At 39.8% G+C, this 144,179-nt stretch overlaps 2 protein-coding genes and 1 long non-coding RNA gene across 6 annotated transcripts; 2 read left to right on the top strand and 1 right to left on the bottom strand.

Annotated features, from left to right (window-relative positions):
* Positions 1-50,327: 50,327 nt before the first annotated feature.
* LOC141495344 (PHD finger protein 24-like) lies at positions 50,328-79,919 on the top strand. Of its 2 annotated transcripts, XM_074196548.1 has the most exons (9): positions 50,328-50,400; positions 60,801-60,851; positions 63,484-63,865; positions 64,438-64,623; positions 69,117-69,195; positions 69,649-69,854; positions 70,364-70,524; positions 70,898-70,999; positions 73,317-79,918. In XM_074196548.1, exons 3-9 carry the CDS (start codon positions 63,488-63,490, stop codon positions 73,411-73,413), a joined length of 1,209 nt encoding a protein of 402 aa, XP_074052649.1. In that variant the 5' UTR covers positions 50,328-50,400; positions 60,801-60,851; positions 63,484-63,487; the 3' UTR covers positions 73,414-79,918. The 2 variants fall into 2 exon arrangements, with proteins under 2 accessions (XP_074052649.1, XP_074052650.1); XM_074196549.1 differs by lacking the exons at positions 50,328-50,400; positions 60,801-60,851 and having other exon boundaries at positions 63,487-63,599; positions 73,317-79,919.
* Positions 78,126-94,156, bottom strand: LOC141495347 (uncharacterized). The gene is made up of 4 exons (XR_012470744.1): positions 91,796-94,156; positions 91,306-91,355; positions 87,335-87,643; positions 78,126-82,719 (listed from the first exon to the last, which is right to left on the bottom strand). It is a non-coding gene; the product is annotated as an uncharacterized LOC141495347 (long non-coding RNA).
* Positions 94,157-99,397: 5,241 nt separating this feature from the next.
* Positions 99,398-109,376, top strand: DNAJB5 (DnaJ heat shock protein family (Hsp40) member B5). Of its 3 annotated transcripts, none has more exons than XM_074196546.1 (4): positions 99,398-99,605; positions 104,396-104,640; positions 108,136-108,737; positions 108,964-109,376. In XM_074196546.1, the coding sequence occupies exons 1-4, from the start codon at positions 99,466-99,468 to the stop codon at positions 109,195-109,197; spliced, it is 1,221 nt and encodes a 406-aa protein (XP_074052647.1). In that variant the 5' UTR covers positions 99,398-99,465; the 3' UTR covers positions 109,198-109,376. The 3 variants fall into 3 exon arrangements, with proteins under 3 accessions (XP_074052647.1, XP_074052648.1, XP_074052646.1); XM_074196547.1 differs by lacking the exon at positions 99,398-99,605 and adding an exon at positions 99,612-99,697; XM_074196545.1 differs by lacking the exon at positions 99,398-99,605 and adding an exon at positions 99,939-101,059.
* The last annotated feature ends 34,803 nt before the right edge of the window (positions 109,377-144,179 follow it).

The raw sequence follows: 144,179 nt of genomic DNA, 5'->3' as shown, positions 1-144,179 counted from the left end.
GGAGAGTGGTCAGATATAACACATTTTCTTTTTCACTTGTTGCAAGGGGCTGGGATTGGATGGCCTGTTTGGGACCATAGGGCCAGGTGGATGCTGGGTAAGGGGTGGTATGTGGGTTCAGGTTCTCTTGGCCCCAGGGCTGGGGATCTGTCTGCTGCACCACTCAACTACTCTACAGCACAGACAGAGTGAAAGGAGAGAGAAAATATAGTCCATGGTAGTAGAGAAGTATGAATGGAGGAAGTTGTGATCAGCAATGGCAATGGTGGAAAAATATGGAAGTGACTTTTGTGATGGACATATCCTAAAGCATGTGCAACAGATCTGGTGGTGCTGGAACACAGACTGAAGCACATTTTTTATTATTAGTTTCTGGGGGGTGTTGCAGGGCAAATGGGACTGAGTAGCCTGCCTGGGGCCGCACAGCTGGGTGATTGTTGGGTGTCTGAGGCCGGATTTGGACCTGGGTGCTCCTGGCTCAAGGGTTAGTGATCTGTCTGCCACCCAGCCACCCCTACTATTATTATTACTATTTTATTTTATTTTGGGTGGGTTTTTTGGGTTTTGTAGGGCAATGGGGTTGGGGTCACTTGCATGGGGCCACACGGCTGGGTGATTGTTCAGTGTCTGGGGCCGGATTTGGGCTCAGGTGCTCCTGGCTCCAGGGCTGGTGCTCTGTCCACTGTGCCACCTGTCCATACCTACAATTACTATTATTATTTTTTAATTTTAATTTTTCTCTCCCCTTTATCACTTATGCGGGTCCATATTTTCTTGGGGGAGGGGGTATTATGTTACTCTTAAACAAGAATATTTTAGTAATTATAAAAAACATTATTTGTACAAAATAAGAATAAATTAATTAATTAAAAAATAAAAAAGAAAGAATCTTGGAGCTTGAAAACAGATCAAAGGCTTTAATTAGGGGGAAAAATCCATTATCTTACTATATAATTCTGCTATCTCTTATACTTTATTTTTCTTCCTTAAGGATACGATTTCTCTCTTATCACATTCAACTTAGATCAGTATATACCACAGAAATATTGTGAAGACTAACAAATTGCCTTCAGTGGGGGGAAGGGAGAAGATTGGGGGGGGACATTGTAAAACTCAAAATAAATAAAATAAATTTTTTAAAAAATAATTTGCTTATCGAGGAGAAGCCATGTGGCACAGTGGATAGAGTACCGGCCCTGGAGTCGGGAGAACCTGAGTTCAATTTCAACCTCAGACACTTAATAATTACCTAGCTGTGTGACCTTGGGCAAGTCACTTTACCCCATTGCCTTGCAAAACCAAAAAAAAATTGTTTATAGAAAATATTTTTGGTAGCATGATCTATCTATGATTGTTACTTTATCTAGATGACTTCATTATCTTTGGAAACACTTGGCAAACCATGAGGGAAGGCTTATGAAAATATCAGCATATCAGGATGATACTTTAGTTGTCAGAATGGTAGATCAAAGAACAGAGAGCAGCAGAGGATTTCAGTTTGTAAGAGAAGGAAGTTCACTGTCCAATGACATTAGTAAAAGGAATGGGTAAGATCAGATAGCTTTTGAGGTTACTTTAAGTTCTAGCTCCACAATCAACAAGAGGCAATATCAGAGACAAAAAGACTTCCAAATTGGATTGCTGCTTTAGGAATGAGAATTGCCCTGATCAAATGTGTCTCTCTACTTTTGTGTTATATGTGCAAAAGTAACTTAGGAAGCTAGTATCAAAGGACCTATGAATGTGAAAGAGATGTGCATTTTCAGAGTGTCTCAAATGACCAAGAGTTTAGAATATGACTGGGATGTATGAGCACTGTTAAGATTTTGATCAGCAAGGGAAGTTTCATGAGTGGAAAAGTTAGCATAATTAGTAAACAAATTCAGATTGCCCAAATTGTCTTCACTCTACCCTACGCCAAACTGCTACAGTATAGAGCTAACTGTCCTATTCTTTCCTACTACATCAGATTGCTGTACTTTCTACACTTACAATGCTTTATAAGACCTTTTTAAAAGAGGTATTTATCTGCCTAGCATGTAAGCTTGTTAATTGACATGGAAAGAATGTCTTCCTTTTTGAGAAGGAAGACTAACATTTAACTATTAGTCAAAGCTAAAAGCATAATATAATTCACAAATTCTACCCTGATATTCACTATGAAGGTGACCCTGAATTTTTAAATGCTATGCCAGAATAACACAAACTCAAGAATCTGATTGAGTAGATATTGGTAACAGACCATGTTTGGGTTAGAAAATTATAAAGGACTGATCACCAGAAGGGCAGCTAGATGACACAGTGGAAAGAGGACCAGAGCTGGCGGCAGGAAGACCTGAGTTAAATCTAGTATCAGACACTTACTAGTGTATGACCCTTGACAAGTTACTTAACTCTATCTGCCTCAGTTTCCTCCTCTGTAAAACTGAGAAAGTAATGGTAAATCACTCCAGTCTCTTTGCCAAGAAAACTCCAAATGGGGTCACAAAGAATAGGACACAAATGAATTGGCTAAATGACAATATCACCAAAAAACTCCAAAAGAAGAATGAACTAAGAGTTGGTGAATTCCCTCTACTTGAAGGGAGTAGAATAGAGGTTAGATGACCACTTGTATGTTATGGTAAGAGTTCTTTTCCTGGGGCAGCTAGGTGGTTCACTGGAGTCAGGAGATGCTGCATTCCAATTTGAACTCAAAAACTTAATCATTAGCTAGCTGTGTGACTTTGAGCAAGTCACTTAACCTCACTACCTTAAATAATTTTTTAAAAAGAGTTCCTTTCCTGTATCAATTGGACTAAATGTCTCTAAAGTTTCTTCCAACTCTCAGAATCTGTGAAACTAGAATGAAAAAACTTGTGTTAGACATGTACAGTCTCTGCCACTAAGGAATTTGACATTTAAAAGGGGAAGACAATATATATTTACATATAGGGAAATTATGGCCAAGAATGAATGTTTAGGTTTAGAAAGTTATATAGATAGTAACTAGAGTCATAAGGCATTTGATTGATATGTCCTTTCCAGAAATGGTAGTGTTGATGCTACTATTGTTCCCAGAGCTAGGGAGATAAAGGTGTAAGGGTGAGGGAATGCAGATTCCTGTAGAAGCATGACAGCAACTCATAGTCTGAGAAGTCTTTGGGTTTCAGACTGGTACAATATGGGGAATTCTCACAAGTCACAGGGCAGTCAGAGGAAGAGGGTAATGATGTTTATCCTTCGTTTTCGAAGAAGACAAGCACATGAACTGAATTTGAGTGAGGGGGGAGCTGAACTAGGTCACCAGCCTCACTGTCTCCTCCAGAGCCATCTGTGTCCAATGACCAGATATGAATCAGGATGACTGAGATGGCCTTGGGATGTGAGGCAATCAGAGTTAGGTGACTTGTCCAAGGTCAGACAGCTAGTTATTGGCAAGTTTCTGAGGCCAGACTCAAACTCCCATCCTCCTGAATCCATGACCAGTGCTCTATCCATTGTGCCACCTAGCTTCTCAGAGAAGAAGGTAGAAAACAAAATAACAAGAAAATGCCACCATTGTGAATACAGAACACTATGTGGTAAATTTCTTTGGTCACAGCAACCAATGAAAAAGAAAACTATAAACTATTCCTTGGTCTTGTTTATTAATAATGACAAGAGTGCTGATAAAGATAGACCAAAGTTGCTAAAAATCACATAATATTTGGATTACCCATGAATATTAATTTAGTTCATTGTACTTTAAATGTGAGATCTGTGTCCAATGACTGCTGACTAGAGAAAATGAATCATATGAATATTGAAATTATTGCTATAAAGTAAGGTAAAAGATGAAAAGAAATTGCAATTGAGTGGAAGGATGGTTCCCAGGATTTACTTAGAGTGATAAACCATGGAGTCAGAAGCACTTGAGTTCAAATCCAGCCTCAGACACTTAATAATTACCTAGCTGTGTGACCCTGGGCAAGTTACTTAACCCCACTGCCTTGGGGAAAAAAAGAGAGATAAACCAAAGGGTTAGGTGGAATTGGTTTGATCATAGCTCCAAAACCATCAAGAATCATAATCTTATAGGACATTTCATCACTTCACATTGTAATGTTCAAAAGCATTTTCCAAAAATCATCATGAAAATAACTGCAACTTGTGTATAAACATTTGTTGCAGGGAATGAAAAAATAGATACTATGAAGAATTTGATAAAACCCTCCTCTAGATTAAATCAACATCAATATTAATGTTTGATGACATTAGTGCAAAGGTGAGCATAGCATAAGAAGATTAAAAATATGTTGGAAAAGATAATTGAAGAGTAAGGAATTAATGAAAGATATTGAAGACTTCTATACTACATAGAACCTTCATATCTATATACCATGAACTACTTTCTTTGAGAAAGGAATTAAGGAACACTAGAAATGGCAAGAGCAAAAATAAAAACACCAAAAAAGATGATGATTATCTTAATGTAAAACAATTTGTTATTTATATGAGTCTGTACAAGTTAGACTGCTAACCTGTTAAGAGCAAAGATAGAAAATGGAATACTAGAATAAATAACAGGGAAGCTAGGTAGTAGAGTGGATTGAGCGACAGATCCAACATCAGGAACATTCCTTGAGTTCAAAACTGGCCACAATCTACTTTAGCATGGTTATAAATGTAGAGAGGGAAAGAAGGGTGGGAGAGAAATGTAAAACTCAAAACCTTTTAAAAAATTATTGGCAAAAAACTACTGTTGCATGTAGTTGGAAAAACAAATAAATAAATAAATGCCTGGCAGAAAAATAAAGAAATAAATTCATATGCTTAAAAAAAAATCTGGTCACATATAACTGACTAATTGACCTTAGGAAAGTCAATTAACCCTGTTTGCCTCAGTTCATTATTTGTAAAATGAGCTGCAGATGAAAATGACAAATTGCTCCTATCCCAAGAAAACCCCAATATCTTTGTGTCTAATAATAGGGGGGGAGGGAAATGTCATATAACTTTATTAGATATATATTTCAAAGGAAAGGCCAGATGCATGGAACAGATTTTTCATATACAATCATATTTTTTCTATTCTACTTTGCTTTAAAAAACCAAATGGACTTGCAAAGAGTCAGACATGACTGAAAAAATAACAGAAGAAATAATAATGAAATAGATTTCTCATGAAATTAAAACAAATACAACCTGACTGATTAAAACAAATTGCTTATACCAAAAAACAAGGATGAAAGAGGTGGTGGAGTTGGATAGAGTAATGAATATTGAATAAATTAAAACAATCTCTCATAGAAATATAACTAATATCAATCAGTTGCCATAAGACCAAATAAGCTGAGCAAATACTTGGTCTCCTTGCTAAGTGGAAAAAACAAGCCAAATGCAATATCATTTGCAAAACTTTAGGGAGAGGTATGTTGGAAGATTAAATATAGTATCATCTTATATAACATCATGAACCAGGAAAAGGGAAAATAGAAAGCTTCTTGAGACACCCAATTAAGTAAGTTATCCCAATGTCATTTGAAGATGAAACTGGAAGTACAATGAGATAGCAGAAAAAGGGAGGGGGAAGAAATATGCAAATTTTTAATAGCAAACTTTTTTCATCATTAACCACTATACTTGGACATTTGCATCATATTAATGAAAGTACTATCTGAAGAAGTACAAATGGCACCTAAGAAAACATAGAGAGAAAATGTAGCTGGACCAGAACAAGTATATATTTAGGAGGTCCAAACTGGAAATAATGCACTTTTGAAGTATTGAAGGACCACTAAATTAAAGAATATGAAGGAAGCTATTAAAGATGGTGGGAGAACAGGAGGGAAAAGGAAGGTATAATTCGACCTTAATATTAAAAAGGTATGCCTACTTTCCCATCCACACCAAGTTTTTTGAAAATAATTTAAACAGGCACCAAAAATATTCTTAATGAAGATACTAGAAAGAAATAGACAACAACATGTTTCTCACTGGCATTTTTGTTTCTTTTTCTTTTCTTTCAGCAGATGAGGAAGTAGGAAGAAAAGAAAGCAGAGATATGTTGATCAAAAAAATAAAAACTTAAATTTTTTAAAAGAGAATGAGTAAATTTTTACAAACAATATTCTACAGCAGATTATATCTTAACAGCCATATAACTGACGAAAAATGTAGAGAATACAAGATCCCCCTATACTTCTTGCTTGATGACTGTAAAACATGTGTTTGATTTGGAACAGCTTAAAGATCCTCTTCAAACAATTGAGTTTCTCATGCTTATATCAAAATTATACAAGTTCCCTTGGAATAGGTAACAACAAAATTGCCTTTGTTTGTTTTAAAGGTTTGTCAAAATGTTGCTTAATCTTTTGATAATTGATGTAAAATGAGGCATTAGACTAGGAGACATATTTTCAAAAAAGATACTAATAATCATAAAGAAAAATCCAGCATTGAGTTCAAATGAAAGAGGGATTCCCTCTGGATAGTATGGACCTCTTGATGCTTCTGTTTAATATATTCTATGTATTATATGTCATCCATTGACTCACTAGTCAATGTCCTCAAGGATTCTGGGTTCAGATGGACCATTATTGCATTCCTGGGGTCAAGCCATCAGGTGAGTCAGTTTTGCTTTTTGACTCATTATGCAAATACCTGGACTTCTCTGTATAAATTTCTAAAATCGAATTTATATTTAATTCATATCTAGTATTTCCCCAATGTGTATAGCAGGGTTCCTTCCTGCAAAAGGACTCAAAATACAATATTGGTATCAGGACTCAAACAACATTTTTCCCATTTTCAATTTCACTCTTGCCAGTTTTCACTGATGATCCAGGGAGTTCCCTATTAGTTTGATTATTTTTTCAGAACTTTAGTCTTTATTTGGGATGTTTATTGACTATACTTCTTTTAGTAAAGACTGTAGACATGCTCCTTGAGAGATGAGACAGATTATTCTTGACAAGTTAGTTAGTTGCCTAAGATGAGAAGAATGATAAGAAGTTTTAATACTTCCAAGGGATGAGTTTCAGTGACTAGATGATATGACAATCCCAAGGTGATGTGGTTGACTTGGATGCCTGTAAGAATGTATCTCTGTTGGGGGCAATCATCTTTTGTGCTAATCCATAAGAGGTGATCAAGCCTTTCATTTCAAATGTATTGATTCCCAAAGCTATCTCTTAAAAACTCATCAGAGTTCCCCTACTAATTCCCCATACACTCATTTATATATTTTATCATCATCATCATTATTGGAAAAAAATGTAAATTAAATCCTCAATAATAATATATATCAAATACATAGTATATATAATATATAATGTATATATCAATATATAATATATACTGTTATCAATAATATATATCAAAAAAATAATAATTTACCATGACTAAGTTAGATTCTTAACAGGGATACAAGGATGATTCAATATTTGAGAAAGAATTCACATGAATCAATCATTTAAATAACTAAAAATAATAAAAATCATGTGATAATTTCATTAGGTACAAAAAAAAGTCTTAACAAAGTACCATGTAATAGGGTCATGTACTTGGATTTTTTCCCTTTTTCATGGGTTGTATAAAGGATGCAGGTAGATATTCTCTATCTTCTAGTTTACAATTTCAAAGCTTGGGTGGATGAACTGATGCAAAGTAAGTGAACAGAATCAGAAGAACAGTGTACAAACTAATAGCAATATTGTATAATGATCAACTGTGAATGACTTCACTATTCATTGCAATACAGTGATCCAAGACAATTCTGAATGACTTACGATGAAAAATGCTATCCACCTCCAGAGAAAGAACTGATACACTCTGAAGGCAAATCAAAGTGTACTTTTTTAAAACTTTAAAATCGTTTTTGGTCTGTATTTTCTTTCCTAATATAATAAATATAGAAGTTTTGCATGATTGCACATGTGTATTCTAAATCAAATTGTTTGCTTTCTCAATGAGAGGGAGGTGCTGAGAAAGGAAGAGAGAATTTGGAACTCAAAAATTAAAAAAAACTAATGTTAAACATTGTTTTTGAATGTAATTGGAAAAAATAAAATATTTTTTTAAAAAATAAGACTGTTACTTATCCATATGAAATTGTTTGATCACATTGCTTGTTACCTGATTGCCAAAAAAACGACTAAATGACCTCTAAGTCTCCCTTTATCTCTAGATTCTTATCTGGTTCCTTATTCTAGAAGGCAGATTTTTCTGTGAAAAATAGAAATGGTGGTTTCTGCATCAGATGAGACACTTTGGTCCCATTTAGTATATGATCTTTTCATTTTGGTTTTATTGATTTTCTTTGTTTTTCCTTTTTTTAAGATTTTATTTATTTTGAATTTTACAATTTTCCCCTAATCTTCCTTCTCTCCCTGCCCCCCCACAGAAGGCAGTCTGTTAGTCTTGGTTTTATTAATTTTCATTTCATCATAATTGCTGTGCTTTTTATCCCATTTATATTTCCTCTTCACTTTATCAAGATTTCCTTCTGTGTGCTCTGTTCACCTTATTGACATTTCATTCTTCTTGTATCAACATTTCCCAGTCCACATCTTCTTTCCATAAGAGAAATACAAATACAAGTTCCATTTATCTCTTAAATTTCTTATTCACCGTAACTACGGTAGCTGCTTTTCATTAAAAAATTAACATGTATATTGCCCATCTGATTAAAAATGATCTCTCCACTTTCCCATCACTTCCTGGGTGTTTCTTTCCACATTTCCTCAACCTGATCTCTGTAAGATTCACAGAATGGTAGGAAGTAAGACCAGTCACCCTTCAAATTATTAAAGTTCTATTATTCTAAGGTACTTTAAAAGAAAACAAACTACTACTGGGTCTCAAGAGTTATTTTCCTAATTTGAAAGCTGGGTAAAGAGCAACAACACAAAGAGAATGCCATATCTAGTTACTGGACCCAGATGGCTCTAGAAAAAAAAAGTGAGGCAGGTGACTTAAAACAGCACCCCCTCACTCAAATCCAGTTCATGTACTTGTCATGATATCACTGCCCCTGATGTCATCATGTTCTTTGAGAACAAAGGAGAAAGATCATCATTTCTTATATCCTTTCAAGGTTGTTTCCATGAATCCTGGCACTGATGAATCTAACAATTATTTCATTTCTAAGTTGGTGCTAAAGCAGCACTGTCTAAACTGTTTTCAATGCTTCATTCATATAGTCTATAAACAATAACATAATAGTTGGTGCTGTAAATGTGAGATAGGGTCCAGAAAATTGATAGACACCTGGAAGAACTAAACCGTGTAAATATTGACTATTGTAGATATGTGAAACTAAATGTGAAGTCAGAAGAAATCAGGAAATTTCCAGTAAATAGAAGAACTGCAGATTCGTCTTGAAGAAGCAAAGAAAGAAGTTGATGGATCACTTTCATGATGTACTTACATAAAACAAACAAAATTCATAGGACACCCAGTCATTTTTTTTTTGCCATGCACACAGTTAACATAAGGAAAATGTACACCAAAAAAGTTGCAGCTCAGATGAAAATGTAAGCATGTCAGGCAGTAGTTGCTGATGATCTTTTGATCACTTTTGGGGGAGAAAGGGAGAGAAGGGACTTGAAAAGACTACAATCCAAAACTGAAGTGGAGGAAGAGTAGGTGGTTGCCTTTTTGTTGCAGCTACTGAGGTGAGATGCAACAGAGAATGGATCAATTCTTTGCAGTTTGTGCTAATTTTGTCCTGACAATAGCAAGAAAACAGAGGTTCTCCACTAGCCAGCATCACTTCATCCATAAGAAGGACCTTCAGTTGGATGAAAAATGGAAATGGAAAATGGAAATGGAAAAATTTTGATTACCTTGGTAATATTGGCTTATATATGAGGTCACCTAGGTAAAAATCCATCCAAGAAGGATCTGATTGCAGTATCCGAGATAGCTACCAGGTGATGCTCTAGGTTTCTCTTAAGACTTCCAAAGAACTTCCAGCCAAGATGGCAGAGAGAAGACAGGCACAGTTCTAAAATCTCCTGATCTCTTCCCCATCTATCACATGAAACAAACCTCTCAAAAGAAATCCGATCCAGAAAACCCAAAAAGAAAAGCCAGAAGAACAACTACCTCAGGATTTGTCTCCCGCAGCAGCCTTGGACGAATCCGGGTGGGTGAGTCTGGGCTCCAAGGGAGGATCTGCCCTGGATCAGCCAGAGTAACAGTTGAATTGGAACCAGGAGTCTGAGGGCCTGAGAGAGGACCTGCTGGATCAGCAGTGGGGCTGGATGAAAGGGGCGTGGGTCTGCAGGGAAGCAGAGGCGCTGGTGTTGGTGCTGTCCCCCTGGAGCTACAGGACCAGGCTGGGGGAAGTATTCTGGTGCAGGAGAACTGCAGACACCATCCCTAGGCTTCTCGGGGCTGAGAAACTCTGAGGGCACCTCTCCATTACACAGAGGCTTCTCCTCAAACAAAGGCAAATTACTTCTGCCTCAGGCCCAGGTGTGTGAGCAAAAGAACCAGCCCAGCTGAGGAACGACATCAGGACAGGGAAGCCCACCATTGATTGAAGGAAAAAGAATTTAATAGTTCCAACTCCTGCCTTCTGGCAAAAGGAGAAGGCCTCTCAACCAAGGACACAGACACTCCAGAGAGGGCAACCAGCACCTCCTACTGGCCAGCTAGAGAAACTGCACTCAATAAAGCCTTTAGTGATCCCAAGCCCAGGTGAACCCTTCGCCCCCAACTCAAGGTCTTAGCATAATGAAGAAGGGTCAGCAGAAAGGTGGATCCATAGAAAAATTCCTGGAAGGGAAAGACCCCAACTCAGAGAGACCTGGAACCTCTGAGGAGAATACAATCTGGTCTCCAGCACAGAAAGACTTCCTTGAAGAAATAAGGAGCTTAAAAATTTGGGGGAGACAATACCTTAGAAAGTACAATTGGACAAATACAAAAGGAGAATAAATCTCTCAGATCATCAATTGGACAATTACAAAATGAAAATAATTCTCTCAGATCCTCAAATGATTAAAAGCAAAAAGAAATTAATTCTCTCAAAACCTCAATTGGTCAAATGGAAAGCTCTTTGAAAAGTAGAATTGACCAATTGGAAAAGGAGTTGCAAGAGGTTAATGAAGAAAACTCCTCCCCCCCAGAAAATAATGGAGTCTACAGAAACTAATGACTCCATGAGACAGCAAGAGTCAGCTAAACAAAATCAAAAAATAGAAAAAATAGAAGCAAATGTAAAATACCTCATAAACAAAACCACTGACCTCGAGAATAGATCAAGGAGGGGCAACCTGAAAATTATAGGACTTCCTGAAAACATTGAAGAGAAAAAAAGCCTGGACTTAATATTACAGGATCTAGTGATGGAAAACTGCCCTGATATCATGGAATCGGAGGACAAAGTAGTTATTGAAAGAGTACATCGATCCCCACCAGAAAAAGATCCTAAAATGAAAACACCAAGGAATGTTGTGGCCAAACTCCAGAACTATCAGATAAAAGAGAAAATCCTGCAAGCTGCCAGAAAGAAACAATTTAAATATCAAGGAGTCACAGTAAGGATCACACAGGACCTAGCTACATCAACTTTAAGGGATCGAAGGGCTTTAGAAGACGGGAGCTTGGAATGCAGCCAAGAATCTACTTTCCTGCAAAGCTCAGCCTTCTCTTCCAGGGAAAAAGATGGACATTTAATGAAATGGAAGAATTCCAAAAATTTCTGATGAAAAGACCAGAGCTAAACAGAAAATTTGGACATCAAACAGGAGGTTCAAGAGACACGTGAAAAGGGGGGTGGTGGTAAAAGAAAAAAAATGCAATCCAGTAAGTTGAAATTGGCTAAACCCCAGCATAGGGGTAAAAAAAAAGATTCTCATAAAGCTTGAGAAATGTAAATCTAACAGAGAGAATACACCCAGCCAGAAATGATGGACATTCATGACCTATCCATGAGACTTCTATCCAATGGGATGTAACTGGCTTTAACCCCACTTGGGAGAAAGACTCTAATAACTCTCAGGAATTTTGACTCTATTCGACAGAATATACAGAACTAGAAGGGACAGACACTCAGAATTTTCTATGACTTAGACAGAAGGATCTAAAAAAAAAAACACTACTGCCCTAAAAAGGGGGACAGGAAAGAGATGGAAGGAGGGAGGGGATTGAATGGGGTAAATCTCATTACACTAAGAGGTACAAAAAACCTTTGGTAATAATGGGGAAGAAGGGAGCAGAGGAGAATCACCTGAATCTTCTTCTCATCAGATTTGGCTTAAAGTCAACCTACACATACTCAGTTAACTTATAAAACATCTAACCTTTCAAGTATTAAAAGGAGAAAAGAGGAAGGGGGGACAGAGAAAGGGAAGGGGAGTGGGGGAAATAAGGGGAAATAACAAAAGGAAGGGAAGGGAAAAGGGAAAAAGGGAAAGGGGAAAGAAAGGGGAGGGTGTGATATAGGAGGGCAAAAACACTGAAGGGGGTGGTTATCAGAAACAAAAGACTGGGGAATATGGAGAAAAGGAGGGGAAAGGGGGAAAAATACAAACAGAGGGAAGATAGCACAGAGGGCAATAAAGAATTAGTAATCATGACCTTGAATGTGAATGGGATGAACTCTCCCTTAAAACGTAAGCAAATAGCAGAGTGGATTAAAAATCAGAATCCTACAATATACTGCTTACAAGAAACTCATTTGAATCAGAGAGATACATATAGAGTAAAAGTAAAAGGTTGGAGCAAAATATATTTTGCTTCAGCTGAAGTAAAAAAAGCAGGAGTAGCAATCCTTATCTCAGACAAAACAGCAGCAAAAATAGTGTTAGAAGAGATAAGGAAGGAAACTTTATCCTCCTAAAAGGTACCATAGACAATAAAGTCATTTCAATACTGAATATATATGCACTCAGTGGGACAGCACCCAAATTCTTAGAGGAAAAGCTGAAAGAATTACAAGAAGACATAGACAGCAAAACTCTAATAGTGGGAGACCTTAACCTCCCGCTATCAGATCTAGATAAATCAAATCATAAAACAAACAAGAAAGAAATTAGGGAGGTAAATAGATTGTTAGAAAAATTAGGTATGGTAGACTTATGGAGGAAACTGAATGGGGATAGGAAGGAATATACCTTTTTCTCTGCAGTACATGGAACTTATACAAAAATTGACCATGTACTAGGACATAAAAACCTAATGTTCAACTGCAGAAAGGCAGAAATTGTGAATACATCTTTCTCAGATCACAATGCAATAAAAGTTATATGCAATACAGGGCCAAGGAGATATAGACCCAGAACAAACTGGAAACTGAATAACCTCATTTTAAAAAATGAGTGGACCAAAAAACAAATTATAGAAAGAAATAACTATTTTATCCTAGATAATGATAATAATGAAACAACATACCAAAACCTATGGGATTCATTCAAAGCAACTCTAAGGGGATATATTATAGCTCTAAATGCTTATATGAATAAATTGGAGAAAGAGGAAATCAATGAACTAAACATGCAAATAAAAAAATTAGAGAAAGAACAAATCAAAAATCCCCAATTAAGTACCAAATTAGAAATTCTAAAAATTAAAGGAGAAATTAATAAAATTGAAAGCAAAAAACTATTGAATTAATAAATAAAACCAAAAGTTGGTATTATGAAAAAACCAATAAAATTGCTAAACCTCTGGTCAATTTGATTAACAAAAAGAAAGAAGAAAACCAAATTGCTCCTATCATAAATGAAAAAGGTGAACTCACCACCAATGAGGAGGAAATTAAAGTAATAATTTGAAACTATTTTGCCCAACTCTATGCCAATAAATGTGATAATCTAAGTGAAATGGATGAATATTTACAAAAATATAAGTTGCCCAGGTTAAATGAAAAAGAGATTAAATACCTAAACAACCGTATCTCAGAAAAAGAAACTCAGCAAGCCATTACTGAACTCCCTAAAAAAAAAAATCTCCAGAGCCTGATGGATTCACAAATGAATTTTACCAAACATTTAAGGAACAATTGGTTCCAATCCTATATAAACTCTTTGGAAAAATAGGGGAAGATGGAACTCTGCCTAACTCTTTCTACGAAACCAATATGGTACTGTTACCTAAACCAGGAAGAGTTAAAACAGAGAAAGAAAATTATAGACCTATCTCCCTGATGAATATAGATGCAAAAATTCTAAATAAAATCTTAGCAAAAGGAATACAACAAGTCATCACTAGGATAATACATTATGATCAAGTAGGATTTATTTCAGGAATGCAGGGTTGGTTCAATATTAGGAAAACTGTTAGTATACCCAATTATATCAATAACAAACCTATCAGAAATCATATGATCATATCAATAGATGCTGAAAAAGCTTTTGACAAAATACAGCATCCATTCCTATTAAAAAACACTAGAGAGTGTAGGAATAAGTGGACTGTTCCTTAAAATAATTAGCAGTATCTATCTGAAACCATCAACAACCATTATATTCAATGGGGAGAGGCTAGAGCCATTCCCAATAAGATCAGGGGTGAAACAAGGATGCCCATTATCACCGCTACTATTTAATATTGTATTAGAAATGTTAGCAGCAGCAATTAGAGAAGAAAAAGAAATTAAAGGAATTAGAATTGGGAAGGAAGAGACAAAACTCTCACTCTTTGCAGATGACATGATGGTCTACCTAGAGAACCCCAAGAAATCATCTAAAAAACTACTGGAAACAATTAGCTATTTTAGCAAAGTTGCAGGTTATAAAATAAACCCTCATAAATACTCAACTTTTCTATATATGTCTAGCAAGAAACAGCAGGAAGAGCTAGAAAGAGAAATCCCATTCAAAGTAACCTCAGACAATATAAAATATTTGGGAGTCTATTTGCCAAGACAGACTGAGAATCTTTTTGAAAACAATTATAAAACACTACTCACACAAATTAAATTAGATTTAAATAACTGGGCAAATATCAATTGCTCATGGATAGGTAGAGCTAATATTATAAAAATAACAATTCTACCAAAACTAAACTATCTGTTTCGTTCCCTACCAATCAAAATTCCAAAAAATTACTTTAACGAGTTAGAAAAAATTGTAAGTAAATTCATATGGAGAAATAAAAAGTCAAGAATTGCCAGGAGCTTAATGAAAAAAAGTGCAAAAGAAGGGGGCTTAGCCCTACCCGATCTAAAATTATATTATAAAGCATCAGTCATCAAAACTGTTTGGTATTGGTTAAGAAATAGAGTGGTGGACCAGTGGAATAGACTAGGTGTAAAAGCAGGAGATGATTATAGTAATCTGCTGTTTGATAAACCCAAAGAGTCTGGCCATTGGGATAAAAACTCCCTCTTTGATAAAAATTGCTGGGAAAATTGGAAGTTAGTATGGAAGAAACTTAGATTAGACCAACACCTCACACCCTTTACCAAGATAAGATCCAAATGGTTACAGGACATAGACATAAAAAACAATACTATAAGCAAATTAGAAGATCAAGGACTAGTCTACCTGTCAGATCTATGGAAAGGGGAACAGTTTATGACTAAGGAAGAGTTGGAGAACATCACTAAAATCCAATTAGATGATTTCGATTATATTAAATTAAAAAGTTTTTGCACAGATAAAACCAATGTAACCAAGATCAAAAGAAATGTAGTAAATTGGGAAACAATCTTTACAACTAATGATTCTGACAAAGGACTCATTTCTAAAATATACAGAGAACTGAGTCATATTTTTAAAACAAAAAGCCATTCCCCAATTGACAAATGGTCAAAGGATATGCAAAGGCAATTTACAGCTGAGGAGAGCAAAGCAATCTATAGCCATATGAAAAAATGCTCTAAATCATTAATTATTAGAGAAATGCAAATTAAAGCTTCTCTGAGGTACCACCTCACACCTCTCAGATTGGCCAGTATGAATAACAGTAAGGATAATGATCATTGTTGGAAGGGATGTGGGAAATCTCGGACACTATTACATTGTTGGTGGAGCTGTGAACTCATCCAACCCTTCTGAAGAGCTATTTGGAACTATGCCCAAAGGGCAACAAAAATGTGCATACCCTTTGACCCAGCAATACCACTACTGGGTCTATACCCTGAAGAGATGAGGCAAAAGGGTAAAAACATTACTTATACAAAAATATTTATAGCAGCTCTGTTTGTGGTGGCAAAGAATTGGAAATCCAGTAAATGTCCTTCAATTGGGGAATGGCTTAGCAAACTGTGGTATATGTATGTCATGGAACACTACTGTTCTATTAGAAACCAGGAGGGACAGGATTTCAGGGAAACCTGGAGGGATTTGCATGAACTGATGCTGAGTGAGATGAGCAGAACCAGAAAAACACTGTACACCCTAACAGCAACATGGGAGTGATGCTCAACCTTGAAGGACTTGCTCATTCCATCAGGGCAACAATCGGGAACAATTTTTGGCTGTCTGCAAAGGAGAGTACCATCTGTATCCAGATAAGGAGCTGTGGAGTTTGAACAAAGTGCAAGGACTATTCCCTGTAATTTAGGAAAAAAACCAGATATCTTATTGTCTGATCTTGTTACCTCTTAGACTCCTCTTTAAGGATATGATTTCTCTCTCATCACACCCAATTTGGATCAAGGTACAACATGGAAACAAAGTAAAGACTGACAGAGTGCTCTCTGTGGGGGGGAGGGGGGAGGGAAGCAAGATTGGGGGAAAATGTAAAACTCAAATAATATCTTTAATAAAAATAAATTTAAATAAAAAAAGACTTCCAAAGATGTGCACTGCCTAATTATTTTTAATCAATGCTGACAGCCTCAGACAAACTCTGAAGGCTTACCCCGCCCCTAACATGACATCTCCCCATACAGAGTTAGTTTAGGAAAGGGAATGCCGATGAAATATTGAAATATAAAATGTATTATTTCTACTTGCACCCCAGTAGTATTTGAATCACTCTGGTTTCTTCCCTCAGCTCCCCTAGATTCAGCTACTCGGTATGTTATGATAATTAGCACAGAATCAAAGTGCCAAAGATAATATAAACTCTGCTTACCACTCCGTTTCCTTCTCAGGACTTTGGCACATCTGAGCATACTCATGGCTCTTAAAGAAGAATAAGGAAAGGGTTTTCATACCCCCAATCTCACCAACCACAGGATTCAAGCCAGCTGTGGGTCTTCAGCTGAATCTATGTATTATTGGCTTCTGTTTTCTCATTGCCCAGGTGGTTCTGGCATACCTGGACACACCTACTGCTCATATACTGCCTCTTCCTGTCTCTCAATCTCTGGCACTGGAATCATCCTCTTAAAGATCAAAATGGTGGAAGAAAGGAGAAAAAGAGAGGAGTTTTTATCCAGTTGAAACACTCCTGCTCCTCTTACAAAGAGGATCACTGAGGTCCCAAAGGGGAAAGGGGAACACTTGTCATGAACCAGAATCTTTGGATTTATTCTGCCAGTCCCTTTCTATGAAAAACTTACTTGAACCCAGAGGAAAAGATTCAAAGAAATAGTAAAAACAAAACAATTTTACAACAAGATACCTTCTGATTATATGAAAAAAAACTATTTAACTCTATAAAACAAAACCTATTCTTAAAGTGTCTTCCAAGTAAAAGTTAAGATCACATAAGTTTCCTTTATAAAGGCAATTAGAGAGATGTTTTATAATCTTCTGTTTATCAATATCAAGCAAGACACAAAGCAGAGACTTGTATTTGTCAAAGGTATTCACCACTGCCATGAAGGTTATCTTTTCTAATTGAAGATCAATTGCCTATAGATTGTGAAATCTTCTAGATGGCCCCATTTGTGGATAACTTCACGAAGAGATTACCTAAGACTAAATTAACTTTGTTTCATTTTTTAGCAGAAGATCAGAAAGATGTTATAGATGCCATACATAACATATAGATCGGGTATTGATAACTAGACATGTAGATATTAGCAAAGCAATTGGTACTCCCACACTAAATTTGGGGTCAATATATACAGATGGAAACTCAATCATAGTGAAGTTAGCTAGAGCTGGAATTAGTTGGATTATCAGAACCAAAAAACAGTAATTAATAGTTCAATACCATCTAGAAAAATCTCTATTTAATCTCAAGAATCTGCCCTTACTTTTAGACTCTTTAACTTTTTATCAATGACTTCAATAAGGGCACAGATAGCATGCTTATCCAATTTGAGAATGACATAAAGCAGAGAGGAATAGTAATAATTGGATGGATCAGTGAGACAAAACCTTTACTGACTCAGTGCATAGAATGATCAAGAGCCAAGGAATCTCTATCATTGTCTCCCATAAAAATAGATATTTTTGTTGGATTTCTTCTTGACCTGAAGAGACTGGGTATACTGTGAGACAACTCTCAAAAATTTCTGGCTCACTGCCCACTTTTCTCAATCATCTGGATCATTTGACCCAGGTGGGTCCCAGGAACATCAGAGTGTAGCACAGACACACCCCTTACCCCACAAAGCTCTCCTTACTAGTGCTCAGATTTGCCAGACATTAAACATGGAAGAGTTTTTTAATAGTAAAAAACAAAACAGAAAATGACTGTACCCAAGCCAATAAATATCTCCTCTGCTTTCCTGGTAGACCTCTATCTTCTTCTAGGGACCTATACAAACAGTACTTACAGATTTTAACACTATTCTGGTTGAGGCCCCCAGGAGGAGTAAAGAACTCAAAATTCACTTGGCACCTCTTACACAGTACTAGATTTCCAATTGGGGAAAAGTCAGGGTGCCTCCTTGTGAGTTCCTGCCCACCTCCTGGCTCCTGCCCACTGTAACCCTGCCTCTCAAGTTGACTCCCATATGCACCTCCATTGGTTGTTCTGGGACTGCCCTTTCTCCTGTTGACATTTACTCATGTCATTGTCTTTCTTGAATTTGGCTTCCCTGCTCTGAGTCCTTGCCACACTGGCCCTTCTCTTCCATTAGTTACTGTTATTGTTGCCAAAAGGACTTAACCTCCTCAGACCCCACTCAAAATCACAGCTCTCCTCCACCTGAGGATCTCTGGCTGTACTCCTCCAAGGGTCTGGGTCTAGATCATATTGTTAATACCAGCAGTGTTAGGATGGTCTCAAAGGCTTTGCTGTTGCAAATACATATATCTTAATTTTTGTACTTTCTTAGATTCTTTTATATATGGTTGCAAACCATTTAAGTCCCCAAAGAACTACAAGGGATCATATCTGTTTTGCAATGTGAGGTTTCTGTTGTAGTAAATCTGGGGACAGAGTTCTCCAAGAAAATCTGGGGACAGAGTTCCCCAAATGAAGATTAAAATAAGAATCTACAAGAAATTTTTATCCCAAAATAGAACTTGGTTTCTAGTCCAGTGAACAGGAAAAACAGTTTAAAAAATAGAATTGATTTTGAAGATCCTAGGTAACTAGGAGTTGCTAGGTTCCGTGTTCTAAAAAGTTTGACATCCAAGGCAAAGAATTTTCATCTAGAGATGAAAAAGCCTGCCCTTGCCAAGGCCATGAAAGGAACAGAAAGACTGTTCTTTAGAGAAAAAAAGCCAGGAATGCCCCCCCACCTTAGGGAGAACTAGGAAGGGCCTGTTCCCTCCTCATCACAAAGTCCTTTTGCATCTCTAAAATCTAGGATTAGTGAATTTTTCACTGTCCAGTTGCTGGCACTGTTCAAGATTTCTGCTGTCTAAAAGCTGCATCAGAAGGAAAATACTATCAGGTTTAAACCAAAAGAACATACACAAGAAAATCCACTCTATGCATATACTCTTTAGCAGTTGGCTGTTGCAGTAGACAAAAGCACTGAACCTGAGTCAGGAAGACTAGAATTCAAATCCAACCTCAAATACTTCCTAGCTGTGTAATCCTGGCTGGGCAACTCATTTAATTTGTTTGCCTCAGTTTCCTGAACTGTAAAATGATGATAATAAGGGCTACCTCACAGGGTTGTTATAAGGATTAAATGAGATATTTGCAAAATTCTTAGCACACTCACCCTCTTTCTTTTTTGTCCCTTTCTGACTTAGTGAAAGTTCTCTCCAGTTCCCAGACAGGCTGATTTCCCCTTGTTCAGCATCTCCCTCTGAATCTTGAATCTTGAGTTCTTTAGAGATTCCTCTGCTCACTCCCTCTCTCTCTCTCTCTCTCTCTCTCTCTCTCCTTGTCTTCCTAATCCTCCTTTCTTCCTGGGGTAAATGGTAGCCACTCAAATTAGCCTATATTGCCTCAAGAAAGTACTACAACTAGTATTTGGAGGGTGGGGTTGGCAACTGTTTTTATTGCAAGAGCCCATGGAGAGGCAAAAGTGCCTGTTATAGTCCCTAATACAGTCACCTGTAGCTCAAGGGACTCACCGTGGTGAAGAATCATACAATTTTAGATTTCAAAGGAACATTTGAGATCATAGATCATTTCAGTTCAAAGAATAAGAAAATGAGGTTTAGAGAAAGTAAAGAAACTTGTTCAAGGTCATACTACTACTGATGATAGGTCACCAGAATCCAGTTCTCCTGACCAAAGTTCTCTGAATTACACCATACATTCTCTATCTTTATATTTCAATAGGCATAGTGCAAATAGAGAAAATTTTTCATAAATTTTCATGCCTGTAAGAAAGTTGCATTCAAAGAGGTTATTTTTGTCCAAAACTTAAGATTGGAGGAGAAAATTAGAGAACTACATTCCAGAAACCATAGTCTCAAGAAAGTATAAAGGCATAGAAATCATGGGAGAAAAAGTAGGACAATAAAAACTATATTAAATGAATCCTATTATACTTTTAATTTTTGTTGTTTAGTCTTTTGAGTCCATATCCAACTCTTCATGCCATTTGGGCTTTTCTTGGCAGAGATATTGGAGTGCTTAGTCATTTCCTTCCCTAGCTCATTTTATGGATGGGGAAACTGAGGCAAAAAGCAATTTGCACACAGTTACACAGGTAATTAAGTGTCAGAGGTCAGATTTGAACTTTCAAAGATGAGTCTTCCTGACTCCAGGATTGTTATTCTATCCGTTGCATCACCTAACTGCCCTCTATTTTTGATATTTTTCTTAAAAATGACTATATCCTCTTGGTGGGATTCCATTTTCCCTTGAGAGTTAATCAATTTTGAAAGTAGATGAGAAGTTAGATTTGGGGAGTTGAAAGTTTCAAGTTAGAAGGGAGTTTAGAGATCATTTAGTCCAATCTTGTCATTTAACAAAAGAGGAAATAGAGAAGGTTCAAATAATAGATGAAGCCCTGAGTATTTGGGAGTTAGGTAAATCACTTAACTCAAACCAAAATAGCAAATATTGATTGAGTTACTACAATGTAGAAAGCAATGTGGAAGGACTATACAAAGAATTTCATTCTCCATTTATATGTTACAGCATTTTTTCCTTAGCTAAATACAGTACCACTTTCCACATTCCATTCCATTAATGAAGGTAAAATTCTTCAAGTTGTCAGTCATCATAAGTGTCTATTTGTATCAAACCCAAATACTATTAATCACTCACTCTCACACACTGTGATCAGAATATAATTTTTTAATGGTCCTTGCTTTCATATATTATAAGTAGGGCAGAATTACCTCCTTGGAATGGACTGAGCCCTGATTTTAATGCTGTATAAGACAAAAACATGGAAGGGAACTTTATAAAGGCAGATGAACATTGGAGTAGGGTTTCAGAAAGGCAGGGTAATGTCTTTAGAATATCTAACAGTGTTCAGGGTAAAAGATGTGACTTCACCATCTGTTTACAAATAACTTCTCTTGCTAGTTGATCACCTTTTCTTGATCCTTTGGTACTACTCTCTCAAATCTTTTAGAGGGAAATCTCAATTGATCCTTAAGACCCAAGCCTATCTACTGTGTTATTTGCATTTCATACAAAATCTGCCTAAAGACATTACAAATTTCACACGCCTACATTTCTATAATTACAGCATCTTAATCTTATTGAAGATCATTCTGGCACTTCTCTTTTATAAGGGGAACCCATATTTCCAAATGAACTAGAAATGCAAAATTGTTCATTGTCTTTTTAATGGATCTCAGTAACTTGATCTACTTCAGCAATGTGTGTGCCTGTTCATGTTTTTGTGACACTGTTTACATGAGTGTGGTCATATAAAACGCATCTGTGTCCATGCATGCCTATATTCTTGAAGGAAGAAAAGTCTATGTGTGAATGGGGAGCCAGGGGAGAGGGACGAGTAGAATGAGAGAAAAATTGGAGAGGATTTTTTCTTCCTTAGACACTACCCTAAGGGGAAGGGAAAGAACCTGTTGATTTGGGGGCCTCCTGAAAACTCCTCACTAATCTGTTCATAACCTTCCACCTCTACTCCCTAAGAATTTAGTCTTCTATTATTAAGTTTCTCTGACTTTCTGGGGAAATTAAACTTAGGGAGGTTAAGTGAGTTGGCTCACCTTGGCTTTTAAAGGACAGAAACCACAGTCTTTATAATGACTATGTTTTCCCTCTCCTCTTTTTATGATATGAATGTTTGTATACATTTAAAAAGTACTAATACTTTTCAAAATGCTTTTCATACAACTTTTTTCTTCATATATATTTTTAGAGCACTGTTTTACACTAATTTTCTTCACTAATAATTTTCACTAATTTCCCTACATCAGTAAAATGCTATGTCCAACCTACATCTCCCTGAGTTGTGGTCATAAAGGAAACAAGAGAAAGGCCCTGAGGAAAAATTAAATAAGCCTCTGATGATAGCAGACTTGCTCCAGAGCCATGCCACCATTCAAAAAGTCAAAGAAGGGTGCAAGGTTTGTGGTAGCAAAGTTTAAAGTAGGAATGATATACATAAAACTCTCCCTTTCCTACCTTTGGTCTTAACTGGGTTTCTCTTATTTCTTAATTCCCCTTTCCTAAAACATGGGAAGATGTGAGGTCAAAAGCCATACTTACTAAAGCTTCCTTTCTCCACCTATTAACTTATATCCCAGGCCCCCAGAAAATATTAATTGCCCACTGAGATATTTTAAATTTTCTAACAATCATAGGATTTTTTTAGTTCAAAGAGGACTTGGCAATCAGGTCAACTTCATAGATAAGGGGAAAAAATACAGACACAGAGAGACACAGAAAGAAATTGGACCAGGGTGGGGGTGGGGGGAACAGAGACAGAAATAGAGACAGACAGAGAGGGGCAGAGTGAAAAAAGACAGAGAGAGGGGAGGGAGGGAGGGAGGGAGGGAGGGGAGAGAGAGAGAGAGAGAGAGAGAGAGAGAGAGAGAGAGAGAGAGAGAGAGAGAGAAGTAACTTTCCCATATAAACAAGTTTGATATGATGGGGACCTGCCTTGGCAGCAGTTTTTGGGAAAAGGATCTGAGGGCTCATGACTACTAAAAAATACAACCCAATCTCTGGCAATACAAACAGGTAGTATCCAAATAATGAGAAGTCATAGTCTCAATATTCTGTGATGTTTAGTATATGAAATAGGTTTTTGATTCTGAATATTACATTCTAAAAGGGACATTGAACAACCCACAGGGTAACAAAGAAAAGAATAGAATAATGAAGAATCTAGAGATCATTAACTATAAGGAAAACCCAAAAGAACTAAAGTTGTTAAGTCTGGAGAAGAGAAGACTAGACAGATAGGAGAGTTGTTTTCAATTCTATGAAAGACTAACACAAAAAATAGAATTGTTCTGATAGAAATTATAACCTAAAGTCAAGAGGTGGGAATAACACAAACAAGTAGATTTGTGGTTCAATACATCTATTCAATTCAATTTAACAAATATTTTTTTCAATTTTTAAGATTGTATGTTTGCTATCACCTCTTTCACCTTCAGTGTTGCCATTCAAATTCTAACAATTCTTTAAGATTCAACTTAAATTCCATATTTACTATGAACATGTCATTGAACCATACTGATTTTTTTCTATTTCTGAACTTAATGTTTTTTGTACCCTATTTAGGCTTTGAATTACATTCAATTTAACATTTTATTTTGTACACGCAATCCATTACACACATTTATACTTTTTCCTGTAGACAGGATTATGCTGTTCTATGGTTGTTTCACATCAAGAATGTCTATCCAGTAGATTGTAAATTCCTTGAGGGCAGAGTTCTCTTCAAATAATCCTCTTGTATATCCACATAGCACCTAGCTCTGTGACAGGCATATGTGCTGCTTTTGTTCAGTTTTTCAATCTTATCCAACTCATCAGGACCCTGATTAGGGTTTTATTGGTAAAAGTACTAGAGTGGTTTTCCAGGAGTTTCTTCAAAGGATTAAAGCAAACAGAGGTTATGTGACTTTCCCAGGGTCACACAACTAATGGGTGTCTTTGAATTCAGGTCAGTTGTAAGGTAGAAGTGAGGGTCTTAAATTAAGTTTAAAGGGAAAAAAGAAGCTAAGACTTCTTGAAGGATCCAACATGACACAGACTTGGAGAGAAGCATTTGTAAAGTGAAGCAGAAGAAGATAGAGAGATAGATAAGTAGATAGATAGATAGATAGATAGATAGATAGATAGATAGATAGATAGATACACATCGAGATGGATAAATAGATGAATGGATGAATAGATAGATATACAGATGGATAGATAATAAGAGATTGGTCATGTTTTTTAAGTGGTAGGGATGCAAACACAAGATAGCTTCTTCTTCAAGACACTTAATTATTCTAATGTGGAAAGATAGAACATACAGGGAAGGATATCTTCCTGCATCAGCACTAATTGGTGATGGTGGAAGGGAAGCAGCAGGAGGCCTCCTCCCATGAAAGGGAAGGTGAAAGCTCACTCATCCAGAGACTCTGAGGTTCTGTGGGGAAGGAGATGAAAGACTTCAAAGAAAGAATGAGACCCTAGGGGAATTAGGAGATAAAATGGGCCAGAAGATAAAGGCATATTAACAATGAGACATTACAAAGAATTAAGATCAGCAACTAGGTGGCACAATGGATAGGGCAATTGTCAAGAAGTAAGGGGACCTGAATTCAAATCCAACCTCAGTCACTTAATGCTTACTAGTTGTATGACCTTGGGCAAGTCACTTAACCCCATTGCCTTACAAAAAAGAAAATAAAGAATTAGAAGAATCTAGAGAAATGAATAAATAATACCAAAGGAGCAGAGATAAAAACTGGATTGTGCTAAATTTTAAAAAGGGCTGAACAAGTCAAGGACTGGGGTTGCAGGAATGTGCTGGTTGATATGGGAGTAACAGATCTGACTTCTCAATGTCTAAAAAGGCAGAGTCATAGAGGAACTGTGGGGAAGGGAGAGGGGGGAAAACAAGCATTTATTAAAGGCCTACCATGTGATAAGTACTGTGCTGAGTGCTTACAAATATCATCTCATTAGATTCTCACAACAAAGTGGCACACAGGTTCTATTATCATCATCTCCAATTTACAGCTGGCAAAACTAAAAAGTAGAGGTAAAATGACTTACCCGGGGTCACATAGTCAGGGTTTATGGTGAGCAAATGAGATAATAATTGTAAAGTACTCAGCACAACGACTGACAATATGAAGTACTGTATAAATTTTACTACTACCAATAATAATAATAATAGTAGTAATAATAGATATTTATTAAATGCCTACAATGCTCCAGACCTTGAGCTAAATGCTGGGGTTACAAATATTAAAAAGAAAACCAGTTCATGCCCTCAAGTTGCTTACAATTTAATGGAGGATATCAACTCATGAAAGGAAGCTGAAAAGGGGTGCAGGAGAAATGACAGTACTGCCCTGTGGAAAAGAAAGAGATTTTTTTTTATTTTTAAATTTATTTTTCTAAGGAAGAGATTTCTGAGATGTCTGTCTTGTCCCCCTCATTAAAGAGCTATGGTTCTGCTCTCTGATCAGAGGCACACAGGGTAGTTGTGCTTAACAAGGCTGATTGGATCAGCTAAGAAGTATCTGAATCTGGATTTGAACTCAGGTCTTCCAGTCTGCAGGTCTGTCTCTATCAGATATATGTATAGGGAGTTTGGTCATTCATGGAGATAATTGCTGAAGGAAGTTCCTATTGTTGCTGGTGATTTGAATTAGGATTAGATTTTTAAAATTGGCTTTTTAAAAAAATATTACTCAAGGTTCTTTTTCTAGCTAGATCTGCTTCTGTTTCTCAGGAATAAAATTTACTAAAAAAAAGTTTGTACTCAGAATTAGTCAAGACTATTTCAAAATCCTTTCTTGATCCATGTTATCTGTTCTGCTGCACAGCCAACTGTCCCAACAACCCTATCCTCAGGCTGAAAGGAAGATAGTGTGTTTTTTTCCTCTTTTCATTTCTTCATCTGTAAAACAAACAAAAAAAAGTAATGAGATGGATTTTAGCTCTAGAATTCTACAACTGTATCATTCTTGTCCCTTAGGTGACAAGAATATAACCCATGGTGATTGTTGAGGGTTCTTCATTTTTCTGTTCATTTGTTTGATTTGCAAAATGGGCCTCAATGTTGTATATAAGTGTACTAAATTAATCTGGCAGCTCTAGAAAGCTAAGATTGCAGTCCTTTGGGGAAGGAACTCTTCTAAGAGGATTTCATCTGGGTTTGAATGAGGTATGATAAAAATAATAAGTTATAACAATAATAGCTAGCACTTTTAAAGGACTCGAAGGTTTGTAAAGCACTCATCAATATGTTATCTCATTTGATCCTAACAACAACCCTCCGGAGGAGATGCTATTATTATCCCCATTTTACAAATGAAGAAACTGAGACACAGAGAAGCAAGTATCTGAGGCAGGATTTGTACTCAGGGTTTCTGGACTCCAAGTCCAAAGATCTCATCCACTGTACTACCTCACTGCTTCAGACATAAGTTACCTACCTTGACTCTGATCTTTCCCCTCTTCTCCTGGTTATACCCTTTGGGACATTATTGATCTCTGTCTCTATCTATCTCTTCCCCAACTCTCTCTCCAACCATGTGCCTCTCATCTGAACTAATAGATTAACTGGATCAGAATTAGAGATGGGTCTGACTCAGGTTGAAGTGAGGGACAGGTGATTCAATAATAGCTAACATTTAACAATTCATCAAAAAGGAGATTTGCATAGTCATAGAACTTAACCAAGGATACTACGGGATTCAACTTAGGTAAGTATACTATTCCCCCGAACTTTTGTCTTCATATGGAAAGGTATTTGGTCAGCAGGAAAATCTATTTTGAAAGTCTTGGGACATACACTAAGGGTAAAGGACTTTGATTCTACAAGGTTAGCTTTTTTATGCCCTTAGGTGACCAGGAAGTCACATTACTCTAGCCAGAGGTTCTCAGGATGATGCTGTTGAGTATTCACAGCTTGAACCTTAGCCTCCTAGATTAATCAAGTCCCAAGGACAGCTCTGGCACCTTTGTCAGCTTCTTAGTCTCAGGTGAAAAGAGGAACCAGACCTTTCTCTCACTATACATGCCTTCCATCTCCTGCTTAGCATGTCTCTTGAGGGAAGAGAAAAAGGAAAAGTGGGACTTTCATCTCCTACTGCACCCTTTTTAGCCTACTCTCCAGCCTTCAGAGAGAGAGGGAGCTGAAGAGGTCTCCCATTTGACTCTGTATCTTCCATTGTATGCTACACTTAGTCTTCAAGATCACCCGGTAATTCTCAATACATCTCAGTGGTACTGAACCCCTATTGGTCATTATCCAAAATTATTTCCCATACTCCACCAACTGATTCCTCAACTCAAATCTCCCATCCTAGAAATTTAATCAAAAAAAAAATTTAATCTCTTTCCAATGTGCATGTTCCAAAGGCAATGAACTTCTCTTCAACTTAAATGTTTCTCTCCCACACCTTCTATCTTCTAGTTATTAGAGAAATCACTCAGATTACAAAAGCTCCACTGATTACACAGCTCTGGTCACTCTTTTCAGTTCTGGTTGCACCTTCACTCATTCCCTTCAGCTAATTTATCAAAGTGGGGAGTCCCCATTGCCACTTCTAAGTTCTTTCCCTACCTCCATCACTCAGGTGATGGTTGCTTATGGTATTCATCTCTACCATCCAACAAAAACTGTAGTAACTTCTGTCTACAAACCTCCAAGTCACTCTCCTTCCTTCCTTAAGGAATTCAAGAGAACCCATTCCTTCTCATCTCCTCCATAGATTACCCCCTTTGTCATTCCTTCACTATCATTTTCCTACACTTATCACCTAGAGCAGTTAGATAGCAGGGTGAATAGAACACTGGACTTGGAATCATGAGAGTAGGAGTTCAAATCCAGTCTCAGACATTTGACATTTACTAGCTGTGTGACCTTGGGAAAGTCACTTAATCTTGACTGCCTTTCCATCTCCAGTCCGTCTCCTGTTATCCTGATTCATATCTGGCCACTGGACCCAAATGACTCGAGTAGAAAATTAACCTGGTGACTTAGTACAATACCCCCCCCCATCCCTCCACACAAATCCAGTTCATGTGCATCTCATGGCATCACCTCCGTGATGTCATGGTCCTCTTCGAGAATGAAGCACAAACATTATCACTTATTATCAGTCTTTCTTCTTCTGGTTTATTCTCTACTGTCTTACATCCTCCATACCCATGTCTCACCTATCCTAATTAAAGCTCTTAACTTAATCTTAATCCTTCCATGTTGGTAACTAAAATCTTTTATCTCTTCTGTCCTTTATGGTTAAACTGCCTGAAAAGTCCATCTTTGATAGGTGCCTCCATCTACTCTGTTTCCTCCCACTTTCATCCTGCCCCCTTACAAGCTAGCTTCCAAGTTCATTATTCAACTTAAACGTCTCTCTCCAAAATTACCAAATTTGATGATCTTTTCCCTACACTAATTCTTCTTAACCTCTCTGTAACCTTTGAGACAGTTGATCACTGTCTCCTTCGTGTTACTTTTTTCTCTAGGTTAGTGGAACAAAACTCTCCTGTTCCTCATCCTACCTATTTGACCACTCGTTTTCTGCCTCTTTTGCTGGATTCTCTTCCAGAAAAACATAGGTGTCCCTCAGGCTTGGTCCTGGCTCTTCATTTCTTTTCCCTTTCTTCCATTTCATTTGGTGTTCGCATCAGTTCCCACAGACTTAATATTACAATCTTTATGCTGCTGATTCTCCAACCTATCCTATCCAAAGGTCTCTGCTGCCCTTCCATCTCACATTTCCAAATGCCTTTTAGACATCTCATTTCCAGGAGATATCTGAAACCCAACATGTCCAAAAAGGAACTTATTATTTTTTCCTCTAAACCCTCACTTCCTCCTACCTTCCCTATTACTGTAGAAGGCAATACCATTTTCCCTTAGACCTGAAGCCTAAATGTCATCTTCTACCCCTCACTGTCTCTCACACCTCATAATATATTGTCAAAGTCTGTGGATTTCACCTTTGCAACATCTCTTGAAAATGCTTTCTTCTCAAAATTATAGACCTATTTCCCTGATGAATATAGATGCAAAAATCCTAAATACAATCTTAGCAAAATAATTACAACAAGTTATCACTAGGATAATACATTATGATCAAGTAGGATTTATTCCAGGAATGCAGGGTTGGTTCAATATTAGGAAAACTGTTAGTATACTCAATTATATCAAAAACAAACCTGTAAGAAATCATATGATCATTATCAATAGATGCTGGAAAAGCTTTTGACAAAATACAGCATCCATTCCTATTAAAAACACTAGAGAGTGTAGGAATAAATGGACTGTTCTTTAAAATAATTAGCAGTATCTATCTGAAACTATCAACAAGCATTATATTCAATGGGGAGAGGCTAGAGGCATTCCCAATAAGATCAGGGGTGAAACAAGGGTGCCCATTATCACCACTACTACTCAATATTGTATTAGAAATGTTGGCATCAGCAATTAGAAAAGAAAAAGAAATTGAAGGAATTAGAATTGGGAAGGAAGAGACAAAACTCTCACTCTTTGCAGATGATGACATGATGGTCTACCTAGAGAACCCCAAGAAATCATCCAAAAAACTACTGGAAACAATTAGCAATTTTAGCAAAGTTGCAGGTTATAAAATAAACCCTCATAAATCCTCAACTTTTCTATATATGTCTAGCAAGATACAGCAGGAAGAGCTAGAAAGAGAAATCCCATTCAAAGTAATCTCAGACAACATAAAATATTTGGGAGTCTATTTGCCAAGACAGACTGAGAATCTTTTTGAAAACAATTATAAAACACTTCTCACACAAATTAAATCAGATTTAAATAACTGGGCAAATATCAACTGCTCATGGATAGGGAGAGCTAATATAATAAAAATGACAATTCTCTACCAAAACTAAACTATCTGTTTAGTGCCCTACCAATCAAAATTCAAAAAAAAATTCTTTAACGAGTTAGAAAAAATTGTAAGTAAATTCATATGGAGAAATAAAAAGTCAAGAATTGCCAGGAGCTTAATGAAAAAAAGTGCAAAAGAAGGTGGCTTAGCCCTACCTGATCTAAAATTATAAAGCATCAGTCATCAAAACTGTTTGGTATTGGTTAAGAAATAGAGTGGTAAACGAGTGGAATAGACTAGGTGTAAAAGCAGGAGATGATTATAGTAATCTGCTGTTTGATAAACCCAAAGAGTCTGGCCATTGGGATAAAAACTCCCTCTTTGATAAAAATTGCTGGGAAAATTGGAAGTTAGTATGGAAGAAACTTAGATTAGACCAACACCTCACACCCTTTACCAAGATAAGATCTAAATGGTTACAGGACTTAGACATAAAAAACAATACTATAAGCAAATTAGAAGATCAAGGACTAGTTTACCTGTCAGATCTATGGAAGGGGAGCAGTTTATGACTAAGGAAGAGTTGGAGAACATCACCAAAAACCAATTAGATGATTTTGATTACATTAAATTAAAAAGTTTTTGCACAGATAAAACCAATATAACCAGGACCAAAAGAAATGTAGTAAATTGGGAAACAATCTTTACAACTAATGATGCTAGAGAACTGAGTCATATTTTTAAAACAAAAAGCCATTCCCCAATTGACAATGGTCAAAGGATATGCAAAGGCAATTTACAGATGAGGAGATCAAAACAATCCATAGCCATATCAAAAAATGCTCTAAATCATTAATTATTAGAGAAATGCAAATTAAAGCTTCTCTAAGGTACCACCTCACACCTTTCAGAATGGCCAATATGACCAGGAAGGATAATGATCATTGTGGGAAATCTGGGACACTATTACACTGTTGGTGAAGCTGTGAACTCATCCAACCCTTCTGGAGAGCTATTTGGAACTATGCCCAAAGGGCAACAAAAATGTGCATACCCTTTGCCCAGCAATACCACTACTGGGTCTATACCCTGAAGAGATGATGAAAAAGGGTAAAAACATTACTTGTACAAAAATATTTATAGCAGCCCTATTTGTGGTGGCAAAGAATTGGAAATCCAGTAAATGTCCTTCAATTGGGGAATGGCTTAACAAACTGTGGTATATGTATGTCATGGAACACTATTGTTCTATTAGAAACCAGGAGGGCTGGGATTTCAGGGAAGCCTGGAGGGATTTGCATGAACTGATGCTGAGTGAGATGAACAGAATCAGAAAAACACTGTACACCCTAACAGCAACATGGGCGTGATGATCAACATTGAAGGACTTGCTCATTCCATCAATGCAACAATCGGGAACAATTTTGGGCTGTCTGCAAAGGAGAGTACCATCTGTATCCAGATAAGGAGCTGTGGAGTTTGAACAAAGTGCAAGGATTATTCCCTGTAATTTAGGAAAAAAACCAGATATCTTATTGTCTGATCTTGTTACCTCTTAGACTCCTCTTTAAGGATATGAATTCTCTCTCATCACACCCAATTTGGATCAAGGTACAACATGGAAACAAAGTAAAGACTGACAGAGTGCTTTCCATGAGGGGTGGGGGTGGGGGGAGGGAAGCAAGATTGGGGGAAAATTGTAAAACTCAAATAATATCTTTAATAAAAAAATAAATAAATAAAAAGAAAATGCTTTCTTCTCTCCTGTGACACATCTCTAATCATCTCATGTCTATAGATAGCCTTTTGAAGGTATCTGCCTGCTTCAAGTCTCTCTTATCTCCCATCCATCCTCCAATCAGCCACCAAAGTGATTTTCCTAAAGTACCAGTCTGACTGTGTCACTCATCTTCTCAATAAATTCCAGTGATTTCCTACTGCCTCCAGCAAAAAATGCAAAATGCTATGTAAAGAATTCAAATCCCTTCATAAGACAACCTCTCTTACCTTTTCAATCTTCTTATACCTTACACTGTCCCCAGCCCCCAAATTCACTCTGATTCATCTCCTCCTGGCTTTTCCTTGAACAAGTCATTCCATCTTTTGACAACAAGCATTTTATTTTCTCTGGTCCCCCTTTTCTGTTATACTCTCTTTCTTCCCCTCCACTATCTTCCCTGCCTTTCTTTAAGTCCTAACCAAAAATCCCATCATCTACAGAAAACTGTTGCCAGTCCCTTTTAATTCTACTACCTCTCCCTCTCTATTTGCTTCCTATTTATCCTCTAGAGTCTATATAGCTTGTTTGTACTTATTTGTTTCCCCATTAGATGGTAAACTCCTTGAACGCAAGGAGTATCTTTTCTTAATCTTAGTATTTTATTTTAAACATTTTTATTTAAACATTTTTATTTTAAACATTTATTTTTCTCCCTTCTTCCCTCTCCACCCCTTCAATGAGAAGGCAAGCAATTTCATATGCTATACATATTTGGTCATGTAAAACATTTCCATATTAATCATGTTGTGAAAGAAAACAGACAGAAAACCTACAAGAAAAATAAGTAAGTTTTTTTTTCAAAGAATGCTTAAGTTTATATGCAGGTACTATCCATTGCTTCTTTGTCTAGGGACGAATAGCATTTTCATCCTAAATCCTTCAGAGTTCTCTTGGATCACTGTATTGCCAAAAAGAACTAAATCATTCACAGTTGATCATCTTACAATATTGCTGTTATTTTGTATATAGTACATTTCACTTGGCATCAGCTCACATAAGTCATTCCATGTTTTTTTCTGAGTGCATCCTGCTCATCATTTCTTATAGCACAATAATATTCCATCACAATAACAGAGCCCAATGTTCAGTCATTCCCCTGCTACCCAAAAGAGCTACTCTAAATATTTCTGTACATATAGGTCCTTTTCCCTTTTGTTTCTTTTCTTTTTGTATGCATACTTAATAGTGACACTGCCAGGTCAAATAGTATGCATTTTTATAACCCTTTGAGTATAGCTCAAAATTTCTCTAAAGAATCATTTCACGGGGCAGCTAGGTGGCACAATGGATATAGCACTGGCCCTGGAGTCAGGAGTACCTGACTTCAAATCTTGCCTCAGATACTTAATAATTACCTAGCTGTGTGGCCTTGGGCAAGCCATAACCCCATTTGCCTTGCAAAAACCTAAAAAAAAAAAATGAATCATTTCACAATTCCTCCAACAGTATATTTTTTCTCATACCCCTTCCAATTTTTATTAATCTCCTTTTCTGTCCTCTTAGGCAATTTAATAAGTATGAAATAATACCTCAAAATTATTTCATTTTGCATTCATCTAATCAATATTGACTTTAGAGTACCTCATACGGCTATAGATAGCTTTGATTACTTCATCTGAAAACTGTTCATATCTCTTGGTCATTCATCAATTGAGGAATGGCTTTAATTTTTATAAATTGGACTCAGTTGTCTTCATATTTGAAAAATGAGAGCTTCATCAGAGAAACTTGGTCAAAGTTTTTTCACACTTATGATTGCTGAATATATTTCAGGGAGTGTCTCTTGATTCTCTTTGTATCCCCAGCAGTTAGTACAGTAGGTCCTGGAGAAGTGGTTCCAAATTGAGTTCAGGGAAGAAACTAAGCTAACTTGCATGGGGGGGGGGGGGGGGGGGGTTAGATTGCCCAGTTAGAAATCCTGGCCACAATTCCTACAAACTCCCGCTCTCTGCTTTTGTCATTCAGATTGAGAGCTGTTGGCTCAACCTTGGCCCTGACCCAGACTTGTTTCTCTGTGAAATTGCTGATTGAAATCTGTCTTCTAACTTCTTTTCTCAGCTCTAGCTACTTCAGCCCCAGAACTCTACTTTGAGATAAGAGACTTTTGAGATTTCCTAAGGAAAGAGAGAATTCTCTATGGAATTCAGCCAGAAAAGAGTCTAAATTATAACAGGATGAGACCTAAAGATGCATTTTTATTATATATAAAAATCTCTGCTTCAATTCCAGAAAAGTTAGTCAATTTTATAGGATGAAAGGAATAACTTTCTTGAGTAAATAATTCCAGATAGAATAATCTTTTTAAAATGATATTATTATTGATATGTTTGTTTTATATCACTTTCATTTATGAATATAACTCTCTCTCTCCTCTATCCAGTGAGCCATCTAGAGAAATGTCTTTCTGACGATCTCTTCAATCTTCAATACAAAAATCATTAGGTGAAAAAGTAAGCTTCTCTCTCATTCCAATCTTTTCATAATCCCAGACTATAAACATGAAGACAGCAAGTTAGATCAGTGGACAGAACCTGGAGTCAGGAGAATCTGAGTTCAAACCTGGCTTCAGACATTTACTAGCTGCATGACTCGGCCAAATTCCTAAATCCCTATTTGCTCCTGTTCTTAATCTGTAAAATGGAGTGTAGGGAACACTGGAAAAGGAAATGGCAAACCCCTTCAGTATCTTTGCTATGAAAGCCCATGAACTTTTGTCACTTTGAGTCAGACATCACTGAACAACAAATAAACATGAGAACCCACCTATCTAATCATTGCATCCAAGATCTATTCTAAATTAATGCCTCTAAGCACCCAAGTTATAAAAACAGGAAGCACTAAAATAGTAGCATCAAGGCCCAGAATGTTCACACATGAGCTATATATGAATTAAGATGCGTTATTTTTGTTACTGGACAGTAAGAGCTGTTTTTTTTAATTTTGCAAAGCATCTTTTTTGTTAGCTAGCCTCATAAAAATACTCTAATGTAGGTCAATATAGTCTTCCTATTTTAAAGACAAGGATACAGAAGCCCAGAACTGAATCATTTTCCAAAATAATACTGTGATGAGTACAGTCAATAGAATAATTTATGTTCCCAAACTTGAACTGCTGCTAAGCCCACTTAGTAGTCTTGTTAGATGGATTTGAAGGCTTGTTCATTAATCAATGTATCTGTCTATAACAATACTGCATCATCATCTAGGGTTGTTATGGAGTAGAGTTAATAAGTAATTACAAAATACTATAAAGATGTTTAACATGTAAGGCAACAATAGTAATTATCCTAATCACCATTCTCGCATCTCCAATGTGGGGAAAAGAGAGTTTCCCACTATCTTCATTGAGTATGCAGCTGCCTGTCAGATTTCCTTTCCCCTGGGATTTAATCACTCTTCCATTCTTCTAATAAGCAAAACAACTCTCCATCTTCTAAATCCTTATTCTCAAATCCTTACTCAAAGGACAGCTATGGTCTCTCAGGGTGGCATTGAGGACTGATAGAGGCAATAGGAGAAAAGGAATCAGTTTTGACCTTAATCTTTCAGAATTTCTGAAGTTCAAGTATACTGGGAACAAGAGCCTTGAAAAACATGAAATTCTTTAAATTACACTCTCCCTACTGTCATTCTTGACTAAATCTGAAAGAACCTTTTCCTCCTCTTTCAGAAGCAAAATGGGACCAGCTTTTAGGTAATTATGGTAAGATATTAGATTGATCAATCAATATCTGATAGACTGTAAGTACTTAGGATTTTTAAAAAAGGAAATGGGGAAGTATTGATACAAAAGTACAGGGAGCCAGTTAACTTAAACAAAAAAAAAAACTAGACAGAAAACTCTGTCTTGCGAAGTATTAGTTTTTATAGTGAAGCAGAAAGAGATGAGATTGGAGAAGGAAAGTTCAAACTGTGACTGGTTTTGAATATCAGGCAGAGAAATCTGGACTTTATTTTTCAGGAAAAAGATACCCTAGGGGCTTTAAGCAAATGGATGATGTGTTCTAAGTACTTTGAAAAATATTAAGCCCTCCACAAACATATCATTCCACACAGATGCTGCCATCCCATCAGAAACTGAAGAGGGATAGAGGCATCTCTGCCTTTGTCTCTGTGTTATGAAATTGGGGGAGAAAGATGGGTCCTCAGACATGTTCCACTATTGACTCTTTGACACCCAGAACAAGCAAAACAGGCCCTAGTATCATGAAGGGGGTTGCCAATAGCAAACTCACAGAAGGCAGGGGAAGACACTGCAGAGGATTCCCAGGCCTGAATGGGCTGGGATCTGCATCATTACATATTGATGAAATCTCCAATCCCCTGAATATATACAAGAGATGAAAATAAAGATAAATAAATGTCAATAAATGCAAAAAAATTTCAAGGTCTTACAAAAATTGTGACAGAAAAGTTAAAGTCTAGTAGAAGCCTAATCCACAATTAAATTCTAACAACAACAAAAAGGCTTAGATCCCTACTTGGTTTCAATCAACTAATCAATCAGGTTTGGATGAGAAGACAAAATGGGTAAAGAAGAGAAAGTATTTGTTACAGCCTGAAAAATGACTAGTAGGAAGTTTAAATCCAATTAGCTGCCCTCAATGAGGTTAAATAATCTCATTCAGCTACATTGTATTTCAAATACTGAAAGAATTTAAAAGATACTATTACTGAAGGAATCAGGGTGAACAGGATCAGTGTTTTGGGGCCACATAAAATGTCCCAGTTCTCAAGAATTATTAGAAAGTGGATATTTCAAAATATAGACTAGTGAGTTTAACATCAATTCCTTTAAAAATTCTGGAATGGGTTATAAAAGAGACAGTCAACACCTGGAAAAGAAAGAAATAATTACAATATTTCATTAATCAAGTTCAGGTCATGTTAGACTAACCTTATCTCTTTTTTAAAATAGGGATATTTTGCTCAGAACTGGTTGATCAGAAGTATGCTATACTTCAGAGTGGGGCATCTTTTTTTCCTACAAAGGGCACCCAAAAAAGCTAATGTTACCTCAGTTCCATTAAAAGAGCATAATATCCAGAATTAGGGAGGGAGAAATCCTTCTATGCTCTGTCCTAGTTAGACAACATCTGCAGAGTTTTGTTCAATTCTAGGTACTATATTTTAGTAAGTCAAAAAAAATCAAGATAAGGGCACCAAGGAAAATGAACAGCTTTCATATCATGTCATATAAGCATTAATGGAAGCACTAGCGATATTTATTCTGAAGAAAAGAAGACTAAGGAGGTATATGATAGCTGTCTTCCTATATCTGAAGAGCTGTCAAATACAAGAGCATTTAGGATTATCAGTCTGGTAGATCAAAGTCATTAGACAGTTCCAGAAGGCAGAACTAGGAATAATGTTTAAAAGTTGAGGAAAGGCAGATTTAGGCCTTGATTCAAGAAAAGCCTACAATTAATCTAAAAGTAGAATTGGCTGCCTCAAGAAGTAATAAGTTCCCATCTATTATGGGGAAGGTCTTCAAGCAAAGCCTGGATAAGCACCCTTGTAATCCTTTGGATAGATTCCTGCTAAGATACACTCTGGATCATGCTATCTGAGCTTCCATCTAACTTTGTGGCTCTAAAATGGACAGAACACTGAACAGAAACTTTGGATTCCTAAAGCCCATCTTTAACTCTAGCATTCAGTTACTGGTATTTTGAGGTAATGGTGCCTATAAAAAGTATAAAAACCCTATTTACCTTGCAGATAATTTTAATATTCCTCCTATTATTTTGAGAGATATTGAAAGAAAATATTTATTGATAATAATAACAAATCATACATAATGTCTATTAAATCAGACTCAAGAGAGATTCTTGCCATATTCAATTTCTCTAAATGACTAGAAAGCATACTTTTTCCATTCTCTGTGACCTCATATTTCAGATAATTTCCAAAATTTTCTAGTGTCTGCCATTCTTCTTTACATATTTTAAACTTGGTTTTTCATAATTTCTGTAAGATCTCAAACAAAATAGATGCCTATAGGTATAGTTCTTTACTTGCATTCCCTAGGCAATCTCATATGCCATGTGACCAGAAAAACCTCCCTGGAATATTATTGCTGCAGCAGAAGCCTTTCACCTAAGGGTGTGAAGTGTTATGAATCAATTAACTTCAGACATTGGGGGAAATAGCAAGGACAAGGTTGCTGCATTATGAAAAGACAACTAAAAGTAACTTGGAAATTCAACGTGTGTGATACACACTGGCAAAACCTCAATGATCCATTAAAATAACTAATCTAGACCCAGAAGGAATCACAGACCCATATCTAATTTGTTTTTATGAAATTTATGTAGCAATGAAGAGGAGTATTTGATAATGAATTGGGAGATCACCTATGTACTTGGCTGAATTATGGGAACCACAAAACAATTATTTTTACTTCCTTAATTATACAGGGAGTTGAAATAGAAATGAAAAGAATAGGAAATTTACAATGTGCAAAAAATTACCTAATGCATTGAATATGATATAAGACCTATTAAATTTCAGTTCTGCTATTGTGATGTTGGATAAATCCCTTTCCTCGTTTGGTCTCAGTTTATTTATTTATTTGTAAAATGGGGAAACTGGCCTAGATAATCCCTGAGGCTCCTTTCAACTCTAAATTCTATTATCCAAATATGTGGGGAGTATTATAAGTCATCTGTGCCATCAGAATGATTTCTCACTAGCTGGGGATAAGCTTTCAATTGTCAAAAAAGATGACCTCAATTCAGATTATCAGGTGGATGAATTCCTAAATTAGGCAGGGGTCTCCTGGGTACAAAGATCTCTAAATAAGCCCAGGGTAGAGAGGATCATGAAAGGTCAAGTTTGACTTATAGAATTGTTGCTTGATAGAATGGCTTACAAAGTTTAGGGTCAAGCTTGAGGCTGAATAGACTCCTGTTAAATGCATTTCTATTTATTTGGTACTAGTGTAATTTTTTTGTAAATACAGATCAAGTCAGGCATACTCGCACTGAGGGATTCTCGTTCTGGACTCACATGGACTAGAATTAGTTCTAGGGAGAGCCTAACTCTAAAGAGAGGGTTACAGACTTTTTCTTAAACTCTCAAGTTCTTTACACTCCTACCCTGCCATGCTCAGAGACCCAGGGAAAATCACCTAAAGCTTAAATTTGTTTCATGTCTAGCATCTCTCCAAAAGGAAAGAGATAGGCATTCAATGTACAATGTTGAACATGTATAGTATTTATTTCCTATACACAGGTCATACAAAACTCATAAGCACATATTAATAAAGACATAAATCATCAAAAGGTAACCTTATAGCTTCTATTATTCCTCTCAAAAAGTTGATGTTTAAAATATTGCTATCACCTCATTCTGCGCCATATAGATAACTCCCTCAAAGTCTATGGACTTGAGTTTACCCTTTTGTCTTTCTCCTGGGGGTGGGGTGGGGTATGTAGTTGCAGAAAACTATTCAGCTTCAGTAGTCTAATAAGGTCCAATTGAGAGATTCAGGAGTTCCAGACCGCCTGAATTTATGAAGTGACCTACAAGGCTAGAAACACATATATTAGAATCAGTAATTCCTAAATGTAGAAGTTATTATACTAATGATCTGTAGAGGGAAAAAACAAACACAAAATGGAGAAGTTATTATAACAATGATCTTAAGAAGAAAAATCAATTTCATCGCTGTTACCCCTAGTTGCCCCTATGGTCCTGAGATGGGGTTCCAGACATATCATTTTATTCCTTTGCATGATGTAGGTGTGAATGATTTGGGAATTTCCCCTACCGTCTTCAAAGATCTGGAATGGAAATAGCTAGACTGTGAATAGCTTGTGTATGTGTGTGTATATATATATATATATATATATATATATATATATATATATATATATATATGCATATATATATGTATGTATATATATATGCATTTGGTCTATTTCCTTCTGTTTTCACCTTTTAATTAATGTGGGATAATTCATGATCAAGAGAATAGAGTTCAAACATGAGATGATTCTAGAATTGTGTATAAATTACAGACTTTACAAGTTAATGTTTTGAATAATATTACAATCTATCCCCTAGAGTCCTAAACTCTTTGTTTGAGTCATGAACCCCTTCAGAAGTCTGATGAAGCCTTTTTTCAGAATAAGGTTCTTAAATGTATAAACAAACTACAAAAGATTGTAAAGGAAATAATTTATATTATAACTAAGATATATTTGACAGTTACATATAATATATAATGTTCTATTGTGAATATACAAATGCACACATTCACATACACACAAATATAGATAGATAGATAGATAGATAGATAGATAGATAGATAGATAGATAGATACAGATAAAAAAATTTTTCAAGAATCCCAGTGTAAGAACCCCTTGCTCAAGATTAATTCTGGACCTGCCCATTGCTTTACTTGCAGCTCTAGATTAGGTAGCTGAGGGAACAAACTAAGTACATGTGGGTTAAGTGACTGCTGGCAGGTGATAGGGATACTGCAGCCTTTTAGGAAGGTTATCTTATGCATAATACAGAGATTTTAATAAGACCATTAGGCTTCAACCAGAGAGCCATTTTTATGGCCATCTCAGATACTGCAACCTTTCAGTGGGTAATAAATAAGTAACATGTCTTTCATAGTTTTAAGAAAGCCACAGGACTCAAGAGTACCAGGAAAGGGAACCCCAAAGGTTATCAGTATCACCCTAACAATTAGAATAATACAAAAGTTGAAGGAATTGCCTGAAGAGAAAGTGAGAGAGACAGTTAGGTGGCAAAATGGATAGAGTACCTGCTCTGAAGTCAGAAGTGCCTGAGTTCAAATCTACTTCAGACATTTACTAGCTCTGTGGTTGTGTGGGTATGTGGGTATAGGAGGGAGGGAGGGTAGACTCTTTCTAGAAATGGTAAGCTGCTGTCTTAGAAGCAGAATATGGTTCAGTTAGTACTAAATTCCAGACTTTGATTCTTGCTAAGCAACACAACTACCTATTCGTTACTTGATACTGAGAGAATTGTTGATTAAAGTTCTTCCTATGGTTGCATCAATCACTCAATATGGTCAATGTTAAGGATATAAAGTGAAGTGTAAAAATATAAAACCAAAATTCCTACTCTCAAACTTACATTCTATTAAGGCGATAACGTGCACATATATACATATGTACAGATTAAACACAAAATGAATACAGGGTAGTTTGAGGGAGGAGGGGGGTACATTAGCAGATAATAGTTCAGAAGGGCTTCATTTAGAAGGTGGGGCTCAAATTGAATCTTAAAGGAAGTAAAGAATTTTACATGGTGAAAATGAAGATATTTGAGGCATGGGGAACAGCCAACATAAAAGGTACACAGACAGGAGATGAACTGCCACAGGTGAGGAAAAGAAAGAAGGAAAATTTGTTTAGACCATATTGTGTGTGGGAAGAACAGTAATGTAATAACAGATCTGGAAAGGTAGGTTGGGTAAGATTATAAATGGCTCTAAAAGTCATAGAGATGTATACTTTGTCCTAGAGGCAAAAGTGGGCTACTAGAGTCTATTAAATAGGAGTGCTGAGGTCAGCACTTAAGGAAAATCACTTTGGTAGTTAGGAGGATGGAGAGATGGTTTCTACCAGCAAGGCAGATAAATTAGGAAGCTAAAAAAGTGATGAGAATCTGAACTACAGTGGAAGATATATAAATAGTGAGAAAAGATGCAAGAGTACTTATATTAAAACCAAGATTTGGAAAATAATCAGCTAAGTGGGGTGGAGAATGAATTATTAAGGATAACTCTGGTAAACCTAGGAGTACAGAAGTATGGTTGTACTCCTGACATCTTGTTTTGGATACTTTGAACTTGCTAAGTCTAAGGGACATCAGTTTGAAATGCCTAAGAGGTGGTAGATGATGTGAGACAGGAACTTAGTAAAGATACTGGAGTCATACTATCTTACAAAAGCTGATGAGATCACAAAGTGAGAGAATATCAAAAGAAGACAAGAACTCGCAGTACACCCACAGTTAGCAACATGATATGGATGATGAGCCAGAAAGGAAGACTTAGAAGAAATAGATAGGTAGGAGAATCAGAAAAGAATAATGTCATGAAAACCCAGAAAACAGAGTCACAGAAGAAAAGGCAAAATAGTGTCAAATACTGCAGAGAGGTAAAAAAGGATGAGAACCAAGAAAGACTGTCAGGAGTTGGCAATTAAGAAATTAGATAAATTAAATTAGATAAAACTTTGGAGAGGATACTTTCAGTTCAGTGAAGAAGTTGGAAGTCAAATTCTAAAGAGCAGAGAAGAGGAAGAGAAATGCAGGCAATAAGTCTACATAGCTTTATCTTAGAATATTGTTGAGAAAAGAAGAAAATATCTAGAGAGACTTGGACTTGTCTGTTAGCATAGGGGTAGAAATCAGTAGATGGGAAGGGATTAAAGATTCAAGAAAAAGCAATCTTCAGAAGAAGAGCAAAGAAGAAAAAACCAGGGCACATCAAGAGAGGTTGAATTTGACAAGGAGAACAATCATCACTTTACTAAAGATTAAAGGAGAGAGGATAGAATATGTCAAAAAAAATTTAAGAAGAGAAGGGGAATCTGCAGTCCTGTATATTACCAACAGGATCTTGAAGGATGAGATCACTACAGATACCCCATTTAAAGTAACTCTTAGACAGTATAAAATATCTGGGAATATGCTACCAAAACACCCCCAGCATCTATATAAATAAAACCATAAAAAACTTTGTATACAAATAAGATCAGATTTAAATAAATGGAGAAATGTTAATAATTCATGGATAGGCAAGGACAATATAATAAAAGTACAAAATTTATGAAAGTTAATCTATATATTCCAATTAAATTACCAAAAAATTATAGAGGTAGGAAAATTCATTTAACAGAACAAAAAAGTCAAGAATACCAAAGGCACTAAAGGAAAATGTAAAGGAAGGAGGTTCAATTAGCAGTACTATATTTTAAAATAATTATATGACAGTAATTATCAAAACTATCTGGTAGTGGGGGTGGCTAGGTGGCATAGTGGATAAAGCAGATATGTATTTCTAAAATACTTTCACTTTTTCATAATACTGTCATTGCCAAAAATTACAAAAACCTACTATAAAAACATTCAGGGGAGGGGAGGCTAGGTGGCACAGTGCCCAGTGGTTAAAGCACTGGCCCTGGAGTCAGGATTACTTGGGGTCAAATCAGGTCTCAGACACTTAATAATTACCTAGCTGTGTGGCCTTGGGCAAGCCACTTAACCCCATTTGCCTTGCAAAAACCTAAAACAAATAAACAAACAAAAAAAAACTATCTGGTAGTGCCTAAAAAATTCAAAGATAGATCAGTGGAACAGTAGACATGCAATTTATACAGCAAATGAATATACTTACCCAGTGTTTCACAAGTGAAAAGATTTAAGTTTAGGGGATAAGATTTCATTATTTAGCAAAAAATTGTTGGGAAAACTGAAAAGGGGTCTGGCAGAAATTGGGCATAGATTAAGGTTTTATGGCATTTATCAAGATAAGTTCAAAATGGATGCTACCTAGCTATAAAGGAAGATATTACAAGAAAATCTGAAGAAAATAGAACATATTATTGCTCAGACTTATGGATAAGTGGACAATTTATAAACAAACAAGAGATAGTGTTGTGAGATGTAAAATGGCTAATTTTGATTACATTAAATTTAAAAGGTTTTGCACAAATAAAATAAATGTAGCCTCAATTAGAGGAAAAACTGAAAACTTGGAGAAAAATTAATAGGCAGTTCCTCAGATAAAAGTCTCATGTAACAACTATTATAAAGAACATGTTAAATCTATAAGAATGTGAGTCATTCCTCAATATTTTTCTGTGATGTCAGATATCTTCAGTGAAGATGAAAATGACATCAAGGTCAGCTAACACACTGATCATTTGATAAATAGTCAAAGGATCACAGGCATTTTTCTGCTGCAGAAAACCAATTTATAATCATATAAAAATGCACTAAATCATAATTAAATAAATGGAAATGAAAACAATCTTTAAATATCATTTTATACCTATCAGATTGGTTAAAATGATAGAAGGGGAAAGTGACAAATGTTGAAGAGAATGTTGAAAAATCTGGAACTTAATTCATTTTTGGTAGTTTGATCCAACTATTTTGAAGGGAGATTTGGAATTATGTTCAAAGAGTTATAAAATTGCCTATACTCTGACCCAAATCTATTTCATCCATTTAACAAGATGATTAGGGAATATAGAAAAGAATCTACATGTTCTTAAATATTTATAGCAACTCTTGTTGTGGTGCAAAGAACTGGAAATTGTGTGGATGCCTGTCAACTGGGGAATTGCTAAACAAATTGTGATATATGTTCATGATGGAATATTACTCTGCTATAAGAAACAATTGGCTCAGGGCAGCTAGTTGGCACAGTGGATAGAGCACCAGCCCTGGAGTCAGGAGGACCTGAATTCAAATCCAGCCTCAGACACTTAATAATTACCTAGTTGTATGACCTTGGGCAAGTCACTTAACCCCATTGCCTTGCCAAAAAGAAAGAAACAATTAACTCAATGATATTAGAAAAACATGGAAAGACTTACACAAGATAATGAACAGTGAAAGGAGCAGAACCAAGAGAACAATGTATTAATAATAGCAGTACTATTTGAAGAACAATTTTGGTCGACAAAATCATTCTATTATAAATATTCAAATTAACTTCAAAGATCCTATAAAGGAAAATGTTATTTGAATCCAGAAAGGAATGTTGCTGTGGTATAGGAAATGATTGACTTAGAAAAAAATGAAAAGGCTTGGACTTATAAAGGAAGATGCTATTCAACTTCAGAGAAACAGATGATAGGAGGAAATAAATAAGCATAGTATGATCTTACATATATATGTGTATGAGTGTATGTGTGTATGTTTATAGCTATTTCTGTACACACACACACAAGCAAATGGAGCAGTCTAGAAATTCCTAATGGAAAAGCCCTGGGACTTTTCTGAAGAAAATTCAGTGATTCCTTATTGGTTGCCATAGTAATTCCTTATTCTAGATCCTCAAGTAAGAAAAGCATGAAGCCTGTGTTTCAGCCGTAAATAAAGGCATATGGCATAAGCAGGCAACCTCCTAAGCATCATCTTGGTGAACTGTATCCCAAAACCAATTTAGGAAAGATGGTCCTGTGAGGCAACTATCTCTAAAAGCTAATAAGCTACTTTATTAATAAGGGAGAAGAACAGGAATTAATGAGATACTATGTTTCTCTTTCTCTCATACACAAAGAATTGTTATAAAATTAAAGGACTAACATCTAAGTTAAGTGCCTCTCCTTTTTATAATTAGATAAAAATATTTTTTAAAACGTATGCAAGAAAAATATGAACTACCATTTAGTCCTTTAGTCATTATACAGTTTCAACCACATTATTCCTCTGCTTCTTGTTTTAATTTTAGATCCCCTAAAGAGGATGTATGAAAGAGTCACAGGATAAGAAAGCATGCATGGATAGGTAGAGATCTGCCACCACTAAAGGGAATACCTACACTGAAGACATTATAGGCCAAGTGAAGTGTTACCCTTTTTAAGAAAGTACAGTGACCCTCTCACCAAGTATTGATAAATGGTCCTCTTTTTGCTTCTCAGTCATTCCCTCACAAAATATTCACTGAACATTGATTATTTATTGCAGAGTTCTCTCATAGCCACTGAAGGAGGTGAAAAAGAAATTGAAAACTTGGATCGTGACTTTTGAAAAGCATCAGTCTAGTTGGTAAGAGGAATCATACACAAAGCAGGGGATGAACTATAGTAGGCTCAGTGGAAATATGAGTCTGTGTCAGAGTCATTGCTAGGGAATGACTTTGGGCCCTTTGGATTGAGGAAACAGTCTCCTCATTAACTCTGAGTAAGACCAGTTTCACTGGACTTTGAAAGTGGAGTGACTCTGCCCCATCTCTCTCCTCTTGTCTGGAGATGTCAGTAGTCTTTGAGCCTCTCCTTGAAGAGGTGAGTGGTCGAGGGTGGGGCTGATGACCTGCAGAACATCTGAGACTGGACCTTGGGCCCCTGGCTGTTGCTTCTGTTACTCCTTTCCTGAGTATAGATTTAGGAAAAGTAAATACTGAGATATATATGTTCCACCTTGCAGACATTTTAAGTTCAAAAGGACAGGAGATGCTGGTCCCTTGATTAGAAAAAACAGGCAGCAGATAATTTCTGAATTGAAGATGAACACTGATAGGAGGAAGATCAACCACTCTTTGGTCAGCCTTTTCAGAAGGTGGGAATTTCTGTATAGCACAGAGAAGAGCTGAAATGTCAAATTCAGCAGTCCTGCAAACTGCATCATACTGATGTTTTGAGTATCCACCTCTAGAAAAAGAACAAGAGTAGCTACGTTACTGGCTTTTTGGGCAGTGGGCTCTTGTGGTTGTTCTGTGTTAAACATTTTTAGAGGAAATAAAGAATTGGCCTTATCTTCATTGTAGATTGAGTCCTTTTCTACTCCCCACTTTTTTGGAGGTGACTTTAGGCATGAACCAAAAACTGAAATGTTAAGCAGTTCTTTTCTGGGCTCCAGGTTAGGATTCTAAAGAGCCAGAGTGAGAAAAAGTCTGACTTTCCCCTTAGGTTTCCAGGCTCCCCCCAACCCAGGACTGAAGTTAGTCCTTGTTCATGGATTCAGAAATGAGATTCATCCTGGAGAGGGAAAATATACAGAATCCCAGCCCTCAGGATCCAGCAGCTGAATCTTATTGTTATACATGTAAAACAATAAAAGAATAAATGATATAAAACTATTTTACAAACTACTTCTCAGCACATCCCTTCTATTTAAACAAATTGACCCCATACAAATTTTGCACACTCATCTATAGGGCTTGGTTCATTCCATTTCCTCTTTCTAGGCTGCTTGACCCTCTTTTTTCTCCATTATGACTCAGCTCAAAGCACTGGTTTTTCAAAAAGTTTCCTCTGACTATCCTCATCCCACTGTGATCAATCAAATGCTCTATGTCCCTTCAATACAAGGATCTGGCGCATCCTAAAATCACTTGGGCAGAGGAAAAAGACATGCTTCAAAGAGCAGAAAAGTATAAATAAATTAAGGTTTGGCTTGTAGATAAGCAATAATGTATATTTTATGCATTTAATACATCAGTTATTATATTCCAGGAAGTCAGCACCTTCCTCTTCAGTGATAGCTCTAGTTTTAATCCAGAAAAAAGCTCAAAAGACATTAAATAACATAAGACTTTACAGGGTCCTCTGCCTCCAGAGTTACTGGGGTAATTCAGCTCTGAAGGGGGTGGGGTGTCCCAAACCCCTGCCTATCAGCTTGAAAGGGCTATCTCAGCAGATGATATGGATGTTGATTTATCAGGCATATACTAAGAAAGTTACAAAACTCAGTATATTATTCATATAGAAAATTGAACACCAGGAAAAGTTACAATAACGTAAATCAGGAGGTTTAAGGACTATTACTGGCATTTATTCACCTCTTTGTAATTGTTTCAGGCATATGTATCAATTTCTTTTTTTGACCCAACCTTCAATACTAGATTTAAATATTTTAGATATTCAAAGAATGTATGCTAGATGAATGGAAAAATACATTGTTGTTAATCAGTTGTATAAAGTTCCTGAGTTAATGTAATCTAAAATTATCTTGAGCAATCTAGACAAAGTGGACATTCATTCATTCAAAAAACACTTATGTTTCTGCTGTGTACAAGTCACTGCCCTAGACACTGTGAGAGATAAATTTAGGTAAAATAAATTTCTACCCTCACAGAACAGCCTAATGAAGGATAAAACCCCATCACAAATAATTACAATATATGATACTACATGAGGAATGAACTGGATTTGCAAAACAAAATGCTATGTGAATCCCAAGTGGGGAGGGGATTACAGATCAGGGAAAGAGTCACAGAGAAGATGGTACAACATAAGCAAAGGTACATAGGCAGGAAAATAGGTAAAGACTGCTAGATAGACTTGGCTCTTAAAAGTAGAAGTCTTATTAATTACCTCAAGAAATGGTTGAGGGCTGATGTCATCAGCTCTCTTGGGCTTAATTATCTCTATAAGGATGATTTCCAGATCCAAAAGAATGAATCAGTGGTCTCAAACTCAAATGGAGCCCGTAGTTTCTCCATCCCCTCCACCTCCAGACTCTCCTGTTCCTACTGAGGGCAGCCCAGCTCCTCCAGCCCCCTAGGTTTGCAACCCTTGTTTCTAAATCTCAACTTTCTCCCAACATTTCTTGCTTAGGTTCCCTTCTCTACCTTTATATGGGCATCATGTCTTTTCAAGACTTTATCATCTCTTGACTGGACTATTGCTATAGCTTCTATTCACTGTCTCAGGTCTGTTCCCATTCCGAACTACCCTCCACACAGTTGCCAAAGTGATCTGATAACTCTAGTTATCTCTAAATTCTAATGACTCCCTATTACTGCTAGCAATAATGGGCATTTAAAGCCCTTCACAGCCTGGCTGGCTCCAGCCTAAGTCCCCCGCCAAAACCTTATTCCACATTATTCCTCTTGATGAATATTAAGGCTGTTCCTTGAACACAGCAAGCACTCTTTCTCCCATGCTCATGTCTGCATGGGCTACCCCTACATAACTGGAATACATTCACTTCTCCATCTAAGAACCTCTGCTCTCTTTCAAGACTCTGCTCAAACATTCTAAACGAAGTCTTTTCTGTCTCATTAGTTCCTAATGTCTTTTCTCCAAATTTATACTTATAAAGGTACATGTGACCCTCCTCTTCCCCCCCAAGATTAGATTCCTCAAAGTCAGTCTGTCATGTAACAGGTGCCTAATACATGCCTGTTGGAGCAGTAATATGACCAGCCAACACCAGAAGGCAACAGACACAATGTAAGTCGGGGTTCCTGTGAGGCTACGGGTCTACCTGAAAAAGGTCAAGGAGAAGGGCCAAATCCCAGAGTAAATACAAGTTCGAAGGGAGTGGGGGAGGGGGTAATTCTAGTCCTGAATCCATTTGGTGACCTCATTGGGCCTCAGTTTCCTCCCCTACAAAGGGAGGGGCCGGCCTAGAAGGTGTCTCCCCGCCTGAGTTAAACTGCCTCATCAGTCATTCCGCTTCCCTAGACAGGTGTGTGCAATGCAGGGTCCACTCCTCGAGAATTGCCCAAGTGGCTCTTCTGCAAGGTTCACACTTCACTGCTCCGGTCCAAGGTGGACGGTTTTCTGAGGTTGATGCCTGCGCATCCAGCCCGGGCAGGATGAGAGAGGTTGTGAGACATAGGCAAAAGTGAAGCCGCCGGGACCCCCGGCAGCGGCGCCCCCCTCCCCACGCATTTATGGGAACAGGGTGAGGGAGGGGCCTGAGCTCAGTTTTTCGGGGTGTTGGCTTTCTTTTGTCCAAATGCTCAGAAACGGAGCTCCCATAGCCAGTGTCCTTCTGAGTCCTCCTCCCCTCCCTTCTAAGATGCTTCCTAGGCTTGGGTCCGGGGAAGTTGCTGAGGGCATTGGAATGAATGAATGAGTGGATGGACGGATGGATGGATGGGCGGATGAAGCAGCGAAGGCATGCATCTATGCCCGGCAGGCGCCCCCAAACTCCCCGCCATCTGCCGCTTGAATGCACGTGTGCGGGCCGCCATCCCGCTCTCCGGCCCGGGCCGGCCGGGACTGACCTTGCGGGTGCCGGGGCCGGACTGGCTGCCGCAGTTCCCGGGCTCGGCGGCGGCGGGGGGGGCGCTCCCCGGCCCCTCGGCCTCAGGCCGGAGTCGCCGCACCGCGCCCCCCGCATCAGCCCGCCGGGCCCCCGCCCCTCCGCGCCCACACCGCGCGCTCTTCCCCGGCCCCGCCCCGCACCCCCACGCGCGCCCGCTCCTCCCCCCTCCAGCAGGCGGCGCGCGCAGAGCCCCGGAGCCAGCCCTGCGGCGCGGCCTGGCCCACCCCCTCACCGCCCCCTGGCGCGCGCGGGCCAGAGGGAGGGGCGCCCACCTGCCGCGGGGCTCCTGCCAGCGCGCGGCCCGAGGGGGGCCGGGGCCGCAGCCGGGGCGCAGCCGGGGCGCAGCCGGGGCCGCAGCCGGGGCCGCAGCCGGGGCGCAGCCGGGGCGCAGCCGGGGCCGCAGCCGGGGCCGCAGCCGGGGCGCAGCCGGGGCGCAGCGGGGGCCGCAGCCGGGGCGCAGCCGGGGCGCAGCCGGGCCGCAGCCGGGGCCGCAGCCGGGGCGCCCTGCACCGCCCTGCACCGCCCTGCACCGCCCCGCGAGCCGAGCCCAGCCGAGCCCAGCCGAGGCGCGGGCGGCGGAGCGGGCGGGGGCTCTCCGGCCGGGGCCGCCGCCCCTCGCCTCGCCCGACGCTCCGTGCGGCCGGCCATCGGGTGGGGCGGCCGGGGGAGCCGAGGGGAGGACCCCCGCTCCGGAGCCCCGCGGGCGGCATGGGCAGGGCGGGGGCCGCGTCCTAAGTCCGGAGCCGAGGCCGCGGGTAAGTGGCGGGAGCCGGGCAGAGGGCAGGCGTGGGGGAGGGGGCGGCCCCGCCCTGCGCCCTCCGGGGCGTGGCTGCCCCTCCCCCTCCCTGGAGGTGGCGGTCCCGGGCCCACGCGTGGGCTCGGCCGGCGGAGGTGCCCCGGTCGGTCATATGCCCCCGGTCTCCCGGACTGACCCCGCGGGCACACAGCGGGCGCTTCATGCTTGCTGACCGGCCAGAGGCCCGGCGGCTGCGGAGTGGCGGAGGAATGACTCCTCCGGAGCCACGGGCAGGAGCTGCCCCGGGACTTGGGACTGGGAGGGAACGCGGAGAGGGAGCGGCCGGCGGCTGCGGGGAGCCGGAGTTGGAGCCTGTAGCGGGGGGAGGCCGGCTAAGAAGGAAGGCCGAGGAAGCGTGAAGGACGGGCCTGCCCCGTGCGGCAGAAAGGGAAGGGCTGCCCCGAGGGCACAGGCATTCCGGGCGGCTGCTTGGGGCCCTTGGAGGCCGGGAGAGGGGCTCCGAACTGCCCTTCACCCCTCCAGGCCGCTTCAGTTCTGGTGGGCAGCGTCTCGGTGTGTGCCGAGGTCTCCCTTGGCACCGGGGAGAAACCGAAGTGTGGACGGATTTTGACGAGTGACCCTGAAAACTGCTGAGGGTTTTTTTTTTATTAAGAAAAGGTCAAAGTGAAGGCTTTCTCAGAGTTAGGAAAGAATTCGTGGTGGTTGTTATGCTGCATTAACATCTCAAGGGGGAATTGCCTCAGGTAGGCTCCACAGGACCACAAGGAATTGGTTGGATAGGGAAAAAATTACATCTCTATTTCAGTGTCATCGGTTCTTTTGTAATCCTATGTGTTTTATTTCCTGCGTTTTAAAACATCCGAGAAGAGGATCCCAGGCAAAAAGGTGCCGAGTAAAAACGTAGTGTTGGTGCCCTGTGACTGAGCTCCACTAAATCTTTTCAGCCTCAGCCAAGTGAGAACGATATTACTGGAAGGGACCTAAAAATATTGTTACAAGACTAACAGACTGCCTTCTGTGAGGGTGGGGGGGTGGAGGGAAGCAAGATTGGGGGGGGGGGTTGTAAAACTCAAATAAAATCAAAAAATATTTTTACAGATGAAGAAACTGAGCCCTTAGAATTCTCAAGAAAGGCTGCTTGATATCAAGAGCTAAAACTAGACTCCAGATTTCCAGACTCCCAGTTTCGTACTGAATTATTTTTTTTACCGTATTGCAGGTTTCTTTCCAGTCCTTAGCCCCTGATATCATAAGCATTGTGATATTTCAATATAATTTGAGAAACCCCAGAACAGTAGGCAAAGAGAGGCAGCTTGAGGTAGCTTACCTGTTGCAAAGGAATTGAGATTAATGCTGGGTTGTAAATCTTACTGTCTGACCAGCTCTCAATTTAGCATGCCCATTCTCACAGTGATTTATGTGGGAAATGACTAACACTAGAAGTTGGGGTTAGATCTGGGTGGCACCACACTATGAGACTTGTTCCAGTAAATAAAGAGCTACAGATCTGCACCTATGCTATAATGAATTCAGCAGGAGACAAATAAGAGATCTGGAGTCAAGCAAAGGAAAGTGAAAAAAGCCTGGATTTTTTTGACATTTAAGCAAATACTTTGGTTAACTTAATCCATGTCACCAAAGGACCATTTACAGAGAATATTCCTCCCACCTCCACAGAACCAAAGGGAATGCTCCCCTATTTTCCAGTGTTTTGATAGCCCTCATCCTCTCCTCTTTTCTTTTCCTCCCACCACTCATATTGTTCTACCAGTATCTTTATTACCCCATCTACTCTGTACATCCATTAATGCTAGGAATCTCCCAAGCTGATTTCCACCACTCTTCCAATATATCCACTTTCTTATGGAGCTTATTGATGTTAGGGATTTGAATTATTTCACTATATAGGTAACTATTATCTTAACATCTATCTGCTTTTCCTCTTCTAGATACTTTCTCTTTCAAAACAACAAAATTTCTTTCTATTCTTTCAAATTTACTCATTTTTTACAGCTACCAAAATAACATTGTTAAAGCACAGGTCTGATTAAATACCTTCAGAAGTTTCTCCATTGTCTACTGTTGAAAGTACAAACTCCTTAAACTGTCATTCCAGGCACTCCATAATCTTGATTCCAACCTTCCTCCAGGCCTCATTTCATCTCATTTCTCTTCTTGCATCCTATATGCTGTCTATACTGATCCTCTCAATGTTTCTTGGTCTCATATAGCTCTTTCCCATCACCATACCTTGTGTGTGTGTACGTGTGCACCTTTCTATCTCTACAGATTTCCCTTGAAATTTTTTTTTCCCTACCCAGTTCAGATGCTACCTCCTAGGTGAAACCTTTTCTGATTCATTCCCATTCACTCCATTCCCTTTTCAGATCATATATTCTAATTTGCATTTTTATACCTCACTTTATACCTCTTGTACTGAATTCTAAACTCCTTCAAGGTAGAGACTGTTTTGAAATACTTTTTCATTGTTGTTTTCTAACTTCCTACTACTGTGCCTTATATATGATAGGCTCTTAATAAGTGTTTGTAGAATTAATTTGAACTCTCCCTATCATACCCTGAAATTCAGGAATTCAGGAGACTATGATCTTGGAGTTGACTACAACCAACCATAAATGTTTCTTACTTTCATCATCCAGCTAGGAACACAACAACTCAATAAGGTCCTTTAAGATCCACTAAAGCCTTCCTATAATGTCTTAGCTTGTTATGAATGTGGCTTGGGGTTTTCAAAGAGTAATACTGTGGAACATAAGTTCTGGTAGGTCCTATCAAGGGAGAAATGCTTCAAGTAGGGATCTAAGGTTGACTTAGTCTCCTGCCCACCATCAATTTAGTTAAGATCAGAGACTCATTGCAAGGTTAATCCCAAGAGGATCAATTTTTTGGCCACAGAAACTCCTCCAAACCATCTACTAATTTGTAGGAACAGAGCAGTCTGTTTCTCTCATGGGAGTAGCTATACCAATGAAATTATAGGTGCTTGAAGTGTTTTAGATTTAAAAAACACTTTGCTCATAACAACCCAATGAACTAACTAATTAATGTGAGCATATTTACCCCATTTTACAAATGAAATCAGGAAAATTAAGGAATCAGCCAAGGTCACATAGCTAGTAGCATTAGAGCCAGGATTTGATTTCCAGTTTGGTGTCCCTTCTTTTGTATCAGGCTGTCTCCCCACCAGCCATATCAGTGTGGGGTGAGGGAAGGCAACAAGAGAATCAGAGGACCTGGGTTTCAAATCCCAAGCTTTGCTCCTGCCTTTGACCTCTGGATCTCATGATTGAAATCCAAGGTGATCCTTGCTAGGTCTAAATTCTCTATCTCTTCCCAGCACCTAACACAGGGCTCTCTGTACTTAGTGCATAAATATATCTTGATTTATTTATTAGTTAATATGTTTATGTGACCTCTAGAACAAAGCAGCTTTTGCCAATTCTAACAATTTTTCCCAGTTTGTTTTTTTCTAATTATCTACTACCGACTAGAGCTCACAAGTGTTTAAAGGGAAAAATTATAAAGTTCCAAAGTTACTTATAAAGCTACACAATGTTTACATTCCTTTATTACATTGAATCTTCAGACTTTTCTATGCCAAATGTCCTAGTTACAGCTTGATGAGTTGATCTTATTTCTTTAAGTCTTAGAGAAGAATTGTCATTTCCTGTCTGGATCTGAAGATTCCTACCCTGTCTGTAAGCTGCCTATACTGACTTTCACTATTTGATAAAGCTAAGGGAATATTTTCTCCCTTATTTTCTTCTTTGATCCAGGGTTATCTCTTCTGGACAGTCTATCTTAACCATTCTCTAAGCAGTCTAGAAAAAGAGGTAGTTAATTGAAAAGATCTAGCAACAGGTTAATAAGACAAGTTAGCTTTGTTGTAGGCCTTAGAGAACAGAACTAGGAATAATGGGATAGACATCGAAGACTGGAAGATTTAGTCTTGATTCAAGAAAAATCATTTCAACAATTCACACACTCCTTAGGCTGAATTTACTGAGACATAGTAGATAGTAGGGATCATCAAGCAAAGATTGGATAATCATTTGTGGCTATGTTGTTGTAGAGGGACTTTGTGTTCAATTATGGCAAGGGCCATTTGGATATTTATAACATCATTTACAGGCTATGTTTGGTTAAACATTTAATTAATTCACCCCTACAAAACTGCTAAATTTATTGAATTCTTGAATCCTGCCTGTGGTTGTTTTGGCAGTGTCACACCAGTACAGCCCATGGGCTGGGGGTTCCCCACCCCTGAGTTATGAGTTGGACTACGTAAGTCTCTGAGGAACTTTCCAACTCTGAGATTCTGGAATTTATTCTATAATTCTTGCAACTGGCTATAATTCTTATGTGAGATCATGACCTCCATGGTCACCATTACCATGGCAAGCCCCATATATTTATTTGTATCACAGTTCATCTGTAGTTATTTCTTACGAATCTTAAATGTTTGACCATCCTGAGAAAGTTTTTTTAAAGTCCAGTCTCTCTTCCACACAGATAGCAATAATCTTCCTACTCTATAAAGTAGAGGCCTGACCATGTCACTCTACTCAAGGCTCTTTAGTAGCATCCTGTTGACTTGAAGGTAAACTCTGAACTTCTCAGCTTAGTTAGAATCCTTCACAGACTGTCTCTACCCTTCCTTTCTAACTTTATTCCATGGTACTGCTCTTCACGAAGTCTACTTACATTCCAGTCAAATAGACTTAATTGCTATTCCCTGAATTTGACAGTATCACTTCTTTGCCTTTGCACAGGCTAACACCCCCCCCAATGCCTGCCCCCACCAATGCCTGAAATGTACTTCTTCTCCATCTTGAACTTTTAGAATCCCTAATTTCCTTCACAACTCACATCATGTCCCTTTTCCTAGAGGAAACCTTTTTCTCCCCACCCCCAGGGGAGAGGCATTTGAAACATCAAATGTTTATTGAATAGAATGGAATTTCTATCCTTTTTTTCCCTAATTGAGGGTCAGAGTAGAAGTAGTGATTTCATTGGTAAAGGTAACTACCAGTAAGGAAATTCCCTCTACCAATTCAGATCACAAATTTAGAGTCAAAGTTGCCAGGAGCACTGAGAAATTATGATTGATTAATGTCACAGTTTTTCAGTGACATGTGTAAGAGGTAGGGCTTGAATAGCCAATGTTTGTGAGAGATACAGGACTTGAACTCAGAGCTTTCCAACACTCAAGGCCAACTTTTTAACTACTTCACCATACTGCCTCTCCTCAATTTCTCTTCTTCCCATTAAAAAGAAAAACGGACCTAGTAATTTCAGCTTCTGGCTCTTTTTCTAGTGTACACATGTGTATATAAACACAGTCCTAGCCCACACTAAATTCTCATGCCCATCCTCACTTGCGGCATAAAATAAGAGAATCGATTTAGCATTAGGAGGAAATTCGGATGGCCAGCACTTTAATTTGACAGATAAGGAAAATGAGTTTCAAATGAAACATCCTAGACCAAGAACATTCAGGGTGTTGACTGTAGGATTAGTTTTCTAAACCAGGTCTTTGGATGCCAAATTCATATCATTTTCATTATACCAGAGATAGGGAATGGAAAAGACTCTGAGGTTCTCAAGAGGAAAATAAGAGCATCAATTCATTGGGCCTGGTCTGGCTCCAAAGATTTTCCTTCATGTGAGCATAGAAGCGGAGGAAGCGATTGATAGGGGTTGGGATGAGCCAAGGCTGTGAACAATTTGGTCATGCACAGCAGAATGAGAGGGGTATACAAAAATATCTAGAGTGTTGGAGGAGCCATAATTTTAAATATACTTTAAAAGATCTTTTATCGAAAGAAACATAGAGGAAGAAAATAGGTTGAACCCTTGGCAAAACAGATGGGGTTTTTTAAACATGGAGAAAGCAGTAGAACTAGCAGGCTGGCCCTGAAAATAGTTTATGAAACATGTAAAAAAAGTGTTGTGTTTATTAATTAAAATTATAGCAACACTGAAACTCTCAAATGTTATTCAAGAAACATCTGAGACCAGGTTATTTTGTTACAAAGCTAATTAGACAGAAAAGAGAGGCATTTGAAAGTAAGTATAAATGTCCAACAATAGTTAACAAAAATGAGGATGGAAACTGGAGAAATAGATAGAGATACCAGCAAGATGAATTTAGTTCAGTTCAGCAAATCTTTGTTTTCAGAAGTTCAGCAACTTCTAGGTAAAAGGTATTGTCCTAGGTACTGAAGATACAAAGATGAAATTTAAAATGATCTCTAGTCTCAGTGAATTAAGATATGCCATAATAGAGAAAGTAAAACATATATATATGTAAAACTACATATATATACACACATACATATATACATGTGTACATATATATATATATATATATATATATAACTATAAATTAGGATATAAGTAAAAGTCAAAAGTTATATTTGGAAACAAAGAACTCTTCTAGTAGGGTTGTTCTAGGATTGATTCTCATAGAAGATAGCTTAACCTGGGGATTCAAAGGCATTCAAAAAGCAGAAATAGAGGGTGGGGTTTGTCTTTTCCTGGTACATTATATAAGAATAAACATGAAACTGGAAGAAGAGCATGGTAAATGGCTTGTAGTCTGATTTGGTTCTAGAATATATCAAGGAGAACAATGTATTAAATAGTGAAAGGGAAATTGGAGGACCTTAATTAAGGTGTTTTTGCTTTATTTGATGAACAGTGGAATGCCAGAGATTTTCTTTTGGAGGAGGGGATAGAGATGTAATCTGTGAACAAGGGGATACACCTTCTAGCATTAACATATAAGGATGGATTAGGGAAAGAATGGAGGCAGAGAGAACAATTTAGGAGACCTCTAATTATCTAGGTGTGAGAAGGCTTTAGAATGAAAAGAAGAGTGGTAAACAAGTGAATGGAAAGAAAGGAGAAATTTAAGAGATACAGTGGAGGTAGAATTACAAGAATAGATATGACAAGCATAGGACCAAAACTTATAGAGAATAGGAACTTGTAAATGTTAGCATGTATACTATCCTGCTGCACAGAACTGTCCAAAGTTAGGAATTTAATAAGTACTTAATGCAGGGTGGTGGTGAATCTAAAAACAAGCAAACTTGTACATTGATCTAGTTGGATATTCCTTAAAGGACACCTTGCTGGTATGAAGAGATACAAAGTACCTAGCTGCCTGAGCTACAGGTATTAATAAATGTGGAGATAAAACTTAAAAGGTCTCCAAGACTTCTTATTCATTTCTGTGCAAAAGCTCATTTTCTTTGCAAAAACTGTGTTGGTAGTTTTAGCACTTAATTATTTGAATCACCATTTTATTTCCCATCTATTTGATTTCTTAAAATAAACCACAGAACTGATGACATTTTGCTCACTAAATACTTCTAGCTTGGTTTTCTTTTCCTTCCATGACTAAGTGTCGTATTTAGTAGTTGCAACACAACAATTGTTTCTTTAAGTGGATAAAGTACTGGGCCTGGAATCAGGAAGTCTCTATAAATTGGAATTGGGTCTCAGACACTTATTAGCCATGTGACCATGAGCAAGTCATTCAACCCTGTTTGCCTGCCTTAGTTTCCTCATCTGTAAAATGAGTTGGAGAAGGAATTGACAAATTCCAGTAACTTTGCCAAGAAAACCTCAAAATGGGATCACAAAGAGTCAGACAACTGAAAAAAAGAATCAAACAAAATAGATTCTGTGACTTGTACTATGCTGATACTAAAAGCTTATACTAGAGATAAATTATTTTTCTTAACAGAGAGACTGTACCTAGTTCTAAAAACTATTGTCAAATTTTTTTCTAATTACTTTCAGTGCATTGTGGCTAGCTAATCCTTGATGCTTTTGAGTGGCCCCAGCCTTTGACTACATGATCTATTCCCTAGGAACTTAGATACCACTTAGAACAACTTTGATGACTGTGTTCTCCAGATGCTGACTATAAACTAATGTTGCATCCCTGGACAAACAGAGGTGACTAACAGAGACCAAGTGGCACAATTGTATCCTTTCTGACTGTAGGGACAAGTCATTCCTAAAAATAGCACCCCCAATTATTACCAGGAGTGCAAATAACTAGAACAGAACCCACACCAAGCAATTTGGTACTTCAGTATATATTGGATTCTTAGTGCAATGGTCATTGATATGTCTACAGATCATACATCCCCTATGTTACATATAAGTCGACTCATCTCATGAACCTTCATGTTTCACAGTCACAACTTCAATTTTGATCACTAACAAGAACAAACCTAAATTGTACAGTTATAGTATGCAATATGTCTTAGAAAAGTCATGGTGCCTTCATAGTCATGTGTGGACATATTTTCTTTGAAACACAGGCTTTTCCTGGTCAAACAGACATATTGGTTGGTATTTGGACAATCACCAACCAATTCTAAATGCCAGGATCCTCACATATCAGTGGGAACTTGATGTACACTCCTCTACTAGATTGAGGAAGTAAGTCATCAAACCTCATCATATTATTGCCTTGAACAGGAGCTCTCCTTTGATGGTCTCTTGTATTTGGGGATGGAGTACCATAAGCCATGGCCTCCAACACTGTAGCACTTTGATTTTGACATAGTTTTCCTTGTTCTGCTAGAGTGATTTATATTATTGATTTCGTACCCAAGCCTGGGAGCTGTGTCCTGTGGTCAGAGAAATCACTGCCATCAGCTGCTGATTCTCTTTCATTTTTGTTGGACCTGATCTCACTTCTTAGGCAACCTAACTCCTGGGTAATCAAGATAGATATGAGTCATGGAATAGGTTGAATGATTCCACAAAGAATTTTGAAGATAAGTATTTAGTCTCACTGATCCTTATTCCATCTTGGGGGAATTTTTTATATAATATAAAGAGCTCTTGAACTTGAAGTTAGAAGTCCTGATTACTTATACAGTCTGTTTCAAAGAGTTCTTAAGAAAATCACATAAAATATAATGTATGTGAAAACAATTTTTAGTTTTAAAAGGTATACCAATGTATATTGCTATAATTATTAAGAGCCTTGACACAATGAACTAAAATAAATCCTCTTAGCTCCTCCCATAGTCTTCCGTAGCATTAATAGAGTAACTGTTTCTGAGCATCTACTATGTACAAGACACCAAGAAACAGTATCTCATTTTGCAAAGTACTTTCCATACATTATTTCATGTGAGTTCTACACAACCCCATGTGGTAGAAACTACAGATATTATTGCCACCATTTTACAAATGAAGAAACTGAGGCTAAGAGCTATTAAGTTACTTGTCCATATTTATACAGACATGTGATTTGAACTTAGGTCTTCCTGATTCCAAAATTGTTCACTATATTACACTGCCTTTCATTTTATTCCCAAGAATATTCTAGAAGAATATGGGATCAAGGGGTTCCAGCCTTACCATTAAGTTATTCACTCAATTATTAAGGCTACAGAACTAGAGTAAGATTCCCTCAAATACCCTCCCCAAACACATCTAGTGAGTTACCCTTCCCTCTAGAGCCCTCAAACAACCAGCACATTTATCCTCACTGTTCTCCCTAGTTCTTTGTTAAGAATACCCAGCTCTCACCAGCCCCCATCCCTGCTTTTTTGCTAACATGCTGCTGTAAATAATTTATTTGCATTATAAGCAGGTGCTCAACAGAAAATGGGTGTGTAACACACACATTCTATTGCCTACATAAACACTTGTTTCTCCCTTGCTGTTGAAGACATGAGACACTCTCCTCTCACTTTCACTTGGCTCAAATCCTCTTGTTCAAGCTGTCCTTCATCCCTTTTTCACTCCTTCCCACATACCCCTATATTCCTTGCCCCCCAAACCCTTTTATTCTTCCTAAAAGTCATGTTCTCCTCCCCTTAACCCAATGTCTGATTGATAGTAATATCCTCCTAAACAAAGAAACAAGTGACCCCAGATACCCTTCCAACAAAAGAAACGAATAAAGTCTCTGAAACCTGGCAGAGCCATACCTAGTCCCAATTTATCACCACCCTTGGTACTTGACTAGCCAGGGGCTTTTATGAAGCTTATGTGAATCCTTTTTCCCTCTGGACTTTTGTTTTGACCAATCACTAATCACTACCACTTGTCTAACAACTAAGCTTTTTTTTTAATTTCCTAAAGCCCCCCCCCCCCCAAATCACTGCAATTGAAAAACAATAGCATTTAGTCAAGGTACCTTTTTATTCATAGTTTCTGATTTATTCATTCTAAAAGTTACAAGTAAGGTAGCCTTATTAGTGTTGTCCAGTTCTGTTGCATCATCAATTTCCCCTCAAAATCAAAGCTATGTCATTTCTAAAAGTTTGTTTAATTACCCAGAGATCCTAATTTTTATGATTGCCTTTTTTTTCTTTTTTCATGATTCTACTATAGTATTCCTGCACATACAAACCTAGTGTGGCCAAGAAAATCGAGCTATTTCAGGTAAGAAAAATATAGAACTTCACAGAGCATTTATTCAAGGTGGCTTTTTTGTACTGGTGAATATACATTCAAATCTTTGCAAAGGGATATCATTAGCAGTTGAGATTTTTTAAAAAATAGTTATTTTGTAGTTGTAAAGGACAATAGATTGTAGAAAGAGAGGGGGACATTGAGAGGTTAGGACTTATAATATGCTGATACAATAATTATAAGTTAGATAACTTTTGAGATCATCCACTTTTGGGCTGACTGGGCTTTTTGTTCAATAAATTTTAGTATGCCTTCTCATAAAGCCAATAAGAAACTACTTGTATTATACAACCATTATTTTACCCCAGTGAGCCAGTTTTTAAAAAATGAAATTGATATATTTCTCCAAAATTGTTTATACTTTGTCTTCCCAGCATTAAAATTCTTTGAAGAAAAGTAGGAGACTGGCAAATCTAATATTACACAAAAGACAAATCTAGCAATTCCTAACTGGATGAAAGAAGTAATATAGCTCCCAAAAGTCAAGAATACTGGGTTTCATTTCTAGTTCTGCATCTTATTTGCAATCTGATTGATAGCTGCCCTTCCTCAGGGTCTCAGTTTTTCCCACTTTAAGATGGGTAATGGCCTGTTTGAGTATTATAGCTAATGACTCTGAATTCAGTAAATAAATCAGTGATTAATTGAGATACCACTTATTCATGTGAAAGTCATTGTAGGTGAGAGTTGTTGACAGTTGATTTTACTGGCTGGCTAGGACTTCTCCTTTGAACTACAAATAGATTTTTTTTTGTTTTTTTTGCAAAGCAATGGACTTAAGTGACTTGCCCAAGGTCACACAGCTAGGTAATTATTAAGCTGTCTGAGGCTGGATTTGAACTCCAGTTCTTCTGACTCTAGAACCGATGCTCTCTCCACTGTGACACCTAGCCCCCCTACATAGATATTTTAAAAGAATTTTTATGTTGTCATTGAGGTCATTCTGAGATGCTCAAAAGAAAGGTATTTTGAGGGGTTTATTGTTTTTTTTTCTTTAGGAATTCACTTTCCAAAGATGTAAATCCCTGAAATGTGTCCCTAAATTTATTCCTAATCTTTCCTCAACATATCCAGTTGCTCAGTAAATTTATTTATGCTCAGTAAATCTCCCTTAGCCAATTCTAAAAAGAAACAACTTGAAATTATCTATTTTAAAAACAGAATGCTTGAAAAAATTCTTTCTTCCTTTACATGCCAAGATCCCAAATTCAGGAATCTGTGTTTCCTTGGTAACAACTGATAGCAGAACAAATACTAAGGCAGAAATTTGCATCACTCTGGCATAGGTGATGTCATCATCTGTTACTGGGAACAGCACAGAAAATTCTGGATTCTGGTCTCTAATTCCATTAGGTATAGAGAATTAATAGTTCCTCCAAGTGTTTTTTGAAATAGTTAAGACAATGCAAAGAAGATCTGGCTTCCATTTGGTTATATTCAATAGCTTGTGATTGATCAAAATTTGCAAAAAGCAAAGGAAAAAAAGATACCAAGGTTAAAATGAATTTACACCTCTTTTTCCCTCATTTCTCTGAATCAAGCTGAATAGCCTCTCCTAGCTGGTATACTAGACCATGATGCCTAAAAAGTGGCAGAATCAGTAGAAAGTAATGGATTTTCATTCCAACTTAACATCATTAGTTCCAAGGAAAAATACAAGTCACTTAATCCTATTGCCTTTAATATTTTTAATTTCTTTTTTATTTAAGGCAATGGGGTTAAGTGACTTGCCCAAGGGTCCCACAGCTAGGCGATTATTAAGTATCTGAAGCCACATTTGAACTCAGGTCCTCCATCTACTGCACCATCTAGCTGTCCCAATAAATAATGTTTTTTTTTTTTTTTAAAAGGGATTGCAAGAAGAAATTGCAGGTACAGCCTAAAGCACCGACCCTGGAGTCAGGAGTACCTGGGTTCAAATCTGGTCTCAGACACTTAATAATTACCTAGCTGTGTGGCCTTGGGCAAGCCACTTTAACCCCATTTGCCTTACAAAAACCTAAAAAAAAATGAAGTATACATGAGTGGTCTTAAACCATGACAGGGGTAGAACTGTACACTGGATGAGAAATAGGGGTGATAGATTCTTGATCAAAATAAGTCTTCCTAAAGAAGGAGGAACCTGTTTCCTTTAAGCACTAGAATAAAGATGTTAAAAGCTATTTATGCCCTCACCCTAGTAGAAGTGAGGCTTTCTCTTGGTCAAATTTTGGAACTCTGAGACAGAAACCACCATTTCTGCCATAGAATTTTTCAAGAGATCTCTGCCAAAGATCAAAGAACAGAACTCTGGAACTCTGAACTAAGTTGGATTTAGGAACATGAACTCATGTCAGTTGAGAACCAACTTCATTTGGCAGACAGATTGGTGTGTGCCCCTTTAACTGATTGATGATCACTTTTAGATGCCACATCAAAACGTAAGTTCATTGAGAGTAGGGACTGTGTCACTTTTATAATTGGTATCCCAGTGTCAGAGATATAGTAAGTATATGTATATAATAGTTTAATAATAATTAATAATTAAACAATTATTAATAATTGCTTGTTGCTTGAATTTGCCTGGTCATGTAACTGGATATCTCTGCTTTTTTGCTCATAGAATCATGGGAGTGTTGATGTCCAAACGGCAGACAGTGGAGCAGGTTCAAAAAGTGAGCCTGGCTGTGTCAGCTTTCAAGGATGGGCTACGGGATAGGCCTTCTCTCCGGCGCACAGGTGAATCGACTGGATCTCGAAGGGGCACTGTAGAACACTCTGTTCAGGAAGTACAAGAGGAGGAGGAACCTGACACGGTGGCTGCTGTCCCACAGGAAGAGAATAGTGTCAACAAAGCAGCCTGGGAACGGCTAAGGGATGGCCGTGGGGTAGAACCTGAGGAGTTTGACCGTGCCAACCGCTTTACACCACCTGCCTTTATCCGACCCGTTCGGGAGCTACAAGATGACAAGCCACTTGATATTAGTTTGGAACACAGAGAACCTGTGAGTTCTAGAGTAGAACTACAGGGGAGAAATGGAGACTGGGCAAGAAGGAAGAAGAAATCCCAAGTTTACAAAGTAAATGATAGGCTACCTAGAGATCAGATAGTAGGACAGTGAGCCCTGGGATGTGAATGAAAAAGAATTAAGAATAAATGAAGAGATTTAATCAACCGATAGTCCTTAATTTAAAACAAACTGATTTAGCTTTTTCTGACTGAGTCCAGATAGAACTGACAACTTGTTCTCATTGTAGGAAAGTAGCTTGACCAGGGAACATGGAGAGTGAAATAGGGGAGCTCATTGCATATCCATCTGTCCCTTCTACTATAAGTCATCATGTCATCTGGAATAATTGACTGGTTCAGAATACCAATTTTTTGGCTTTCATTGCCAAGACTAATGTCTGTTGCCTTGACATTGACTGATATTGGATGCATACCCAAAGTGTGCATTCCTTAATGGTTTGACCAAGAAATTTAGGTGTAAAAGCCAAGACTTTACTTAGGTAGAAAAGGGGTTCCTCTTTTCATGTTTTTGAATATCCTTTTTCTCCACTCCTACTTTCTTCTCAGGTTGTTAATGATGAGATGTGTGAGATATGTGAGGTCTGGACTGCTGAGAGTCTCTTCCCATGTAGAATCTGCACCAGGGTTTTTCATGATGGCTGCTTGCGCCGAATGGGCTATCTACAAGGAGACAACACCATGGAAGTGACTGAGATGGCACACACTGAAACAGGCTGGAGTTGTTACTATTGTGTGAGTTTGGTGGGGTTAAAGTGGAAAGGTGTCAAGACAAGGCAGTTAAAGCCAATTATTTTACAAGAGGTTTGTATCACACGGGATCCTTCTAAACAGTAACCCTATGCACTGGGAGAAGATTCAAATGGGGTCTGAGAAAAAGTGGGGATGTCTGTTTCCATGATGCCTTTATCCTCTAAAAGTTTGGCAGCACCAGTGAGTTCTATAATGGTTTCTAGTCATAAAGCAATGTCCAAAGATATTTTTCATTTTATTCAGCTGAAAAGCCAAACAGAATCCCAATGTTATTTTCATATGGAATGGCTTTTTTTTCCATAGGTGAAAAAAGACCAGTGTCTGAGTCTTAGTCAATAATATCCCCAATAAGTAGTCATCTAACCTTTACTAAGATGAAACCCAATATTTTCCAAGGCAACATATTCGATTTTCTGATAGCTATAATTGTTAGGTAACTTTTCCTTACCTCAAGCCCACACTGCCTCTCTGCCACTCATTATTCCTCATTCTGTTCTCTGGGGTAAAGAAGGACAAATCTAATTCCCCTTCTAAGTGATAATCCTTAATACACTTGAATACAATTATCATATATGATTCCTGCCCCATCCCTGATTTTGTCTTCAGACTAAATATAATAACTTTCTTCATTCCATCTTTATATCACAATCATTCATTATCCTCTTTACCCTGCTGTGAACACAATACCACTTAGTCATGTCATTCCTAAAAATATAACACGTAGACCTAAACACCGTTCTCCACAGGTGGGCTTCATAGGACAAACTACAGTGGAACACTTCCTTCTTTAGTCTGTTATACTCCTCCTTAATGCAACAGAAAGGCACATTAGGGTTTGGGGCCATCATGTGACATTTTTGCTCAGGTTGAATTTGTAGGTGGTTCAAATCCTCACATCTCTTTCAGTTGCACTTCTGTCCAGCTGTGCCTCATGTAATTTAAATTTAGGAAGTGTTATTAATTCAGAAAATTCACATTTACTCTTTAAATTGCATCTTCTTAGATTTTTTTTCTATATCCCTGTATTTTCAAGATTTTTTGGAATTTGACTGTCTTCCCACTGTCCAGCTTTTGTCATCTGCAAATTGAACAACCTTAGCATTGTTGCCTTATCTCAGACATTAATAAAAATGTCAGAAAGCACCCAACTAAATGATAGATCCCTAGGCACTCAATTGAAGACCTCCTAAGTTAGTATCAGATTTCTATAATGCAATATTTTCTTTTTCTTATTTCCTTTGTTTAAACATGCTCTTCTTCCAGACTGGAATGCTCTCAACATCCTACTCTCAGTCTATCTGAATACTACCCTTCTTTGAGAGTTCACCTGAAATCTTCTGTTAAAGCTTTTTCTAACTTTGAAGAGTAAGCAGTTCCCTTCACTCTACTGCATTCATTTCTGCAATACTCATTTGGCATTTTGCAAATATAGCCTTATCTTGCTGGTTAAATCTTAGCATGTATAAGTGTGAACTCCATAACAAAAACAGTCTTAGGTCTTTGTTTCTTCCACAATCCTCAGCAAATACCTACACATAGTAGGAACTTCATAAATATTTGATAATTAACTTATCACAAATACCAATTAATAGGCCTGCTCAGGTCCTTGATCTGGCATGGAATGGCAGAGATTAGAGTTAATAATTCATTAATTCAGCAAATATTCATTAAAAGCTTACAGTGTTCAAGGAACTCCTGATGGATTCCTCCCACTTTTTTAGATTCATAACACTAACAATAATAATAATGATAGCTACCATTTATCTAATGCTATAAGGCTTGAAAAACACTTCACATGTTACCTCATGGGAGACATGTGCAATTACAAGAAATTCTGGGGATTTGTGCTCCTCAGAATACTGTTTCCCCAAAACCATTAATAATAAATAACCCTTACTTATCTGTAGCACTCAGGCTTCACATGTATGAACTTGTTTTATTTTGACATCAGCCCTATGAAGTAGGCAGGACAAATATTTCCATCCAGAGAAGTTAAACAATATACCTAAACAATATACCAGGTCTACTGAGTGGCAGAACTGGGAGAAGCCAGGGCTTAGGACTCATCCAGAGTGCTCTTTCTTCTGTACAATCCTGCCTCCTAAGGAAACTTATCTTGTAGTCTTCCACTTTAAATGCTATCCCAAACTATGGCTGTGTCTATAGAAATAAATTATATCCTATTAAATGCCAAATGCCAATAATGTGTTATGTTTCACATGGAAAGATGACAGTGGTTGCTACCTCTTTTTCAGGAGTACCTGAAAATTTTGATGTGTGAGTAAAGGGTCCTTCACATAATTTATAACTTACTTGTCACTTGTCGCTACCTTTTAGATTTCATAAACTCATATCCCTGGCTTCTGAAGAGTCCTGCATTTATACAACTTCCTGATCTCACTAGTTCTTTGATCCATGCTAGGCTTGCTACTATTTTGTAGTTTGGGTGGATTTGTTTTTTTTTAACAAATTTTGAATCTATTCTTCCAAAAGATCAAAAAAGTATTTGTTTGTGCTTCTTCCTACTACAGGTGATAATATAAATGCCTGAGTATTCTTTTATTACTAATAAATACTATAGCATAAATCATCCCAAACTCTACCCCAATCCTTACTCCCTAACCAAAGCACTTCAATCAAGGGACTCAAATCAACTCTGGAACAAGAAAAATATTATCTAAACCAGTGAGATACACACACACACACACACACACACACACACACACACACACACACCACTCTCTCCATATGCTATGGAAGACCTTTCTGGACTAGGATTATTAGACTAATTGGGCTCAGATTTCTAATTAAGTCAACATAGGAGCTTAGGAGCTTTCACTAGGAGCTTAGCTATATTCCATTTTGACTGCCTGCTCCTGTTTCTCTGAACTGCACAGACTACTAAATCTCCCTATATAGCTTTCTTCTGGAAAAATATCAGTCCTGAGGGAGAGCCAGATCATAGGGAGAGAAAATTGATCATTCCTCTGACTATTGCTCTTGCAGCAGAAACACTTTACTCTGGTCTTAAGTCCCAAATTTATTCTCAATCAATAGCCTGTTTGATCCTGTCATTTCAGGAACTCAGGTTTTTCTCTCTGAAAAAAGAGTTACAATAAATGAGAAATTGTAAGAAGTCAGTTCCAGTTGTATACCCATTTTTTAAAGTATTAAATGAAATCTCATTTTAGTTGAGGACAACTTTTCTTGACTCTCACTGAAGCTGAGGTTCACATTTGGTACCTGCTTCTAAATGGGAAAAGTTCATATCATCATCATAGTACTTTAAGGTTTACATTCTTTTATGATCACAACCATCCTGTAATACAAGTAGAATATATGTTATCTCTAATTTTCTGAGTAAACTTGATCTCAGAGAAAATAACTGATCTGCCCAGAGCCATATAGCTAATATGTGACAGGGCTGGGATAACAACCGCTCCTAAATTCACCTGCCCTTCTCACTGCTAGCAGTTCTTGTTTTATTCGTATGAAGTTCCAGGGAGAGTATATTCCTTATTAACCTTCTGGGTAAGAGGAAGCTCCTGGTTTCTTCTCAATCTTACTATGAAAATCATGAAGATGGTCTTCTTAACTAAAAAGAAATCCTTTTTCTTTGTCACTTCCAACATGGTGCAATGTAAAGAATATTGCTTTCAAAGGACAAAAATTTAAATCATGGTTCTTCTGTCTGCTAACCTTTGTATGCTTGGGCCATCTTTAAGATTATGTTGATGTAGATGACATCTTGGTTCCCTTTTGATTCGAAATCTATGATATTTGATCCTCCTAATTATAGAACTAACTGATGAGAACTCCTCCTCTTCTAGAAGTCACTGAAGAACCGATTAGATTTGTAGAGTCAAACTCTACTTTTCTTCCCAAATGTCAGCTGCCACCCTTCCAATCTTAGCCTTTTTCCCTGGTGACATTTTTGCTGCAATATTTTCTGCTTCTGCTGTAGGATTTCTTCTTATAATTAGGTTGAACTAAACTGAAGCCCCATCTTTTATCTCCACATTGAATTATGCTTAAATTCACTATCACCATCACTCCAAGTATCTACAGGTTCCTATCCCAGCCCAATTTGGTTCTACGTGAGATTCACAGATGGATTTCTATAATGAGGAAGCTTTGCACCTGTTCCTTTAATGGCACTTCTAGACAAAATGTAGCCCTCAACCAAAGTGTCTTTGGAAGTTAAGTTGAAACACATCAGCATTCCAGAATACCATTAACAATTTTGTGACACCTCATTTGTCTAGTTATACAGATATCTGTCATTTACTCCTATAGCACTACAGGGGAAGGATTTCTGATGATCCTAGCAGTCAAGAGTAGTGCTAGGATTAGAACTCCAATCCAATCCTTAATCCTTTCTTTTCCTTTCTTACCTTTGGAGCCATAATGCCTTTGCAACCCCTATCAGTACTAGTGCTGTTCACTTGATCTGCAGCTCTTTTCCTTTTTCTTAGAACAACCTCAACCTGCTTCTCACAGAAGAAGAGATGTACAGCCTCATGGAAAACTTCCAACAGTGCAAAATTATTCCTGGTGAGGACTTCCAAGTGACTCCCAGAGGTTGGGAAAGACTTTGTGCAGGTTCTCCTAGAAGGGAAACCATGGTTGCATAATCTTTTTAACCCAGCTTTAACTACCCCACCTTTTTAGTTGAAGTACAGGGGTTTCCTGTCATATAAGGAAAATAACCTCTGCTTTTGGGGGGAATAGTAGGGGTTCCTGCAAGTCTATGCATTTCAATGTGTAATTTCTGACTCCAAAATAAGTGACTACTCCAGTCTCCCTCAGGCTTGAGGATTGGTATTCCTTGATAGAAAAGAGAGGTACTTGCAAGTGGTTGCAGCCAGTGTACAAGTCAAAAGGATAATGTTTAGAAGTGAAGGGGAGAGACTTGGGTGTTAATTGACGATAAATGATGTACTGGGTCTACAGCTTGGTAAGGGTACACAAGGACTTAGTGACCCTGAATGTATTCTCTCCTTAAAGATTGCTCCTTGACTCGAGAGGACTTCCTGCGCTACCATCATCAGGCAGCAAGGCGAGGAGGAAATGAAAGGGCACTAAGTAAGGAGCAGGAAGAGAGGGCAGCTCAACAATTTGCAGCCCTTGACCCTGAGCACCGGGGCCATGTTGAGTGGCCTGACTTCTTGTCCCATGAGTCCCTCCAATTACTGCAGAAACTTCGCCCACAGGTGTGGCAGGGGTGGCTGACCCCGGGACACTAGATGGAAAAGGGGAATGGGAAATTGGAGGTTAAGAAAGCAAGAAAGCTATAGTTCTTGAATTATTTGTGGCAGTAACTTGTTGAGAGAAACAAGAACATAAGAATCATAAAGAGTGAAGATGGGATTCAGGGCTTTTTCTAATGACTATTAACTAAATATCCAGTGAATCCTAACTAACTGGGGCAAAGGAATCTGGGGAGTGAGATTAGAGTGTTTATTTACTTTGGGTTATACCAAAAACCTCAAGACTCCAAAATATATAGAATCTGGAGATTTTAGGATTTATAGCTCAGAAGGACTTGGGTATTTTCTAGGCCAACCATGTCATTTGACCAGTGAGGAATCTTGAGACCCAGGTTGCTTAGGAGTTATTGGAGGTCATGCAGATCATAAGTAGCAAAGGTGAGATTTGGAAAGTTCCACTTTCAGCAGAAAGTGTCTATTGTACTCTGTTTCCCATATCCTTCTTCCCTAAGAACTCTCTATTAAGGCTACTCACAATTAAGGAGCGGGAACGAGCTCGGACAGTCTTCCTAGCCCAAGGCATTGGGGGTTATATCAGTGAGACTGAATGTCATCGTGCCCAACACATTTGGTTCCGAAAACGACCCTTGGAGACACCATCTTGCAATGTTAGGTATGCTTTATCTTCATCCTTTCCTTCCTCCTCAGAATCCATTATCAACCTTTCCAAAAATCTTTTCTGATATCCTGTAATTGTTTAATCACTCCTTATCATTTGTAACCAATCCAGGAAAGCAGCTCTTGACTACTTTAACTATTCTTTGCCACCATCTCACAAACCCCTCTATAAAAGGAATCCTCCCATGTGTTATATCTTCCATATAAACAGAATAGAGCAATTCCCAGAGTCCAGGGCAGTCATTGCTAAGAGCTAAATACGGCCAGAAGTCAGAGAATAATATGGCAGAAATCATTTCATAGGAGCTCTGGGATAGGACCAAATCTATTTTGTCCATTCACAATCAACATGTCCCTGTGCTACACAGTATCAGCCATGTGGGACCCATATCAGAAAGAAGCCCAGCCAGCAACAGCAGTGCCAAGAGCCCAGAGAAACCTGTGCAGACAGCTGAAAAGGAGGAACCCAGGTGAGATAACCTTGAAGGTATCACCCCATTCTTGGCAAGAGCCATCACTTCTACATTCCTTGAAGTACCATCATTTCCATTGGTTGGCTTTAGGTTCCTCCCATGTAAGAGTATATGGACCACCACATTGGCCAAGAAGAAAATCTGCTACCCAAGAGTTAAGGTCTTGACTTATGAGGTCTCTTTGGTTATTGTCCCAATTAGAGCATACTAAATTCTGGGGCTACAAAAAGAGGTAAAAGACAACCCCTGCTTATGTGGGGAGACAACAAGCAAACCAACATATATAAAGTAAGCTATATAAAGAATACATAGGAAGTAACAGATGAATGATACTAGAATTAAGAAAAATTGGGGGGAAATTTCCAGTAAAAGATAGGATTTTAGTTGTCATTTAAAGGAAGTCAGAAGGCAGAGATGAGGAGGAACATTTCAGATCTGGGGAACAGCAGAGAAAATGATTAGAGCCAAGAGATAGGGGGGTCTTTTACATGTAATAGCCAGAAGTCAATTGGATCAGAGTAATTGAGTGGGGGGGAGAACGGTGTATAAAATATAAGATAACTGAAAAGGTGGATGCTTTGGGAATCAATAGAGAGCCTCCAGAGTTTATTGAGTAACATGGGGTGGGGGTGGGGAGGAAGGAGGTATGCTTATCAGACTTAAGCTTCAGGAAAAATCACTTTAGTCACCAAATGGTGGATGGATTAGAGCAACTTGAGGCAGGCAGACCTACCAGTCAACTATTGAAGACATGAAGTAATGAGGGCCTACACTAAGTTGTTGACACTAGAATGGTCAGGAAACATGCAAGAGATGTTCCAAAGGTGAAATCCATGGACTATAGAAACAGATTGGATATGGAGGATGAGAAAGAGAAGAATCCAGGATAAACTCCTAGACTGACAGCCTGAGGGCCTAGGAGGATGGTATTTTCCTCTACAATAATGATGAGTGAGGAGGGGGTGGTGTGGGGAAAAGATCATTAGTTCCATTTTGGATTTGTTGAGTTGAAGATATCTATTAGACATCCACTTTGAATTGTCTGTTGGGGATAGGAGACTGGAAGTTGGTAGAGAATTTGGGAATATATAAATTTGAGAATCAGCATTGAGATGGTAATGAAATCCATGAGAACTGATACGATCACTAAATAAAGTTAACATAGAGAAGAAAGGACAAACCCTGAGGGGCACCTATGGTTAAAGGGCATGATCTGGAAGAGGATCCAGCAAAATAGAGAAGGAATGGTCAGATAGATAGGAGGAAAATCAGCTGGATACCCATCCAGGAGGAGAGAATAATCAAATGTGTCAAAGATTACAGAGAGAACAAGGAGAATAAGCATGATGAAAAAAAATCATTGATAACTGGAAAAAAGACATTTTGATGGAATGATAAGAACAGAAGTCAAATCATAAGAGTTTAAGAGTGAGAGGAGCAGTTGGAGATATCCTTTTCAAGTTTAGCTAAAAAAAAGGCAGAAGAGAAATAGGATGATGGCATGGATTGAAGGATCACATTAGGGTTTTTTCAGGATAGAAGAAATGTGGGTATGTTTAAAGGCAATAGTCAATAAACCAATAAAAAGATTGAATGATAGAAATCTTTTTAAAGTAGAGAGTTGGAATTGTATCTCTTCAATAGATGGGTTGGTCTTTAAGGAGTAAAGCCACTTAATGGTATGAGATAGAGGTCAAAATGGGGAGTAGTCAGAGTAATTGAGTGGGGCAGAAAGGTGTGTAAAGTATAAGATGACTGAAAAAGTGGGTGCTTTGGGAGGTAATAGGGAGTCTCCGGAGTTTAATGAGTAACAGGGGTGGGGGTCGGGGGAGGGACCAGAGAGATATGAGATGAGGAGGAGGGAGTTCATGATGAATGGCTTCAATTCTCTCTGTAAAATATGAACTAAGTTCCTCAGCCTTGAAGGTAGGGAGAGGATAAACTGTAGAGGTCTGAGGAGGGATGAAAAGGTTTGGAAGAGCCACTGTGACTCTTAAGTTTATAAGGAAGGTGAAACAGGATTGATTTAACCAAAGTGAAGGCCCAGTTGAGGCAGTGTAACATAAATTTATGGTGGATCCAGTAAAAATATTGTCTGATTTTTCTCCCTTCTCTATTCAACAATGTATCTGTAGTAGCAAAAGCAGCTAATGGTAGCATAAAATTTTTGTCAAAACTGTTAGCTCCTCACCCAGCTATAACCTTTTCATTCATGTTCATTCAAGCTCATATTCCAGCCTTTGATAATTTAATTGTCTCTTTCTATTTCAGTATGGCGCAACATGCTTCACCTTCTTTTTCACTCCCACTGTAGGTCTGTGGATTGGCCCACCTTCCTGAAGGAGAATGTCATCTACATTCTTGCTGCCCGCCCCAACAGTGCTGCCATTCACCTAAAACCCCTGGTGTAGAGTCTCTAGAAAGTAGGGGTAACCCCACCTGGGGCAATGTGGGGTCACCTCCTTCTCCAACCCCTGACACTGGAGAAGACTAGGAGAGGGAAGATCTTTAGCATCTTTGAGTAAGAAAAGATTTTGCCACAGGGGATCTCAATAACTTCTTTCACAGGAAGGATTAGCAAGTACATTCACTAAGGGAGAGGTTCTGGGAGAAGAGGCAATACTCAATATATCCCTAACTGCTCGCTCTGTTGCTAGCAAAAGAAAAAAAAGGATCCCTCCCCCATTGTTCCTTCCTAATCTCAGTCATTATCACTAATGGGATAACTCAAGAGTCTTTTCCTCTAAACTTTCTAGAGGTTTAGTTTCTAATTGGTTGAGAAAGGACCAAACTTCATTGATATTCTAGATCATTATAGCTGAAAGAGACCTTAGTGGTCACCTAGTCCAATTCTCTCATTTTATAGATAGGGAAAATGAGGTCCAGAGAAGTTTTGACTTGCTTAAGATCACACAGTGAGTGTGTGGCAGAACCAGAAGTAGAAGCCAGGTCTTCACATCCTGTCCCTCTACAAAGACTGCCTAGATTTGTCTTGGGGCAGAGGGAGAAAGGTGCCTACTTTCACAGTTAACCAAACTTTTTATTTCTGATTGACCAGGAAGGATCATAGTTTCCTACATCCATAGTTTTTTTAAAATTCTTATTTCTAATTGACATTACACCTACTCTTTACTAACTTGTAAACAACTGAGTAAACAGGAAAACTATTCTCCCCAAAATCCCACTAATAGTGACTGAAATAAATCGCATCCAGAGTTAGAATTCTGATTAGCTTTGGAAATGAACTGATAACCTTAAGAAACTGTGCCTAAGATGTCACTGTACTGAAAGTGGAAAAAAGTATATTACAGTTCTGACTTCTGGAACCACAGGCCTGATTTGGTGGGCAGTATAGAAAACCAGCCCAGTTGTAATCCAGAGAACCTTAGTAGGTACTACTCACATTTTCCTAACTCCATTTTACCCAGTTCCTATAGACGGTGTATTACTATTCCATCATTGTGGAGAATAAAGAAGTCTTCCTTAGCATCTCTAGAAAGAGATGCAGTTAATCTTCCATACGACTTCTAGAAATTGATACATAATGGGAGAAAAGAGGTTTTAGAACTCAAAAGAGGACTTGGAACTTGTCTGTCTTGTGAAGAACAAAATTTTCCCTAGGGTTTGGGGGCTAATGGAGTAGGCAGGAAGGTGGCCCCACCTCTCACTTGTCAGCAAGACTTAGCATTATGATTTCCCTTCCCATATATTCCCAATAGGCTAGTTATTACTGTGTTGTGACTTTTCCCCTTCAGATGTTCTCTGGATTTTAGAGTTTATCAGTATGGACCTGGAGACAGAATAAGGGCTTGAATAGTATGCATTGTCTGAATGTTTATTCCCCTAGGGTCCAGTGATACAGAGAAAGATGCCTGCTATACAGTAGTACTCCTTTGACTTCCAAGAACTGGTCTGGCTTAAGAAAGCTCCTATGCATAGTCCTTAGTGAACTAAAATTCATATAAGAATCTTAGATGACCACCCAAGACACTATGGCCTTTCCCCATGCTCCAGCATTGTATTCATATTGTATCCCATATTCAGGGAGAGTAGAAATGACTCTTCTTTATTTTCCTAACTGTTAAATAATAGAAAGAAGCCTTGGGCTAAAGTCCAGATAGGATAGATTATTATACAGGGAAAGTTTCTGAATTGGGGGGGCAAATTTGGCTTCTATTTTTTATTATGCTATTAATTCACAGAGACTTTAAATTAGGTGAATCCAACTATTATTCAATGCCTTAGTTTCTCTGCCTATAAAATTTGGAGAGTGCTGAAGAGTTTTCCTTGGCAACCTGTCAATCAAATGGAGAAGTAAAACTCAGGGCTTCTATTGGACTTTGAGATCCTCAACATCTTTGACAATGAGCTGAGCCCAGAACTGAACCAGAGAAGAATGGGCTGGATTGCCTTTGTGAAATTGCTCAATGCATTTAATGACTCCAAATTTCTCATGAAAACAAAGGCTTCTCCTCATCTTTAACATTCATCTTCCAATGGTGTCTGTTGTATACTTCCAAGTCATGGAATATCACAGGCTCTGAATAATTAAAATTACCTAAAAGGCAATAGAGTAGTATAGGTAGAATGGGACAATGTAAGCAACCAAGAAAAAGTGTAATAAAGGATATCATCAGATGTATGATTAGAAAAGAAGATGGACTTACCATGGCCACTACAAAGACAAGAACTCATTTGACATCCTTGTGGTAGCAAAAGAACAGATGTCTTCCAACACTTTGACTGGACCCCTTATGGAGGATTTTGGGGAGAATGTGGATAAGAAATTCACAAGATTAGAGGGTATGATGCCTTTCTACCTGCAATGTTTGAGGGAATGTACACATTGATAAGATCACAGATCTGGTGAAATAACTCAGATTCTCAAGGAGTATCATAATGCATGGAATGACAACGAAGACATGGAAATTTGTAGTCCACAAAATTAAGAAATCAACCTGGAGAAATAATGAAAGTTGTTTGAGTATTTAAATCTGAAGATTGAAACCCAAGATGAGAGTGAGACCCATTTTTATGGTTCTGAGAATTTCACAAGCAATTTCAATACTTGGCAAAGTTTTCTCTGCTGTGTTCAAAATAATATATTTTGCTAACAGTTATGCTCATTCCCACCAAAAAAAGTGGGGGGGGTTGTGGAGTAGGCTGCTTTTTCTCATTCTTGATGGTGTCAAGGATTTTGCATTCCACCATAAGCACTTGTACTCTTTCTCACCAATTGTCAAGTCAAAGGGGATCCCTAGAGAATGGTGCTCTCCAAGATCTGATTTCCACAAGGTAATTCCAGGAGGAATTTTTGCTTCAAGAACTTGAGATCTCATCTCCTCTACTAAAAGAAGTTAATGGCCTTCATTTACTTAGACTATGGATCTAAGCTCTCATTCACTTACCCTACTTAGATGAAAATAGATGCCAAAAAAGACTGCTGCCTGTCCACAGGCTGATGTCTTCAATAGCTGAGAAAAAGCTGTGGGATGTATGTTGCAAGGTAGGCACATCCTAGGGCCATCCAAGCAGAAGCAGTTATTTGGAGAACTTGAGTATTTATTCATTTCACTTAGTGCACTAGTGAGGCTTAGATGAGTTCCTCTTCCCCTTCCCAAGGGAAGCAAAGGAAAACAATAAGCTTTTTCTAAGAAAGATGGGTCAAGGCACAGAAGAATACATAGAAGTAGATCTTTATTTGGGAGCTATATTGCCTGTGCTGGAAGGGACTTTAGAATGTCCATCTTTCTTGCCTCTATATAGGACTAGAGAGATGGATAACTCTCCTCCATTTTCATAAACACCTTCCATTAGCTGGTGAGGGAGATTCCAAAACTCTGCCTTAGTAATCCAGTGTTAAAAATCCTTGGTCGTAAATTCTGCCCAGCCTAAATCCTGTCTTCTGCAATGTTTCCTCCTGGTGTCTCACTGGGGAGTTTAAACTCCCCTTACTTCTGTAAAAATTATTGAAATATTTGAACACTTCCAATATATTCTTAACAAAGTTATCCCCATTTAACTTTTATTTCTAGGTCATCCTAAGACCTTTCAATTATGTTGTTACTCTAAATTCTCTCAAACCTTAACATAGGTATCCTCCCTTAGTAAAGTTTCTTCTCATTGACTTAAGCAATAAGATCCTAATGCTTTTCCTCACTGTTTTCCTTCTCCTGAGGGAAGGCAATGACTATACATCTTTGGAGAAGACTACTTACTCTAAAATTCCTCATCATCAGTCTGCCTCTTTAAAATTGAATTAAAATGTGCAGCCACTCCCCCCTCCCCCAACACCAAATTGGATGGAAATGGAAGGACTGGAATAGAAGAATGGCTGCCACAAAAAATTATCTGTCATCACCTACAGTGGGGTATTGCATTTTGGGCCATTTCTCTTTCCCCTATGGCCATCTTGCCTGTTTTCCTTTAATGTTGAGGAATATGTTCTGGTTCCAGGTAGTTTTAGACACAAATACACACCCAATTAATCCTGGGTTTTTGAGCAATATTAATATTTGAGATTCAAGGAAAAAGTGGCCTCATCCCCAGACACCAGAATTTCTATTTTGACTCCAGCTCCACACACAATCATTTTGCCAGTGGAATTGATGAGCACATATACAAATACACTGCCTTCTCCCTCACCCAGTGTCACTGTGACTGAAGGTGGTGAATGATTTCTGTTCAGATTCACTATCCTTGCTAAGCTTCTCCTGACATCCAAGCTTTGGGAGCATCTGAATGGAATGGCAAAAGGCTTAGAACCTTTTATCCTTTGTAGGAGAGACCACTATGAAACCTTACCCCGTCCCCTTCCCTTGTTATAATGGAAGCACAGCACAGTCTGTACTACCTACTAGGATATGCCACTTTGGAAAAGGAAGTCATCTCACTTGGGAAACCCCTGGAATCTCAGGCAGTCTGTCAAAAGTCAGATCTATTATAACCATCCCAGCACCATTGTTAATGAACTAGGATGTCAGAATCTTAGCCTGGAAGCTTAGTGGAAATTGATTACAAAAGAATTAGGCATTCGGAGGCCCTTTCATCCTCAGGTAGGAAGCATCCCAGCAGGTGGCACAGGAATGCTAATGTTTTCTCCACCTAGATTCTTAATGGGGACTTGTGACACTGCAAAACCAAAATTGGTGGCTTATAGTGTGAAATATGAGACACTAGTAAGAGGCTAAGTAGCCATAACTCTAGGACTTCGGGAGACATCATCAACCAGCATGAAGCCACAGCCAGAGCCTCTTGCTATCTGGCTTACTATTGAATAAATTAGCTACTGCCTTTTGCAAGCCATTTACTCTAATCACTTGGGATCACTGAACTTCTGGGGAACAAGTACATTATTGTATGCTTGCTGCAGCTCAGCAAACAGATCTTCAGACATGTTCCTGGCAGTTCAGCCTCTCAAAACTCTGTTTTACATTTGATCCAGCCATACTGTTCCCATCCTTCTCCCAAACCCTAGTAGCCCCTGGATTGAATTATGGTTTTTAAAGAAAAAGAAGTGAGACAAGAGTCCTTTCATCTGCCATATTTATTATTGATCCAGTGACAGAAGAATGTCATTCTCCCCTTGTGCTTTTTGGAGTGGGTATTATATACCAGGTATATATTACTTACTGGGCAGTCTTCTGTTTCATATTGGTTGTGTGCTCCACCCTGGTGAGTATTTGTAGGCAGTTGGAACTGATTTTCAGCGGTCATTTCCCACCACAGTTATATAAAGTTCTGCATTGAGTTGGCATACTTTTTCACATAACAGCAATGTGGCACAGAAAACAAAAGGAATTTACCAAGATAATATATTAAGGCAAATAATAGAGTTGAGGATAGAACTGAAGTGTCCTGGGTCCCAGTTGCAGGAATTTGGCCACAGTGTATTATCCTTGTGTTCCATCTGATTCTTTTCTGAATAACACTGAAGACCTATTTTAGGAGCTAATGGGCAGCATGGGTTCCAGTTATCTCTTCTTCCGTGTTCTCAGTGTTAGGAGATGGCATGCCCTTTTTAAAAGAATCTACCCCAAACCCTGTGAGTACCTTCCTGCAAACACTAACTTGGACATTTGAGGGGTAAGATTCCAACTTCTGTTTTTCCCTTGACTATACTTGCATGTTTCTTCTACCCATGTCCAGCCTGTGTGGGCAGTGCAGCCAAGTGGGGCTGGTACTCCCAAAGTCTGGGCACATTTAGGATACTCTAATAAATCTTTGACACTACTATCTCCATGTGTCATGTTTATGGAAAGGTGGGAGTATGGTAATTCAACTTGTGAAGGCTTACTTGTGTAGTAAGTTTGTCAGACAAATGCTATAGTAGGTCCCAAGTCTGCCATGTATGCTCAAGACCTTGACCTACATTTATTCTCTTGGGGCTGGGAGTGGTACAGCAATAGTCTCCAGAAAGCAAATAATCTAATGTTCCTCAAGAGGAAGCTGAGGAGGTCTGGTCCTTCCCAAAGAAATCAAAGCCTGACATCTCCAGGATATTTGTGGTCTTAATTTTCCTAAGAACCAAGCAGGAATAAGGACTTCGTTGAAGGTGGTCTAATCACTCTTACTGCCTATACCACCCACCTACATGCAAGATATATCTTAACCTGGAATTAAAAAGGTTGGTCTTTGCCTAGATTGGAAAGATGGAACACAGGACACAAAGGTCCTAAATTAACCTCATGCGTTTTTATTCCCATATTATTCACATTCACCTTTTTTTCAGAATTTTAAAGAGATATGCCTTTTTGTCACTAATACCTCTGCCTATCTCTGATCACCCATGGACCAGTACTGCTTTTTTGGGCTTTTCAGGCCTAGCTGGATCCTCAAAAAGATAGCCAAACTTCATTCTACTATATCCAGTTTAGATAACCTATATACTGAACTTGTTTTTGTAAGAGAAGGCCTAAGGTTTAAAGTGAAATGCTTGGGGGCGGGGGGAGGGAAGGGCATGGAAGTATGGACAATAATGGCAAAGCTTTGGGACAAAGACCAGGTTTCTGTTGCCATGGGATGGATAGAACTGAGGCTTGCTTACCAAAAAGGGTCAAGTGCCAGAACCTTGATCCTTCAGATAATGCTAAGCTGAGGAAGTGAATCAGGGATATATTAGAGAGGGTTTTGGCAAACTGTTCTCGCCTTCACTCTTAGTGTGTCTAGAACTCCCATCATTTTCACAAGTGAGCTTCTTGAGGCACCTAAAGACCAAGGGTCTTGGTTCTAGCTTAGGTGTGTCTGATTTTCTTCTCTGATGTCAGTATAAGGGAATCACTAGGAATTGGTCCTGTAATTGTATAGGGAAAACAAAATAGTGACTAAAATTTACCAGAAAAAATAGGGGTACCCAGTGCATTGCAGGGGAGTCTTAAGACTCTCAAGCCAGAAAAGGGTTTTGTTTTTTAATTCACTACTTCTCTTCATGGCAGAATGAGTCAGCTTAAAGGGCCATTATTCCAAACTCCTTGCTGGGATCGATAACATTTAATAGAACTGACACCTCCAACCCCAACCAAAACAAGACAGAACTGGATATTTTATCATTGAGAACAACACATTTTATTCCTACCAGCTGATTCTCTGCTTTTGGAAGCTACATAGAGTCATTCTTCCCTACTGCAGTTACTTTGGGGGTGGGTAGGTATTGTGTGTTGTGCTAAAGGCACAGATAACCCAGTTGAGACTGGCACAAATCCTAGATCCTATTATTTTTCAAAAGTCAAAAATAGTTATTTACATATCCATAGGGGCACCCTATATTTCAAAGAATGTCATAAAATCTTGCCCATACTTTTCAAAATAATCATGGAATCAATAACTTGAGCCTTAGTTTTCTTCATAGGAATGAATGATTTGATGGTATCTAAGGAATGTTTCTTATAGTTTTAACATTCCAGGAAACAAAGGCTTTGAATACAATTGCTGAGTGGTTGGTATCAAGTGTCAGGCCCTACACTAGGGAAAGAGAGAAAAACAGTACAATATCTCAAGAAGTTTATAATATTTTTGAAAAAAGCAAAACCAATAGCCTTGAAATGATGAAAAATTGTCATTTTTGCTTCCTCAGCTGAGTGCTTTTATTCCCTATCTCATTCCCCAACATGACTATTACAAATTTTTTTCTACTCATGACTGCAACTATCCACCCACATTCAATCTCTCCTACTTTGCTTAGATCAAGATCATCCAAAGTGAACTAACTTCTCCTATTCCTCAAAATTTTCCAGTATTATTCATACTCACCTTTTTTCCCAGAATTTTAAAGATATACCTGTTTGTCATTAATACCTTTGCCTATGCCCTTGATCTCTAGCAGAACCTTAATCCAACAATCATCTCAATCCAATTTCTCCCTTTGCACCTCCCTTTACTAGCAAACTTCACCTAAATTCACTGTCTCCACTTAATCACCAACACTACCAGTTTACTGCTCTCTCAAAGGTCAACAATAACATACAATTCAGAATTCATAGGACCATATGACCAGAGACTTGAACCTAGAAGTGACTTTAGGGATTATCAATCCCAGCCCCTTTCATTTTATATATGAAGAAACTAAAGCTAAATTAGTTGCATAAGGTCACAGTAAACAGCAAAGGCTGAGTTCAACCAAGTCTTTGTTTAATTGAAATTTTATTTCATTTTTCCAATTACATGCAAAGGTAGTTTTCAACAATCATTCATTTACAAGTTTATGAGTTCCACAATTTTCTACATTCCCTTTGCCCTCTCCATGACAGTGAACAATCTGGTAAAAGTTGTATATACACAATTTAGTTTAATATATTTTCATATTGGTCATGTTATGGAAGAGGAATTATAACTAAGGGAAAGAAAGCCATGAGAAAAAAAGGAAAAATGAAGTTTTTTTAAAAAGTGAGTAATATATGCTTTGCTCTGCATTCATTCTCCAAAGTTTTTTCCTCTGGATGTAAATAGCATTGTTCGTAGCAGATCTCTCAGGATTGTCCTTGATCTCTGAATTGTTTAGAGGACCTTCATCTATCATAGCTGATTATCTCACAATGTTGTTAATGTGTACAATGTTGTCTTGGTTCTTTCCATGCTTCTCTAAAGTCCACCCACTCAATAACATTCATATACCATAACTTGTGCAGGCATTCCCCAATTGATGGGCATCCCCTCAATTTCCAATTTTTTTGCCACTTCAAAAAAAACCTGCTATAAATATTTTTGGACATGGAGACTTTTCTCATTTTTCATTATCCCTATGGGATATAGACCTAGTATTGTCAACCTAGGTCTTCTAACCACAAGGTTAACTATAAGTTCTACCCACAAGTATTACATTATATTCATTTGCTTCTTATTCCTTTTAATGCCTATCACCTAGCTAATATGACACCTTAATTTTCAAAATGTTTTACGTTGCAGCAATTTTGTGGAGAGGTCCTACTCTCTCCTTAAAAAGAAACAAATTACTAAGTGAACTGCACCAAGATCACAGTGTCCAAGTTTTAAGTTTTAGCCCTCATTTCCACCAAATAGGAAAGTTCACATAACCTTTAGGCACTTGATTTTTAAGTGTGCTTCCTTTATACTGTGTCCAGAGCTATCTTTCATTTGTTCTTGTATAAAAATTTTAAGTCACCCCTCAAAAATCTTCAGTGGTTCCCTATTGCCCACCAAGTAAATTTAGATACCTCCACTTATGTAGCATTTAAGGCCCTCCACAATTTGTGGCCATGACTCTGAAACAGAAAGAGAGGGGGAGAGAGAGAGAGGGAGAGGGAGAGAGAGAGAGAGAGAGAGAGATATGCCTCCTCTGTAACTTTGCTTTGCTATTTCCTATACCTAATAATTCTAAATTCTTAATTATTCTTTAAAACCCAACTCAAAGGCAACTTCTTTCTTCCACAAAGCCCTCAACCCCACCATGGCAAAGAACTTTGTTCTGAATCTCTTTATGTACTTATCATATGATATATATGATATATGTTATTTGTTTTATGTATATATGTTACATATTATAGCATGATATATGTTATAATTCTCTGGGTATACTTGTCACTCCCCTTTATTAAAGGTAAAACCAAAGCATTTTGACCCTGAATTCTTAACCTTCTGGTTCTGTTGTCCTAAGTCCATACCAATCTCTTACCAAACTCAAAGCACAACTACCTCTACACCCTCACCTGTAATAGCCTAACATTCCCTAATAATCTTATTGCTGCTGAACCCCCTCTACTAGAACTGTTGATTGGCCTGTTGTGCCACAGGGATATTCTTGTATCTTAGGGCAGAGAGAGTCTACCACCATGCTTTCTTCAGTTTTCTCCTCTCTTGAACTTCTCATGGAACTGGAAGGTATGGAGATACAAGTCAGATTCTCTACAGAATATTACCTCTTCCTTGGTATGACTGCCCCTAACTGGGGGATGAAAAGCCCTGAACTGTGTACCTCAACCATAATGAAGGTGAAGATATTTCATTCCTCTTTTATTATTATTCTTCCTTCCCCTATTCCTTTTCCCAAGGAAAGTTTCTCCAGAAGTGACCTTGGAATGTCTCTTAAGTTACCCTCACAGGGAAGTTGTCTTGGAGTCTTTAACTCCACAGACTTATTTTTCAAGGTGCCCATTTCTTGAAATAATCTCTCCTCTCTTCTGCCTCCTCAGTCCTCTACTCCTTTCCAGCTTGCCTTAGACACCAGAATCACTAGTTAATTCTTTGTTTAAATTAAGTTCAACTGAAGAGAGAAACTATGACTTATCTAAACTTTTTATCTTTCCCAGCACTTGGTGCAATATTCTGAAAACAGCAGGTTCTTAATATGTTTGTTGAATGAATGAATTGAGAATCAGTCAAAACCTCTACTGAGAATCTAGTGAAGCACTTCTTGATGTATTGAAAATATCTTCCCTTCTCTATGTAGAGAAATATGTTTATCTCTTTAGAGTGACTTGGAGGTAGATAATTGATAACTATCTTGAAAACATAAGAACAATGCACTGAGATTTAAGATAAATGTTTTTTTCTTCCAAACCCTTTTGGGAACTTTGTTCCTATCCTAGGACCTTTGTCTAGAAAAGGAATTACTGCAAAAAAGAAAGGAAGTAACTGTTCATTGTAAAATACTATAGCATTTTTCATCACTGATTTTTTTTTCAGTTCTCTTCCTTCTTGACCATTTTGTAACTTCTGACAAAGCCAAAAACCCTCTTCTCCCTTAAAGTCAGTGTCACCATACTGTCCCCTGATTTTTTTCCACATCTCTGTCTTCTTTGCTCTCCTCACCTTGACTCCTTTTTGGAGTATCAAGGGTCTGCCCTTATCTCTTCTTTTCTTCCTTTACAATCTTATCACAGCCCTGACTTCAACTACTGCGTTTATGAGACATAACTTTGTGCTTTTGAATTTCAAGCTATGTCTCCAGCCTCAATCTCTCTTCTAAACAACCTATAGGACATATCCACTTGGATTTCTCATTAATATCTCAAACTCATCATATATAAAACTAAGCTCAAGATCCCCATCACAAATTTGCTTCTCCTTATGACTTCACAATTTCTAACTGTGGAAGCAACTTTTCAATTTCAGGTAAGCTTTGAATTTTCCCTCTCCCTCACTGTTCACATCAAATCAGTTTCCAAATAACACTGAATCCCTTTCATCTATCCTTTCCCCTGTATTTTAAAAGTCACTACTCCAGTATAAACTCTCATCACTACCAGGTATACAACATAATTGATTGCAAAATAATCTCTTACAGCTAGAAGAGACCTTAGAAATCAGCTCTTCAAACCATTTCAGTTTATAGATGAGAAAACTGACTCCTAAAGAGGTTATAGTGGTTTCCCCAAAGTCACATAGTGATCAAGACAACTAAGTGGCAAAACCAGGATTTCAACTCAGAGTCACTGACTCCAAATTTTGATGAGAAACTGTATTCAAATAAATGTGAATTAGTAGGAACCAGCACATTCTCTTTCTTAGAGAAGATGGGAAGAAATTCAGGATAAAGATTTTAATCCTTTCAATCTTCTTCTTAACCAGTTCCTAGCTCTTTTCTCTGAGAGGTACTGCTGTCTAAAAAGTGCTCAAATAGAAAGGAAATATGCATACTGTATAAGTTTAGTGGAAAGAGCATCAGATGCCCATTATCACCACTACTATTCGATATCATATTAGAAATGTTAGCTTCAGCAATTAGAGAAGAAAAAGAAATTGAAGGAATTAGAATTGGGAAGGAAGAGACAAAAATGCTCACTCTTTGCAGATGACATGATGGTATACCTAGAGATTCTCAAGAAATCATCCAAAAAATTACTGGAAGCAATTAGCAATTTTAGCAAAGTTGCAGGCTATAAAATAAACCCTCATAAATCCTCAACTTTTCTACACATGACTATCAAGATACAGCAGGAAGAGCTAGAAAGAGAAATCCTATTCAAAGTAACCTCAGACAATATAAAATACCTGGGAGTCTATTTGCCAATACAGACTCAGAAACTTTTTGAAAATAATTATAAAACACTTCTCACACAAATTAAATCAGATTTAAATAACTGGGCAAATATCAACTGCTCATGGATAGGTAGAGCTAATATAATAAAAAATGACAATTCTACCAAAACTAAACTACTTCTTTAGTGCCATACCAATCAAAGTTCCAAAAAAATACTTTAATGATTTAGAAAAAATTGTAAGTAAATTCATATGGAGAAATAAAAAGTCAAGAATGTCCAGGAACTTAATGAAAAAAAGTGCAAAAGAAGGGGGCTTAGCCCTACCTGATCTAAAATTATAAAGCATCAGTCATCAAAACTGTTTGTTATTGGCTAAGAAATAGAGTGGTAGACCAGTGGAACAGACTAGGTGCAAGAGGAGACGATTATAGTAATCTGCTGTTTGATAAATCCTAAGAGTCCAGCTATTTGGATAAAAACTCTCTCTTTGATAAAAACTGCTGGGAAAATTGGATGTTAGTATGGAAGACACTTAGATTAGACCAACACCTCACACCCTATACCAAGATAAGTTTTAAATGGATACAGGATTTAGACATAAAAAACAATACCATAAGCAAACTAGAAGATCAAGGACTAGTTTACCTGTCAGATCTATGAAAGGGAAGCAGTTTATGACTAAGGAAGAGATGGAGAACATCACTAAAAACAAACTAGATGATTTTTATTACATTAAATTAAAAAGCTTTTGCACAGACAAAACCAATGTAACCAAGATCAAAAGAAATGTAGTAAACTGGGAAACAATCTTTACAACTAATGTTTCTGACAAAGGACTCATTTATAAAATACATGAGAACTGAGTCATATTTTAAAAAAAAAAGCCATTCCCCAATTGACAAATGGTTAAAAGATATGCAAAGGTAATTTACGGATGAGATCAAAGCAATCCATAGTCATATGAAAAATTGCTCTAAATCATTACTTATTAGAGAAATGCAAATTAAAGCTTCTCTGAGGTACCACTTCACACCTCTCAGACTGGCCAATATGACCAGAAAGGATAATGATTATTGTTAGAAGGGCTGTGGGAAATCTGGGACACTATTACATAGTTGGTGGAGCTGTGAACTCATCCAGCCTTTCTGGAGAGAAATTTGGAACTATGCCCAAAGGGCAACAAAAATGTGCATACCCTTTGATCCAGCAATACCACTACTGGGCCTATACCCTGAAGAGATGATGAAAAATGGTAAAAACATCACTTGTACAAAAATATTCATAGCGGCCCGGTTTGTGGTGGCAAAGAATTGGAAATCAAGTAAATGTCCCTTCAATTGGGGAATGGCTTAACAAACTGTGGTATATGTACATCATGGAACACTATTGTTCTATTAGAAACCAGGAGGGATGGAAATTCAGTGAAGCCTGGAGGGATTTGCATGAACTGATGCTGAGTGAGATGAGCAGAACCACCCTAACAGCAACATGGGGGCAATGATCAACCATTCCATCAGTGCAACAATCAGGGACAATTTGGGGCTCTCTGCAATGGAGAATACCATCTGTATCCAGAGAAAAAACTATAGAGTTTGAACAAAGACGAAGGACTATTACCTTTAATTTAGGAAAAAAAAAAACCCTGATATCTTATTGTCTGACCTTGCTATCTCTTATACTTTATATTTCTTCCTTAAGGATATGATTTCTCTCTCATCACATTCAGTTTGGATCAATGTATACCATGGAAACAAAGTAAAGACTTATAAATTGACTTCTGTGGGGGGTGGGGGTGGGGGAGGGAAGTAAGATCAGGGGAAAAATTGTGAAACTCAAATAAAAATCTTAAAAAAAAAGAAAGAGCATCAGAGTCAGAAGATCTGTATTCATTTCCTACCTTTTACTACCTGTGTGTCCTTGAATAGATTATTTGACCTCTGTGAAGCTATGAGTCTCAACAAGTGTCTCCCTCGTCTGTAAAATAAGGGTTAAATTAGATGACCTCTGAAGACATCTATAGTTCTAAACTAATGAAATTTGAATCAATGAGACCTACCATATATTGGCTATATGACAGTGATAAAGTCATTTAATTTCTCAGTATCCCAGGCAACTCACAAAATTTCTAAATTTCTGAGAAAGTGTTATTCTCCATTGGCAAAAGGAGTTCCTCACTTGGAGTTCTGCTACCAAGGAAATCACAGATCTAGTAAGAAAAAAAACATCCAAACAACCTCAAACCTTTTCTCTTCCTTCCCCATGGTTCCCACCTCCTCCAAGTCACCCATGCTTGACCTACAGGAAGGAAGATTCAGTCCTATAGCATAGAGGGCTTTGCAGAATTTATCATTTCTTCATTCAAGCCTCCAGACTACATAGGTGAGCCAGCTGGCAACTGGTCTCTGGATGCCCCCTGGTGACAATCTTTGGTACTGCTTTCACTATCTTTCCAGGCCAGTAGGCTGATTTTGACAGGAACATTTTAAAGGGGAGAATGGTAACTTCCCTCTATGATATCATTTACATAAAAATCCCAGTCTCCCCTGAAATATTACCTACTGAATGAACTAACATCACTCATCTATGTAAGTAGATATATCTTTAAATGTTTGGATTTTCTGCCTGTGCCACTACCTGTTATTCTCTGAATGCCTACTATGGACAAAGTACCAAGTCTGGCATTGTAGGGACAAAAAAAGAAGGAAACATGCCAGAGTCTCTGCTATATGATCATTACAACAATTCTGGGAGAAGGTGTTAGGAGTATCTCCATTTTATAATTGAGGAAATCAAAGAAGACAGGGGTCAAGTGACGTGCCCAGAGTCATGTAGCTAGTAAGTCATATCTGACCTCAGGGCTTCCTGACTTCAGGTCCAGGGTTCTGTCCACTGAGGCTGCAGTCATAGGGGAGAGAAGGCAGGGCATAGAAAGACCCACAAAGTAAAATAGCTATGCAAAGTAGTGAATGCTAAGAACTATGAATGGTACAGAGAGATTGAGTGTCCTACAGTTTCAGAGAAAGAGAGGAGCACTGGCTGGGGTGGTCAGGGTGGACCACATGGAGGTGGTGGAACTTCAATTGAACCTTGAAGAATAGGAAGAATTTGAGACAACAGAGAATGGCAAGGAGGAAGGGCACTCCAGCTATGAGCACAGCATGGGGGAGAGAACAAGATTGATTTAGGAAATAGGCCAGGCTGACTGAAGTGGAGGCTGTGTTAGGAAGCATAGGAGATAAGACTGAAACTTTAATTTGGGGCCTGACCATAATGCAAGTAGTTTGGCCTTTTTCCTATAGATAATGTATAGAAAGTCATTGAAAATTTCTGAGCAAGGAATTGGCCTGTACTTTTTCTTAAACCAAACATGATTTCACTGGATTTCCTCTAGATGAGAAAGCTCTCTCTAACTTCTCTGCAATGTATATTTTTAGAAAATTACCTGAAGCTCTAAGAGATTAGGTGACTTTATTGGGGTTATATAATCAGTATGTTTCAGAGGTAGAATTTGAACCCAGGACTTCCTGGCTCTACACCAGCTCTCTATCTTTTATGCCATGCTGTCTCTCAACATCTGCATTAGGAAAGTTAATTTGGTAGCAATTAATAGGATGGATTGGAAGGGGGGAAGACTGGAGATGAGAAAACAGTACAAATACAGTAACAATTCTAGTAGTTTAGGTTTGAGGAAATGAGGAAACTGCTAGAGAAAGGGGAAGAATGGGAAAGAGAGGAAGAGAGAAGAAAGAAAAGCAAGGAAAAAAAGAAGTAGGTCTTTCTATTATTTGTCCTGAAATGACCTTCTTCAAATTTTAAGAAGACACTGCTATCTACCCCAAGTTCTAGTATCAATTAAAGTCAACAAGCATTTATTAGACATTTATTTACCATTTACAAAGAAATATGCTGCACACTGAGGATAGATATAATGCAGTCTTTCCCCAAGCTAACAATCTAATAACTTGGCAAAGGCATACTCCTAAATAATACAAGTTTCAAAAATCATCAAGTAAAATAGGTGAAATACAGAGGCCTAGAGGATTTGAGGAGAGAAAACTCACTTCAAGACAAGTCAAACAAGCATGTACTAAGAACTGAGAGTACAAATACAGGGGAGGGGGTGGGGAGAAAGAAATAGTCCCTGATCTCAAGGACTTTCCTTCTAATGGGCAACACATATAAGGAAGCTAAGAAGGATGGGGGGAAGAGGAGGAGGACGAGGAGAGAAAGTAATCAGATTGAGAGAATGTGGCAGAAGTTCAGAAGAGTACAGCCTGGTGAGTTTGTGGAATTGAGAAAGCTTCATGAATGTAACTATGCCCAAGTTGCGCCTTGAATGAAAAGATGTCAGTAAGCATAGTACATGCATGGGAGATGGCATAGTCAAAAATATAAAAATGGAAGTGGGCAGGGATGAGCACATTGTCCAATGTGTCTGCAGTACTGAATTGCATAAGGAGAGGAAAGTGGCATAAAGTTGAACTTCTGAATATCAGTATTGTTCTCTTCCCAACTCTCAACCTCTTACCCTAGTTGGCAATACCAAGTCTCTGAAAGTTTTTGAGCAGAAAGTGACATGATCATGCGGGTACTAGAAAGATTATTTTGGGAACTGTGTAGAAGGGAGATTTGAGAAGAGAGAAGAGAGATACTGGAGACGGGAAGTCCCTTTAAGAGTAAAGAGAGAGAAAATAAAAAAGGGAGATATTGTTGAGGCAGAGTTAAGAGAATTTAAAATTTTTTTTTCATTTAAGGCAATGGAATTATGTGACTTGGCCAAGGACACACAGTGAAACAAATATTAAGTGTCTGAGGTCAGATTGAACTCATGTCCTTCTGACTCCAGGGCCAGTGCTCTATCCCCTGTACCATCTAGCTGCCCTGAGTTAATAGAATTTGACAACTAATTAGATGGAGTCAGAAGTGAAGGTGAAGGGCTAGTCAAGAATGGATGTGGGAGCAGCTAGAAGATTTAGGGGAACATACCTGGGAGAAAATCTTGAGCCTGAGGTAGGTCAAACTCCAGAAAAAACCTCAGGGAAGAGACTGAGGTTGGAGATAAGATATTTGGGATTCTAGGATTTGAGAACCAAATCCATTCCATCACCTTTCTAATTTTTTGGACTATGACCCTGACTCTTCCCTGTTTTCCACTTCCCAGACTGAAGAATATCCATCTTTGAAGTTAGTCCTAATTGTACACCCTATCCCACTCCATTTCAATTCTGTTCTCTCTCAATAGTGATACTTGACTTATCCTTCTTTGTCTGATGGAAAAACAATGGATTTCCACAAGTAATTCTAAGGTTTGGTGGATTGTCCATAGCTGTGAAAATAACCACAGTCCCTGCTAACAAGCTTGAGAGAGTAAAATCTCCAGCAGATGCAGACTTACTGGCAGACACCTACACATATACACACACACAGAGTGGGTGATAATAGCATATTCAGCACACAGGGTAGGCATTTTATCATTATTTCTTGAATGAATGAATGAATGAGTGAGTGAGTGAATGACTGAATGAATGAACATTTGAATCCTCTTTAATCCGGAGGGGGCAACTAGGTGGCACAGTGGATAGAGCACTGGCCTTGGAGTCAGGAGTACCTGATTTCAAACCTGGCCTCAGACACTTAACCCCATTGCCTTGCAAAAAAACAAAACAAAACAAAACAAAAATAAATAAATAAATAAATAAATAAATAATCTGGAGAAGCTTCTTGGAGGAGAAGAGAATTCTGAAGAAGCACAAAGGCTTAATTGCAAATCTTTGACGGTTATAGAGGAAAGATCAATGAACTTTTAATCAGAATATTTGGGTTTGAATCTTGGTTCTTCAATGATGCTAAATTGGGCAAATTACTTACCTCTTTGAGTCTGTTTCTTCATTTGAAAAACAGGGGTAGTATACTACTTTCTTCATAACCGAAGACATGAAATAAAATGAAAGGCATATTCAAAATGAGACACATACTCATTCAATAATGTATATTGGAATACTTTGTACAAATTAACTAACTATATAATATAAGCTGCTATTATTTTGTTACACCAAGGCCCTGTTCTGATATCTTGAGCTTTCAGTAATGTGGTTCTACGTTCTCAAAGGTTATGACAACAAGCTCAAAAATCTTGATCCAATCAAGTTGAAAATGGATGCTGCACAGCAATGGACTCTATATAGTTGTCATCTAAGTGTCAATCTAGCTGTATATGAAGATGCTCATCATCAAAAGACAGCACCAAAAGATTAATGAAGAAGCATGAAAGTAAGTACTTACTTCTCACAAAGCATTGTGTTAAGCTTTAGGGATTCAAATACAAAATTGAGATAATCCTTGCCATTAACATACTTACATTCTAATGAAGGAGAGGATTCCACTGCAGAGTAGAGTCGATCAGAGAATGCCACAGAGTGAATGGCAAGGCATGAAATTCCAGAGAGCAAAGCAGCAAGGGTGATCGCAAGATCCAGTTCTTTCTGTACTTTGTTCCTCTATTTCTTCTTATGGCATAGGCTTCCCTCTGGCCTCTTCAACTCTTGCTACTTCTCGCAGCATGACTAGATGATCAGCAGATTCCACTTACTGTCTTGAGTTCAAAAAACTGACTTACCATAAGAATAACAATGAATTCTTGGTTCCTTTCAGTTCCTTTTCTGGCAGGTAATCCTGGTAAGAAGACAGAGAATGTCTGAGGGGAGGCCCGATTTAAGGCATAAAAGGGAGACATGCTATTAAATAGATGTCTGCTAACATCATATATTGATAAATTTCTGTCCAATTTCAAAGGATTGAGGAATATGCTCCAAACCATTTTCTCAAAGATCTTTGTACAATAATGAATTTTTGCTGACCACAGCAACTCAAGAAGACAATTTACGTGGGTGTGGAGAAGAAATGGTATTAGTGAATGAATAGAGCACTCACATCAGTAAAATCATATCCGTTTTATTGACATTATTATCATTCATCTTATCCTCATCTTTTTCTATTCAATTTAGATTGAAGTGATCAGGGCACAAGTCACTGACCCTACTACTCTTTTATATTTAGAATTCTGATGACTATTGTACAGATAGACACAATGTCTACTTTTGATAACTGAATAAAAGTGGTGAGATGTGAGCTCTTCTTCTGTAAGTTCACTGAAAGCATCTTTTGGACAAAATCCAGGAGCAGGATAATGTGGCTAGGCACTAGGCTAAGCACTTTACAAATATTATCTCATATGAGCCTCACAACTACTCTAGGAGATGGATGCTATAATTATTACCCCATTTTACAGTTGAGGAAGTTATGGCAGATAAGGGTTCAGAACTTACCCAGGGTTACAGAGCTATTAAGGATCTGAGACCATGTTTGAACTCAGATCTTCCCAGTTCCAGCACTCTATCCACTGTGACACTCAGCTGCCTTCAAGAAAACATATATCTCATCCTGTTAATTTTTATGAATCAATGTTATGTTCAGGCAATTATGGGCAACCAGTTCTGTTATAGTTCAGTTATTATTTGTTTTTTTCAAAATTCAAATTCAAAATTTCAAAATTCAAAATTTTCAAAAAATAGATTTGTGCTGAGCCTTTTGTGCTATGTCTTGGTTCCTTTAAGACCAATACCATGACATCTGGTCACATACAAGGATTAATGTGTGAATGGGTTTAATGGTGGGTATGTGGACTTAGAGATTACTCTGAGCCCAGGGTTAGAGCTCAAATCCTCATTTGCAAAGCAATTTGTGCTATCAGTTTAGACATCACTTTGCACTGGACTTTGAATAAGAATGTGTCTGATTATATATGGCTGCACCTGAGTCTACTGTGCATGATTTTATATGTATGTCTTTGAGTTGTCCCCTGGATGGCACATGATTTGTGTGATAGGGCATGTGATATATTATATACCTGTAATTGTGTATCAACTTGATCTGATTTGAAAGCATCAAGGTCTGCACTTCAAAGCCCTTTGAATACCACTGACTGACGGAGGTCTGGGCTCTCTCTTTAAATGAGTTGAAATTAAAAGTCTGAATGTGAATAATCTTCAGACTGATAGTTGTCAAACCTTGTCAATTCTATTTCTACAATCTCTCTTCTTCATTCTCATGGTCACCACCTCATCACCTCTCACCTACACTATTGTAACAACACAGCAGCTCTTCCTTGATGTTGGAGGGGTCTCTACCATCCTCCACACAGCTGACTAAAGCACAAGTCTGACCAAGTCATTCCTGCTCAAAAAGCTCTTATAGCCTCTTATCTAGAGGATCAAGTGCAAGCTCCTCCATTTGGTTTTCAAGCCCTTCACAATCTGCCCCCAGCCTACCTTTCCAGACTTCTTTCCCATTACTCACTCAACATTCCAGTCAAACAGGCCTACTGGTAGCTCCCTGTAAACAACATTCCTAGTCCCTTCCCTAGGACCTTTGTTTGGGCTGTTTCCAATGCCTGGATTCCCCCTCTTCCTCCTCACCTCACTGAATCCCACAAAACTCAGATCAAGAGCCCCTTACTAAAGGAAGTCTGTCCCAGTACCCCAGTTTCTACCTAACTTGGCCCTCCCCCTGCTCCTGCTCCCTTTAAAGTAGTTGAGTATTAGGATTCTTGGATGATATATATATTTGGGGTATGTATGTATAAATATAAATATAAATACAAATACAAATACAAATATAAATATACTGTTGTCTATGCAGATCTGTTATTCCCTCCTTCTTTTCTAACACTTCCCATCTGCCCACCCATTCCCATGGTCAGCTTCATCCTTCAGGAAGCAAATGACTTTCATTTTTACTTTGAATCCACAGTATATAGTACAGTGCCTGGAATTCCATCATTGGCCAAGTTCATCTGTAGATGGGGACAATGGAGAAAGTTCTAGCCAGATTTAGGGGATCCTCTTACTAGGATCAGGAATCTGATATTTAGTCTGAATTTGTTGCCAGGGCTCTAGAGTTGACCTGGGCTACAGATTATATTAGGTGACTAATTTTTGGTCAAGTTAGATTGGTCAGGATTAGGGATATATTGTGATGGGGTTAAAGGAACAGACTATGGAAGGAATTCATAAATTAGCTTGTGGCCAGGATTAAGGTCAGGCTGTGACTGGGCTTATAAATCAGTCTAAAGTCGAGTTAGAGGTCAGTTTATACCTTTCCTATGTGACCTCTATTGGTAAATCAGAGAAAGGAAAAGGCAGGTGGGTAGAAAATAAGTGGTGGAGAGAAATGGGACATATTACAGACTGACATTACAGCTAGGAATGGAATTCAGCCAATATCAGGGGTAGAAACGGCATCCAAGAATCCTAACACTTAACCCCTCATCAGGGAAGGGAACCAAACTGGGTAGAATAGATTTTTTCCCCCACATTAGGCCTTATCTTTCTAAACCAGAGCTTCCCAAACACATCTTGGGTAAGGGCTGAGTTGCAACCCCATCCCTCTTTTGCATTCCTCTTAGACTTGTCAAACTCAAATGAAATAAATAGGGCCACTAAATTTACATGAGGATTCCTGTGGGCCACATAATGACTTAGAAAACTACATATTAACATTATCTATGTTATTATCTAACAGATAGCCCCTGTTCTTCTCATAAACCCCAAGATAGAGCTAAGATATTTAGCCCTCCTTATAGCACTATAGTAGCAAAAAACTGAGGTTTGAGGAGGTTGGGAGGGAGAAACCGAAGAATCTTAAGTTCACTGATATAGAGCTGAAAGGGATCATGGAGATCATGGAGTTCAACACCCTCAACTTAAAGATAAGGAAACTGGGATCCAGTGAGCTTAAGTTACTTGTACAAGGTCACACAGCTAATATCAGAGGCAGGATTTGAATCTAAGGACTAACCAATTCCAAGTCTAGCCCCCTATCCACCAGGAAGTCTGAGAAATTTGAGGATATTAGTAGACAAGGAGGCATTAAGAAGGGGAGTAGACCAGAAGTAAGGTAGATTGGGGAAAGACAGATGTAGGAAGGAGATGGAAAGAAAAGAACAGGAAGGGAGAGGAATATATAAGCATTTGGACAAGAGAAGACTGGAAAACAAGAGGGAATAGGAAAGGAGGTCAAATATAAGATAGAGGAGGTAATGGTCTCTTCATGACAGAAAGGAATCCCTTTAATTTTTTCTTTCTACCTAGGTCTTCCCTCTTCCATTTGAAGGAGTTGGGTCTCATTCCTCTTTGAAGTGGTCAGGTAAGAACAGCATATGGGGACTTGGGCTGGAGAAATGAACAGATAGGAGGGGTAGAGAGACCACAGCCAGTGCTAAGAGAAAAAGGGGTGGGGGAAAATGCCACAGACAACTTTTCCTCCCGCTAGGGTTGCTTCATCTCCCTTGGCAACCAGGGCCTTGGCAGCTGCTCCACCCGCCCCCAGAACTTAGCAACCGTGGGAGCCCCTAGCAACTGCTGCCATGACAACAGGGTAGGAAGCTGAATACAGGCTAGGTGGTTGCAGTCCTTGAGCACCCCCTCAGAGCCCCCCCCAAAAAAAATGTGAGGTGTATTTAGGAAGTCATAGGAAAGCAGTGGGAAGAAAGATGGATAGGTCCCAGGATTCATGATATCCTGGTCCTTTACCCCCTGATCAAGTCCCTACCTCCAATCTTTTTAGTTCCAAAGTGTTAGAAATGAGGATACAGAGATCTGAAGTGGTGATATCTCTTATACACAACACAAATATCATATATGCAGCATCACACATATCATTTTCAATCATTTGTATATACAATCACATAGTCATAATAGACACATAGAGATGCATATTTATATATTCACATACATTCTTTCATACAAACCTATAACCATAAACATAAAAGATTCATGTTCATGCACACAGAAATTACACAAAATCACCAGCAAGTAAATCACAGGGCAAACTACCATACAAGCAGACACACAATAATAGATATTTCACATCATACACATCACACACAACCACAGATGGCTCAGAGACAATAATCCACATATGGGCATGTGTAATCATATAATTACAGTGATATAACCACACAATCACAAACAAATCACACATTCTAGTACATAAAGACATCTTCATAGACAGATTTGTTTAATCATATACTCAGGGTCAGAGTCAAATGGGGCTGGTAACCAGAGACCCAATTCATTAGAGAAAAAGATGAAAAATAGAAACAAGTTCACACAAATCCATCATTCTCCCTTTCTTCCTTGCCCTCTTTATCAACCCCTAGCCCTACCCAAATGAGATGTGTGTGTCAGACAAACTACTTATAAGTTGACCTTTCTACCCTGACCCTATTACCATATCAGTAGCCTATCTCTTCTGTCCTAGTTCTTCTAAAGCTAACTCTGGGGTCTATGCCTAAGTCCTTTGCCCAGGCTATCAAAGAAGAATGCCCAGGGAAGGGCAACCTATACACACAGTGTATATGTATGTGTAGACCTGGAGAGACCTAGCTGTGTAAGTATACACTGACATTTGTTCAACATGTACAAACACATTTGCCCTGCAACCCCCCCAAAAAATAATTTAAAAAAATGTGCTTCAGTGCATGTTCCAACACCTCCAGCTCTATCACAGGTGGATCACATTCTTTATGATAAGTCCATCACATAAGCTACTTCCATATTTTTCCACCATCACACACACACACACACACACACACACACACACACACACACACACACACATCTAAGGTCAAGAAATGCAAAAACATACAAACAAGCATTATTAAGCCCCCAAATCAGAAAGGTGGAGTAGGGTTAGGGGACTGAGAGCTGGGAAAAGAGCAAAACTGCAAGCAGTTGGGATGGGCAACTCAAGGATAATTCTTTATTATAATAACCTCACCCACAACTAGAGACTAAATCAAATCTTGTCTCCCTCTCCATCCTTCACCCCTCACTACACCACCCATTTCACCCCATAACCTTCCACATTTCATTTTCCCTTTCACTTGATTTTACCCTATTCTGTCTTTGTTCCCTTTCCCCCCCAATTTCCTACCACTTGCAACAATTCTTCACACTCTCCACACACCCCTACCCCACAGATATAGGTGGCAGGGAATGAGGGAATGACAAATGAAGTAACATTTTCATCTCTACAATGTAATCCAGTACTGGGTACTTTTAAGGTCTCAGATTCTAGCTCAGTCTACTGAGCATATTGCTTTTTGCCCCTGGAAGAAAGAAGAGGATGGAAAAGAGACTGAGGCCCCTGCCCTCGGGAAGCAGCCCCCATCCCATCTCCCTGGTCTTCCTAAAAGCCCCTCTGTCTCTTAAGATGCCCCCACCCCCCTTTCACCTCCCCACCCCCTCCCACGCCCCCATCTCCCGCTGGCACAGATGGGCCCTGGGAGACAGTGACGTGTGCGCCAGGCACTGTGTCTGCTCAGGCAGCTTCCGATGGCAGCCACCCCCGCAGCTCTACTCCCCCAAGCCCCAGGGACTGGAGGTGGGGGGTAGACAGGAGAATGGGAGACAGGAAGACAGGAAACAGGAGGATGAGAGATTAGGGGACAATGAGGTGATGGAGGAAAGTAGGGAGACAGACGGGGGAAGGAGGTGATACAGTGAGGGCTGAGGCTAGTAATGCTTCATCTAACCTGAATCAGGGTCAAGGTTGAGGAATCTGGGCTTAGGTGAAGGTGGGGCGATCTGAGGATATGTCAGACTCACATCTGAAAGTGTGTAGAGAGGATCTAGGTTTGGGTCGGGTTGAATAATCTGGGTCTGAACAGGGGTGGAGGGCAATTAGGACATTAGAGATGAGAAAAATTAGATCCAGGAAACAAAGTTAAATGATTTACCCAAGGTCATAAAGGTGGTAAATGACAAAGCCAGGTTTAAACCCAGTTCCTATGACTGCTACAATAGAACCCTTCTGAATGTGAGCAATAGCGACGGGGTGGGACAAGGACAGAGTCAAGAGTCGAGCACCGTGCGGGGTCCGGAGTCGAGCCTGGCCCAAGGTGGGGTATTGAAGACTAGCCTGTGGGTGTGGATCAGGACTGGGAGATGGGTTTGGGGGCTGCATCGGGGTCAGGATCAAAGTCGAGGACTTGAACCTGGGTGGAGGCAGGGGCAGGTTCTGAGCCGAGGCGCGGTTGGTCCAGGCTGGGTTCCGGATGAAGTTTAGGAAGGCAGGACCACGAGGAGCCGCCGACCCCAGGAGTGGGAGTCAGGGGTACCCCCGCCCCCACCCGCTTTCCCAGGTCCCTAACTATAAGTTCATCCTTTATGGGTTCCCCGAGCCCCCACGCAGGTCATCACACATTTAAGTCCTACTATGGAGCAGGAATTATGCGAGATTCTGGAGATACAGAGGAGAAAAAAGGAGACGGATCCTGCCCTCAAGGAGCTCAAGGGTACTGGACTGTAGCCAAAGAGGGGGCAGAAGGTGGGGAGGGGGCGGATCTGAGACTGAATGTGGGCGGAGTCAATGGGGAGTTCCCTCACTCCCACTCCCCATCGTCGACCTCTTGAACCCACCCAATGGACTACAGTTCCCAGGATGCATTGCAACCCAAGCTTCTCTTCCCCCCCGCCCCCCCCACCCCACCCCGGAGAAGCTAACTCTTTTCTTTTGAGGGGAGGAAGCAAAAACACTCCCAAAGCTCGGTCAGAGGGCGCTCTCGTAGGGCAGGGGTAGCCGCATTCCCCTTAAGTCCTGCCTGTGACGTTGCGAAGTTTCCAGAAGGTTCTCTAGGGACTAGTAGGGTAGCCGGCGTGTTCCACCTCAAAGGCCTGTCAACCGGGCTGGTGGAGAAATGCCAACACTAGCCCGGGGCGGGGCTAAACCCTTAATTTGGACCAATGTACTCTAAGGGCGGATGAGGATCCCACCTTCGGCTTCTTTCACCAATGAATGTGACTGGTAGGCTAGGAGGCGTGGTTGATTGACGTCTAAAAGCTCCAGTCATAAGCCTGGAATGCGAGCCTTGTGCAGACAAGGGGTCGGGCGCAGGCGGCCGTTGAAAGTAGGCGTCAGTCCCCCCTCGCCTCCCGGTGCCCCCTTCTCGTTCAGTACCGTCCAATCATGTCAAGGACCGTGCTGAGTGGCGGGCGTGCCGCGCAATGGCCGGCGCGGAGGCGGGGCCCTGGGGGCGGGTCTCCCCCTGTCCACCCACCCTTCCCCGCTCCGTCAGCGGCCGGTGGCTTCGGTCCCGGGTGGAAGCGGTGAGTCGGGGGGAGGGGACGGGACGGGACGGGACGGGACGGGACGGCGGCTCAGTCTGACCGACCGCGGCGGCACCCGCAGCTTCTCACCGGTGAGGGCGCCGCTCGGGGGGTCCCGGGGCCGGGGGGTCTGGGCTGGAGAGGAGCCAAAGGCGGCGCTGGAGGGGTGTGGGGGTATCTCGGGGGCCTCGTGCCTGGGGCCTGGAGCCCCGGCTGGCGGCTGGCCGGGAGACCGAGCGCCTTCGCCGCGGGGAGCTGCCGGGGGGCTGGGGGGCCGCCGCCACCGCTGCGGGGGACAGCCGGGGGTCGGGGCCCGGCCCGGGGGTCGCGCCGCCGCCGCGGGGAGCTCGGGGTCCAGGACCTGCCCGGTCTGCCCAAGAATGGCAAGTCCCGCGGGCGCTCCCTCACAGGCCGGGCAGCTGATTCGCTCCCCCGGTGGCACCCCGGAGTGTCCAGCTGCCAGGGGTCTGGGACAGCCCCAAGGGAGGAGAGGGGAGGGAGGACCGCGGGGACTGAAGGCTACATACGCCCCACGACGAAGGGGCTCCACAGCCCTCCTCTGGGCTCCGGATAGGGGTAGGAGTGGGGGGCACGCAAGGTGAGGAGGGGGTGCGTGGGAGCGGGGGGCTGGCACTGGCCGGGGGTGGCTGGGAGCGGTCCCTGTCACTGCTGGGCCGCCCCCACCATCCCTTCCCTAGCCAGCCCCGCCTCCCCCCCCCCCAAAGCCCCCAGTGACATCACCACTCCGCACTGAGCCATTCCATGCCCCCACCCTAGCTGTTGGACTTGGGGATCCGGGAAAATCCTAGCCCCCCCACTCTCCTCGACCAGTTCCCCGCCCCCACCCTTCCCGAAGCTCCTTTTGTCTGAGGCTGGCCCCACCCCGAGACCAATTAAGGAGGAGACACAGCGTGTCGAGTGACTTCATTGAGCAGGTTCTTGGTGATTTGGGGTCAGGCTCTCCCCGGTGAGTGAGGAGCTCCACGCTGCTCCCCTCCATCTCGCACTCACAGGCAGTCACTCACAATCATATGGGAGCACACACACTAACCCACTCTCAAGCGAAGTCATAGTCTCAAATACAGCCAGCCTGTAGTCACACAAGAGACTGCTTGTCTGGATTCCTTTCTCCCTCCTCACCCCGTGAGGTCTGGCATTCACTGAGTCTTCAGTGGGAGGCCCAAACAGGACATGTGGCCCTGAGGAGGACCTGGCTATTGAAGTACCTGGTGGACAGGTGGGTGAGGGCAGAGAGGAGGGGCGTTGCTGGGTATGTTTAAGCGTACCGGGCTCTCCTGCGCACCCCCAGCTGCTCCCCCAATCCAGACAAGAGGAGGTTTCCGGAGCTTCCCACACTTCTGGGGAGAAGACTTCTTAGCTAGCTTGATGTTTAAAATTCAGCTGGAGCCGTTAAAACTGCGTGCATGGACGCTGAATGGGTTTGTAAAGTTTCGGTAAGTCCCTTTAAAAAGTATTTTCACCCTCTGCCAGGATGGCAGATGGACTTTCATCTTCTCATCATTTTTTACCTCAACTGTCTATGTCAACTCTGGTATTTCATTCATCTTCTATCCAGTCTCTGATATTTCATTCTCCTTTATCTCTCCCTTTTTCCATCCCTTTTCTTCCCATATCATATCCTCCTCACACTTGATTTCATAGGATTTCATGACCCCAATATCTCATCTTTATCTTATATCACCTCATCCTCCCATCTTACATCCTCACAATGTCTCATACCCACCATCTCTCAAACTCATATTTCCCATAATCTCCCATCCCTTCATCCTCTATATATCTCATAGTCCCTCATATCCCCTCATTCCCCAGATATCTCACAATGCCCCTTGTCCCCCATATCTGATAGCCCCTCATCCCTGATATCTTCTCATCTCACATTCATTCATCCCTCCACATTATATCTATTCATTCACTTATATCTCTCATCTACTCATACTTCATCTTATAGTTCATAGTCCTATATTATTCCCCATTCTTTCTATTCATATATCCCAGTCGTGCCATTCTATCATACCTCACTCCAATTCACACCCCTATATTACATTCCAAATTACATCCATATTTCATATCCCCCTGCCCTTGCCATTTTTATTTCATTTCTCTACATCTGCCTCCAATCTCTTATCAAAGACCTTATCTTTTCCTTCCCTTCATACTTCTCTAAAAGGCCTTAAGAGAGTCTTTGTCATCTGAGCACATGGTGAAGGAGATGGGAAAGGAAAGCAGGACCTCTCCAAGCTCTTGTCTGCTAGCCTAGAAAGACATATTAAATTTGTCAGAGGGGGGCTTCCAAAAGAGTCTGCCCTTCATTCCTCCCCACCCTGGAGGGTTCAAGGGCCCTATTGAACCCAACTCATTTGGCAGTTGGGTACTGAGGAGAGGAACTAGCTTGGTGGCAGAGGTAACATGGGGACAGCTTGAGGATATTTAGCATTCGAACCTGTTTTGTTTGTCCTTTGACATGGAACTGCTGTGATGCTTCACCTGTGAGCTGGCATTGGTGGGTGGGGGAATGACACCCAGGCCCTGAGTAACTGTGGGGTGAGGAGGCCTGGATGATGGGGGAAGGAGCTGTGGGCTGGGACAGAGATGACAGCACTCCCCCTGCCAGCTCCTCCTCAGTTAGATTTTACTGCTGCTTCCGAAAATGGCTGCCCACCCCCAGATGCACTTTCTTTTCTGTGTGCCCTCCCTACCCCACCTCCCCCACATGCCAGTGATTCAAAATGGCAACCCCCAGTTTGTCGTGTGGGGGGCCGCCGGGAGCTGTGCAGTTTTCATGACGTGCTGGTGGAGGGAGGGGTGCCTGGGTCCATATAAATGCTTCTCTTTCGTACAAAGAGGCTCCCAAAGACATGAGTCAGCCCAGCAGCTGCTAGCACTGTGGGGGCAAGAGCTACAGCCACTCTCACCCTGCTAGCCTAGGACCTAGGAGACAACACTGCCTCCTTTGCGACTGGAAGAGGGGTAGCTTACAGGGGCTGATACCCTCTCTCCCTTTTAGCTCCCCCCCCCCCAAAATCCCACCCAAGGGCTAGTTCTAGGAGGTCATGAGGGCAAGAGTCAGTAGCTATGGCCTTGGCCCAGGGCATTGCTAGAAAGGCTCTACCTCTGCCCTGGCGATTGGCAGTAATTGTGCTATGCTTTAGAAGAGCCAGAGAATGGCTTTTGGCTATTCCCCAAACAGAGCCCCAGCCAGGAATTGGAAGGAACCTTCTCTCTACAATGTGCAACATCCCTATGGACATACACATATACATGCACATATGGTGAGGAGCAGTGGAGGCTATGACTGTCCTTTGCCATCTGTGACCAGATATCTCTTGATCTAAGCCTGACAGATGAGTACAGTGGGGAGAACTGGGGCTCTGGCACTTCATGCTAGTAGACACTGAAGACTGGAAGTGACCCTGGATAGAACTTCACATGTCTGAAATAGAAGGAAAGAGATGTTAGGAGTCCTTTCTGGTATTAGGTAAAGGGTGGCCTTGAAATAACTAGCCATGAACAAATGGGGCCAGGATAGGAGGGAGAAGGAACCCTGTCTCTCCCATAGTGCTTCTGTGTCAGAATTAACATTACTTTGTATGTATGTTGTGGGGGCAAAAAGGGTGGAATGATGAATGAACTGAAGTACTACCTTAGGACAGGGAATTGATCCTCAAGTTGATGAAGACAAAATCTCCAAGTTCTTTTACCAGGGGCTGTGACTCATCCTGTCTTCATGGACTTTTAGGGATCAAATCACATTTGAATGTGAGCTTGGGAATGAGCAAACAGAAACCAAAGAACTCTAATGATAGAGAAGCACTGGGATCCCATGTACCCTTGGCCTAACAAGGCCAAGACAACAGACTTGGCTCAGGAGTGACCTATATGCCTCTTCCCCCAGAGGCTTTTTGGAGAGGCATATTCTCACAGAACCATCCTAAAGTTCTAATACTGAGCCAAAACCATCTGCCCTTTAAGTCCAGTTGAAATCAGTTATTCCTTCATTCACTCACCAGATAGGTACTACCTTCTAATTCTGTACCCACTCAGGGCCATATCATCTCTGTGACAACTCATCTAGGACAACCCAGTCCAGGATACCTTTTCTTCATTTCCTGTCCCTGTGTAGCATAAGCCAAATATAATATTAAATGAGGTATACCCCCCTTCAGCAGTATTAGCCACTGTTCTCTCAACTCCCCAGCAGATTTGTGAGGGCTAGATGTTGCCCTGTATAACCTTACTAAACATACTTTCTACCCGATTCTACCAGCTGGTTGTCTGGAGATCTAATGGAGAGATAGATGCCTTTGAGGCACTGGCACACAACAGATGCCTTTGATCTGGACAACTCTAAGACTTGACTAATGAATCAGGTCTCAGCTGGGCCCCATAAAGTAGGCCACAGCCTCATCCCTTTTCAGCTCTTGGAATTCAGGGGCTAAAGCGAAAAACATGTTCTATTCAGCCCCTGGGTTGGAAAGAGGCAAGTGATTGTGTTAATGGTGGAAAGATCTTATAGAAGTTAAAATTTAAAGCAGGAAAACTCCATTACTAAGGAGCTGGGTGACCTTGGTGAGTTCCTACTCCTAGACCTCAGCTCTGATTCTAAAGAATTTTCGGCTAATCCAACTCTCCCTTTTTATAGGTAAGGAAACTGAGGCCAAGAGACTAGATTTGTTCAAGGAAGGGTAAAATCAAGGGGAAGGTCAGGGCAGGTAGATGAAAGGGACCTGAGACTGAGGAATATTTTAGATTTGGCCCTGGGCTTTTTTCAGGAACAAGGAAGCCAGCACTGGTCCAGTTGCTGTAATGGGGAAGGATTATTACAAGATTCTGGGTATCCAGTCCGGAGCCAATGAAGATGAAATCAAGAAAGCTTATCGGAAGATGGCCCTGAAGTATCATCCAGATAAGAACAAAGAGCCCAGTGCTGAGGAGAAGTTTAAGGAAATTGCAGAGGCTTATGATGTGCTGAGCGACCCAAAGAAACGAGCTATTTATGACCAGTATGGGGAAGAAGGTAAGAAAACCCTTAGTTCCTCAGTACCTGGCCCAGGGCAGCCCTTTGGGTAAATGATGCCTGTTCTCACTGTGGAGAACTATGTGACCCAGTTCCTTCTGAGCTCCTTAGCAGCAGGACAGAGACATTGCCCTTTGGGTGTTGAGGTTGAGGAAAGGGTCAGAGGAAGACTGTCTCATCACTTTCAAGAGCCTGACCCTTTCTGCACCCAGGGTTTGATTGCCTAGGGCAAAGATTCACTAATTAAAGAAACCAGCTACTTCTCTTAATAGTCTAGGCTCCTGGAACCCATTTTCTTTACCCTGGAACTCCTAAACTGTCTTCTCCCCACCATCACTTAACCAGTCTTCACAATTTAAGGCCTTGCACAGAGATAAGACATAGGATATAGCCACTCTGATGCCTGGGCCTTGGGGAGTCTTTTGCCAGTCTTAAATCCACCTCTTCTTCCAGCCTTATTAGGCCATCCCTGAAGTTAGTGCTGCCCCATTGGATGGGGAAATGGGGAAAGGCACATAACATTTGTATTCATCAGCATAGAGTTTTAGCCTCTGAAGGCCTCTATATAAACAGACTAGGGCCAAGGGAAGAGTGAAGGATGTGGCCTCTAGCCCAGTATCCAGAAAACCTAGGGACCAAGGGCATCTGAGATCCTGAGGGAAGCAATCTGCCGGCCTGCCTGCTTGTCAAAGAGGAGCTGAGACTCACTGCTGGGACCAGGGCTAGAGTTTGGCAGCCCTTTTTTTCTTTTCTAAATTTTTATTTTATAAATTAAAGGATGGTACTAACAGGGATTGTCTATCTACTTAACAATTCCAGAGCACCCCTGCTGCTGTCTTGGGGAGGTGGATAGATTCTTACCCTTCATTGGCATCATGCCCTCAGGGTCTGGGGTAGCTAAGAGCAGGACAGCAGGTTTCTATCAGGGAGAAGGAAAGGCCCAAATAAAGCTGAAGAAAGAGGGGCCCTGGCAGTACCTCTTAGCAAATCCCACAAGCATGATGTAGCTGCTAATTCTGGTGCTTCTTTTCAGGGCCCCACAGTGCCAGCCACAGGCACCTGTTAGGCTATATTAAGACAACACTGACTCAAGTAGAGCCTAGGACTGCTCTTCCCAAGAGGAACCTTGCTTTCCTTTCTCCACCCTCCCCTTGCTCCTTGCCTGTCTCCTTCTCCCAGGCTTTTGGACAATCCCTTCCTAGACTCATCAGTTCTCTCTGTTTCACTAGGTGTCTCCCAGAATATTCAAAAAGTACCCAGGAATGTCAAAGCAGGGTAGTGTACAAAAGATGTGTCAAACTCAAATAGAAACAGGGCTGCTAATCCATACATAAGGATCCCTGTTCCTTTAGGCCATAAATGGACTGTTTCAAAATGAAATATCTATTTTTATTGTATGTTTTATCTATTTTTGTTAAATATTTTCCAATTTCATTTTAATCTGGTTTCTGGCCAGATTTGAGAGTGTTGTGGTGTACAGTCAATGAACCACCATGTGGCCAAATCTGAGAATTGCATCCACTCCAGGGTCCTGACCTGGAAGGGAAGGGGCAGAGAGCCTCCCACCTCTCTCGCCTTGATTACTAAGGTTGATCCACGGATCCCTATGGCTTCTACCATACCAGGGATATCAAGGTTACAAGCAGACATCCTTGTTCCTAAAGTGACAGTGACTATGGAAAAGTCTAGGGATACAGTCTCTCTTCTCCCTACCCTCTTCACCACTACCTATCCTCTTTGGATATGCTGACTCTCCTTCAAGAACTGGGGGGTGGTGCTGGACTAAAACAGTGAATCCCACATACCCTAGTCTGCCAGAGTGCCAGAGGCTGGTAGTATTTCTGGCTGCCATTCCAGGCTGCCTCCTCCACAGCCACCCCCACAAGGAGCCTGTCGTGCAGACAGACCAAGAGCTGTGAGCTGTGAACGGCTGAGGACAGCCTGTTCCCAGCCTGCTGGGGAGGAGGAGCCTATTGGGAATCCCAGGGGGAGGATGAAGCCTTCACTACCTTGCTCCAAGAGGCCCCCACCTTGATTCTTCTCCGAAAAATGAAACCTAAACCTTATGATCCTCAAGCCTTTGCCAGGGAAGTTACAGGCTAATTTAGGCTCTGCCTTTTGGGACACGGGGTTGGGAAGAGATGAGGGTTAGAAGAGGGCAGTAAGCCTGCTGGGAACTCCAGGTGAAAGGCTACAAAGAAAATGCAGCCTCAACTACTCTGATACCTTTGTAGGGAAAGAAATTTCAGGAAAGGGGATAATCAAACTTTGACTTCCCAGTTAGGTTCCACAATTGTGGGAATGAAAAGGTCTAATAATCCATTCTGTCATTCAGGCAATTGGTATGGGACTATGGGCAGCACTGGAAACCTCCAGAAAATGATTACTCCTTGCTATGCTCATGAATTTATTCAGCTTGTTTCTTCCTCTGAGCCCTGAGCCTTCCCCCATAGGGACTAGGGAGTGAGGAGGGTTGATCTTCCTCAGCAGTCATATTTCAATCTGGCTTCCACTATTGGGGAGGGGGTGGGGGTGGGCATAGAGCTGTTAGAAGCCTTTGTGTGCCCTAGGCAGTGTTTGAAAATTGTTTCCCCTTTTGTGTTACTGTTCACCAGAAGCTTTGAGCCTCCACCATAACTGTAACACATGCCACTCATCCCGAAATAAATACCTAGCTGCTGTGGAGAGTGGAATTTTCTGACATTAAAAACAATGTTCTTTTAGTAAAAAATAATACTCAAAATATCAGCTCCTAAAAAGCCTTCCTTCCTCCTGTGATCTCCCTTGAGTTTCACCATAGCTAGCTGCCCACCTTGCCTACCTTAGGTTGCAGTTGGGGGTGGAGGAAGGACAAGATTAGAAAGTCCACCAGCAACCCCGTGGAGACCTAGGACCTTTGTTGAATTCTTTATTACCACCCTCTCCCACTCATGCGCTTTGTGGCCAATGAATGTGTTCTCCTAGAGGCTAAGCAAGAACTTAAGAGTTATTTTTCCTAATTCTCAGTGTATAACTATGAGGCAAACATCACTCACCTTCTCAGGTTCCTTCTCTCAGCCATTTAAAGGAAAGACTGAGCTGTTTGAAGAGTTAATCTAGTGCTCAGAGCATCACCTGTGGTTGACAGAAGAACTAAATTTTAATCCTATGCTTGCTTACTGGGTTACTTTGGGCAAATCGTACTGGCTTTCAGAGCCTCGGGTGGCTCTGACTAAATGAATGAGATGGGAGGGACCCTGTTTTTCTCAAAACCAGATAACACTCTCCCCATCCACGCAAAGTGAAAAATTGCCAAACTTTCCCCAGTAGTCCTTTTCAGGAGAAGGGGGAGGAGGAAATATGCAGGAAGGCAGCTGTGAGTACCAGGAAGCTCCCAGGAGCAAACTTCTGCCTTCCTAGGCACCAGTTTAAGGAATGGGGTTAAGGGAGAGGGTAAGAGGCCTGGCTGTTTTCTGTCCTTACCTTTTCTCCATCCCTCTCCTGGTCCCTGCCTAGGCCTGAAGACCGGTGGTGGCAACTCTGGAGGCTCCGGGGGCTCCTTCCACTACACCTTCCATGGCGACCCCCATGCCACCTTTGCCTCCTTCTTCGGTGGCTCCAACCCTTTCGATATCTTCTTCGCTAGCAGTCGTACCACGCGACCCTTCAATGGCTTCGACCCGGATGACATGGATGTGGACGAAGACGAGGACCCGTTTGGTGCCTTCGGCCGCTTCGGTTTCAACGGGCTGAGCGGAGGACCCAGGCGACCGCAGGAGTCCCTGCACCCCCGGAGGAAGGTGCAGGATCCCCCTGTGGTGCACGAGCTGCGCGTGTCCCTGGAGGAGGTCTACCACGGGTCCACTAAGCGCATGAAGATCACCCGGAGGCGCCTCAATCCGGACGGGCGCACCGTGCGCACGGAGGACAAGATCCTACACATCGTCATCAAGCGGGGCTGGAAGGAAGGCACCAAGATCACCTTCCCCAAAGAGGGCGACGCCACGCCCGACAACATCCCCGCCGACATAGTCTTTGTGCTGAAGGATAAGCCCCATGCCCACTTCCGGCGAGACGGGACCAACGTGGTCTACAGTGCCCTGATCAGCCTCAAGGAGGTAGGGTGGGACCCGTTCCGGGACTCCGCCTCAGGATGCTGAGGAACGGCGGGAGGGGGGTACCCCCGAGGTTCCCAGTTCCCCAGAGAGCTCCTGGCCAGCCAGTCCCTAATGCAAACAAGCTGAAGAGAGCACCCTTTCATTCCTCGGGGTCCTTGAGAAACCAGCCCCCCCCTCTCCATTGCCCATTCTTCATCTCGCCTTCCTCCTCTCCCCTCCTCCCCAGGCGCTGTGTGGCTGCACTGTGAACATTCCCACCATCGATGGCCGAGTCATCCCCCTGCCTTGCAACGATGTCATCAAGCCGGGCACTGTGAAGAGACTGCGCGGGGAGGGGCTGCCATTCCCCAAGGTGCCCACCCAGCGGGGCGACCTCATAGTGGAATTCAAAGTGCGCTTCCCGGACAGGATCGCTCCGCAGACACGACAAATCTTAAAACAGCACCTGCCTTGCTCCTAGGCCCAGTGTCGGGGCCGGCCCCGGCCTCCACAGCAATAGCGCCCTCCCGCCCCAGGCTCCCGCAGCCACACAGGCAACCCAGCCGGCCCCACAGCCCACCGGGCAAACTTTTTCTAAAATGCAAAAAAGCCACTTTTCTTCTCGGAGAGTTGTTCCCGCCCCTTACCTGGCGGAGTGGTCTCGGGTGGGAAGGGAGGGTGGGAGGGGGGAGGGTGGAGGGAGGGATGCCCCGGGCCCAGGGGTGGCTGTTTTTGTCCCAAGCTTTGAATCCACTTTTCCTGCTGCTCCTGGCTGGACAGTGACTTGACTGTTATTTGATGATCTGTAAAGGTTTCCTATCCAGGCCTGTAAATAGCATGTCGTTCCCTTACCTGCTGCCCAGGTCCTTTCTGCCCTCCTTTCTTGCCCCCTCTCCCGCCAAAGGTTGGGGGTGGGGGGGTGGGGAAGGACCAGCAGGACACACTTACCCCGGACAGTCGCCAGCAAGGGGGCAAGGGTGACTCTTCACGTGTACACGCTCCTGTGAACATCCCTGCCCACAGAATTGTGCACACATGCTCGGGTATGGGGAGGGGGGCGGGGAGGGTCACTGAGCACTAGACACTTTGTATTTCCCAGGCGTGGAGGTGCTGAGCTGCTTGGGCAGAAGTGGAAAGGAGAGGCAGCTGGCTTCACCACCCATGCCACAGACACTTTCCCTCCTTTGACAGCCACAGCTTGCCCACCACAAACTAGGTCTGCAGGCTGGGGGCCATGGGGGTGGGCAGAAGGTGAATGCCCATACCACAGTACCACATGTGTTTTCTTTCAGGCTTAACTAAGGGGCTGGGGTGGGAGGGATTTTTACCTTTTTGTACTGGGCTGCTCTTTGGTGCTGCCAGCCTTGATTCAGAAGGAAGGGGATTTGGAGCTCCCCCCCCCCCCGGGAATTCAGGGTCATAGCAGCCATGCCCTGGCCTCCCTGCCCCAGGGCTTCCACCTGCCAGAGCCTAGCAGGCCCTGCCTTGTCCACTGCACCTTCCAGCTTCTGTGGTCCCCAGCCTAGGGAATCGCGGGGAATCCAGAATATCTTGCCCTGCTGTTCCCCACTATCCAGCAGGGAACCTAGGAGAAGGGGTTGACTCTGGCCAAGGGCGGTGGCTACCCTCTAAGAAACTGGGGGTGGGGGCTTCTTGGCTAATCTCATTTTGATGAGCCCCTGAATGTTTTTATAGTAGTTTTTTGTATTTTTTTGTAATGACAGTATTATGAAAAAATAAAAGTATTTTAAAATTACATATCTGTGAACCACTGCACTAGAGGGAAGTGGGCAGAGGGAGGTGAGGGATTATGGCCTCTCAACCACCACTACCCAGGCTCTTAATCACCAGCTCCAGGCATGAGCTGCCCTCTAGTGGCCAGCAGATTATCCCAGAGACCCAACAGCTGACCTCAAGGAACCTTCCCATCCCAAAGGAGCCTCTGAGCCAGTCTCCCCTCCCCCAACCACCCAAAGCCATGCAGCAAACATCCCTGGGGGACAGAAAAACAACTCCTCTTGTTAGAATAGAATGTATTGGGGAAGAATAATACCCTTAATACAAGTGGTAGCCATCCCTTTTGGAAGGTCCAATAGTATCATGAGAACAGGTTCTCTCCTGGGTGACTGAATTCTCTTGGAGGGGAACCAATGAACTCCATACTGAGAAGGGCCTGGAGAGTCCCTCTGAAAGGATCCCCCAAGAGGCGGCTTGAGGTGCTGGGAGTGTCTTAAAGTCCTAGTGAACTTTGACCTTTTATGGCATTAGCTAAATTGACCTGTAGAGATGGACACTTCACTAGCAAGGGAAGCTAGCTTCTCTGGGGTCATATCCCTGAATCTCAGTTTTTCTTTTAACCATTTTCTTCCTCTCCTGAGTCTGCCTCTCACAACTCCAGTGCTCTTCTGAACCCTTTTCATGGGCCCTTGACTCTCTCTTACCCTCCTGAACCTTACCAGAAGGGTGTGCCCCGAGTTCCTTCAATTTACGGCCTGTGGGCTCACTCTGAGTCTTCAGGAGTTGGAGTTCCCTTTCCTGTCACTGCTTCTCTTCACAAGCATCCACCAAGCCCTTTTTTAATATCAGGCCAACAACTGCCAAATTCTCTGAAGTTGAAGGAACATCGCTACTAAAAGGAGCCTCATTCTCTTTGAAGGGAGACTTAACCATGAGTGGACTCTCCTCAGTGGTCTCCTTCCCAGCTATTGCATCTACCCTAGGGAAGGGCTCTTCTGACCCTTTGATTTTCTTCTTAGGACAAAACCATTTGAAGAATCCCTTCATCTTCTGTGCTAATCTGATTTCTAAAGAGGTTTTGTGTTGGAGTACCCCTTCTGGCTTTGGTGACCCTACAACTCTGCTCATAGTACCCTGGGATAGACACTTGCTATCAGAAGTGTGACCCTTCAATAAGCTGGGGTTCTTTTCCTGTCCATCCCCCATTTCTTGGTCTACTTTGTGTTTACTGAGGTTCCCTTTCCTCTGAGATTGTACCCAAAATTTGTCATGGTTTTTCCGGGTGACCCGACACTGAAAGTTCTGGTGTTCCTTCAAGCTGGGGCATGTTCCTTTTAGTTTCCCAAGAGGACCAGGCTCCTGGATACTTGTCACATTTTCATTCAGTTTCCTCAGAGTGTATGACCTGGGGACCTCAGCAGCCTGAAAACTAAGAGCATGGGGATAGACCAGAGTTTGAAGTGTGGCTCTCAGAATAGCTCTGTACAAGTACTCTTGGATGGAACATTTCTTCAATGCTAAATTGTGCTTTAAAGAGAAGGCAGCTTCAATCCTGAGTATCCAAAAGTACTTAGAGAGAAGGCTTGTCCTTCAGCCATCTGGGCATCTTTAATCTCTCTCTCATGAGAAGGGCCTGGAAAACTTTCAGTGGCTTCACCTACCAGAGGTGCTTCCAGTTGAAGGGAAGGAGGAGGTTGGAGTTGTTTTCTTGTTGCCAGTTCTCTAGACTCCCTTACCCTTAAGGGAATTCCCAAAACCTTTTCTACCATCCTTTTCTTCAAATGAAAATTTAGCTTGGAAAAGCTGATGGCCTTGTTTAATGCACAGGGACTCTGAAGGAGGCAAAGACTTTGGCCTTCATCTGCTCTCTCATTTTCCTCAATGAGGGGAATTACCCTGTGCTCCTGCTAGGTCCTTCTGCCTTTGAAGTAAAGCTGGATGCTTCATATTCAACTCTTAAAATTTTCCTCCTAAACCCAATATCAGTCATGTGCTGTCTAGGTCCCCTATCCATTTGGCAAGGTCTAGGAGAGAATATATTCTCTTCCCAGTCCCCCCCACCCCAGCCTGAGGTCCTTTCCCCAATTCCTTTAAAATATTCCAGGAACTCTTCTCTGCTTCCAAGATATCTAAAAGAGCAGCAGAGGCTTCAACTACCCAGAATTCCTGGATGTTTCCCCTATCCTAGTGTCAGGCCTCAGGCAATGGATAGGTGAAACTTGAGATGAAGGATTTTTTAGTTTAAAAAAGGTAGATGGATTCCAGGACTTTTTGGGGCAGACCCCACTTGGCCCAAATGTGGAGATGGTGAATGTGGGATTCAAGGAGTTTCTTAGTCTCTGGATTAAGGAATGGAATATCCTTGCAGGTTTCTACTTGATATATCACTTCTTCAGTGGGTGAAGGAGCCTGTTGCTGGAATTGCAGTTGAGGCTGGATTTGTGATTTGGGTTCAGTTTGAGACTGAGTTTGAGTTTCTATGTCTTCCATATATGGAGCTTTGGGGACAACCTCTTTCATCTGTGGTGTCTGACCAGGCTGTAATGTTACAGACTGATACCTCGCCCAGGAATAACTCACCCTCTCTCAGGAACCACTTTCTACTGTATTGCTATACTCTTCTTAAGAAGAAGTTTCTGCATTGTTTCCTGTTAACTTGGGGTTGGACTTTTCTCAAGGTCGCTCTTGGGGTTCTCTTTCATGTGCATAGTAGGACCTGTCTCTGGCATTATTGCTGATGCCACACCTAGAACAGCTGCTGAGTCTCTTGTTGTATCCCTTTTGCCAGAGTGTTTCAAGTCTTGGAATGTAGAAGGTTTAGACTTTTTGGACCTTGAAGGGTCTTGCTGATGTATAGGCTGAAGCAGAAGGTGTTTGATGGAGTAGTCAATCCTCCAGACAAGACCCCAGTGAGGTTGCACAAGCCTCCTTTGAAGATGGGTCTCCAGTAGTTTCTTGACATCTTTGGATAAGAAAGGTAGCTCCTGGGGCCAGTTGGAAAACTGTACCTAGGGAAAAGGGAACTTATGGACCTGGGGCAGTGAGAGAGGCATGTGGTTGAAGGCTTCATAAGATCTCTGAACAATATGGGGCACACCCCATAAAGACTGAATCTGTTTCTGCAGCAGGTGCCACTCCAAGACCTGGAACTTTGACAGGTAGATAGTTGGGATCTGAATCGAGGTCTCTTCAGGGTCAGTTCTGAAGGTCCTGTTCAGGGTCAGTGATGAGGGTAGGGATGGGGAAGGGAATGGATATGAGGTCATTGGAGGAATTGGGGGTGAGGGTGAGTGTGGGATTGGGGATAAAGGTGTAGTGTCAGATAAAAATGGTGGCTGGGATAAGGTTGAATTACAGTTTGGATGGAGTTTAAAGTTTTGAGTTGGAGAAGGCAGAGTGGGTTGATTTGTTGAGTTAGACAGGTGGAGGTAGCAAAGATCATTGAAGAAAACTAAGGGATTGTCCCCTGGTGGCAATTTGATGCTGGCCTCCTGCCTGGGGGAGGAATTAGATCCCATGTAGGATGTCACCAAAGATTCACTATGCAGAGAGGGGGAGACCCCAGAAGAGCTGAATGCATTGTTGATTATGGCTTATTGTGCTCTCAGGACTCCACCCAGGTATGGAACAAAGTGTGTTCAGAAAACGAAGGGTGCTGTGGGCTAGGATCAGCAATAAAGGAGTGTAGAGCTGCTAAGAGCTGGACATCTGCTCTGGTTTCATGTTATTGCCACGGGTTTCAGAACCCGAGAAGGTTTAGTCTGCATTCCAACACTGTGGATCTGGGGTCCACAGATCTTTAGCAGATGGTTCTGTGTCTTCCAGAACCAAACACAATTTCTTCAGTTCCCTGTGGTGGAAACAGGGTGGGAGATCTGCAGTAGCTTGGCTCAGTAATTCCTTTTCCTTCCAAATATGGATTGCTAACTTTTCTGTGATGTGCATCTCCAGGAACTCCTGGGCACTTGAGTTCAGGAGAGGGATTTTGTTAGCCTCTGGATGCTGCTGGGCCTGTCATTCTTGGCCTGTTCAGAAAGTTGGAGTTATAAATGAACCAAGTTCTTCTTCTGCTTCTCTGAGTTCTTATGGTCATTTGGCTTCTCTGGCATAAGAATAGGTAAAGTCCCATTCTGTTCCCTATTTTGTTTCCAGCAATAGGCTTCTGATGGGCCAAGAGAAAGGGGCTCCACTTTGGAAGCCAAGAGCAACAAATATGGGAGCTTTAAATACTCTTGGGAATTTCACTGCTGAGAGATGACTGAAAAGGTTGCATGTGATTCATTAATGTCAGAAGTCAATGGGGCTGAGGTCATTAGAGGAGCATCATCTGTGGATAAGATTCTTGGAATGGAAACCAACAGGTCTGGTTTTCCACATGTAGCTGGTGCCAAAGGAGAATTTGGTGACCTTGGAGTCAGGGTAGGTTTTTTGGGAAACAGAAAGTCTACTAAAGAGGTGGGATTCAAAAAGATCATGTGATCCTTGATGCGCATCAAGGGTTTTCTACTTAGTGTGACAGTGTGAGCTGGTGAGGTGAAATTCAGTGATTGTGTGTGTTATAGGTTGAACTTGGGCCCTGGAAGGATTGTGGTCTACAGAAGTACCACCTCCCAGTGAAAATCTAAGGACCTGGGAACTAGTTGTTTTCTCTAAACTGGTGGCTGCTACTGAAGTGATTTGAATTGTGGGATGAATATGGGCTTCTTCAGAGGGAGTGTGGAACAATGATGATCTAAGAATCTGTGAGCAGATTTTCTCTTGTTAGTGGGGGGGATACCTGTGAGAAGGTGGGAGCCACAGAAGTGGTGGGAGTTGTAAAGGAGGCACAGGCTATAAGTGGAGTTATGAACCAAAGAGGGAGTACAGATTGTAGAGAAGGGAGAAGCCTGAGAAGGGATATGGCTAATAGATCCAGTGCAGGTCACCATGGTGGTACAGATCATAGAAGGCATAGGGACAAGGGAGGGGTCATGAACCAGAGAAGAGATAAGGGTTTCTCCAAGTGTTTTGTCTATAGATGAAGTGTGGGATATATAGAGGCCTTGGGTTCTATTGATGAGGTATGGAACCTTGAGGTCCTGGCAGGTTTTCTTGATAGGGCAGAAATATTTAAGTGGACAATTGAAGAGGTGGGAGGTGAGGAGGAACTAGGCCTCATAGAGAAAATGGGGGCCATTGAAGGAACTTTTGAGGAGGTAAAGGTTGATGAATGGCTAGGGGATAAGGAGGAAGAAGCCACAGAAGTGATTTAAGTTCTTGAGTAGCTGGGATTCAGTGAGCTGGTATGGGCCACAGAAGTAAAATGGCAGATCTGGGGATGTTCTCTTAAGTAAGTAGGGTTTGTTAAAAAATGAGTGGTCTAATGTTGAAGTTTAGGCTGTTGGGGGCATGGGAGCCATAGAAAGAACAGGAGCAACTGAAGGGACAAGAGCAAAAGAAGGAGTGGGAGCAAAGAAAGGGGAGGGAGCAAAAAAGGGAGTGGGAGCAAAAAGAGGAGTTGGATTAACAGAAGGGATGGGAGCAAAATAAGGTGCAGGAGTTACAAAAGGGGAAGGAGTTACTGGAGGAACAGGGGAAGGAGTTACTGGAGGAACAGGAGCCACTGGAAGTCCAGGAGTAATAGGAAGTGTAGAATTAAGAAAAGGGATGGGAGTTATAGAAAGGTCAAATGCAGTAGAAGGGGTGGGGGTCACAAGAGGAATGGGAAAACTAGAGGCGGGGGAGCCACAGAATGAGTGGGGATAATAGAAGGGGGAGGAGCCATAGGAGGACTGGGGATCAGAGAAATAGTTGGAGCCACAGAAAGGGTGTGAATAAAAGAAGGGGGAGCTGCAAGAAGAGAGGTGAGAGTCAGGGGAGCAAGAGGGGACAGAGGCACAGGAGGGCACAGAACTGTACCAAGGAGGGAAGCCACAAGAGTTGGATGAGTATTAGAAGGAGCGGAAGAGGGGCAGCTAGGTGGTGCAGTGGATAGAGCACTGGCCTTGGAGTCAGGAGTACCTGAGTTCAAATCCGACCTCAGACACTTAATGATTATCTAGCTGTGTGGCCTTGGGCAAGCCGTTTAACCCCATTTGCCTTGCAAAAACTAAAAAGAAAAAAAAAAAAGACCTGAAGCCACAGGAGGGGTAGGAGCTGAAGATAAAGGGTATGTTGACTGACTGGAGATCCTTTAAGTAGGGTTGGGTAATGGTGTGGCTAGCTGGTTCCTAAGGAATACCTGGGAGGGTGAAAGAGTAGAAGCCTCCGGCTTTGGGGGATTCATTGAGGCAACGGGGCCATCAAAGGAGTTTGGGACCATGAAGCTAGTGAGTGATTTGACAACAATGAGGGTGTGAGGGCCTCTGCGAGCCTAGGAACTAATGGTGGGGCTAAGACCACAGGAGGGATGATTTCCAGGGAAGTATCTGAAGTGTGGACAACAGTGGAGGTATGAGCCAGTACCAATATATGGGTCCTGGAAGTAGAAATGGACTGGGAGTAGGATTGGACCATAACGGGGGGTTTGGAAGAGTTGGGCAGGGTGAAATTGAGGTCCACTGGGGGGATGGGAGCAATAGAAGTAGTATGACCTGGCAGGGTACTGGCAGCCAAAGAGGAAGAGGGATTCAGTGAGGTGGGATCAGTTGCAGCTAAGTTATGTGAGGTTCTGGGTACCAGGTTAAGGTTGGATGGCAGGGTCCAGGAGGCCAGTTGGGGCAGAGGGGATTTGTACAGCAGAGCAGCCTTCAAAGCCCCAGAATCGCACACTTCACAGCAGGGGTCTCTGCTAAGCATCTGCCTGATTCTGTCCTTGTCAGAGAGCTTGGCCTTGGCTGCAGGAAACAGGAATGACTGGTTGAAGGAATTAGGGAAGAGGTATTTGAGGATCCTTGTCCCTCCTCTTCCCCACCACTCCCCATCCAGTTCAATCCCTTCACCAGGCATCCTCCTCAATTAAGTCTTTGATTCTCCCACCCCATAATAGACACAGAAATCTAGAATGATAGAATTGGACAAAGGGGAGAGGTTACCTTGTCAGGAAAGATGGAAGGTCCTCAGAACTTTCAGTTCCTTCTTGGTAAGACCTCCAAGCTATGAAAAAAGAAAATCAATATAAGATGACTGGTAACATATATTGGAAATAAAAAAAAAGCTTTAAAATGCTAAGTTGTATATTGAGTGGGATAGAACTCTAAGGGATATTAAAACAGGAGCTATGTTGGGACAACCCTGAGTTAGTTCACAAATTCAAATGGGCCAGAATAAGGCAATAAGTCTCTATCCTACTTTCTATTCCTTTCATGCTTAGAATAAATGAAAAGCAGAGAAGAAATTGCCCATAATTTCATTTACCTGAGTCAGAAAATTGCCCAAATTTTGATTTCCTCTTAATGAGCTTCTCCTTTGAGAACTTCCTACTCTGAGAGCCACATGTCAAAGGATATCCTCAGGGGCAGCTAAGGTGGCACAAATGAATAGAGCCCTAGTCCTGGAGTCAGGAAGACCTGAGTTCAAATCCACCCTCAGATACTTAATAATTACCCAGCTGTGTGACTCACTTAATCCCATTACCTTGTGGGAAAAAAAAAATAAAAAACAAAACAAAAAAAGGATACTGTTACCCAAGTATTGTCATTTGAAGACCCAAGGAAAGGAAATAAGATAAAAAAATTTCAGAATTTAGGAAATTCACAAGTTTCAAAAGAAAGAAATGTCAGGAAGTAGAAGACATAGTTCAGTTGTAACTATTCAGAGGGGCTTGAATTCAAGCAGCAATTCTTTTATCTTTAGTTCTTTATTATTTATTTTTTATAATTTTTTACAATTGTATGTAAAGATAGTCATCAAGATTGATTTTTTATAAGATTTTAAGTTTCACATTTTGCTGTCTTACTCCCATCTCTCCCCCTACCCATGACAGGGAGTTATCTGATACAGGTTATATATGTACAATCATGTATGACATATTATTAGTCGTGTTGTGAAAGAATCAGAACAAAAGCAAAAGAAAAACCATGGGAAAGAAAAAACATAAAAAATTTTAAAAAGTGAGAATAGCGTTGGGCTGTATTCAGACAACACAGTTTTTTGGTTTCTTCTAGATATAGATGGCATTTGCCATCACTTGTCTTTGCCCATTGAACTGCTGAGAGGAGTCTGTCATTGTTGATTATCATATAGTGTAGTCAAGAAGTATTTCTTAAGACCTACTCTGTGGACACACAAACAAAAAAGGAGTTTCTCTCTTCAAAGAACTTACATGTTACCAGAGAGAAACAGTATGTGCAGATTACTAAAATTTAAAAACCACTCACAAAGTTAATGGAAGGCTTGGTTACACTAACAATGGGGAAGATCAAGTTAGACTTCGTCCTATAAGAGGTGGCTCCTTAGATTAACCTCAAAGGAACAAAGGACTTCCAAGAGGGAAAGGGGAAACAGAGAAATGGTTTTTCCCCTAGGCATTCCATATGGAAAATCTGTAGAAAAGTCCAGATGACAAGCAGAATATCCCATAAGGGGACAACAGGTAGAATATTTTGGACTTCACATGAGTGAAGGAGATTCATATGAAGTCAGTAGGAAAAAAAACATGTAAAGGACTTTCAATGTCAAACAGGAGTTGACATTTTATTCTAGAGAAAATATGGAGCTGCAATAGCTTCTTGATGATTGATCTCCCCTCTTCCTAATTACCCTCTTTGGGGTAACCTCCATTCTTCCAGTAATCTTAAATTTGAAAGCTAAGAGAGTAAGAGAATAAGGATTTATCTGCCCATTTTTTCTGACTAGATGCTAAAAACTTTTTTTAATAAATATTTCATATGATGTCAAATAACCATGTGAGGTAGGTGCAACCACCATTTTACAGTGGAAGACACTGAAGCAAACAGGTTAAATGACTTGCCCAAAGTCATACAGCTAATAAGATTTGACTTCCTGACTCTAAGCCTGGCACACTAGTGACTGACTGTACCATTAGATGCCTTTATCATTTTCATTGGCTCTCCCTCATCCCCATGTTCAATAAATTTTCAAGTCTTACCCAGTCTACCTCATAACATCTCGTATCCATCTCTTTTTTCCAGGCACATAGCTGCCTCTCAAATTCAATCTCTCACCGCTCCCCTGGACTATTATCCTGGTCTTATTTCATCTAGGCTGACCCCAGTCTGATCCATCCTCCCCACAGCTTCCAGATTGATCATCTTATGATGAATATATCAGCACCCCAGTCCAAAAGCTCCAATAGTTTCCTTACCTTTCAGATAAAAACTTCAGTTCCTCTAGTCAACATTTGAAGCTCTTCACAATCTCTCTCCAATTTCATTTTTCAGATTTAGATATAAATGGCCTTCACATGCCATAGTCAAACCAAATTGGTCCATTTCCTGTTTGTTTTACAAAAGATCCCACCCAATCCAACCACCCCCCCTTCTCACTCTCCAGTTATATTGTTCTATGAATTTTTATACCTTTGCGCAATCTGTTTCCCTTGCCTGGAATAAACTTCTTTGCTGCTACCTCCAGAAATCCCTAGCTTCCTTCATTGGTACCATCTCCATAGGATCTCTTCTCATCCTAGTGTTTCTCTTCCCCCCCTCCCCAAATTGACTTGGAATATATTTTGTATTTCCTTAAATGTTTGCAAAATTTTCCTCAATTAAAAAATAAGATCCCAGAAAACAAAGACTGTTGGGGAGAGGAGGACTTTGTAGCCCCAGAGCCTGGTACAGAGATGGCCCTTGGTGCTTGTTAATTGATTGATTGACAGTCAGCCTTTTGCTTTAGGAATATCAATTTCACAGCTGTTTGTTTGGAAGATGGATTGGAGAAGAAATAGAAGGGAAGTCCATTGAATAGAGGCATAATAATCCAGGAGAGAGTCAATGAATGACTAACATGAGAATGGTGTATCCATGTAAGAGAAGAAAAGGGAATATTGCACTTGAAAATATTTTGGAGGACGGTGGGAGCAGAGGTGAAAGAGAGTTAGTTGAGATTCTCCAAGGTTGTAAGATGGAGTGATTGGAAAATGTGTTGCCTTTTAGGAAATAGGAGTTAGGAAAGGTGCGTTTTAATGAAATTAATAAATTCATTTTGGATATATCAAGTTTGAGATACCTGTGGAACATTTGTATAGATGGAGAAAACCTAGTAGATTGCTAGAGATATATTGGAACTCAGGAGAAGGATGAGGACTGGATATCTAAATTTAGAAATCATTGGAATAAAGATAATAATTTTACTCATGGGAACTAATGAAAGTACTGAGAGCAAATAGAAAGAAAAGAAGATCTAGGACAGAATGGATCTAGTAAATAACAGATTATTGAACGCGACAATAGTTAATGGGCATATAACCAAAGAAACGAAAGGCTAAGATGAAAGTCCAGCATTTATCCAAATATTCAAAGCAATATTCTTTACAAGAGCAAAGAAATCAAAACAAAAAAAAGGAAGGGATATGAGGACATACAGAATGTTTTTGTACAATAAAAAGTGACAAATATGGGAAATGAAAAGACAGAGAAATGAGAAGAGTTATAAGAATTAAAGCAATGTGAAATAAGCTGAGGCAAAAAGATACTTAATGACCAAAACATTGTATATGAAAAGATTCCTAAAAACAAATAAGTGAAAAGCCAGTGATGACCTTTGGGAGACTCCAGAGTCTGAATAAAGTATTTATTTCAAATGCACCTACTGAGTGAAAAGATTTGCTTAATCATTTTCTGTTGTAGAGGAAGGTCCAGGTTTGATGAGAGGGAGATTTTCTTTTTCTGTTTCAAAACTGATTGCGGTGTGAAAAACGAAAGGAATCAATTTAATATACCTAGAAATTGGAATGGGTCTGGGATCTCATTTGGTTGTTCTATCCAATGATTTAGATTACACCCAGTCTTCCAGAACTTTTCCATGCCCTGCCTTAAATTCACAACAGGATGTTTAACGGGTAGATTGGAAGCCCTCCTCACTTTCACCCGATGAGGGTACCAATAGAAAATTCCTTCTGTTAGCCCTTGCCCTCAGTCAATCAATAAACACTTACCAAGGTACTCAGTAAACAGATGATTTTCAAAACTGGTATGTAATCCTCATCATTCAATTGTGTGTGCTATTCTCCTACTGAAGCCAGACACATTAGATGCTAGAGAAATAATAAATTAGACAATCTCTACTCAACAGGAGCTTAAATTCTAATAGGGAAGGTGACAAGTATAGTTAAGAACTCAAATGCTTCATCTATCTTTATTCAGACTGCAGATCCAAGGAAATCAAGGGCCATATTGGGGAGGGGATTTCCCCACAGATTTGCAACACTGTGGGCTTGTATTAGCTATTCCAAAGTTCAAGCTTTCTCTCTTTTTTCCTTCCTTCTCTTAAACACTTAAACTCCCCTCTCATACCTCTGACAATCAGAACTCATGGAGCATCAGAAGAATATTCTTCAGGGAACCACCTAGCATGGAGAAGTTAAAACTATATTTGTATTGTTCCCCACATGGCTCTCATATGGATAGGAAAGAGGAAGTCAACCAAATAAGTCATTGAGGTGATTCCAAAAATAAAATATATTATTTTGAAATTGAAATGTATTATATTATGTTATGTTAATTTATTATATGATATTATATTATATGAAATATATTATGAAATTGAAAAGCTTTTCCCTAAAACAAAATAAACACAATGGGATAAGAAGAGGAGTTGATGATTGAGAAAAAAACCTACCAATCTCTGATAAGTATATCTAGGATACATATGTGTGTGTGTGTGTGTGTGTACATATGATATCTGTATGCCTGTATACATGCATATATATGGAACTAAAAATATCAAAAGTCTTTTCCGGTGATTGAGTGATCAAAGGATAATCTCAAACAGTTCTTTATAGAAGATTGTTCCAAATTTTTAATAATAAAAGAAATGCTAATTGAAAGAACTTTGAGGTTTTATTAGATACCCAGCAAATTAACAAGGATAACAAAATATGGAAGTAGTCAATGTGAGAAGGATTATGATAGGCACATATGAATATGTAAATTCAAACATACATTAGACACTTACACATACACCTACAGTTGATGGAATCATGAACTGATCCAATCATTCTGAAAAGAAATTTAGAATTGTGCTTTTTTTTTAAAAAAAAAGCGACTGAAATCTCCATACCCTTTAAGGCATATATCCCAAGAAGTTCAAATGCAGAAAGATTTAATATGCCCCAAAATAGTTCTGGCAGAATTTTATGTAGTAGCCAGGAACTAGAAACAAACAGATGACTATTGACTAGAGAAAGGCTGGCCATCCAGGTGATGGAATACTACTGTGCTGTAAGAAATAATGACTGTGGTGAATACAAAGAAGCTTGAGAAGGTTTATATGAACTGGTATGAAGTAAAAGAAGCAGAACAATGAAGGCAAAATACACAATGAAAGCAACAATGAAAATGAAAATGGAAACTATAACAACAAAGCATAAAACCCAAATGTTCCAAAATTAGAATGACCAAGTTGTTCCCAAAGAAGAGGTATCAGAAAAAAGCAAACTCTAGTGGGGACTTGAAGTATGGTTGACTTCCCCTTTCTTATCGATGACAACAGCTCTGCCCTGAACCTCCAATTCTGATTTTGATTTCTTTTCCTTCCCCTGGGAAATATGTATGTGTGTTTGTGTGTGTGTGTGTGTGTGTGTGTGTGTGTGTATGTATGTTCAAACTCATGAACTCTTGAATAGAATTCTCTCTGTCAAAAGCAAAGTAGCTTGTGATTATTTTCTTGGCACACATTAATAATTTCATCCTTCCAAACTGGAAGAATACATAAAGAAAACTGCTGTTCTGGACCTAATTCTCACCACTGTGTGAAGTTGCCGAAGAAGAATAGGAACTATGGGCAGAAGTGACCACTCCATTTGAGAATATAGAGAAGAGGTGGCTAGGTGGTACAGTAGATAGAGCACCGGCTCTGGAGTCAGGAGTGCCTGAGTTCAAATTTGGCCTCAGACTTAATAATTACCCAGCTGTGTGGCCTTGGGCAAGCCACTTAACCCCATTGCCTTGCAAAAAAAAAAAGAAAAAAGAAAAAAGCTAAAAAAAGAATGTATAGAGAAGAGAGAAGAGAAATGGCTAAGCATAGTTTGACATAATTTTAGATTTTAGAGAGAATGTCGTTTCAAAACATTCATAAAAGGAGACAAAGGGACACAGATTATTTAGAGCTTTAAGGAACCTTAAAGATCATCTAATTCAACTTCTTTATTTAACTACTAGTTCCTGGGCTCTGATCACAGATAGCATTGCTATGGAGAGGAAAGTAGCACTAACAAGGAATCATATCCCCAAAATGCAATATGACTAGTGAGCGCACATCATGGGTTTGTTCAGTCTAAGGTCAAATAAATATAGGGGAATGCAAGAGAGGTCTGAGACCTCCCAGTGAATGACATCACAGGGCATTTGACCAGAAAGTAGAGATTGCCTTGACAGAGGTGGGAGTGGGGTTGCCAGTCACCATGGAACGAGACCATTTTTCCTGGCTACTTTAGGACCAGAAATCCTTGGGGGGTAGGGGGGTGAGTCAAGGAATGCTTAATAGTAGAGGGAGGAAAGGGAATGCCAGATGACTCTCCTCCACAAATGGCCCTTAGTGCAGCTGTTCCCTTGGCAAACATGAAATTGAGAAGTCCAACCTTACTCAGAGGCTGCCCCTGGGAGTGAAAATTACAGACCTTTTTAAAAAAAAACACAACAGGACTCAGCCAATCAAAGTTTACACATTTTATCTCTTTCACATCTTGATTTCCTGTAATAAATACTGTCTAATCTTTAATATATTGGACTTTCCTTATGGGGCATGAGAAGTTGAGAGACAGGCATCTCAAAAAGAAGGCAAATAGAACTCATTTATTAATAACTTATGAAATGCTATATGACTATGGTTTTACATTTTTTAAACTGACTCAAACTGAGACAAAAACATGAGCTAAAAACACTGAGAGACCATGATCCATTCAGGTCCTTGAAAAGCATCTTTCCTACTGTAAGGAACAGATACTTCAGCATTAAGCAGGAATTCAATCCAAGAGGTCCATGGTTAGATTTCAAGGAGTCCATGAACTTGAGATGAGAAAAAAAATTAAAATCCAATGTATTTTTATTCAATGCATTTAAATCCATTATTCTGAGGAAGAATCTTTGGATTTCAGCAGACTGTTCAAGGAATTCATAAAACTAAAAAGTCATAAAAATTTCCTGTAATTGCCCACAACAGCGGTATGACTGCCTCCTCTCCCTTCATTTATGCTTTCTGTTCCAGAATATGGGTCAGGAAAGTATGGAATTTTGTAAATGACTAAAATTAATTTAATAGTCTATATTTACATAGTACTTTAAGGTTTGCAAAATGATTGCAAATATTACCTCATTTTTTATCCTTACAACAGCCCTGGTAAGGTGAGCACTATTAACTTCATATTATAGATGAGAAACCTCTTGTAGAAAGGACATAAGTGACTTGTCCAGGGTGAGATACTTAGTAAATGTTTGAAGCTAGTTCTGATCTTAGGTCTTCTGGACATCTATCCCTTGTACCTCCCAAACAGTAAATAGGATTCAATACACACAACTTTACTGAGAATGTGAGTGATCTGTGAAAGATCTATGAAAGATCACGGAAAGGGGCAGTTAGGTGGCTTGGTGAATAGAGCAACAGCCCTGGAATCATCCAGTCTCAGACACTTAAAAAAATTACCTAGCTGTATTAAACTTGGGTAAGTCTCTTAATTCTACTGCCTTGCAAAAACCAAAAAAAAGAAAGATAGATCATGGATGCTTTGACCCCAAAATACCATTTCGAAATGACAGCACAAGAAAGGCAAGAGAAAAGATTCCATTTTTTACCAAAATATTTATGACTGGGGAAGTTAGGTGGTGCAATGGCTAGAGCACCAGCTTTGGAGTCAGGAGGATCTGAGTTCAAATTCCACCCCAGACACTTAATAATTACCTAGCTTATGTGACCTTGGGCAAGTCATTTAACCCCATTGCCTTGCCAAAAAAGAAAATATTTATGACTACATTTTTCATAAGATTATAGATTTAGAGCTGGAGGTGACCTTAGAAGCTACTGAATGTAACCTCTATGTTTTATAGATGATAGAACCAAGACAAACAGAGATAAAGTGATTTGCTCGTGGTGTCTGAGGTGGAATTTGAACTCAGGTCCTTTTTGACCTGACTGACACTCTAGTGCTATATCCACCATACCCCTTAGTAGCCTATCATACCACCCAGTGCCCAATCAATGGGGAATGCCTGAACAAATTGTGATATAAAATATAATGAAATATTATTGTACCATAAGAAATAATGAATAGAAAAAAGTTCAAGGAAATTGGGGGAGATTCATATAAAATGATGCAAAGTATGTAAAACCAGAATGAGTTAACATGAAGTCTTTCTAAAAAAATTTATTCATTTAAGTCATTGGGATTAAGTGACCTGCCCAAGGTCACACAGCTAGGAACATGAAATCTTAATTACAGGACAAAGGAAAATAACACTGAAAGACAAAAGAATTCTGATCAACGCAATGAACAACTTAGAAAAATTGATGGGGAAGGATCCCTACCTATTTTTAATGGACTATCAATGTGAAAGGAAGAATATACCATCAGATATTGTTCATGTGTTGATTTGTTTTGTTTAAGTATACTTTGTTATGGGAGGGTTCCATGGTGAGAGAGGAGAGTCATAGGGAAATGATAGTGATGTAAAAAATTGATATGTCATTTTCTTTTAAAGAATAAGCATTAGGAAGGGGCAACCAGGTAGAGCAGTATTTAGAGCATTGGCCCTGGAGTCAAGAGGACCTGAGTTCAAATGTGACTTCGGACACTAGATAGTTACTGGCTCTATGACCCTGAGCAAGTCACTTAATCCTATTGTCACACACACACACACACACACACACACACACACACACACACAAACAAAAAAAAGTAAGCATGGAAAATGGAAGTGTGACCAAGGAAGCAGAAGAAGGCAAATGGCCTAACTTTCTAAAAAAGGGAATAAATAAAATGGATTTTGTAAGCTATCAACCAGCGAGTTCGATTTGGATTCCTGGCAAAATTCTAGGATGTTTATTATAAGACCGGTTAATAGACACAGAAAATAGGAAACCGAGATAGCAACAAGTCAGAATAGCTTGACTAAGAATAGATTATTTCAGATTAAGTTCATTTCCTTTTTCCAAAGAAGACTTTAACAACATTGTTGAACCATGCTTATGCTGTTCTTGGGGACAGGATGAAAAGATGTTTTGTGGCTTGGCTGCCCCCAAAGAATCAACTCAGGAGGCAGGGAAAGAGGAGAAGGGGAGAAGAGAATAAACCTTAATTAAGTACCTACCTTGGACCAAATATTATGCTAAACAAATACTTTACAAGTATCTCATTTGATACAAAGATCTGAGAAGTAGGTGTGGTTATTATCCTCATTTTACATTTGAAGAAACTGAAGCTAATAAAGGTTGAGGGACTTGCCTACACAGAAAAACAGCTATTTGAGTATCTGAGGCTGAATTTGAATTCAGGTCCTCCCTACTCCTTATATTCCCTGTACCACCTAAGTGCCTATGGGAATTTTCATTGGAGTGCCCCAAGGATCTGTATTTAGTCCTGTTCTGCTTAGCAATTTTATGACTGACTTAAAGACATAGAAAGCATGTGTATTTAATTTATAGATGTCTTTAATTTATAGACAAAATTAGAAGAGATCACTAATACACAATATAAACAAGCTAAAATCCAAAAGGATCTCAACAGGCTAGACTGCTGAACTAAAAGTAATGAAGTGAAATTTAATAAGAATAAATGCAAAGTCATAAGCATGGGTTCAAATAATAAACATCATAAATATAAGATGGAGAAGCATGACTAGTGGAAGATCATTTGAAAAAGATCTGAGAAAAAAATGACAGATATTCAACAGGTAAAAAATAGGTCTGGGAATGCTATGAGAGAAACATTCTTGGTGTAATGGAACTGAGTTAGAAAATCTGCATTCTAGTTTCAGTTTTACTACTGGATCCCCTTACTTCTGTAGGTCTCACTTTCCTCAACTGTGAAATGAAAGGGTTGGAATAGATAATTATTGGGGTTCCATCAATCTCTCAAATTTCATGATTCTTTTTTAAATAGGGAAGTGAGGAGAGTAGTTCAGAGGTTCAAGATTAGACAGGTGCTCCCCTCCACTTCTTGCTTCTGAGAATTATTATCTACTTTATTCCAAATTTTTCCCATTTATTTTTAACTCCAAAGTCACAAGACCATGGTGGATCTCTCAGAAACATTTGGAAATCAAAGCTTTCTAAATATATTGGCTCTGATTTAGTGGTAGCATTATTAAGAGTAAACTCAGCTAAACATACTATCCTGCCCTAAAATTTCAGATGAAATCAATGTTTGTACAACTGCATTATAAACAATGAGAAGGGTGAGGATAAGAAAGAAAAAGAATAGATGTTGATGATAGATAACACAATGGACATGTAAAATACAGACTTTTTTTAAAAATGGAAACCCACTATTATTTTTGAGGGATTTATTCATTCAATCAACACTTTATTTATGGCTGATTTTTAACAACTACAGTAACAACAAGAAAAGGAGGGGGAAAAGGAGGAAGAAGAGGAGGAAGGAAGAAGAAGAAAAGTCAGTGGTAGGTTATAGCTGCCAAAGAGGTAATTTCAAACTTTCTTCCATTGAGAGAGGCATATTGGCCAGAATCAAGGTGGAGATAGGTCCATTTGTGTCATGCCATAGTCATATGGTGTTCAATTCTAGGGGCTGAATTTTTTGGAGGGTCTTTGATAATAAGCTAAGGAAGACCCTCAAGATTATGCTGTGTGAGACATTAGTCTTCAAGTCTTTCCTCTAAGATTATTTTCAATTTATCCTCTAGATTTCGTTTATATGTTGTTATTTGTTGTCTACCTTGAGTTCCTTGAGAGTATGGACTATCTTTCTCTTATGTTTCAGACTGACACAATCTGAAGGAGAGATATTTTCAAAGGGCATGCAAACTGTCTTGTCTGAAAGGCTTTCATGTGAACGAATTAAAACTGGCCTCAGGACAGAACCAGGAGCAATGGGTAGATGGATATACTATAGTAACTTTAGGCTTGATATGAGATAGAGCTTCCTAACAATTAATCTGGAATTGACTGCCTTGGGATTAATAAATGTCCCTTCACTCGATTTCATGTAAAATCTTTTTAATTCCTTGTTGCATATGTGGCAAAGGACATCCTTGTACGGGGTGGCTTGAGCTAGGTAGCTTCTGATAATCCATTCTGACTCTCGAAGTCTGTGACTGGGATTGAGACAGAAATGAAAATTGAGATGGGAATGAGGATAAAGATGAGGATGAGGATAAGGAGAGAAATGGAGATCAGGATGGAAGGAAGAAAAGAATGGGATTGGGGATTCAGCCACATCCATCTCTGGAGCAACCTGGGTCTCTACTGCCCACCTGTCCCTAGGTGAGGGATGGAGAACTTCTGCTCCATGTGTAGCATCAAGTCCTTACTTTCATTTCATTCTTGGTGAACCTCATCCTTGGCTGTCCAAGTGACCATCCACCACAGCCATGCCTTCTCTACTGCATGTGTCACATCTCTATGAGAGCAAATACCAAGAGAACGTCTTCTCCCATTATAAACTATGTATAATGTTAAAAGGCTTTAAAAAGTTTAGCAAGAATCTTCTAGGGGGCAGCTAGGTGGCACAGTGGATAGAGCACTGGCCCTGCAGTCAGGAGTACCTGAGTTCAAATCTGACCTCAGACACTTAAAAAGTATGTAGCTGTGTGGCCTTTGGCAAGCCACTTGACCCCGTTTGCCTTGAAAAAAAAAACCAAAAAAAGAAAAAATAAAGAAAAAATAAAGCATCTTATAAAGACCACAAGATGGCAATGTTACTTCAAGAAACATAATTCTTTTCTCTGTCACATTGTCTTCCTTTGTCCTTTGTGTTTTCTCTCTCTTTCCTGCTCTTTCTTCTCGTAGAATTCATTTATTGATTCTTGAACTTCCAACAGTTTTAGGTTCTTTCTTTGCCTTTATTTGAAAAAAGTGGTTAATGGATATTTTGCATTACCTTCTCACTTAAAAAAAATTACTTTTCTATTTTCTTCTTTATTTTTTTTAATTTGTTTCCTTTGCAATCAGCAAAAAGTCTCTCATTAATAGTGCAAAAACTTATATGGTGAACCATTATAATGACCGAGTTTGGGCCTTAGACTGAGTATAGAAGGGTGTATATTTTGTCAGATACTATTTGTTGGTTTCACTGATATTCTCTGTCTGTATATATTAATTTTTGTTACAAGGGAAGGTTTATAAGGGAGAAGCCAAGGGGAGAGGTATATTCAAAAATAGAAAAACAAAAGCCATTAACATCACTTAAAATACTAAGTAAAATTCATAGTTACTCCCCCAAAAGAAAGTTCTAAAGTCCCATGTGGCACCTGTCAAAGCACTATTTCCAAAGTTGGAGTCTCTCCCATCAGATAAATGCAGACCTTCCCAAGGACAAAGTCCTGTCTTCTCTTTTCTCATTTCTAATAAAAACAAAAAAAAGGACTAACAAAAAAAATCTATTTGATCCTTGAAGAGTAACTTATGGGGAATCGTTCCCTCTTTGCCCTTACTTACAGACCCTCTTAATGGATACCAGGTCACTTGCCAGCAAATGACCAGACACATTCTCTGACTCTAAAAGGCTCATGATCCTTTAATTCATCCAAAGTAAGCTAGGAGAGTTTGTGTAAATTGAGGGAAAGAGTTTTCAGAGGTGATGCTGAGAGCAAACTAGGAGATCAAGGAACAGTTTACCTGTCAGATCTAGGGAAAAGGAAGCAGATTATGACCAAGGAAGAGATGGAAAGCAGCATTAAAAACAAATTAGAGGGGCGGCTAGGTGGCGCAGTGGATAGAGCACCGACCTTGGAGTCAGGAGTACCTGGTTTCAAATCGGACCTCAGACACTTAATAATTACCTAGCCTTGTGGCCTTGGGCAAGCCACTTAACCCCATTTCCTTGAAAAAGAAAATCTAAAATAAAACAAATTAGATAATTTTGATTACATTAAATTAAAAAGCTTTTGGACAAACAAAACCACTGAAACCAAGACCAAAAGAAATGTACTGAATTGGGAAACAATTTCTGCAACTAGTATTTCTGAGAAAGGACTCATTTCTAAAATATATAGAGAACTGAGTCAAATTTATAAAAAAAAAGCCATTCCCCAATTGACAAATGGTCAAAGCATATTCAAAGGCAGATTACAGATGAGGAAATCAAAGCTATCCATAATCATATGAAAAATTGCTCTAAATCATTACTGATTAGAGAAATGCAAATTAAAGCATCTCTGAGTTACCACCTCATATCTCTCAGATTGGCCAATATGACCAGAAAGGACTATGATGAATGATGGAAGAGATATGGGAAATCCGGGATACTATTGCATTGTTGGTGGAGCTGTGAACTCATCCAGCCTTTCTGGAGAGCAGTCTGGAATTATGTCCAAAGGGCAATAAAAATGTGTATACACTTTGATCCAGCAATACTACTACGGGGTCTATACCCTGAAGAGATCATGAAAAAGGGTAAAAACAGCATTTGTACAAAAATATTTATAGCAGCCCTGTTTGTAGTAGCAAAGAATTGGAAATCAGGTGAAGGTCCATCAATCAGGGAATGGCTGAACAAACTGTAGTATCTGTACTTTATGGAATGTTATTGTTCCATTAGAAACCAGGAGGGATGGGAATTCAGAGAAGCCTGGAAGGATTTGCATGAACTGATGCTGAGTGAGATGAGCAGAACCAGAACAATATTGTACACCATAAAAGCAACAAGGGGTTGATGATCAACTTTAACGGACTTGCTCATGACATCAATACAATAATGAAGGACAATTTTAGAGTACCTATGATGGAGAATACTATCTGTATCCAGAAAAAGAATTGTGGAGTTCAAATAAAGACCAAAGTCTGTTACCTTCAATTAAAAAAAAGTATCCTGTGTACTATATAATTTTGCTATATGTAATGTTTCATTTTCTCCTCAAGGATGTGATTTCTCAACACAATTTCAATCAATGTATATTGTGGAAACAATGTAAAGATTATCAGATTGCCTTCTGGGGGGAAGGAAGGGGAGGGGAAATTGTATAATTCAATATCTTACAAAAATGATAGGTAAAAACTACTATTGTATATAAATAGAAAACAAATGAAATATTAATTTAAAAACAGAGATGATGCTGAGAACAGTAAGAAACCAACTTGAGTCAGATTCAAGATAGACTATCAGGAAAAAATGTGGAAGGAGAAGGAAAAAGAAAAGCAAGTCTCCATAGGAGACCTACCTCACTGAAATGGCTGTTTCTCCTAAATTGGGTTAGAAATTGGCATTTTAAGAAGTGAAGGAAGCACATAAGGAAGAATATGATGCTGCAGAAGTAGAGGACTAAACCAAGACCCCCTATAGTGGGTATCTGTTCCATCAGCATCTGAAGTATATCCCAGGTGACCCCAAAGTCACACAGTAAAATGTTGCTGGCATCCATCTTCTCTAAAGTAAAGCACCAATAAATGATTCTAGCACAAAATATCCCATTCTAGGCAAGGTTTCAGCTCTGCATCATAGGGCCTGGAACTTGGGTCATAGAGTATGTCATAAAGAAAATTCTCTAGGTGGGGGGTGAAGATCAGAAGAAGATGGACAACAGCCCCTCCTCCTATGGTCCATCTTAGCACCTCCTCATCTTTTCCCTTTCCTCCCCACTCTTTTTTCTGGCTTTGAGCCTTCCTTATTTGGCTACTTACTGATCCTAACTCCAGCCTCCAGGGAGTTTGCTCTCATTATTCCCTTCTATTATTCATCCAACTAGAAAAATCTCCTTTGTCCCCTCAATGTGCTCATGCAATAATAATAACACAATTATTTTAGGGTTTGAGGTAATCAGGTTGAATGACTTGCCCTGGGTCACACAGCTAGTAAGTATCTGAGGCTGGATTTATAGTCAATGACTTCAGAGTCAGTACTCTATCCACTGGACCATCTATCTACCCCAAGCATAATACAAGCTACTTATCCCTGTTTGCCTCAGTCTACAGTTTGCCTGTAAAATGAACTGGAGGAGAAAATGGCAAACCATTCCAGCATCTTTGCTGGGAAAACCCCAAATGAGGTTGCAAGACATTAAAAGACCCCTTCTCTGTCTTCTTAATTTGTCCAATGTCCTACAAGAACATCTTGTTTGAATTTGAGGGGAAAAGTGTTGTAAAATGTAGAATGCTGTAGAAGAAAGGAAGAATTGGTCAGCATGTGGAACAGGGAGGGGATGGGAAGGTAGATGAAGGGAACATCTCTTTAGGATTCTTTAGGAAATCTGATTGGTTCCCTTTACCTTAGAAAAATGTTGGTTCTTCTTGAATTGAAGCTGATAGTGAGACTTATTGAAATGATAGAGCAGCAAAGGTAGCATCAGAATGACCAGAAGGTAGAAGCCAGAGTCAAATCCCTGTGCATTCAAGACTGGACCAAGCAGGGATTCTAGCATATTTCAGGTCATCCCAGGAACCTTCAGGATGAAGTGACTGGCTTCCATTCCCTCCAAAACCCAGTCTCCACCAAGACATCTCAAACACTAAGAATGCCCCACCCTAGGCAGAATGCCAGCTCTGCATCACAGGTCCATAAAATTTGGGTCAGTAATAAAGGAATGGAGCACCTTCCTGGGTGAGAAAGGGACAAATCACACACCCCTCCCCATTTCTCTCATACACCCACTCTTTCTCTGGAATCTTTAGAGGAATCAAACAGAGGGTTATCTTTTGTGACTTATGGGAGTGACACCATATATTGGACTAAATTATTTGTTTTTAAGATAATGTGAAAATGCCCACATATCATTTCCTAACCCACCCCTTAATTGGAAAGAGGGAACTATGTAATTGGTTTAAGGATTCTTAACCTTTTCTTTGTCATGGACCCCTTTTAGCAGTCTGGTGAAATCTTTGGACTCCTGAGAACAATGTTTTTAAATGAAGAAAATACATGGGATTACAAAGGAAACCAAACATACTGAAATTCAGTTATCAAAAAAATTTTTTTTTTAGGTTCACACACCCTAGTTAAGAACTTTTGGCTTAAGAATTAAGACATATTAATTCATTCATCCTAGTAAATTAACATGAGTTAATTTGGGGGGGCTGGGGGGAAGATCAGAACTAAACTCTACCATTGACAATCTAAATGAGGATGATTCTGAATTTTCTGGAGGAAAAGATATTATAATTGTCTGAGACTATGTGCCAAATGAAATTCAGATCTAGAGAGAAAGAGAGGAAAAAAGAGAGACAGAGGGAGAGAGGGAGGGAAGAAGGAAGAAAAGGAAGGGAGAAAGAAAAAAAGAAACCAAGATAAAAAGAAATCAACTGTAATCTGAGACTGGTGAGTTTTACCCTGTTGAGGTAAGGATGATCAGGGTGGAAAGGAGTATGTGGAAATTGCAGGGAAAAGAGGAAGGAATGAACATTAAGAGCTTCCCCACTGTGCCTTACAAATATCTTAATTGATCTTCACAACAATCTATTATTCTATTATATCCCCATTTTACAACTGAGGAAACTGAAGCAGATCAATGACTTGCCTAAAGTCACAAAACTATTATCAGGTATCTGAGGCTGGATTTGAACCCAGGTCCTTCTGATTTCAGGAGGGGCATTCTAGCCACTGTGCCATCTAACTGCCCCAATCATAATGCAATTGTAACCCCAGCTCTGGGTTTACACAGACCAGGGTCAGTCTAGGGAAAGAAGGGAGAGTTGGACAAAAATCTTATTTCTGCCTCATTTTGTCCCCAGCAAGAATGTCCACTGGAAGTCTGTCACATCTAGGTCTACATTGATAAAGACTAAAGTGGTCTCCAGTTGCCATGAAAGTATTTTTTGGGTTTGTTTTTTTTTTTTTTTGGTGTGTGGGGGGATTTACAAAGCAACAGGGTTAAGTGACTTGGCCAAGATGATAGAATTAGTATCAAGTGGCTGAGGTCATATCTGAACTCAGGTTCTCCTGGCTCCAGAGTTAGTGCTCTATCTACTGTACCACCAAGCTGCCCCAGCATGAAATTTTTCTAAGGAACTATATTGTACATAGGCCAGCTTTTTCTTTACCCCACAGAAAATGCAACACAATATAAAGAATTCAGTGGTTCTTAAACAGTAAATAGAAAACTCCACTTTCTGTGATTTCCACTTTCTACCCCAGGACATTAAATCCACTCCCATCTTTATAGTATTCCCTCAAAGGTGCACTCCCCTAGAAGAAAAATACTAAATTGGCAAACCCCTCACACTCCACTGTCTCATTTTCCACACCAATACACAGCTTTTATAGAATTTAGTTAGTACTTAGTTCAGTGAATAGAACTCATCTTCCTGAGTTGAAAACTGATCTTAAACACTTACCAGATGAATGACCCCAAACAAGTCACTTTACCTTGTTTGCCTTAGTTTCCTCATCTGTAAAACGAGATGGAGAAAATGGTAAAACCATTCCAGCATCTTTGCCAAGAAAACCACAAAAGGGGTCACAAGTGGTCAGATAAAACAATACCCCACTTCTCTGTCCCCTTAATTTCTTCTATGTTCCTCAAGAACACCTTTCTACGTGACTTCCCCCACCCCATATGAATTACAATGATGTAAAAAACAAAAGTGATGTGAAATGGTGTAGAACAAAGAAACCAAGAGGGATCAGTCAGCATGAAGGAACAGGGAGAAAACTGGAAAGGTAGGTGAAAGAAGCATCTCTAGAGGGAATCTCTGATTGGTACTTACCTTAGAAAAATGTCTTGGATTGAAGCTGAGAGTGAGATTTATTGAAATGATAGAGCAGCAAAAGTAGCATCAGGATGACCAGGAGGTAGAAGCCAATTCCCTGTACACTCAAGACTGGACCAAGCAGGGGTTCCAGAATATTCCAGGTCATCCCAAGATCCTTTAGGATGAAATGACTGACTTCATTCCCTACAAAACCCACTATCCACCAGGACATCTCAAACACTAAGAATGCTCCACCCTAGGCAGAATGCCAGCTCTGCATCACAGGTCCATAGAACCTGGGTCAGTAACAAAGTACCTTCCTGGGTAAGAAAGGGACAGATCACACACCCCTCCCTGTTTCTCTCATAGACCCACACTTTCTCTGGAATCTTTGAAGGAATCAAACAAAGGGTTCTCTTTTATGACCTATGGAAGTGCCCCAAAATATTGGGCTGAATTATTCTGGTTTTTAAAATATTGTGAAAACTGACCAGGTAGCATTTTCTTCTCCACCCTTTAACTGGAGGGAGGGAGGTATATAACTGGGTTAAGTCCAGGGTTCTTAACCTTTTTTATGTCATGGATCCCCTTTGGAAGTCTGATGAAGTCTTTGGATTACTGAGAATAATGTTCTTTAATGAATAAAATAAAACACATGGGATTACAAAAGAAATCAAATATATTGACATTCAGGTATCAAACTTGTTTTAAATTCACAAACTCCAGGTTAAGAACTTTTGGCTTACAATTAAAACAACTATGAGGTATCACCTCATTGGCTAAGAAGACAAAAAAGTAAAATGATCAATGTTAGGGGAGGCTGTGGAAAGACTAGGACATTAATGCATTGTTGTTAGAGTAGTGAACTGATCCAGCCATTCTGGAAAGCAATGTGGAACTATGCCCAAAGAGCAATAAAATTAATCATACCCTTTGACCAAACAATACTAGGCCTTTATCCAGCAGAAATCATAAAAAATGGGCAAAGTCCCACATGTTTCAAAATATTCATAGCAGTTCATTTTGTAGTGGCAAAGAATTGGGAATTAAGGGGATGCTCATCAATTGGGGAATAGTTGAACAGGTTATGGTATATGAATGTTATGGAATATTATTGTTCCATAAGAAACCATAAATGTCAGAGAAGCCTGGAATGACTCACAGGATCTGATGCTGAGTGAAGGGAGCAGAACCTAGAGATAATTGTATATATTAATAACAACATTGTGAGTTTATCAGCCTTATGGCTACAACTCTTGTCAGCTGTTCAGAGAGCTAAGGCAATCCTAGAAGATTGACTATAAACAATGCTTTCCCCTTCTAGAGGAAGAAAAAACAAAACAAAATTTAAAAAAAACTTCAGAATCTGAATGAACAGTATATTAACTTATTTTTTACTGTATTAACTTTTAAAAAATTTCTCTTATATATTTCTTTCCTATCTCATAGTTTTCTCTTTTCCCTTAATCCTAATTCCTCATACAGAAAATGACACATCTGTTAACATGCTAAATACAATTGTGTATGTAGCTTCCCCTACCATCAATTCTTTTATTCTGAAAGGTTGCTGAAATTCAGACATAACTTATATATAGTAATCCCCCAATTAACATCTGTTATTCTAGTAATCTGTGATTTTTAGGATTTTTAATTTCATCAGCAAGAAGGGGAAGGAAATGATGATTACTGTGATATTTATGAGGATAATTCATATGATTTAGTAGGGAAATCTTGGGAGCTGTCTGAGACACTGTCTAGCTAGGGTCATAGAACTAGTAAATATCAGAGGAAGAAGTTGAATCTTCTCACACTGCTTCTCACTGTTAACAGTTTTGTCAGAAATCAAGATCAGGCTCATTAACTTCTAGTTTGAAAATGAACTTTTTTTTGGAAAATCAGGACATTTATCCATCTCCAGTTCTTGAAAGCACCTCAGACAGACAAAGATTCAGAAAGTCATCTTATTCCCAAATTCCTTCAGTGTTCTGGGATCTTGAGGAAACCTAGGTCTTCTCTTAACCTCCTCAGTTATCTTGATTTGCAATTCCCCATTGAATATTTTTTGTTCTCCTCCTCCTCCTGCTCCGTTTTTGTCCTTAGCATTTATGGCAAGGTCCCCCAGTTAATTTGGGAACCTCAGCCATCTCTCCCATAGTTGTCTCTTTCCTATAGTTGTCTTCAATTAGCTACCTTTGTTCCCATCTTTTAGCACTTTGATACTTGATGGATTGTGAGTTTAATCTTAGGTTATATAACCCTCCACACACTGTAGATCATGATCAATCTATACCTTCCCAATGCCTGCCAAGATCTGGCATAAATATTCCATAAAGGATCTACCCAACATGTTAGTGGTTTTCCTCTAGCTCTTATCATATTTCAGATATGTTATTACAAGATATGTTATTTCTCACCTTCCCTATTTACATGACTCTTCTGGTCATACATGTCCCCTAAGAGGCATCGTTTGAGACAAAAAAACTATTTGATTCTATTTTTTGTAATCAAGTTCTTGTTGACAAGATACTGCATGCTGCAACCATACATCCCTATACTGCCCTTGGGGTGAATGGTGGAGAGAAACATCTACTCCAGGAAGGCTAGGCCAATTTTTCCTTAAAAGGCAATAAAGCTGTCTTCAAGATTTTACTGATCTAGGGGACAAAGTCTAGCATGTTTTCTGGTTGCTCAAAGATAAAAGTACAGCATGTGTTTTGTATTGGGGGGGGGGGTGTTATTTTTTGTGTTTGCCCGGTATAGGAATAACAGAGTTATCAAACTTGTAAAGGGGATGCAGCCTAAACCAAATCAAAATATAATTGGTACAAGGTATAAATATCATTAATGTTAATTTGAGGTTTTCTAAATCAATATACAGCCAGTTAAATATCTAAGACTGGATTTGAAATAACATCTTCCTGACTCCAGGACCAGTTCTCTAACCATTTTGCCTCTAGACATGATATTTTTTTTTTCCGACAAAGGGAACTCCTAGTTAAATAAATTTCTTCTATCAATGCAATTTAAAATCTTAGAGAGTTGTCTAGAGCAATCTGTCAGGTTAAATGACTTTCCCAAGGTCACACAACTATTATATATCAGAAGGGAAACTTGAACCTAGCTCTTCCTAGCTTTGAGGTCATCCCTCTACCCACCATATCATATTACTTCTATTCTATTATAATATTTCTAATTTTGTATATTAATTTTTCTTTGTAAATAAACCAAAGAAAACACATTTTTTATAATCTGTAGTGTCTGTCTGGCTGAACTACCTAGCTACAATGACAGCTATTGACTTAATTGAGGGGAGGGAATATTATTAGAACCCAATATGCCAGATCTCTAAATCCAAGGTCCAGTGTGAGTCTGAAGTATGATACCTAAAGGTGGGATTCAGTACTGTTAAGTTGATGAGGAAGTAAAAGGTGGAAACCTCAGGACCAAATTCAAAATTTTCTTAATTCAGGTGTTGCCCAGAGAAGGGTTCAAACTTCAGGTCTGTGACCTAAATGTTTGTTTTAAGGGTGTGAGAGAACCCCCCAAATTAAGGTGATTAATGTCTGTTTCTATGAGTTAACTTACCAGAGAGGTGCCCTGGACACAGAAGTCTGTTTATTAAAACTAAAGCAGCCAATCATCATCCTTCAAAGTCTTGCTCACTCCCAAATATCTTTACTGAAATTGCCTTGCACACCCCCAAAAATAAAAAAAAACTGATTAAAAAAATACCCTTTTGTCAACTATTCCATCAAAATATTCTGCTTCTAGGTCCCACCTGTTCCTGGGGAAATTGTCCACTTTTTGACCTTACCCTCCCCAAACTTTCCTTTTGTGATTTTAAGTATAAATTGCTCCTGCCTCTCTTGGGCTGTGGGCTTCACTGTACTTTGTCCTGAGGTGTCTCCCCACTAGTGACTGATTTTCCTTTTAAAGAAACTTTTCTGCTTTCAATTCAACTTGGAATTTCCTGCAATTTGAGGGATGGGCTTTGTTGCCTTGACAGTGATAATGCTTGTCCTTACTTATCTTATCTTCCTAGAAAACTTTTCCTGCTGGACTCTGCCTATTGTTGCCTTAAGGGCAGGTGACCTCAAATCAGATCAAAAACTGATGAGATTGCCCCACCTGCTTTTAACTTAATCTAGAGTCTTGACCTTTTCTTCTGCTCATGCTCAAGGGGATCTAGCTGTTCTTGCTCATTAGTATAATGAGCAGGGCAGGGGAAATGTACAGGAACCAATGTTTCAATTAGATTTGTGACCCCAGTCTATGATTGGCATGAAGGGGCAGGAGCAAAGCCTTTCAAACTGCATAAAAGAGCTTGTATTTTGGGATTTCCCTGCTCCTCTGCCCCACCATGAGAGAAGTGTGCCATTTTGTTAAGATATTTTAATAAAAATCATTTAATAAAAACAAAAAACCTTTTCCTGATTACTGTGATCCATTTTCGAAATCATCAGCAATATCCCCTGGAATATGTCAACAAAGACTCTTAAATGTTGTAATTGTAAAAAATAATTTATTATAAATGATATATGATATGTCAAAAGTTTCTTGAGTCATTGAGTCAAAACTGTAAACATAAAGCATAGACACAACCAGTGTCATCACTTTTCAGTTATTCCCTCAGGAATTCCATCAGGATTCTTTATCCATTCAATCCAATTTGCTTTTCCTTTTATGTGATTGTAGTTAATGTTAAAGACCTTCTGGGTCTTTTTTTTTTTCTACTTCGCATTATTTCATAAAGATCTGCCAAGTGATCTGCGTGGGGTACATGTCCTTTTCCTTTTTCACTAAGACTTACCTCTTAGCTCTCGTCCTAAGTTTTCCTAGATGGGAGAATGAGGCAGGGGAGGAGTTTTAAGGATCAAACTGAAGAAATCACAAAGGCTCTCTGACTCAGGAGGGTAAGAAAAGGCTTAAACTTTAATTCACAGGTTACTGCAAAAAAAATTACAGGTTAATTTCTTTAGCAAGGTAAAGAAAATGAGTTTCAATAGATATATCTGAGAGGTAGGTAACCCCATCTTTTCCCTTTCGTCCCCACTCTTTTTCTGGCATTGAGCCTTCTTTAGTTGGCTACTTACTGATCCTATCTCCAGCCTCTAGGGAGTTTTCTCTCATTATTCCTTTCTATTTTTCATCCAACTAGAAAAATTTCCTTTTGTCCCCTCAATGTGCTCATGTAATAATAATAATAATACAATTGTTTTGGGGTTTGAGGTAATCAGGTTGAATGACTGCCCAGGGTCACACAGCTAATAAGTATCTGAGGCTGCATTTATACTCTGGTCTTCTTGACTTCAGAGCCAGTACTCAATCCACTGGACCATCTAGCTACCCCAAATCATAATATTTCACCCTGTTTGCCTCAGTTTACAGTTTGCCTGTAAAATGAACTGGAGGAGAAAATGGCAAACCATTCCAGCATCTTTGCCAGGAAAACCCCAAACTACTACTAATGACTCCCTTCTCTGTCTTCTTAATTTGTCCAATGTCCCTCAAGAACATCCTGTGTGAATTTGAGGGGAAAAGTGTTGTAAAATGTGGAATGGTGTAGAACAAAGTTAGAAAGGAAGAAGAATCGGTCAGCATGAGGAACAGGGAGAGGAATGGAAAGGGTGGCAAAGGAAGCATCTCTAGGAAATCTGACTGGTTTCCTTTACCTTAGAAAATGTTTGTTCTTCTTGAACTGAAGTTAATGGTGAGACTTACTGAAATGATAGAGCAGCAAAAGTAGCAAAGGAATCAAACAAAAGATTCTTTTTTGTGATTTATGGAAGTGCCCCAAAATATTGGGCTGAATTATTCTGGTTTGTAAAATATTGTGATAACTGACCAGGTATAATTTTCTTCTCCATCCCTTAACTGAAGGGGGGAGGGAGCTATATAACTGGGTTAAGTCAGGGGGTTCTTAACCTTTTCTATGTCATGTGAGGGGGTCCAGCCTCCTCGAGGTCCTTGGAACCTGACAGGAGGGATAGAGTCTGCAAAATGAGTTGAGTCAACACAGGGGTTAAAGGCAGGAGCAGGTTGACTGACTGTCAGCTGCTTGGATTTATTTTTATAGTCTCAGAATCATGTATGCATCAAGTAAGCAAGATAAGATCATTTCCTTAGTTTCAAAAGTATACAATTTTAATTATCAATCATATAATTTGTGTGGTTACAAGTTTAATCATGCAGTGCTTATAAGTTTGATTATCAATCATGTAGTTAATTTTCTTGTCCCTGCTCAGACCGTGATGACCTCAACCTGTCTGTTGCCTAGTTTGTTGCTGCATAGTAAAGTTATTAAACAGAACTTTTCTGATAATAATCTTTGATATAATTCGTTTAATGGAATGCTTTTGTTTTTGTGCCATGTATGTATTTCGATACTCTCCCTTGACCAACCTATAGTGAAGTCAGTTATGTTTGTCCACCCATCTGTTGACTCCTTCAATAACCAATTTTCCTTTCAGCCCTTGTTGGTAGATGCCACGGTTTCTATGACTCTTTAATTCTTTCCCAATAAACTAAGGCTGTTAGAGTTCACATATTGATCACCTATACTAACTATTCTCTCACCATCTTTATCATATATTCCTGTGTATGGTAAGGAGGGCAAAACTGTTGATTTCCCTGGAATTCTATCTGACCCATCTTGTATCTGTTTTCCCTGTATGTATTCTCCCTGGAACTCCCAGTGCTGTATTTTCCAAAGATTTCATAATGTTGAAGCCTTTTGTATGCCTCAGGGAGAGGCAGTCCTGTTAAATTTGAACAGTTTACAATCTTTTTTACAATTTTTATTCAAGGAATTTCTCTGGAATCCTTTCTTTATAGTCATTCCACTATTAAGATGAGTAAGTTTTACAATCAATATTAGACCTACAAATATTGGTATACATAGAATCCATATATATATATATATATATATATATATATATATATATATATGTATGTATGTATAGAAGAAGGAAATGTTTTTCCATCAGGTGGTGTGACCTCCTTGAGTCTTCTTGCTGTGACTGTGTCAACGCTTAGAGACCCTGGCTCCCAACATTTGCCCCTTTTATTTTTAGTTTGATAACAGAAAGTTCAACTTGGGCAGTTTGAATTAATCTTATTATGATCTTGAAGAAGACTGGAAGACAAAAAAGGAGGATTAATAGAAATAATATAACACCCAAAGATGCTATAATATACATTATACATTATTAAATTGCAAGAATTAAAGAAGGACTTCAAGTTTGTTAAAAATTTGGAAGTCACATCAGTGGGAGTCAAAAGAGCTCATGGAGCAGAAGATAAGGCAGATATTTGGGAATGTAATTTTGATAAATCTAATGACAAATCAAAATGATTCCAAATACCAAGGACATGGTTCTTAACATTGTCCCAGGGAATAGCTGAAGCATTCCATGGCAGAGGAGTAACACAGATAGATTTCAGGGAAAAAATGACACCTAGCGGATTGACGAACTTTCAAGTCTCATAACTGATCCCCTAAATGTAGAACTGTCTCCTCTAAAGCACTGAACTTAGCTTCTAGCTTCCTATCAATAATTTCTTGTGACATTAGGGCTAGGGAAACATTTTTTGTAATCTGATCCACCGTGTGTGCTGTATGCGCTTCTTTAATAAGAGCAGTGAAGGCTAAGGCAATAGAAGTTATAATAGCAATTAAGGCAGAGACTCTCAGTATCAGGGAGACTATAAATCTTTTTTTGTCTGGAAAGAGCATTACTGATAACATCTAAAGCAAATAACCCAGAATCATCAGACCAAGTCTCATTGTGGGTAGTAGGGAGCAGGATAAAAGAGGGTTGATGGATTACAATAACAGCATTTACATTAGATTTAGAATCAATGCGATTAGAAATTATACAGGCGGTGTAGTTAACAACAAATAAATCTAGAGACATTTCTTTTATAATAAAATCAGCATCAGATGGAACTAGCAAGAGAGCAAAAGGCACTAAAACACATGATCTAACAGAGGGAGAGTCTTCTTCTGGAGGCAGATGGAGGAATAAATGCATCTTCAAGAGAGAGCTTCCAAACTGGGTTCACCAAGGAAGAAATAGGGATACCTTGTGAGTCATCATTCCTCTGGGGGTTTTGTGGGTTTGGTCTTTTCCTCATAATGATGGATAAATTGATCAGGGATCCAGATAGGTGAGTCTGTGTCCTGTGGGAATATACAAACACCCTCTGGATGTTAAAAGAACATCTGGACCTTTCCAGGAGCTGGAAAGCAGCCAGTCTGTGGGGATGACACCCAAAGGTGGTATCTCCATTTTTTAGAGCTTCTTTAATAGCCTCATAAAATTCCATATCTGATAAGGGAGGTGGGGTCACTATTTTTTTGCTTTTCTTACCCTCTTATTTTTTCTTTTCTACAGTAAATGTACCCCAATCATCATTATATCTAACTGCTTCATCTTCCAGATACTCCTCTTCCTCAGGAGTTAATTTATCAGGAGGAGGATCTTTCTCAGGCTCATCTCAGAGAGATGCCCTTAAGTTATTTCTAGATTTTATTAATAAAAGTTGCAGCACAAACTGCAGATTATAAGTTAGTACTTATTTTTGTAATTTCATGGTCAGGATTGAGAGTGTCCTTGACCAGGCTCCATAAACTGAACACATCTGTGGGAACTTTCTCTGGTCCTTGTTCTGTATAATACTTTCTGATATATTCTCCTACCTTTTGCCAAATATCAAGATCTATAGACCCACTTTCAGGAAACCAAGGACAGCAATTATGCACGAATGAGATAAATCGAGTGACTCGGATCTTAGAAACCTTGATTCCTCTTTTATGTAATAAATGAGTCAGAA

This window comes from Macrotis lagotis, chromosome 8, assembly GCF_037893015.1.
Source record: "Macrotis lagotis isolate mMagLag1 chromosome 8, bilby.v1.9.chrom.fasta, whole genome shotgun sequence".
Taxonomy (NCBI): domain Eukaryota; kingdom Metazoa; phylum Chordata; class Mammalia; order Peramelemorphia; family Peramelidae; genus Macrotis; species Macrotis lagotis.
This window is presented reverse-complemented; position numbering and strand designations above follow the sequence as displayed.

Bases quoted from the DNA above. Each gene is read 5' to 3' on its own strand.
- DNAJB5 (XM_074196545.1), top strand. From the start codon at position 100,878: ATGTTTAAGCGTACCGGGCTCTCCTGCGCACCCCCAGCTGCTCCCCCA. The intron at 101,060-104,395 runs GTAAGTCCCTTT...GGCTTTTTTCAG, and splicing joins AATGGGTTTGTAAAGTTTCG to GAACAAGGAAGCCAGCACTG. The intron at 108,738-108,963 runs GTAGGGTGGGAC...CCTCCTCCCCAG, and splicing joins CCCTGATCAGCCTCAAGGAG to GCGCTGTGTGGCTGCACTGT.
- LOC141495344 (XM_074196548.1), top strand. From the start codon at position 63,488: ATGGGAGTGTTGATGTCCAAACGGCAGACAGTGGAGCAGGTTCAAAAA. The intron at 63,866-64,437 runs GTGAGTTCTAGA...CTTTCTTCTCAG, and splicing joins GTTTGGAACACAGAGAACCT to GTTGTTAATGATGAGATGTG. The intron at 70,525-70,897 runs GTATGCTTTATC...TGTGCTACACAG, and splicing joins ACACCATCTTGCAATGTTAG to TATCAGCCATGTGGGACCCA.